General features: G+C 42.3%; 4 protein-coding genes and 2 long non-coding RNA genes across 19 annotated transcripts; 4 read left to right on the forward strand and 2 right to left on the reverse strand.

The window, feature by feature from the left end:
- Positions 1-1,763: 1,763 nt before the first annotated feature.
- On the reverse strand, positions 1,764-50,876 carry LOC112256635 (pleckstrin homology domain-containing family G member 3). 10 transcript variants are annotated; one of them, XM_024430014.2, is made up of 21 exons: positions 50,665-50,876; positions 47,858-48,036; positions 39,056-39,143; positions 38,255-38,322; positions 18,155-18,657; positions 14,793-14,893; positions 12,399-12,468; positions 12,240-12,286; positions 11,972-12,122; positions 11,579-11,710; positions 10,649-10,831; positions 10,452-10,544; positions 10,274-10,360; positions 10,128-10,161; positions 9,759-9,881; positions 9,462-9,494; positions 8,711-8,721; positions 7,955-8,293; positions 6,923-7,033; positions 3,652-5,149; positions 1,764-3,532 (listed from the first exon to the last, which is right to left on the reverse strand). In XM_024430014.2, exons 4-21 carry the CDS (start codon positions 38,301-38,303, stop codon positions 2,694-2,696), a joined length of 4,404 nt encoding a protein of 1,467 aa, XP_024285782.1. In that variant the 5' UTR covers positions 38,304-38,322; positions 39,056-39,143; positions 47,858-48,036; positions 50,665-50,876; the 3' UTR covers positions 1,764-2,693. The 10 variants fall into 10 exon arrangements, with proteins under 10 accessions (XP_024285782.1, XP_024285781.1, XP_024285783.1 ...); XM_024430013.2 differs by lacking the exon at positions 39,056-39,143 and adding an exon at positions 49,648-49,729; XM_024430015.2 differs by lacking the exon at positions 47,858-48,036.
- Positions 50,877-54,527: 3,651 nt separating this feature from the next.
- Positions 54,528-65,114, reverse strand: LOC112256634 (kunitz-type protease inhibitor 1). 2 transcript variants are annotated; one of them, XM_042325413.1, is made up of 11 exons: positions 64,776-64,797; positions 64,169-64,628; positions 63,322-63,479; positions 63,003-63,144; positions 60,329-60,499; positions 60,201-60,251; positions 57,661-57,789; positions 57,484-57,534; positions 57,166-57,336; positions 55,311-55,370; positions 54,528-54,928 (listed from the first exon to the last, which is right to left on the reverse strand). In XM_042325413.1, exons 1-11 carry the CDS (start codon positions 64,779-64,781, stop codon positions 54,741-54,743), a joined length of 1,587 nt encoding a protein of 528 aa, XP_042181347.1. In that variant the 5' UTR covers positions 64,782-64,797; the 3' UTR covers positions 54,528-54,740. The 2 variants fall into 2 exon arrangements, with proteins under 2 accessions (XP_042181347.1, XP_024285777.1); XM_024430009.2 differs by lacking the exon at positions 64,776-64,797 and adding an exon at positions 64,987-65,114 and having other exon boundaries at positions 54,529-54,928.
- A 520-nt stretch (positions 65,115-65,634) lies between these two features.
- On the forward strand, positions 65,635-69,311 carry LOC112256633. 3 transcript variants are annotated; one of them, XR_002954452.2, is made up of 5 exons: positions 65,635-65,974; positions 67,112-67,308; positions 67,424-67,532; positions 67,634-68,028; positions 68,224-69,311. It is a non-coding gene; the product is annotated as an uncharacterized LOC112256633 (long non-coding RNA). The 3 variants fall into 3 exon arrangements; XR_002954450.2 differs by lacking the exon at positions 68,224-69,311 and having other exon boundaries at positions 65,652-65,974; positions 67,634-68,107; XR_002954451.1 differs by lacking the exons at positions 65,635-65,974; positions 68,224-69,311 and adding an exon at positions 65,981-66,404 and having other exon boundaries at positions 67,634-68,107.
- Positions 69,312-80,345: 11,034 nt separating this feature from the next.
- On the forward strand, positions 80,346-97,026 carry LOC112257136 (protein phosphatase 1 regulatory subunit 14B). Its single transcript, XM_024430701.2, has 4 exons — positions 80,346-80,725; positions 91,171-91,251; positions 96,358-96,390; positions 96,589-97,026. The coding sequence occupies exons 1-4, from the start codon at positions 80,537-80,539 to the stop codon at positions 96,655-96,657; spliced, it is 372 nt and encodes a 123-aa protein (XP_024286469.1). The 5' UTR covers positions 80,346-80,536; the 3' UTR covers positions 96,658-97,026.
- A 7,989-nt stretch (positions 97,027-105,015) lies between these two features.
- On the forward strand, positions 105,016-112,247 carry LOC112256632. Of its 2 annotated transcripts, none has more exons than XR_002954449.2 (4): positions 105,016-105,396; positions 110,630-110,814; positions 110,916-111,013; positions 111,280-112,247. It is a non-coding gene; the product is annotated as an uncharacterized LOC112256632 (long non-coding RNA). The 2 variants fall into 2 exon arrangements; XR_002954448.2 differs by having other exon boundaries at positions 105,017-105,702.
- Positions 112,248-120,501: 8,254 nt separating this feature from the next.
- Positions 120,502-139,489, forward strand: LOC112255751 (serine/threonine-protein kinase PAK 6). Its single transcript, XM_042325414.1, is given in 10 exon segments — positions 120,502-120,649; positions 129,560-129,807; positions 131,992-132,630; positions 133,522-133,743; positions 133,746-134,054; positions 136,119-136,252; positions 137,572-137,698; positions 137,791-137,916; positions 138,083-138,217; positions 138,344-139,489. Coding segments are annotated over 9 exon segments (2,064 nt in total). The 5' UTR covers positions 120,502-120,649; positions 129,560-129,603; the 3' UTR covers positions 138,512-139,489.
- Positions 139,490-144,179: the final 4,690 nt, after the last annotated feature.

A 144,179-nucleotide genomic window follows, 5' to 3' on the forward strand; every position in this document is an offset into this window, starting at 1 on the left:
GGAGTTTTCCAAAGGCACCTAAAGGACTCTCAGACCATGAGAAACAAGATTATCTGGTCTGATGAAACCAAGATTAAACTCTTTGGCCTGCAAGCCAAGCGTCTGGAGGAAACATGGCACACTCCCTATGGTGAAGCATGGTGGTGGCAGCATCATGCTGTGGGGATATTTTTCAGCGGCAGGGACTGGGAGACTAGTCAGGGAAAGATTAACGGAGCAAAGTACAGAGAGATCCTTGATTGAAAACTTGCTCCAGAGTGCTCAGTCTGGGGCGAATGTTCACCTTCCAGCAGGACAATGACCCTTAGCACACCGTCAAGACAACATAGGAGTGGCTTCGGGACAAGTCTCAATGTCCTTGAGTTGCCCGGCCAGAGCCCGGACTTGAATACGATTGTCATCTCTGGAGAAACCTGAAAATAGCTGAGCAGTGACACTCCGCATCCAACCTGACAGAGCTTGAGAGGATCTGCAGAGAAGAATGGGAGAAACTCCCCAAATACAGGTGTGCCAAGCTTGTAGCGTCATACCCAAGAAGACTCAAGGCTGTAATCGCTGCCAAAGGTGCTTCAGTAAAGTACTGAGTAAAGGGTCTGAATACTTATGTAAATGTCATACTTCAAATATGCAAACATTTCTAAAAACCTGTTTTTGCTTTGTCATTATGGGGTAGTGTGTAGATTGATAGGGAAAAAACAAATTTAATACATTTTAGAATAAGGCTGTTACGTAACAAAATGTGGAAAAGGTCAGGGGGTCTGAATACTTTCCGAATGCACTGTATATACACACACATATTCAGTAGCTCTGGTGAAATATGTTTTGAATGGTTTAGGTTCGAGACACACAGTTTTTAGTAAAGTAATGGTATGAGTCAAATCTATGCTCAGTTTTTCCCCATGGCATAGTGTCTACACTTGACTTCTGCTATCGGAGTACGACGATTGCATTGAAAAGGCTGTTCGAGACGCACAAAAGTCGCTTTGTGGTCTGATTGTGTTCAGATCTGGCTGACCACCTCAGGTGGTGGTCATGGAAGATTCCTGGATGCAATAAGGCTACCGAAAGCGCATCCAGTGGGCGACGTAGTCGGCACTCCTCCCACAAGTCTCCAGAAAACTTGTGTTTTGGGACCTAGAGGCACCTTCTCATTATAATGTTGGAGAAAATATGCTCCTAACTTGTGAGGAATGTGTTTGGTGGCCTCATAAAATGCTAGCTAGTATTTAGAAACGACTTATGCTAACCCGTTTGCAATGCCTTAAGCATTGCTTGTTAGCGACAGTAGAGCTACTGTCATCAGACATGGGGTTATCATGTTTGCCTGTTCCACTACTTGTAGAATGTATACTGGCATTTGAATGTAGCACGGGAAAAGGGAATCTGGATACACAGTAGACATTTATACTGAACAAAAATATAAAACAACTTCAATGATTTTACAGAGTTCGTTCATATAAGGAAATGACTTCAGTTGGACCTGATCTATGGATTTCACATGACTGGGCAGGACGCAGCCATGGGTGGGCCTGGGACGGCATAGACTCACCCACTTGGGAGCCAGGCCCAGCCACTCGGAATTAGTTTTTCGAGTATGGAGTGTCTCCTCTAATGCCCAGGAAGCTAAGATTCAAACTCCCATTACAGCTCTGCGACAGTTATGTCAAAATACAGACTTCCTCTAAGTGACAATCAACTGAAAAAACAAATGCCTTCATTTTAGATCATTTTTCCTACTGACAAAGAAACCACAAATAATTAGGTACATTTATTATCTGATTTTATTGAGAATATGCCATTTCAAGCATTAAATTATTCTGTGTAGTTTCTGGAATGGAAAAGTCTACGACTGTATTGGTCAATATTTGTATGAAGACGAGGATCATTTTATAAATAACAAGAAAGGAAATATATAATAATCAGAAACACAGTTCCAGTGATGTATGAAAACAATGATGGTACTAAATGTGGCACAATGGGCTGAATAGTAGACAGCACAGACCATCTCTCCCCCATTATGACAAAACTAAGGGAAAAACACTTTGGTCAAAGGTCAAATAGGGACGAGCAAGTCCTAATGGCACCGTCTTGATTGTAAATCTGCAGTAATCACTTAGATGGTGGCACAACCTTCCAGGTTTACTCCCCTTTATATATTAATTGTTCATTTCCCGAATCCTCTTTTCACCATTTCCTTGCTTATGACCCTCGCAATTGAATCACAAATGGAGGGTGACCATTGCATTGTGGGGGAAAAGATTGAGTGATACAGCAAACAAAAAAGAAAAGGTAATCTGGACAGATTTCCGCTCTAATACGCTGACATTCTTTTCCCTCAAACATGAAACAAAACTATTTTCCATATAAACACTCATTCTCTTTACATATACACATTACATGGTGGTGTAAGAACCAGAGAAATTTACAAGTATTTACACATTTTACAAAGTCACAATTTCCCATGGGGTGCTCTTGATAGCTCAATATCCCCAATAACACCAGAGGTTACATAACCACATATCATACCAGTAACTGATGTGAGAAAAGACCAACAAAAAGTAGAAAATTATTTCACCAAATTGAAATCATAAAACAGTAGCACTAGTTACTGGCTAAATGACAATATTCATATGCATCAATGTCAATTTCATGTTTTAGGTAAGAGAAGGCTTGTCATGATTTACAGAATGCAATCAAATAGGCATGGTCTTTACAGTTTTCAAGTGTTCATGTGTTGAACCCAAGTTCTGGAATTTCACCCGTAGGTTTTTTACCAGACTACCCTCAGTATTTTTGCCTGAAGTCAGTGGAGACCCTTTGGCACAGTACTGGTAGTCGAGGCTTTTCAAGATTTTGAGTTGGCCCTTTCCTTTAGCGCCTTCCTCCTCTACTCTCTCCTTCCCTCCAGTCTCCACAGGCCTTGCGCCAGGAACCCTCTCCACTATAATGACCTTGTTCTCGTTGGGCAGGGTGGTCTGACCAGCCACGCAACAGCTCCTCGTGGGCACCTGGAGGTTTTGCAGTTCATGTAGAGGCAGTGTTCCCAGCATGTGATCCAAAGAGTTCCACCTGCACAGCAGGGGCTGGGGCTTAGCCTTCCCCACAGAGCCCACACCCCGGTGGGCCATGGATGACGTAGTCTCAAGGGAGTCTGTTAGGGCACTGTTCATTTCTGTGGAGCCGTTGCAGCTGGATGAATAGCCAGCGGGGCTCCATGAGGTGCTGCACCCCTCAGTGCTGCACCCCTCAGTGCAACTCTCCATCCTCTCTGGTACGGAGTAGCTACGGCTGACAGGTGAGGCATGGGAGGAACCCGGGTCCAGCCTGGGGTCAGTGTATTTAGAGCGCAGCTCTTGGACATGTGGCCAGTGGAAAATCTCTGTCTGCACTGGGCTCGGAGGACCGTTGGGGCAAGGGGACGTGACCCGTGAGCTGGCCCCAGAACTGAGGCTTGGGGCTGGGCTTGGGGTCCTCAGCTCATGCACAACCACTTGCTCATAGGAGTTGAGTGACAGCATCAGGTTAGCTCTACCTGCATACACAGAAAAGACAGGGCAGAGCAGTTTTATAATTTCAGTTTTACAGATTAGAACATCACATCAAACCATAACTGATCAGCAAAAAAAAAACACACAAAAAAATAAAGCTTACCCCAGTCTCTCTTTTGGACCTTCTCCTCGTAGACAGCTGGCAGGTTCTTGGGGGCAAGGTGTTTCTCAACTTCCCTGTTCCTCTGCCTCACCACAGGCCTACTGTTCTTGATGCGCTGGCTGTACTGGCGGGCCAGCTGGAACACCTTGTTCTTCATCTTCTCCATGTCCTGCAGGATCAGGTCCTCATCTACCTCTGAACACAGACTGATTATCCTGGGGATGGGAGCGCTACTGACCCCACCTCTCTCCCAGGACTTGGGAATCTTATTCTGGCAGGACTCATGCCCTGAGAAGGGGTCTGGGGTGATTATGACAGGCAATGGGACTGGGGATTCCTTTGAGACACTGCCCATGTCTGACTCCTCCAGGATCCTCATGGGCTCAATGTACTCAGCTTCAGGGCTATCTCTGCTGGTTCCCCCCTTCCGGGATAGATGTGATCTGGGATGGAAATTTTCCTCTGTACTATTGGAACCCTTGGGTTCCTCAAGGGTCCCATTGACATCTCTCTCTTGCCACACTTGGACCATGTCCGAGGAGGGTCTGAAGAACTCTTCCTCATCTCCAACAGGAGCATCATTGACACTCTGGGACCTGGGCTTTGGGTCTGCGGCTCTCTGTGGCTCCAGCACAGGGGTATTATTAGTCCTCTGCTCCTTTTCTATGCCAGGAAGGTCGAAAGCTGACCAAAAGGTGGGCCGGATGTTCGGGGAGCTCCTCCGGTGCCCTGGAACCGCCTGGTCCTGGGGTTTGCCGTTAAGCTGCCGGCTCAGGTGTCTGACCAGGCCTGCAGGGATATAGGACAGGCTCTCCCTGCGTGTGATACTGAAGCTGGCGTCCTGGTGCTCAGCATGTTCGTAGTACCTCCTGATCTTGTGGATGAGTATCCGGTCTTGCTTGGAGAGAGTGAAATGGCGCTCCACCTCCATGAGGTGGTCTGGTCTAGGGTCAGGCGTTGAGGTGTTGGCCTCCAGGAGCAGTGGGGGTTCTGGGGTGGAGTTGACCAGGGTCTGGGCCTTCTCCTGGAGCATGGTGCTCAGACAGGGGTTGCTGCTGCTCCTGCTGCCCGGCTGAGGTGAGGGGCAGCCCAGGGAACGCAGCTCCTCTGAGACCACCAGGCTGCCTCTCCGGGACAGGCTGCTGACAAAATGCTCAGCAATTACACTGGCCTGGTCCAACACAGAGACAGTTAGAATTCTGCTGGGCTCAGTCCGCACCGCCCCATCCTCCAACTCTGAACACTCTCCATTGGTCGCTGATGAGGAGTTAATCTCATCCTGTTGGTGGGCAGAGCAGTCACTCTCCTTCTCTTCTCCTTCTTTGTACCCTTCCTCTTTCCTCTTCTCAAGCTCCGGTGTCTGAGATGTCTCAAGCTGTCTGGGAAGCAGGGTGGGCAAGGCATCAGGCTCTGTGTATAGGGGTGGGTTCTCGTCACTCTTTTCCATCACCACTACCTTAGGAGCACTGCTTTGAGGAAACACCTCCTTCACATACACCTGGATAAGGAGGACAGAGTCTACATTAACATCAGGATGGTTAAGGCAATATGTATATGATAAGCCGTCGGGTGCTGATGTTAAAATCCGAAGTCATTATCTGACATTTGACAAATGAACAGAGTTAAATGATCAGGCTAATCTGTTACAGCAGCCACGACTTCTGATAGTAGCACATATCGTCTAATATTCTGTAAAAGGAAAGGGCAGTATAATGGATAGTGGGACATTTTGATTCCATTTTTAGCTTTACAACTAATTCCTCAGATACAATTGCCACAGGCCATGGCATACACCCCTGCTGAACTCAGCATTAAAATGTAGCAATTTCAAAAATGTTGAAAACACCAATTTCACTCATGTGCAGTTATAACAGACTAATTTCCAACTGCCGTCTGGCTGTGATGGTGTGTGTGTGTGTGTGTAGTGGAATGCAGCAGGGAGCTGCGAGAAGGAGATAAGGGAGGGATGAAAATAACTTGTCACACTCGGCTTGGAACCAGCCGTCCCACAGAGCACCCAGGAGATGCAGGTTCTATCAAAAATATTCCCCAATATCAAAATGTTGCATTTCTCACCGTGAGAGATGACAGGCGGCAACAGCATGAAGGAGGGGAGTTCTCATTTACAGGACATAAATACACAACCCCCTAGAGCTGGGATGATAAACCGAAAATTACCGACACTGCCTTCTTACCGAAGCATTTTATTTAGGGTCCTAATAGTCAGTGATTTTGCGACACAATGTACCTGCAATTTTTTGGTTCTAAAACCAAACTTTGTGCAACAGTAAAAACATATGCATTATATTGATTCCTGCTATGACAGTATCTGCCTGTCCCTGTTTCATTAGCTGTCAGCTGATGTGTGAGCAAACCATCCCATCTCCCCACTGTGCGCACAGAGGGAGAGATACAGTCTAAGCACAAGCATCTGACTGTTGCTCAAAATGTAATTGTGCTACATTACTGTTGTTCTAGTTATAGAGAGGAGGAGTCACAGCTTTCTGTGAGTATACAATTTAATTCAATGAGTTCATGGCACCACTTTACAATCGGAGTAGGCTAGTCTATGTAGTATGGTTTTGATGTGCCTGTGGAGCGGAGCGCGCCATTTGCTTGAATAGGCCTACATCAAGTAGCCTTGACCTAGCACTGGAAAGGTTTTGTAGGGCAATGGCCTACATTTACTGATAGGTTAATCGATTAGCCTACATAGCTAGATATGATCTTATTGCTAGATAGCCAAGTGTTTTGAGTTTCCACTTCCTCAAGTGGTGAACAATATGCCAGTAGGCCTATGCACAAAGATGGTCGGCACATTAATCTCTAAAGAGCCAAACAGTATTCAGATCAATCTTTATCCTATTTTGACAGGTTGCACATACAAAATCATGCATTCCCTGGATCTGTTAGATCGAATGGCTCACCAGTGCACTACATTCAGTGGGTCCTGCAGCACCCTCAGCACCCCTACTTCCCGCTGCTATGCCCGCTGGTTGTAGGCTATTAAGATGCCAAGAGGACTTATCTGAACTGAACAGTGCTCATCTTTTCGGCCAACTACCAGTCTTCCTTGCTGGATATTTTCAAAATTCCCATCCCCCTCAAAATATTAAATCATTTTCTGAAAGCATTGCCTGAGATATATAGAAGAACCAAAAACATGAATCTGTTCAGAAGAATCTCTTGAAGCTTAGTCTCTCGTGACTGATTTGGTTCTGGGTGCAGAGACCACCTCAACTTTGACCCAGCCAGTCCAAACTCTCCATACCTGGTCAGTGAAGGCCTCCACTGTAGCCATTTCACCGATCTCCTGGGCTGATGTGTTCATCCTCACCCTCATTGGTCTCTTCTCATCTACAACCTCACAGTGTTCTTCATCCTGGGACAGCAGAACACAATATGAAGGGGACTGCAGCACATTTAGGTAGAACACCGTGCCTTACACAGGGGTACCATGGCCAAAAACCATACATTGGAGTATCACATTGCTATATACTCTGGTTCCAGACAGTCACAATACTGATTAGTATTGGGTTGTAAAGCACCTGTGTGACAGTACATACATTATTTAGACAGCTGACATTCATATTAGAGATATTCAAAGTTCAGGCCATTTTAATACCATTAGAGCAATTAACCTTTAAAAACCTCCTCTGTGGTTTCGGAAAAAATCAAAAGAGAAACCTTTTAACTAATGTGATTGCCAAAGACCAAAGCACCCATTATCCTGACTCCCCGATTTGACAGGCAAATTCACCTTTGAAGTCATACATCAGCTCTGTGGATCCATTGACTCAATGCAAATGCAACCGCCAACTACGCACAAGGCTAATTGCTAACCTCTAAATTAGTCATTTCTACAATGTTGATTTTGGGTCTAACTCCCCGCAACATAAGAGAAAAACATGGTAGTATGCGTGTTAATCCTTCACTTAAACCCCCCCCTCAAATTCAGAACATGCGAAGCCTTTTACTGACTGGAACACAGAAAATCTATATTTATAAAGTACATAATACCATCACCTTTCCCCAACATTAAATGAAGACGTGATTCATCATAAATCTGATCACCAGATCTTCATGCTACTGATTGTTGTTACCATTCCTGGAAGGTTAAGTCCATGCTGTTATTATTGTGTGAGTTTGAAAACCAGAAGCATTCCATGAGTATGGCAAATGGTAGCTGGGTGTTAGTGAATTACATCAAGGTCGAGGTAAACAGAGAAAGATTGAGATTGTTGAAGCAAGCCAATGAAATGGCAGAGGAAATACGAAACCCATTGGTGGCAGTGAGCCTCACCGTTGTGAACCGAGCGGAAAGCAAAGCCCTGGCCCTATAGTGCCAGCAGGAGATGGCTGCCAGCATAGAGCTGGCAAAGTCGGCTACCTGGTCGTCCTCCATCAGAATATCATCCATGTTCATCTCCCCCTTCTCCTCCTCCTGCTCAGTGCCCCCCTGGAGGGGCGGGGACCCTGGCCTAGGGTCCTCACCATCACTGGGACATAGCTCCTCCTGGTCCTCCTGTACACTAGGCCTCTCAGCCTTGGGCTTGCCTAGACTGGAGCCCAGCATACTGACACTAGCAGAGGGTTGCAGGGAACGCCTGTCCCCCAGCAGAGCACCTTCACTGTCCGCATGCTGTAGCGTGAAGTCAGAGTTGAGTTGTTACTCCGAGGCCAGCATAGACGTGTTGTGAATGCAATGTTTTGAAAATGATGGCCTCACTGTGACTGCTCTAGTATAGTGTGAGATATGAAGGCACAACGTGTCCAAGTCAGCATGCTGTCCATTCCACGCTGTGAACACATTACATCACTGAAAACCCTGAGACAGAAACCTTCAACTACCACAGTTTAGCCCAATAGGGCTTAGAGTAGCAGTTCCTCTCTTTTGGCTAATTTCTCTCTGAATGGAAATTGTTTGACCCTGCTGAGTCAGGGTCAAACAACATTATCTCACTAGACACATTGAACAGAGTCAACTGATTCCTCTTTCTGCACAGAGGAGAAAAAAAAACATGGCAGGGAAAATTGTACTCATCATTGGGAAGCTTACCTTCAGAATGGCTGCAAGTCAGGAGTAGATAATGAAGAGGAGACAAATTTAAAAAAGGAGAATGTCAACAATATTGACCAATACAACAAACTCCATTTATATAACATACTGTAATAATATCTGAGCAAGTTAATTGGATAAACTGAATGAGAAATGCCTCCTTTCAGAGACTCAGAAATGATGCAATTCACAAGGACAGTCCTCTCTGACCGAGGAGGATAAAGAACAAGAAAATAACTTCATTAGGTTTGTAGCTAAATTGATTTGAGAGGTCGTAAAGACTCCAAAGAGACAAGACAGAGGTACTTAGTTTAGTCCTTTCATTACTGGATAATTAAAATGCATGAGAGCAGCCCGAGCAACAGATCTAAAGCCAGGACTGAATTTGACTATTGAAAAGAGCTTGAGCATGACAAAGCCTTTCAGTAATATGGCCCATAATTGACATCATTATGTGTGAGCTAGGGCAGAGGGGTGTGTGGGGGTGAGAGAGTGGAGTGGAGTGGCTGGCCTTTTGATCTGGCTGCCCAGGGGTCATCTAGGGCAGAATGAAAGTATGGGGGGGAACACAGAGACTTGGTACGAGCGACAGAGAACCTGAATCATAGCAGCAGTGGCTCCAGTGTAATGAGCAGCTGTCTGGTCTCCATGTTCATTTAACGTTCAAGTCTCATCATGATAATGAACGACAAAGACCTCTAACAGGCTGTTTAAGATAATTATTATGAATAACAATTGTTGCCTTTAATACCTTTGGTTGTCCTCACAATCTGTTTCGCTGGTTCTAAAGAAAAAAAAGATATGGTCGAAGCATAGTGAAGATATGTGGCAAATATACTGTACTCTCAGACAGATATTACACAAGCAATGAGCTTTTAAGACAAAACGTCTAACCAAGGAGTCTCTTAAAAATATATATATTTTTAAATCTCAAAATCGTAGGACTGTGGGTAAGTAACTAATCGAGACTGATGAGATGGCTTTAGTGTTGTTTTCATAAAACAAAAACATTGCTTTAGTATGTGCAGGGGGAGGGGAACTATCTTACCTGATCTCCTGCGTCCGTGCCGTCCTTCTGCAGGGAAGTCTTCAGCCTGGCAGGATACAGCATTCTTCAGCCTCTCTGGGCTGTAACGGTACCTCCCTGATCCTGGGTCTGCACACAGCATCACTACTACTCACTCACTACCAAGCCAGTCAAAGCAATCATTCTCTACTCATCTACAGGGGACACAACAGTTAATAATTGTTCCAAAAGGTTTACAAAGAAGCTAATATATTTCCAGTAAATGAATTGATGTTCTTGCACTCAATGACGGCATTTTATGTTGCTTTGGTAACAGCCGCAGCCAGAGATATGGTTAGTGCCTTTACCTTATATTAATAGCAACCGTATTCATTTATCTGGAATACTCACTGAAAGAATCATTTTCCAGGATGGCCTCTTTTGCCTGTAAGACAGAAATCAAAAGAAAGCATTAGTAATAAGTTGATGTTAATGGATGGCGCAAGACTGTAGGATACTTGAAGGAAGTGGATTTGAATCCCTGCTGTTAGGTTTACCTTCTGTGGGACGATGGTGTGGTGGTTCTCTAGAATCAGCCTCTTGATATGATGAGCCCAGAGGCGCTTCTCCTCTACAGTCTTGGCCTGAAACAGACACTTGTCAATCATAGTGAGCTCTTGGAGAACTATTACAAGAGAGGACAGGCGTATGATGTAGTGGTAGAGCCAAACTCACCTGCACAGTGTGAGGCTGCTTGGGATGCTTGAAGTGGATCACACTGAAGTGCAGGGGGTCCTTGGCACTGTCAAGCAGCATCAGAGTTGAGCACTGAAACCAAACACATACAGAAACATTACACAAACGTTAAACCAACCTGACAAAGCAAGCCCATGCCATTCGGGTTAGACTGGTCAACTGTGCCTGCTCCGTACCGAGATGTGGGTCTTGTAGACGTAGTGCTCTCCTCTCTTCTTGGTGATGAGGAGCATCTTGTCGAAGAGGAACAGCATCCTGGTATTCTTGGCACGTTGTACCTGGAAAGTTCCCTCCAGGACCAGCTCTCCAAATGTAGTGAGGTCAGGGCCCTTCCAGTTGATCAGGAGAGACTGGATCTCCTGCGCACACACACACCGCTCATATATGAGTGTATCTAGGTCTCCTAAACACTGGTTGGGTACACTACACTGGCAAAACTGTACATGAAAGCATGCACAAGGGGTGCAAAGTCAGCGTAGAGAACAGTTTTTTTGTTGTAACATTAAAAAACAGTTAGGCAAGGGAAACCATGGGCAGCAAACTAGCCATCCAATTAAAAGCAGGAATTAAAACAAAACCCAAACGCAGCAGACAAGGTGACCCTGTAGAACCTGGTGGTTCTGTGATCCCGAGGGGCCTGGTGTTTAGGAGTTAAAACATCATTGATTAATTGGGTCCCTACAAGACCAATTTCTTTCTAAAGATTTAGTCTTTAGACTATGTTTTAAGGTTGGTGGTGGAAGTTAGAGGTTTATTGCTTTATTGGAACAACAAATACTTTGCAATGAACTCAAAATGTGAATGTCCTCTCTCCATACACAGAGTACATTAAACTCAGCCAGGGAGTTACTGTGGGACAGCAACCTGGAACAGTTTAGGAGGCCGGGTGACAAACATAATGCCTTATCAACAAGAACTCCAGCAACACAGTGAAACAGCATACACTTCATTATCTGATATAAAAACCTAGAGAAACATAGCCACCAGAAAATGACCTCAATTAGATGTCATTGCTGCACTACACAATGATGCAGGTACAGTATATCATAATAGTGGAAAGGGGTGGGTCAAATTCCCTTCACCCCACCCTGAGTAGCCATACTGACCTGCAGCCTGACAGAGTGCTCGTGTTTCCTCTTCATGTCATTGATGTACCAGGCCACCCCAGTCATGGTGTCGATGGCCTCCTGCACCACCTCATAGCCCTCCTCATCAGGGTCAAAGTGCTTGGCGATGTCCTTTCAGCGAGAGAAAGAGAGAGCAAACAACCACAGCATGAAGAGTCAAGACCTCTGGAGTGGGGTTGATTGTGTTGTTGTAATATGCAATACAAAGCTTTGCCATCTTCTTGCTAGGTTAAAGGTTGAATGCAATTTCTTTTGCCCTCCTGTCAAAAGGACCCCACAATCAACCTGCAATCGCACAAGGACAATTCTATATAGTTTTCTTGGACCATCTCTACCCGTAGTAAAGGTAGTAGGTAGTGAGGACCAGTGTACCTGCAGAAGCAGGTGGTATTTGAGGATCCTCTGGACAGGTTTGAGCAGGTAGGAGCCCAGGGGGAGAGAACGCTTGAGAGAGGCCTGGCGATCGCTGAAGAACTCGGCCAGGGTCTTACTCCTCATGCAGTCTGTCAGTGCACCCACAGAGCTAGAAAAAAAACAACAAGCCAATGGATCGTACAAATGACTATTATTTTTATTTAAACATGTCCATTTTCTGGAACCCAAAGGTTCCAGAAAACCATCAATTATTCCTTCTACTTACTTGGGATAGTTTGTGCAGTACTGCGTGTAGATCTCAAAATCATCACTCTATAAAATAACAAAATGGAGGAAGACCTCAAAATCAGATCAGTAACACTAGCTTGTCCAGCTTCCTGATGATAGGTTCAAGTCAGTCTGTCTGTGAGTGGCCTCCACTTACCTTATCTACAAAGCATCTGGCCACAGCCACAGGGTCATTTTCACACATGTCCAGAGACTGCAGCAGCTCACTGTGGAGGAAGACCGACATGCAGACATGCACATCATCAACTATACAGACATATGAGGTCTTGTCAGAGACAGCAAGAAGAGGAATTCAGTGTAAACTACAGATAACGGCCAAAATATTGGAAACAATAAATGAAGGAAACAAAGTATATTGAAAGCAGCTGCTCCACACAGGTGTAGTTTCTGAGTTAAACAATTAACAACCCATCATGGTAGCCCCTAGGATGATAATGCCTCCATCCACAGGGCACAAGTGGTCACTGAATGATTTGATGAGCCTGCAAACGAGGTAAACCATATGCCATGGCAGTCTGTCACCAGCTCTCAAACACAATTGAACATTTATGGGAGATTCTGGAGCGGCGCCTGAGACCCCGTTTTCCACCACCATCAACAAAACACCAAATGATGGAATTTCTCCTGGAAGAATGGTGTCGCATCCCTCCAATAGAGTTCCAGACACTTGTAGAATCTATGCCTATGTGCACTGAAGCTGCTCTGGCCAACGCCCTATTAAGACACTTTATGTTGGTGTTTCCTCTATTTTGGCAGTTACCTGTACATTCAGGTACTATGTCAGGTAACATGTTTAGCCTGTGGCGATACCCAACTGAATAGAATATGCATGGCTGAATGTGTTTGTTCTGGTTAACCTCATTCTGTCCATAGACCCCAGAGAGTCAGGTTTCCCACACCAGAGTGGACACAAGGAGAGAGGGGTCACCACTGCAAAACATAAAGGAGTACAAAACCAATACAACATCACCACAAAAAGGTGTTCTACGTGGTCACTGGCCACACACATGCCCAATCAAAGAAATTCTAACATCTAACAGCATTCAGCTGCATGGGCTGAATCAAATAATAAAGGAAACACATACCAATGTGTCAATATTCTCAGAGTACAATGAAATGTCTTTGTGCTTTTTTGTTTGAGGATTATTTTTGCCTAAAGATCATGTTCATTAAAATGTTCCAAGATATTCTGTCATCAAGCCATTATGTGGCTTCTAGTGGCAGGGGAAGATGGTCTGTTTCAGGGGTACAAGCATAGTAGTGTGGTGACCTGACCCGGAAACGGGTGCAGTGTGTCACTGTGGGTCAGACCAGTACTGTAGTGGGAACTTTAAAATCACAACATGACCCAGAGACAGTCACTAGTTAGTCACACACATCTCTAAACTGAATGACGAGTCTAGGACCGTCTGAAAACCCTGTGTATGACAATGAACTGTCTGCATGAGACCGTCAGTCTCCAATACAATACAGACAACAGAATGCCATTCCATGTCTATGCAGAGGTTCGTACAGTTTCTGCTTGAATGAATCTGTCCTCAATCACCTTGGGAGAGTGCATCAGTGTTGCACATGTTTTCAAACCAGTGCTGTAGAAGTACGCTTGCCTCTTGCGCATCAGTAATTTGCTCCCCCTGGGCACTTCCTGCTAATTGGCACGACTCAGTCACAGTGTTTAGCCGAGATGATGCGTAGTGTGCAGTGTCTCGATCAGACAACATCCTTATAATCCATTCTAACAGACACACTTCATTTACTTTCTAAAGGACTGTAAACACATTGTATATTGATTCTGTAGGAGAGTCAGGGGGACGTATATATGAAACTCCCCTTGCTGTAGATGAAACAACAAACACTAATCAAAACCTCTATTTTAGAAGTTTACGCTGGTAGAAATTGAATTAGACAAGGCATCGGATCCTTTTTTTCACCATTTTGTTTCTATGGCATTAGACTATGATTGGGGAGCATGTGGGGAGGAACGTGACAGAGCATAGGGATGTTTGTGGCTCTTCTTTTTTGGCATGAGGCTTAGTGAGCATATGCTGACACGATACGTTTACATAGGATCATCCGAACAACAACATATGTTGTCTATCGGGTGCACAGAGTGGGTGGTGGTCCTGATAGCATCTGCAGCAGAGTGGACACATACGCATTAGACAAATTACATTATGGCTGTAACTGATCCCAATCTGCTGTGTTCTGGGCCAATCTGTGTGTTTGGTGTTGGTTAGCCATATTTTCCTCTATCGGTCTAAATCTGTTTTGAGGTCAAACTCTCCAACACAGCCATAAAAGAGCTCTTGCCAGGAAGCCTTTGAATCCATCTCTGTCAAAACAGCATTCCACTGAAATGGCAAATGTCTTCCCAATGTATGCTTCAAGTTGAGTGTAATGAGTGTTAAACGTGTACCAAGTTGTTTTTGTGTAGACGGTCTGTAAAAAGAAAACGCATACATGCAGTTACAGTTCATCTGCCTTGTCATTTTGGGAGAACACAGGGCGTTGACAGGTGTCTGAGGCTTACCTGTTAAACAAATAGATGTCCTCTATATTCCCAAACAAGGAAGAAACCTGGTCTGGTTGAATGGGAAGGTTGTCCATGTCTATGATGTGAGCCAGGTAATCCTAAATAAACAACAAGACTATGGTTATACTGCAGGTTCTATTTTCCCTATGAAAAACCAAATATCCTGTGTGTGTGTGTGTGTGTGTGTGTGTGTATATATATATTTTCAGTCTAAACTGCAATTTCAAATTATTTCCAGTAGAGGGAGCTTGTGTATAGAGAAAATTTAACATGTGCCTGTGCTGTTGGGTGGTGGATTCTGCTTCAATGTTTCAGTTTACTGCACATCCTGTTTGCACTTTTTATGACCAGGCTAAAAAAGACCACATAGGATGATGCCCATCTGCTGTCCATTAAAACAACACTGTATGACTCAGGATTAATGTGTTCAAATCCAAATGGTTCTGTTGTAATGTTTCAATGGTCCTTTTAAGGATTTATTTCTTGTTACTGGAGGGTAGTTTGACCCTCTGGCAGTAGTTCTGTAAAAGTCCATCAGACCAGCACACAGTGTTCTCCTCCCATGGCCCCTCTCCCATCTGATGGCAGGACTACTCGATTTTAATATAACTGAAACAGAGGCACATTAGTCAGAGTATATGCTAGGAATGGCTGATGCTTCCCCTCTCACCCAGTAACACACTGGTGTTCCTTATAGAAACGCACCAAATACAGACAACTACATAACTCAACTGTCTTGCAAGCAGACACGCACTCACAGAAGAAAAATCAGTGTTCGACTGTTCGTATACGCAAACACACGTGTGCACACACAGAACCCGAGCCCCATCAGTGCAGTGTGAAGTAGTCATCCCTTCTCACCACACACTGAACTAAACCATTTCATAGTGGAAGCATTCCCGTCCAGTGACAGCAATGCCGACTGTCTTTCAGCAGGGCGTCTCACAGTCCCAGTCTTGAGCACCACTAACACCAGCCACACAGAGGCCCCCTACTGACCACACACACAGCCTGCGAACATATGTACAGCCTGCTGTCAGAACAACATTAGGTCTAGGCTTGTGAGTATGGTTGGGTGACCCATAAAAAGGGTAGTGCACCCTAGGGGAGGGGAAGAGCCATTTAGAGTGACATCTGGGAAGTCATAAGTGGCACATGTAATGAAATAGAGATGACCTAGTGAAAATTGATGAAAGGAAGACTATGGAAGCTAGCAGTACTCCAAACAGAGAGATTTTGACCCTCAGCATATCTGTTGAGGTGGAAGTGAAGATGCGATTCCACCTGTGTCACACAGCTGTTGTAAGAGCTGAGATAAGGAGGTTTCTGCTTTCCCCAGATGTGGCACACAGTAGGTGGTGTGGAGAGGCATGTTCCTAGACAGTGTCTGCTCTCCGCCAGATAAACTAACAGCTTCCCGGGTGTAGTGTCGACATCATAAGCGGCAGTAGCAGGACAAACAGATGCATCAAATATGTCACTGAAATGCCAAGCTTCACATCCTGGAAAAGGAGATTCTGGCACTGAAACGTGCACGACAAGATGCCACTGCAGAGCAAGTCATTGAAATGCTGAATTTAGATTTGGGATTGTTCAAAGAGTTTCCTCCACCACAACATTATGTGGGGGGAAAAAAAGTTGCTACTCTGCTATGTTTCTTCAGTTGGCATTGTGATGGCTGTGTTTTTGTTGGCTGTTGCCTGTAAGAGGCCGGAAAGCTCTGTATCCTAGTTTAGGTTGCAATGAAGCAGGCAGCTAGGCAGGGCTAGTTGGAAGTCCTGAGGCAGTGTGGGAGTGTTTGTCAGGAGCAGGACTGCGTGATTACTCTGGCTACTGCTGCAGCAGCAAGGGCTCAGTCAGAGCATATCACCCTCCAACACCTCCTAGGCCAGGCGCCAGCAGCACAGTCAGCCACACAGAGACAAGGTGAAGAGAGCCAGTAACACACTACCTCTGACCTGTCTGCGTCATGTGTTTAAGACATTATAACCTGTACGCTACAGGGCTCTCAAGCCACCATCCCTATGGTCAGTACTAATCCAAAGAGGAGAATTACCCCAACCTGAAGGGGCCAATAGGTAAGGCTGATCTGCACAGTTGGCAGTTGTTTTCAGACTACAAAGCCAGCAGCCATGATAAGAGGTCAGTTTACTTAAATGTGGAGTGGAAGAAATCATCTCCGTCCCATTTCCCACAACCAGGAGATGACGTTAGAAGCATCCGTTAATATCTATGACCAAGCTCATCAGGGGAGAGGTTCTGCCTTGAAAGAGGTGCTTTGTGTCTTAGCCCTGATTTTGCTTTCGAACTCAAGACCTGAGAAGATAACGAGATCCAAGTTTCAGAGCTGTATGTATTCACAGTAATGTAAACTGAGTGCATTACATACATCAGTTTAAAAACGTATCAGTCACTTTGGAATCCTAATCCGCTGGTTTTACCGGCTACATGGTATTTTCTGTCCGATTATGAAAATGCCGTGGTGCAAAGCACTTAAGAATACTTTAAAGTACTTAAGTGTAATTTTTGGGGGTATCTGTACTTAACTTTTTATGTTTGACAACTTTTACTTCATTATATTCCTAAAGAAAATAATGTACTTCATACATTTTGAATGCTTAGCAGGACAGGAAAATGGTCCAATTCACACACTTATCAAGAGATCACCCCTACTCACTAAACAAAAATTCTTTGTTTGTAAATAACCTCTGCATGTTATTGTGTGCCCCTGCCTATCCGTAAATTTAAAAAAATAAAATAAAATTGTGCCGTCTGGTCTGCTTAATATAAGCGGTTCGAAAATGTACAATTTCTTTTAATCCTTAAATGTATTTTTACAATTACATTGACTTTTGATAGTTAAGGATATTTAAAACCAAATACTTTAAAACTTTTACTCAAGTAGTATTTTACTGGGTGACTTTCACTTCAGTAAGATTTTATTAAGGTATCTTTACTTTTAGTATGACAATTGGGTACTTTTTCCACCTCTGAAAATGCCTGTTACAAAATACGCAGGGAACTGTTTCAACAGGAAATCAAACTACATCCTGGTAAAACAATCAACCCTAGAATATTTTATAGGTAGCAGACACATGTGGCTACAAGGCAAGCAGTCACTTGGAAAATGGAGAACCTTATTTACTCTCCCATTCCTTAGTCTCTGGCTAACTCCAGTAAATCAGCTCCATATTAGGGAGGTACAGACATTAAGTCATTGCTACATACCATTCCAAGAGAAACACTCTGAAATACCTATTAACTTACACTATATCATATAGTGAAAACACTATTGCATAGATTCAGGTCAAGCCTCAGTCCTATTAACTAGAACTGAATGGACGGTCAAGGCAACTCACCTCCACGATGCTGCGAAGGTCCCTGACATACATGCGCTCAGTCTCAATGATCTCCATGACCACACGGTCCACGTAGCTGAGCTTGGGGTTGGGCGCCATGGCTTCAGTGGCAAAGGGTGAGGTTGGGGTCAGAGGTGCAAAAGCTCTCCTGTTGGAGGTGTTGGACTGGGACCTGGTTTGACTGTGGCTCCGCCACTGGTCTCTGGTCCCCCCCTGGCTGAGACCCTGCAGCTGGGCCTGTGGCTGCTCCCTGGCTCCCTTTGCAGGGCTGAGCTCCAGGTCAATGTCCTCTCTACTGGGGGGAGGTGGTGTGGAGGAGGGGAGGGCCGTGGTACTGCCGTAGAGGCTGTGGCTGTCCCTGGAGGAGCCAGAGGACAGAGTGGACACCAGGCTCACTGGACGCTTAGCCTCTCCCTCTGAAGGGTCAGCACACAGCTGGCTGTAGCCTTCTGGTCGCTCATGACAATCACTGACGGAGAAGGCAGAGTACAACCGAGGAGATTCTGATAGAGAAGAGAGAAAGGTGAGTTAATATGCAGGGTTCATGGGCAGAAAAATAGATCAACAAGATTGTTATCAGGACCTTACAATACATTTTAGATCCATTGAATCAAATACTGTACTCCGATGAGTGATTAATGATCCATGACATTATGAACCCAGTGTCCAGCCTGAAGAGGAGTGCTTTACTGTGAAGGGGATTTCTCAAATCATTACTGACTTGCCCCAGTTACAGCACTCCACATTCTCTGGAAAACCCAGCCATTTCCTCCACCCTCCCTGACTGGTAGTGGCTTAGAAAAAAATGGAGGAAAAACCGATCGGGAGAAAATAGGGGAGTGGGAACCAGAGTCTTGTTTATGGAGCTACTTCTCAAATCAAGAAAAATGGAATTCATATTCAGTTCCACATCCTTCCGGTCCGGATTGGGAATGTTCCCCACAAACTTTCCCCAAATACATCAAGTCACAGTGATTTATTTCAGAAAGTATTTGGAAGGTAAAAGGTCAAAATGCATTTTGCACCATTTAAAACTAGGATATTCTTGCCACTGAACTTGAAACCAATAAACGGAGCCATCTGGAGAACAAACCCCTTATTGTTCACAGCAGTGATTGGGCCAGGGATATTGCCAAGTGAGGATGGCGTTAATACAAACTTACTTCATGGAGTCAACTGTGTTAAATTCTTTATGAAATCGATAAGGCAGTCATAAAATATGCTTCATTAGCAGACATCCCACATCTTATAACATGGATCTGTCACTAGGCACTGCGGGCAGCAGGCCATTTGACCGGAGATGTGATCTTTTACCAATGACCCAAATGACTTCAGAACTGAGGGAGGGCCTTTCTATATAGTAAGGATGGTATCACAAAAGTGATATACTTGAACATTTCACCTTTGAGGTATAATAAATGTAGAAAAAAATGATTAGAAAGTATTGGAGATGAAAGAAGAGCTCTTTGAGGTCATAAGTCAAATTTGTGGAATCAACATATACAGGAAACAAAACAAGTCTCTCCCCCTCTACATAGGTTATATATAGACAGTCAGCTGGATGTTGCCAGTCAACTCTGGTGAATCACACTGTCACTGTAGAAGTGAGTGAAGAGCAAACACACAGGTTTCTACACAAGCCACATGCCTTCCTCCTCCTGGCATCCTCAAGTTTCCATGAATCAGGGGTGAGCTCATCAGGCCTAGAATGCTGGTGCAGTCATTCTGTGCTACACGCCAGCCTCTACAATCTACCATAGGGCTCGTCTACAACACCAGACTCAAGCATGCCAAGTCTCAGAGAAAGAAGGGGTGAGCAGGCAAACAAGGGTTGACCACTTCATAGAAGCTGTTTAGAGTAGTTACAAAACCATGAAATAGTACTACTTACAAGGAGTAATAGTACAGTAGGCTGTTGAACTCAGACCACTAGGAGTTTCTGTTGTAGTATCTACTCAGACAGAAGCTCCTCCTTTCCCCATTTACTTTGGGCTGGGAAAATTACTACCTCGCCTGCTCTAAGAGCCAGCCGCCAAGGCCTCCCTCCCTATCACCTCTGTGCTGACGTCAATGCCCAGACTGTCATGACTGGAGGAGTAATGACAGTCAAAACATCTCCAGGTCTAATAACAAACCCTAACGAGTCTCCAAGCCACTCAGTTCTACAAGTGGAGCGCAAATTATATGACCTGTCCTAGGCTAATTCAATCTTTACGCAGTATGTTTCGTTTCTTTACAGAATTAGTAAATAATGGTGACTCAACATTAGGCTCATCAACATCATGACAAGCCATGGCAGTAAGATGGGCCATAAAATAATAAAAATGATGTAAGAGATGTGGAAGGTCTAGGGCATTAGTACCGGGGCCAGGGATAAGAGAGAAAGCCAGCAACAGTAAACTGTACCACCTAGGACTGTGGCAGTCATGAAATTGTCAACCGGTGATTGTCAAGGAGAATAACTGCTGGTCTGATGGTAATTGACCATTAATTAACAAACATATTTAGCATCTCCTGGCTTCCACACAGCCTACAAGCCACTGATGCAGGCCTTTGGAACATCTACATTTGAAAAAGTCTAATAAAGCCATATAATATAGCCTACACCTTCACAAATCCATTATTTATTTTAGACAGGTCTAAAGAAACATGATATGAAGAAAATGTAGCCTACTTCAGAAGAACAGAATAGCTTTCACTGAGTTGTCCTTATGTTAAGTCCTGACCTGGCTATGGGCTACACTAGTTCATCAAGCAGATAAGATTTGCTTAGAATGGCATTTTATAGTGGCATTATTTTATATTATGAAAAACACAATTGAAATAGCTGAATAAAATAGAAAGGATATTTTCTCCAAACAATTTCTGAGGGAGTGCGCACATGTGGCTATTCTGTGTTGAGTGGTTAAAAAAAGGTCCTCCTTTATGCTTAATTTAGAGCTATTTATGCAACTTCAGTTGTGATACAAAATGTTGGGCTAAATGTTCAGATTTTTAATACATTCTAAGGCTGCATGACACAACTAATGATGATTTGAAAAAAGACTCATGAAAGGCACGAGCTCTGCTTTGTTTCTTGCATAGGCTGCACACACTTGACAATGCTTCGAATTTCCAGATGGCATACCCCTAGTGTGGCTGTAATGCCCTCAAAAAAACATAACTTTTGTGGCCAGTAGCCGTTGTGCCCTTGGGCTGAATATAATAATTCCCTTCTTCCAGCTGCATATGCGAAGAACCTCTCACATCTTGCTCAGATATCTCAATTCTTATTAGCCAATGCCTGTCACCTGATCGGGTTCTTCTCACAGGCATCAATCTCTACTCCGAAGTAGGCTACAAGTGAAGACAGAGAAGCAACTGCGCGCGTCCTTATTTAATTCCAAGGCGCATTTTGAAGATGTTAGAAGAACTGTCCACAACAAGATGAGTAGGCCTAACGAACAGCAAATAGCACTCGCCTATTTCAATCTACTATCCCCCATAGTACAAAAGTTGACTTATTCCATTGGTCAATTGACCAGTGCGAGAAATAAATATTCCAAAACATACTCTGGGATAGTTGTGGGATGCGATAGATCCCAAATTAATACCACCACTCGCATCCATTTGAATTATTACTTATTTTTTTTAAAGCAATGAGGCTGATGCAACAGATCAGAACATTTAGCTTAATTTTGATAAACTATTAGGCCATTTCTTCACATTATAAGCGCAGCAATGCGTACACGGCAGTAGGCTATAAGGGCGAATGTTACAAAATGCAATCAACAGCAGGAAAGCAGGAAAACACCATTCTCAAAAGTTACCACAAATGTGATTATGCATGTAATGCTTTATTATAAAAAATGTGCATTTTTAATGGTGGAAATGATCTTCCCCAAAAGTGAAAATCATGCACCACCTATGTATGCCAGTTAGGCTCTTCACCGGTTGTAAAGTAGATTAATGTGCTTCATTTGAAGAAGTTATTTGGCCACTTTAGTTGTGATACAAACCTTATCAAAACATATTGGCCAGGCTACATGAGGTGTGGTACTATGATTTGTTAAAGTATTTCAAATTTTAAAAAAGTATGAGCTGTCTGTCTTACTGCACACAACCTGGGCATCATTCACTATTGATAATACATAATTCACAAGCGATAGGCTAATATTGTCACCCATCAGACTATTCTTGATTTAATCTAGTCTTTACATATACTAAATAATATATGTGTGAAATTAGTTTTAATTTAGAATGAAGCATTATCATGCACCAGGGGCAAAAATATACATGTCATCTATGCACTTAAACAGCAAATGGAGGACGCTTTTCCCGTGGTTTATTTTCATGCCAGCCAGGTAGGCTATATGCCTGTTGTAAAGCCAAACAATGTGCTTTAATATTAGGAAAGTTGAGAAATAAATGTAGTTAGCCTATCCTAAAGAAATCTGATAGAGACCATTAAAAAGAGGATCCCAGCACTCCATTTTCTGACGCAGGCGTAGCCTATAGAAATGTTGCGCAAAATGAGCTCTCATGAAGTGTTTGATTTTTGATCGATCTGCATTGATGTCAGAGTGATTAGAGAAACAATATAGTGTCGAGTACCAGACAGTTAGCAAGTTTGGTAGGCTACTAATGACCATCAGCAGAATCAGAGCTTAGAGAATCCGCGCTGTGGCGGTAATAGGTCACTAACTGCCCTAGTACCACCAATCTTCTTTCCCTGCTCAGAGTACCCACTGAAGATATAAGGTAGTTGATATTTGCCTGATCCCACACTCCATTGGTTTGAGCTCCTCCATTCCATCAACCACACGCGGAGTGGCTTCATTGTAGCAGGCAATGCTAAGGAATGCAAATTAAAAGCCCTGGTAAACATGTGGGTCTGGAAATAAGGTTAGAGCTAAATTAGCAAGCCTACTGTGACGCAGGGCAGTGTTTCCATTGGGCCTCTGTGGATAAGGAAGTCAGATGCAGGATTACCAGAGAGGACAGTGATGACCTCCATCTCTAGTACATCACAGACATAAACCATGACTGACAAAATAGCAAAAAAGAAAGACTGCTAATGACTTGGCCATAGGCATTCATCTCACGTACCTATATTAAGTTGAAATCCTCACAGTGTCAATACAGTATGTATAATGTATCAGACTCCCGCTCAGAACTTAAAAAGGCAGTGTCTGGTCTATCCTGGTGCCTCAGTCTCTCCAGCATCTGCAAACATTTAATACTGATCCCAGAGGATCAACATATCTTCCCTGGCACAGGCCTGCCTGCACACCACGCTGCCATGACCAATAAACTCCCACACTGGGTGATACAACTGTGATTCCACCCCCACACACCAACACCTGTCCCTTCACTAACAGAGAAACAAAATGAATGTCAGTAAACACGGCCCTACAGATGTTCAGATGAGATACCTCACAATTCTGAACACACACCGATTTGACTTCATCTGAATACAGGTGGTGACCAGATGTCATCCCTCATAAAAAAGAGTTTACAATGAGAAACCTAATTTAGTTCCAGTAATACTTTAGCATATTATAGCAACAATTCTCTTGAGATACAGAGTCAGCTGGGGATCCTTGAACAACCCATTTACAGGCCCTGGCTGAGCCAATAGCTGCAGGTAAATAACTGCTCTGGGACCTGTTAATACTCAGAAGGGGAGAAGTGTGTGGGAAGATGCCCTGAGTCTAGTTTAATGTGATGCATGTGGTCCTGACAGAACACAGAACTGTAGGTTACTGAGCTGAGGTATTCAAAACATAACATCTTCAGACAGATGTGTACATTCTTCTCTGAGAGTGTCAGAACGCACCACTCATTTCCTCACTCATGAGGGGGAACTGTTAAGTGTTCCTCCGCAGCTTTTGATGCAGGAGATATTTAGAAAATGTACAGTATGCACATCCATCACAGGACAACCAACACGCCATGACAAAGCAACAGCTGATTTTTCATCTTCACCATTGAGACTTCTCATATACACACACACACACACACACACACACACACACACGATACTTTCACATGGAGTATTCAAAGCTTTGTGTAAATATTTGGAGGATGATTTGCAAGAAGATTTACATGTGTTGACCTCCCTGCGGCCTGTTCTCAGTTGGATGGTCTGCAGGTTACAGCTTTTAAAAGACGTCTATAGGCATAGCATACATACAGTAGGGCAAAAAAGTATTTAGTCAGCCACCAATTGTGCAAGTTCTCCCACTTAAAAAGATAAGGCCTGTAATTTTCATCATAGGTACACTTGAACTATGACAGACAAAATTAGAATTTTTTTCTCTCCAGAAAATCATTCATTTTTAATGAATTTATTTGCAAATTATGGTGGAAAATAAGTATTTGGTCAATAACAAAAGTTCCTCAATACTTTGTTATATACCCTTTGTTGTCAATGACAGAGGTCAAACGTTTTCTGTAAGTCTTCACACACTGTTGCTGGTATTTTGGCCCATTCCTCCATGCAGATCTCCTCTAGAGCAGTGATGTTTTGGGGCTGTTGCTGGGCAACACGGACTTACAACTCCCTCCAAAGATTTTCTATGGGGTTGAGATCTGGAGACTGGCTAGGCCACTCCAGGACCTTGAAATGTTTCTTACGAAGCCCTCCTTTGTTGCCCAGGCGGTGTGTTTGGGATCATTGTCATGCTGAACGACCCAGCCATGTTTCATCTTCAATGCCCTTGCTGATGGAAGGAGGTTTTCACTCAAAATCTCACGATACATGGCCCCATTCATTCTTTCCTTTACACGGATCAGTCGTCCTGGTCCCTTTGCAGAAAAACAGCCCCAAAGCATGATATTTCCACCCCCATGCTTCACAGTAGGTATGGTGTTCTTTGGATGCAACTCAGCATTCTTTGTCCTCCAAACACGACGAGTTGAGTTCACCAAAAAGTTCTATTTTGGTTTCATCTGACCATATGACATTCTCCCAATCCTCTTCTGGATCATCCAAATGCTCTCTAGCAAACTTCAGGCGGGCCTGGACATGTACTGGCTTAAGCAGGGGGACACGTCTGGCACTGCAGGATTTGAGTCCCTGGTGGCGTAGTGTGTTACTGATGGTAGGCTTTGTTACTTTGGTCCCAGCTCTCTGCAGGTCATTCACTAGGTCCCCCCGTGTGGTTCTGGGAATTTTGCTCACCGTTCTTGTGATCATTTTGACCACAAACCAAGCTGCTTACCTATTGCAGATTCAGTCTTCCCAGCCTGGTGCAGGTCTACAATTTTGTTTCTGGTGTCCTTTGACAGCTCTTTGGTCTTGGCCATAGTGGAGTTTGGAGTGTGACTGTTTGAGGTTGTGGACAGGTGTCTTTTATACTGATAACAAGTTCAACAGGTGCCATTAATACAGGTAACGAGTGGAGGACAGAGGAGCCTCTTAAAGAATAAGTTACAGGTCTGTGAGAGCCAGAAATCTTGCTTGTAGGTGACCAAATACTTATTTTCCACCATAAATTTGCAAATAAATTCATTAATCCTACAATGTGATTTTTTTCCCTCATTTTGTCTGTCATAGTTGAAGTGTACCTATGATGAAAATTACAGGCCTCTCATCTTTTTAAGTGGGAGAACTTGCACAATTGGTGGCTGACTAAATACTATTTTGCCCCACTGTAGTAGACTACTTTATATCCACAATATTATTCAAGCCAAGAGATGGCAGCACAGACTCCCACACCCTCAGGCTTTAGCTCAGTCACAAAGGCTTGGTAAGGGTAATTTCCATCTAAAAAGCGGACCCATGAGCACCAACATGTGAAGTTCATAGGAGCCTGTTAAATTGGGTGTCAAATGAAAGGTTAGTCTATATTTTTTTTAATTAAGGAATATATACACACTGAACAAAAATAGAAAACGCAACAATTTCAATGATTTTACTGAGTTACAGTTCATAAGGAAATCAGTCAATTGAAATAAATTCATTAGGACCAAATCTATGGATTTTTCATGACTGGGAATACAGACATGCATTTGTTGGTCACAGATACCTTTAAAAAAAAGGTATTGGCATGGATCAGAAAACCAGTCAGTATCTGGTGTGACCATTTGCCTCATGCAGAGTTATATATATTTGTTGTACTTTTACCCCTACTTCTCCCCAATTGGTAGTTGTGTTCTTGTCCCATCGCTGAAACTCCCCTATGGACTCGGGAGAGGCGACGGTCGAGAGCCACGCATCCTCCAAAACACGTACTTCTTCTTGACACACTGCTCGCTTAACCTGGAAGCCAGCCGCACCAATGTGTAGGGGGAAACGCCGTCTAACTGATGACCGGGGTCAGCTTGCAGATTGCCGGCCTGCCACAAGGAGTCACTAGAGCGCGATGGGACCAGGAAATCCTGGCCTGCCAAACCGTCCCGGACAACGCTGAGCTAAATGTGCGCCGCCTCATGGGTCTCCCGGTCATACTTACATATTATATGAATATTTTTGTTCACGTCTCAACCCTGTTCCATCCAAAGAAAATCAGACAAAGGCTGTTCCATCCAAAGAAAATCAGACAAAGGCTTTGATTTCTTCAAACAGATGGAAAAGGAGTCTTAGAAACCATCTACCAGAAAAAGTCTTAAAGGCATTAGAAATACATCAAAACACAATGTTGAAGTAAAGACCCTTACCAACTTATATCAACACATATTTAGTTTAGGAGATTTGTTGCTGCCTTCTGTTGGTTTAACAAACATTGCTTTGAAATTCTGTTACCAAAAACCCACATATCGAAGATATTTTCTAATTTCTCTCCCTCATTAGGAGGGAGAACAATGAAAATTCACAGAAGTAACACAAAGATAGGACTATTGATTAGTTCTTGTTTTTACTGATATCAATTTTGTTTAGGAATTATTAAGGGATTCAAATTTGAAATTCTGTTACCAAATCAGTAACAGAATTACTGAAAAATCTAACAATTTATGTATTTCAATTGGCTACAATGGGAAATCATAGTCACAAACCACAGTTGGGTCACCTGCTACTGTCCTCCCTTCCACTGGTATACTGTTATGTTCAGCTGATAACCATTTTCTTTCTCATCTGGTGGTCAAAGCAAGAGTGTGTAAAGTATGGACAAGCCCTCCCTCGTTCCAATTAAGGTCACATTTCCTGGCTCTTACTGACACCTACCCATGAGCCCCCTCCCTTTCAATTTACTCTAGCCAGAATCCTCATCCACTGAGCACCGACCGACATCGTATGTCCATGGATGTTGAAAAGTAATTGAAATGTGGTCAGTCCGCCCTGGCCTGGATTTCAACGTCCACAGACATCTGGACCGGCCTTAAATTTAGCCCAAACATAGATTTTCTCCATTCTGGACCAAATCATAGACGTGTATGTTTCACAAATTTGGACAGCACAGTACAGTAAAGCAAAGCATAGTACAGGACAGACCTGTACAGTAGTTCAGTACAGGAAACAGTAGATCACACTAGAGTTGAGTACACTTATGTACTGTACATCTGATTGGTCCGGACCAACCAAAATTGGTGTAGTTTGTTGTCGGAGGTCATTAAAATAATAGCCAGTGTGTAGAATAATACCCAGATATGCAGAGGAGGATATTGCATATTTCTATCTTTGTGTACCTATTTAGGATACATCACCATGAAGAGAATGACATTCATAACTTTGCATTTATGTGTAGTACAGATCCAAGACCGAATTCTGAAATTACCGCAATACTGTTACTGGGTGTAAATCCACTTTACTTATTGTAGTTCAATAACCAAAATAGATTTTCAAAGTCACCCCATTCTTTCTGCAGACATGGATGAATCTTAATCCGGGGCAGATTAGAGGTCGACCGATTTATTGGAATGGCCGATTAATTAGGGCGGATTTCCAATTGTTATGAAAACTTTAAAAAATATATTATATATACAGTGCCTTGCGAAAGTATTCGGCCCCCTTGAACTTTGCAACCTTTTGTTTGAAGCCTGAAATGTGGCAAAGATATAAAACTGTATTTTTTTGTGAAGAATCAACAACAAGTGGGACACAATCATGAAGTGGAACGACATTTATTGGATATTTCAAACTTTAACAAATCAAAAACTGAAAAATTGGGCGTGCAAAATTATTCAGCCCCCTTAAGTTAATACTTTGTAGCGCCACCTTTTGCTGCGATTACAGCTGTAAGTTGCTTGGGGTATGTCTATCAGTTTTGCACATCGAGAGACTGAAATTTCTTCCCATTCCTCCTTGCAAAACAGCTCGAGCTCAGTGAGGTTGGATGGAGAGCATTTGTGAACAGCAGTTTTCAGTTCTTTCCACAGATTCTCGATTGGATTCAGGTCTGGACTTTGACCTGGCCATTCTAACACCTGGATATGTTTATTTTTGAACCATTCCATTGTAGATTTTGCTTTATGTTTTGGATCATTGTCTTGTTGGAAGACAAATCTCCGTCCCAGTCTCAGGTCTTTTGCAGACTCCATCAGGTTTTCTTCCAGAATGGTCCTGTATTTGGCTCCATCCATCTTCCCATCAATTTTAACCATCTTCCCTGTCCCTGCTGAAGAAAAGCAGGCCCAAACCATGATGCTGCCACCACCATGTTTGACAGTGGGGATGGTGTGTTCAGGGTGATGAGCTGTGTTGCTTTTACGCCAAACATAACATTTTGCATTGTTGCCAAAAAGTTCAATTTTGGTTTCATCTGACCAGAGCATCTTCTTCCACATGTTTGGTGTGTCTCCCAGGTGGCTTGTGGCAAACTTTAAACAACACTTTTTATGGATATCTTTAAGAAATGGCTTTCTTCTTGCCACTCTTCCATAAAAGGCCAGATTTGTGCAATATACGACTGATTGTTGTCCTATGGACAGAGTCTCCCACCTCAGCTGTAGATCTCTGCAGTTCATCCAGAGTGATCATGGGCCTCTTGGCTGCATCTCTGATCAGTCTTCTCCTTGTATGAGCTGAAAGTTTAGAGGGACGGCCAGGTCTTGGTAGATTTGCAGTGGTCTGATACTCCTTCCATTTCAATATTATCGCTTGCACAGTGCTCCTTGGGATGTTTAAAGCTTGGGAAATCTTTTTGTATCCAAATCCGGCTTTAAACTTCTTCACAACAGTATCTCGGACCTGCCTGGTGTGTTCCTTGTTCTTCATGATGCTCTCTGCGCTTTTAACGGACCTCTGAGACTATCACAGTGCAGGTGCATTTATACGGAGACTTGATTACACACAGGTGGATTGTATTTATCATCATTAGTCATTTAGGTCAACATTGGATCATTCAGAGATCCTCACTGAACTTCTGGAGAGAGTCTGCTGCACTGAAAGTAAAAGGGGCTGAATAATTTTGCACGCCCAATTTTTCAGTTTTGATTTGTTAAAAAAGTTTGAAATATCCAATAAATGTCGTTCCACTTCATGATTGTGTCCCACTTGTTGTTGATTCTTCACAAAAAAAATACAGTTTTATATCTTTATGTTTGAAGCCTGAAATGTGGCAAAAGGTCGCAAAGTTCAAGGGGGCCGAATACTTTCGCAAGGCACTGTATGTGTGCATGTATATATATATATTTTTTTTTAAATCGGCCCTAATTTAAAAATAGGTCATTCTGGTATTTTAGGGCGCCAATTTTTTTTATATATATATATTTTTAGACCTTTATTTAACTAGGCAAGTCAGTTAAGAACACATTCTTATTTTCAATGACAGCCTAGGAACGGTGGGTTAACTGCCTCGTTCAGAGGCAGAACGACAGATGTTCACCTTGTCAGCTCGGAAGATCCAATCTTGCAACATCACAGTTAACTAGTCCAACGCAATAATGACCTGCCTCTCTCTCGTTGCACTCCACAAGGAGACTGCCTGTTACGCGAATGCAGTAAGACAAGGTAAGTTGCTAGCTAGCATTAAACTTATCTTAAAGTAAAATATTACTTATTAACTACACATGGTTGATGATATTACTAGATATTATCTAGCGTGTCCTGCATTGCATATAATCTGACTGAGCATACAAGTCCTGAGCGGTGGTAGGCAGAAGCAGGCGAGTAAACATTCATTCAAACAGCACTTTCATGCGTTTTGCCAGCACTTCTTAGCATTTCAAATGTCACTCGCTCTGAGCCTTGGAGTGGTTGTTTCCCTTCCTCTGCATGGGTAACGCTGCTTTGAGGGTGGCTATTGTCGTTGTGTTCCTGGTTCGAGCCCAGGGAGGAGCGAGGAGAGGGACGGAAGCTATACTGTTACACTGGCAATACTAAAGTGCCTATAAGAACATCCAATAGTCAAAGGTTAATAAAATACAAATCGTATAGAGGGAATAGTCCTATAATAACTACAACCTAAGACTTCATACCTGGGAATATTGAAGACTCATGTTAAAAGGAACCACACGCTTTCATATGTTCTCATGTTCTGAGCAAGGAACTCAAACATTAGCTTTCTTACATAGCACATATTGCACTTTTACTTTCTTCTCCAACACTTTGTTTTTGCATTATTTAAACCAAATTGAACATGTTTCATTATTTGTTTGAGGCCAAATTGATTTTATTGATGTATTATATCAAGTTAAAATAAGTGTTCATTCAGTATTGTTGTAATTGTCATTATTACAAATAAATAAATGTTAAAAATATATTTTTAAAAACCAACAGAAATACGGCCGATTAATCGGTAGCGGCTTTTTTGGTCCTCCAATAATCGGTATCGGCGTTGAAAAATCATAATCTGTCGACCTCTAGAGCAGATATTTAAAGAGTTTCTGGAAATCATGGTCACAACCAGATGGAGATTTTACAGAAATGTGTAACTTTTAATCTGCAGTTATTCCATTAAATGTGTTTTTGTCAAATGTTCTGTGTAACTTGTTAAAGTAGTCCTTGTGCATAGAGTTGTAGGATTTGTTAAAACTCTGAAATTAAATGGTTTTTAAATTTGGCATAGATTTTGTGTGAAAAATCTTAGTCAGTGCAATTCCGTTATCGTGGAATTGCCCCAAGGTCGTTTTAGTCAAATTCTGTTTGAGGCTACCAATTGAATACAATCATTAATCTAGTCAAACAGAAGTATTAACCAAGTCAAGGTTAAAAACAGAGTATAGTATTGAGTATATTTTAGCCTAGGCCTCACCTTCAACAATACAGAGTTACAAAGTATGACCTCTGTTTCAAATAGCTACAGTATGACAGAGGAATAAGTAAAAAATAAGTCACATTGTAACACACAGTACAAGGGATTACATCTGATCAACTGCTTCCGTCTGAACGGAGTATTATGGGCTGTTTCATTAATCACCCTGTTGAGGTAAAATAGCTGACATGCCTGCTGTATTCATTCTGAACCCCTAGCTGTAATTATTTGAATTCCTGGTTGCTACAGCCTATTAAACCAAAGTTAAACTTCACAGACTACTGAATGTAAATGCCACAAGCATGACCTCTGTTACTTCTTGGAGTCCACAGCCCGGCCCCTGGGAAGCTATAGTTCAACTTATTAGAACACTGTTCAACAGTATCATCTATGGGAATGGGGCCTGCATGTTTTTGACTACTGAACAATGTCAGACATCTTAACAAATGAGAATTACAGGTCCATGAGATTTCTCTTTGAGCCAAACTAGGTCTAGTTGGAAGAAGAGCTCTGGGCCCGTTTTCCTGAATGCATCTTAATGCTAAATTCATTGTTAGAAACAATGGTTCTAATGAAGTTATCCTTAACATACTTTTGGCCCTGGTAATTTATGGCGAGTACAGCAGCCCCTGGCTTTGAACACTAGTATGGTATTTCCACAGACTGAGATGAAGGCGAGACGTTCTGAAGGGTCACTGAGTAAATCAGACAGTCTAGAACAGGTATAATCTACAGATGTTTCCATTTCAGCTTTCATTCGTCAGAGGTTGACACCATACAACTCATATGACCCTGTCTGTTTGTGATGACAAGATTGATGTCAACGACATACAGTACCAAATAAGGTAGACATGTACTGTAGTTCTGACAAGGATGTTGTTCTGACAACACCTTGTCGTTCACCTTCTTCACACTGAGCATGCAAATTGTCTCTCAGTAAAGACATCCCTCAATGGGACATTTCACTGACAGCATGACATTTGTCTGTCTTGTCAAAGAGCACTATAAATCAAATATGAGAAGTAATCCCTAATTTTCTCACATGGTCCCTGTGATACAATAGGATTAATTCCCATCAGGAAGCTTTTTTCTTTTTCCAACAACTTTTGTTCACATCACTGAGAAGACTGCATTACCTGCCGGTTTCAAAACATTGCGAGATTGACATGTGGACGTTTGCAAACCAACCTGCTCAGGCTTCCATGTTCATATGTAAATTCTACATTGGACAAAGGGTTGTTTCTCCTCATGGGCTATATTTACAGCCCAGTCAAAGCAGTTGCTATGGAGAGACTCAGAGCTCTTAGACAGTTCTATCTAAGACACATTACACAACATGTCCCGCCTTCCATAGGAGGAACTGATTACATAGGTTAAAAGGACTCAATGCAAAGATGTCAGATAATAAATAACTAAAGGGTATAAAAAAAAAAAACATAAGATAACAGAAGGGCCTAAATCGATCCATAGTGATGTTGAAACTAAACTAAAACTGGGATTAAACCATGACAATTATACTTTTGATAGAGTTTCTAATAATATCTTATAAATTGAAAAATACACCTCAGAACAAATATTCAAATGAAACGTACTTTGTAGAATCTCTGGACATACCTTTAACAAAAGAGTGCAGTGACTTGGTCCTCACCACCCAGGTCCCCACTATGACGAAGGTGAGAAATTCCAATGTTGTCCTAAGTCTGAGACATACTTACATGCCTAATAAGGGTGGGATAAACTCCCTTCTGCTCACCTCCAATCTACTGAACCGCAGTAGAGAGTCGGGGAAACGTTCATCTGATGAGTGAGCACCTTCCCTCCGTGCCAGACACACCCCTATGACTCTACATCTGCAGCTAGCACCCCTCACATCCAGTCAGATGTTTCCTTATGAACAAAAGTGGACCGCATAATGGATACTTGGTAGTCATCATAATCCTTATGTTGTTTGATAGGAAACACTCTCCATTACAAGTGACCCATCTTCATCCTTGAATGTTTCTAACCAAATCAGGAGCTAGGACAGAGGAACATGAGTGTCCGTCTCCAACATCCAGAATGCAAATCCCTCTCCCTCCTCTAGTTGCATGGGCACCTTTGAAAACAGAGGAATATGTCCTCTTCGCTCTCTAAAGAGGTTGAGAGCATGAGGAGGCACTCTGTCTCCAACACCAGTGTTATACAGTTCTCCTGATCCCTGGACTGATCCCTGGACTCATTTCCTGTTGCGGTCTGATATTTGCATGCAAAAGTGGCATGGTGTTCGCCAGGATGAAAATGAACCATATATAAAAGTCCCTTCATTGTGTGTGTCTTTCCTCCTAAGCAGGCACCAATGTGGCCCCACCTATTCTGTTAGTACTACTTCACATAGTTGTTCTTCTAATCATCCTGACTCATGTATCAAATGAAGCTGCGTGATTATTGAAGAAGGTGAATCATGTCCAACAAGGCCTTGTGATTTTGTATCAGACATTGACTGAAACTACAGAGCACTCTGCTGGACACAGAATAAATATTGGATCTTATTCACACCGTTGAGGCAAGGGTTCACAAAATGGCAAACTGCCATGCCAGACAGCTTATTATACAAAACCTTTTTGTTGTAAAATCCCAAGAACTTTAACATTTTGTTCCCTTTGTTATGCTTTGATTCATAAGAATAGTTATCATCCAAGATCATGTTAAACCCTGTCAAAACAAGCTGTAGAAATACTTGAGGAATTTACAGTTCACATGTCCATGAGCACGATATTTACGTTCCTGAATAAACTGCTGCAAGGCATTCTTGATTTCTTTACATCGGTTTCTCTTGACTGTGCATTCACAATCTGAATATCTAGCGGAGAATCCCTTCTAGCCAGAAAGGGGACCTCCTCAAGCCACAAACTGGAAAATCCAACCCTCTAATTGAACGATGACTACTTTTTGTATGTTGTCATTCACTCACAGGAAAAATCTCCTGTGGATCCGAAGGGGCCCCTTATATCGGTTAACTGAGCCTTTCAGAGTCAAGGGCTTGGCATCACCCTGTTTTGCTATAGGATAAAGCCAAGAATGGCATTTCTCTCTACATCTCAATGACCGCTTCAATGCCCCAATATTCCTCCATCCTTTAACACACACCCTTACAACCCTGGCCGGGGTTATCAGTTCCCCCACAGAGATCAGACAAAAGGAACATGGGGTGTCTGGAGTTTATCCCCTTGGGAAAGACTCCTCCCCAGGAAGCAGCATATGCACAGAGATTGAAGCTGAGGATTAGTCATAAGTCTACATCATCATCGTGCACATTGCAACTAAAGGACAGGAAAAACTCAATACCATAGCCATGAATCATCACTAGCGACAAGACAATGATTCTGATTTTTTTCTTTCTTAAAATTTGTATTACAACTTGTTCTTTTTTACATTTTGTATTTGGGCTTTTGTAATTAAGAATTGAATAATCGTACTGCATTGTTGAGGGGAGTTAACCAGTATGCAATCTCTTTCTTGCTTCTAGACTTTGTTTTATTTACACTTTACTTTTACCTCTAAAAGGACATTAAATGGGATGTTAATGATTAGCTTGGAGGTCAGTAAATAAACCCGAATAGCAGCAGTGACTGAGGCTGAGCACACATAACCTGAACCTGCATTCCACATGAAATGTCAAGGTCAGAGATCTAGCTAGTTGTTGGTAAGTTTGGAGAACTCCTGTGCTCACAAGTGAAACTGTTTGTGGTTGACATTTTTTCCTAAGACACCGCTTATCCTTCAGACCTGTTCTTAAATATTTGAAAGTTCACTGTACACTTGTTTAATGTGCATTCTTCCATTTCAGTTACCTGGTTCCTGACAAGGAAACAGGTAAATCGCAACTGTCAATTATATACATTCACACTATAATTTCCCGCCAACTTATTCTGGAGTAGATACCTGAGAACTCAAAAACAAACATTGTAATTTACAGTGATAAGACTGAATTGGGGGACAAGGGAAACATTTCTCTGCACTGCACCACCATTCCAATACTAATAAGGGAAGGAGAAAGTGGTTGAAAGAGATTCAAAGTTTTAAAAGACACTTCTGTTCAAAAGACCCCGATTTAATCCTGTTAGTTTACTTGCAAAGCAACGTTTGAGGGGTGAAGGATCCAGCAGTGCCAAATTGACCTCAGTGCATAGGCATGTGATGATCCACTTATAAGACTCCATTCAACATGACCCCCAAAGAGCCACTTCAGCTGCGGTTTATTTAAAGTCCCATTTCCTCTGGACAACACACGCCATCTGGGTCTGATGGAGGTCCGAGGTGTGAGCACATTGTAAACTTCACCACCAGGCTGTGTGTCCACAGACAGGCCCATGGCCCATTAGCACTTCCCTGCAGTGAGCCCCACTGAGGGAGGGCAACATTCTGTCCTGGGAGTTCCCTTGAGCCCTTCCAGGACATGCAGCATATTTTCTCAACTGAGGTTAACTGACAGATATCACACAGGAAAAGGAAACAACTCCAAATACAAGCAGCATCATATCACAGAGGAAACTAATGTGGGGTTTTCTAAACGGAACAAGATTTTGGAGAGCTTTTTTAACAGACAGCACAATAACAAGGCGAACTTCCCCAGACCTTGGAATGAGACAGAGTCTATGACTAACTTGCGTAATCTACTGGAAGAGTTCTGGGCGGAATGTAATTGTAAGGGGCAGTAAAATCATTCACATTGAAATGAATCAATGTAACTGATTGTGGGGAGTGGGAGGCAGGGTCCTGAACAATGCAGTGGAAGACATTGAATGTAGTGCTATATAAATGCCTTGGCAACAAAAGAGCTCAGACCTGATCCTTTTCACCATCTGCCCAAAAACATTGATGAATAAGAGGTCGTCTCTGTGTCCATCTTACAGTTTGTGTTGCATAGCTTGGTCCCAGATCTGTATGTGCAGTCTATAGGTCATGGCATGACAGTAATAGAAGAGTTGGCTGAAGCACATACAGATTTGGACTGGGTCAGACTAAAAGTCACTGCCAGTGCCACTGAATGAGACTAGCATTAAAACTCTTTCTAAGCAGTCTCCACGTGGGACCAGTATGCATGTCACCGGATCTGGCGCAGCCAGCTAACCTATGGCTGACTGATAGAGGAGCAGAATGAGGGGGTAAAAGAGTTAAGCTCTGGAGGCCCCATTAACAAGCAGCACTCAGAGAGGAGCAGTCATCCCTGCCTGGCCAGGTCACCACAGTCTGTAGCCCCAGGCCCACTGGGCTGGAAAAGCTGCTGCTTGGACTGGTTCCCATCGAATTCCTCAGTCTCCTACCCCTTTAAAGCTCCATACATTCTGCAAACACAGCTACATTCCAATTCCAGTCCTCATTACTAAATAGGTCAGGGGTAGCTCTCATCTTTGGCACCCTGGTCCGGAGGTTTGTTGGTACTGGGTTCAGACATGTTGTTCCATCAGCAGCTTCACACAGCGGTGCTTTAGCTTTCATACAGCATGGAGATATTGACTCGTACCCATTTGATTTGTTCGTTTGCTTAGAAGAAGTCAGAGTTTGCTTGGGAGGATAATGCACTAACAATTGATCTAAAAACACAGATAAACACCAAACAAAGAAAGCTTAAACAATGCTAAAATGTTGTTTTACTTCATTCAGCCAACAGTCAATTCAAAATGTATTAAATGACTCTGGGGGGGGGGGTACTAATCCACCATAGCCTGACTGTGTATATTAAAACATTTCAGCTGATATATCAAATGAAATAAAGCCATCTTGGAGCAGAAGCAGACTATTGAACCCAGGGTTTGTCCCATGCTAGCCATGTCAGGTGTACAGTAATTGTAAAGCTGTAACCAGTAAAACCAATCCCCCAGATGTTCTTTCAGCCGAGTGGTCATGTTATAAACCTTTGGCCTCTTTTGACCCTAGAGGTGAATTTGAGCGGGATAGTCACGACATTGACAGACTTCATTGTTTACCTTTCAACACACATTCCTCTTGCCTCTTCACTTCAACCAATCATTACCTCAAAAGAGAGAGACAGCATTCCAAGCTGCCTGTTAACAGTTATCCATCCAAAGCAGGAGACAAATCGACAACTCCACTCCACACACTAGTCCAAATGAGCAGCAAGATGTTTTTTTAACTACAATATGAGGATGGGCTAAATCAAAAGTTGAGATTTGTTTTAGAGGCTTCAATTGTGAAGGTAGTCTGAATGCAGTCTGAGCTATAGGCAGTCTGATGGAACGGGACAACTCTTCATGAGGGCGGCACACGTCCCCCCCCCCTCCCAGCCACTGGCCTCTTTTGGCCGTGGTGGTGGCAAAGGGACGGTGGGGGGGAAAACAGAGCCATTGACACATTGGCATTCTGCAGCCAGAGTGAAAGCTCAGTGCCAAAATGTATTCAGTGGAGAAGGGGGGCATTGTGGACACAGGCAAGTTCTTTTACTGAAGATAATTAGCAATTGAAATACCATGGAATTTAAGGAAGCACCCCCCACCATGCAGGTCAGCTACATATGCTGGCCAAAGCATAATCATTGTTTTAGAGTCAGACATATCCTGATCCTTGTTTTGGTCTGAGCTATGCAGAAGGGGCAGTCCAGCTCCGGAATCACACAAAGCACCGCTCTGCCAGGTCAGCCCTGACAGACTGTGGGCAGGGAATTCATGGGTCTCTGAGCTCTGCTTTTCCAATCCTTCAGATGTCCTTTATTCTGCAGATTTCTAGCCCTTTCCACCTACCCATGCAGTACTTTGGCTGACGGCAAATAATCTGCAATTTTGGATTAGAATGCCCTTCTATCAATGTTACATTAGCTATCCAATGCCGGGACGCAAAACAAACATTACATTAAAGTCAAAGGAGGTTACTAATGGACTTTGAGCTGTAGACTGCCAAGTAATCATTGTTTGCCAGTGCATCTGAGATGTCACATACTGTACGACTAACTATAAAAAGGTCAATAAGATGTTAAAAAGGCTGGTCTTACCTTCCCCCATTGAGCCCTTATGGAGAGTACTGTGGGACTCCTCTGGCATGGCACTCAGGCCTCAGGACCTGCCAAGACAGAACAGAGTCAGGTCTCAAGTCAGCACAAGTGGACTCATTGTAGTAAAATTAACATGAAACTTAAGCTTTCACATAATAATGCAACTCTGTTTTATTTTTTAACTAGGCAAGGCAGTTAAGAACAAATTCTTATTTTCAATGACGGCCTAAGAACAGTGGGTTAACTGCCTGTTCAGGGGCAGAATGACAGATTTGTACCTTGTCGTCAGCTCAGGAGTTTGAACTTGCAACCTTCTGGCTACTAGTCCAACACTCTAACCACTCGGCTACCCTGCCTCCCCGGCAGCAACAGAACAAAACATTTTGTTCCTCTGATGTATGGCCAATGTTGTGATGCCCTGTCGTCAGTCGCCTCAATCTAGATTCTACATTCCATAGTATTGATCACAGCATGTCCAACTCCCAGATGGTGATCACCAGAATCAGAGGTGTATACCTTTCCCATTGCTCAGCTGCCCCAGTTATGTGCTTGTTACACCATCGTATTGTGTGCTTATACAATCTATACCATGCTAGACAAACTCATTCATTCCCCACTCCTCTAAGCTTGCACAGGTGTGGGGAAAACTAGCTGGATTCTTATCAGCATTTAATAGAGAAATTCCTCACATTCCACCGATTACTGCATGGTTAGTCTGTGTTTGAGTGGCTGGCACAAGCTCTGACGTATGGGGCTCCAGAGGGCTTTGTATATTCCTGAGATTACAACATGAGCTCATACCAGACCAGTGACTGGAAGTCTGGGGGAGTGACATGAGACAGAGCTGGAGGGTCCTAGCTGGGATGAGACATCCAAATGCTGCAGCCACCTGAAGAAAAGGTTGACGGGAATGGTGAAATTCAGTCAAATTAAAGCATTACAGTAACCAAACCACAAAAACGTTTTCAATAGCTAGCAACCCTCTTCCATAAATTGCCCTTTGAATTAATAAGGGCAAGGATTTAAATGCATCGAAAGCTCTTTTTCAGGCATAATTGTTCAGGCTACGCAGGTTGACACAGGAGGCTGTGGAGGTGAGAACGGCTCATAATAATGGCCAGAATGGAGCAAATGGAAACCATATGTTTGATACCATTCCACCTATTCCGCTGCAGCCATTACCAAGAGCCCATTCGCCCCAATTACGGTGCCACCAACCGCCTATGGTTGGGAACTTCAAACACAGTGGCCTGCAGTTAAGTTTGGCCCTCATCATGCCAAAGTACTTTGGTCTTACTGATGAGGAGTGTCACCGCCAGGCCCAGCCACCCTGCCAGTTTCCCACATCACTGCTTCTTTCCCTCCTTAAATCAAATTAATTCAAAATACTGGGCCTGAGAACTCGTCTCCTGTGATTCCTAGTAAGCTTCCATCTTTCAAACAATCACATATTTCACCGCAGCTAGATTGGAGAGGCAGGAATTTGTCAGGGATTAATATCGTGCACTGTTCCGAGTGCAATCTGTGGCCATTGCCCTGAGCAAGCTGACTCACTGAGGCCAAGCCCACTGCCACAGGAGTTGGTCAACTATGTTGCACAGGAACGCTGGGAGAAAACAAGACCCCTGCTCAACACATTATATTCAATTGTTTAACAGTGAGAAGTGTGCCTGCAGCACCTAGTGCATTGAGCTACTGAACAAATTCACTTTCGACAGGTCTGGAACTCTGACCTCAGGAGCTAACCCAGCTGGATAACCAGGACTACACTAATCTCTGAACCCTCACCTGGTAAATGAGTGGATAGACAAGAAAAAAAAATGTTGAAGGTAGACCTCTATTAAGACACCCGGTCAAAAGTTTGGGGTCACTTAGAAATGTCCTCATCTTTGAAAGAAAAGCACATGTCCATTAAAATAACATCACATTGATCAGAAATACAGTGTAGACATTGTTAATGTTGTAAATTACTATTGTAGCTGGAAACGGCTGATTTTTAATTGAATATCTACACAGGCGTACAGAGGCTCATTATCAGCAACCATCACTCCTGTGTTCCAATGGCACGTTGTGTTAGCTAATCCATGTTTAGCATTTTAAAAGGCTAATTGATCATTAGAAAACCTTAGACTTGCTACAACCTAAACTATAAATTCACAGCGTCATTTCATTAGCGTGAAATTCCCCATGTACAGAAACCAGAGAAAACAAACTTGGATGGAAAAATGTAATATTAATGAAGTGGTCTTCTAGCAAGAACAAGGTCAGCCGAGCAATTTATCACACCCCAACATAGTTATACTGCGTTTTAAACTTCTTTATCCATCATCTCAGGTTTGCTGAGCTATGAAAACTGTAAATCACTATTTTCATAAAAAAAGGTGGGAAGCACAGCTTCCTTCAAATCCTTAGGAAAACACTAGCCAGGCTGACACAGTCATGTGAAGGGGGCCCCTTGTGCTGGAGCCAGCCTTCGTTACACACAAATGGATAGCATTTGTTCCCACAGCTGATAAGTGTGTTAGCCGCAACCTGAACCTCCCTTCTGGAGATCTGGAGCTTGTTCTCTAAGTGGACCCAGATGCCACCACAAATAATCTAATGGTTGTTAAGTTAGAGCGCTACAATGGATCACTTGGTCTGTAATATCCCTTTCAGCGGAGTAGATAATGTCCCTTGTTCCTGTGATCTTACGGTTTCTGAGCTTGAATTCCAACTGGAAACTTTTTCCTAACAGACGACAGTTGTGACAGGGACATGTTGCCCTGAGATAGACTGTGCTCAGTTGGAGAAAGGGAGAGAATGAAAATTCTAATTAGGTCACTGTATTAACTGTGTGTCCAATGCCCCACCACAAACGGATAACCATAACAAGCGGCCGACACGGTCTTCCCTGTACTTGAGACCCAACGCCTGGAATTCTTGGGGAGTGATTACTATCTGGGGAATATCATTCACCACTGACCGCTCCCAGTGTTGGGAGGGAAGTAAAACCTTGAACTAATAACAGAGGGCAGATTATGGAGGGTAAGAGAAGCCCAGGCATCTCCTCTGGGTAGACATGCCACTCTATGTCTCTCCAGAGAGGTTTACAGACAGAGGGCACAGACTGAGCAAAAAGGAAGCGACATTTAACCAACCTGGGAATTTCTTATTGAGCACCAAGGATAACATCAATAATATTGATTTATGAACCATATGAAATTATTCCCTATCACTTACTGACTCCATAGTGCCCGGGGGAGGTATCTGTCAGAGGCAATGAAATACAGTGGGGTTGGAAATTATTGACAACCCTAATAAAGATGTGTAAATTACTATACTAAACAATTCAAATAATAAGCTATGGTATACTCAAAAAGTAGGAAATTATATTATACTGAACAAAAATATATTTTTTAAAATGCAGGGTTGGTGCCATGTCTCATGAGCTGAAAAAAAAAAAATACGGGCCTCCCAGGTATCGCAGTGGTCTCGGGCACTGCATCGCAGCGCTAGCTGTTCCACCAGAGACTCTGGGTTCGCGCCCAGGCTCTGTCGCAGCCGGCCGCGACCGGGAGGTCCGCGGGGCGACGCACAATTGGCCTAGCGTCATCCGGGTTAGGCCAGTAGGGATGTCCTTGTCTCATCGCGCACCAGCGACTCATGTGGCGGGCCAGGCGCAGTGCACGCTAACCAAGGTCGCCAGGTGTTTCCTCCGACACATTGGTGCGGCTGGCTTCCGGGTTGGATGCGCGCTGTGTTAAGAAGCAGTGCGGCTTGGTTGGGTTGTGTTTCGGAGGACGCATGGCTTTCGACCTTAGTCTCTCCCGAGCCCGTACGGGAGTTGTAGCGATGAGACAAGATAGTAACTACTAACAATTGGATACCACGAAATTGGGGAGAAAAGGGGATAAAATAAAATAAATTCCATATGCACAAAAAGCTTATTTCGCTCAAGTTTCACACAAGCTTGTATACATTCCTGTTAGTGAGCATTTATCCTTTGCCAAGATAATCCCTCCACCTTCAAAAAAGGCTCAGTGCCATTATCCTCGCAAGGTGAGGTATTGAAAGGTATTGAAAACAGGGGTGCAAATAACTGTGATCCCTACCTTTGAGAGAAAAAAACATCTTAGTATAAAATAATTCCCCCCCTTTTCATTTTGCATACAATATAGCTCAACATTTGAAATGTTGCTAATCTTTATCAAAAGGTGTGAATCTTTCCTCTGTATGTGAATAATAGCCGAGTGAGGGAGAAATTACTTCACTTTTGGCTGCTGTGTCAGAGAGCAATTTCCTTGTTGCATATACAAGTAACTGACAAAAGAAAATGCTTGAGTAAATGAGGGCTATAAAGTATATTGAAAGCAGATGATTCCACACAGGTGTGGTTCCTGAGTTAATTAAGCAATGAACATCCCATCATGCATAACAATGCCCAGTTTCCCATTATTTTGGCCTCCATGGCTAGAAGACATCTGTGACTCAGTTGCTCAATCATGTAGAGAGAACCTGCTCCCTATTACATGCAACTGTAAACATGTCTTCCCCCATGAATGATGCAGCCCCCCCCAGGCCAATTGAGCGATCGCGGGTGACTAACAAATTTCAGTTAATTACTGTAGCTCCCACCTTGGGCCAATCAGTGTAATTCTGTAAATGCCAGATCTCTATGGCAAGACACATCATTCACCCAAGTTTAGTCAAATTCGTGCCAGTTCAGCCTGAGATATCACGTGTGACTAATGTACGAACATACTAATGGCCGGGGACAGATCCACAGTCCCCTCCCCGAATTCATCGTGGGGGACAATTCACTTGGCAAATTAACGGTTTCTGCATGCGACATGAATCAATAAAACATAATAGGAGGGGGCAGGCTGAGAATACTGCAGTAGAATGTAGGCTGCTCCACCTTTCTCACAGTCAGACTACATCACATTCCCTCTCCAACAAGTCTCAAGGGATTCTGGGAATACTACACAAGTCCCTGGGGATGTCCTCATTCAGACAGAACACTGTCATGATGTTTATATTCAGAAAGTGAAAAATAAAAAGCTAACCGAGACAGAGCCTTTATTATTTCAGTGGTAGGGCCGTGTTGATCTTGCTTGACCTCTCGCTTACCCGTCTACACCCACAGAGGGGAAAAAAAACAATTCTGTGTCAGAGAATTACCCTCTTTCCCACATTACTCCTGCACTATGTCCTTGACACAGCCCACAAGAGACCAACAGCCTTTCATTCACAGGAGAACACAATAAACCAGACACATACTCGCACTCGATTTCAATCAAACCAGCTCCTTCTAGAATAGCATCTTCGTAACCTTCGACTTCTCCCAGACATTTAACATATGGGTCGTTCCACCTCAAAAAGCACTAGAAAATAGGTTCAGATCCTTAAGAAGAGCATTCCTGCAATATTATTTTGATCTAAGAAATAAAGCAAATAGTATTATTTAAAAATGGGCTTTTGAAATAAGATTAATATAATTTTCAATAAATATAGTACCTAACATCCGATTTAGACCAAACTTCCTCCTAAAAATGAGTAAGACATTAGGAATCCCCCCCCCCAAAAAAAATAATTAAAATGCCACTCAAGGACCCCCCACACCAATCCCACCTAAACAACCAGTATACAGTATCAGTTCTCTATGTCTGTAGTATGGAGATGCAGCTCAGAGTGTTGTTTCTTCATACTATGTTTTTTTCCACCATTGAGGAATTAGTCATTGAAGTTGTTAGGTTTAAGTCCCATCATACATCCTGACTACTAGATGGTGCCATTCCTGTGATTCGGTGAACAAATTGTGAAGAATCCCCCCCATTCCACCTCAAACTGCAAAATGATCTCAACACCCACCATCTCAGATTGTTCTGAAACCATTTCTGAAGTTAGAAACAGATAAGATTAGCATTTCCGCAATATTAATCCTATTGATTGCACACAAATTGGCCATTTAAAGGATTTTTATAATCAGGGGTGAAAGTAAACTGGTAAGGTCCGGTATTGCGTCCCAGCAAAACATAAGCCTATCTCAATAATTAACACAGAATGCCAAGAAAACTATAGGCTATTACACCATTATTTTACATGACCATGTCAGCCACATTAAACATTTGCGAATTGACTTGAAACCAGGTGGTATACGCTCCAAATTGCATTGTGGTTTGATGAGAACACATACATTTTGCCAAGGCAGAGATGAGTGGCTGTAGGGCCTCCAGTGGCGCACTGGTCTAAGGCACTGCATTTCAGTGCTAACTGTGCCACAAGAGATCCTGGTTCGAGTCCCGGCTGTGACTGGTTCGCAGCCGGCCGTGACTGGGAGACCCATGGGGCGGCGCACAATTGGCCTAGTGCCGTCAGGGTTAGGGGAGTGTTTGGCTGGCTGCGTTCTTGTCCCATCGAGCACTAGCAATTCGGGCAGAGCACAATAGGTGCACAGTCGCCAGGTGCATGGTGTTTCCTCTGACATTGGTGCGGCTGGCTTCCGGGTTAAGCGGGCATTGTGTCAAGAAGCAGTGCGGCTTGGCTAGGTTTCGGGGGAGGACGCATGGCTCTTGACCTTCTCTGCTGAGTCCATACGGGAATTGCAGCGATAGAACAATTGGACCCCGAAATTGGGGAGAAAAAAAATAATAAAAGATACGGAGACACACATATGGACAGCATTGGACACGAGAATTGAAGCTACAAGTGTAGGCCTAATAACGAAATTGCAGAACATTTAGGTGTTTTGTAAAAGAGGTCTCTTTCCATTAATCAAATTGCACTGTTTGTTTGGATGCTGGAATTATTTTGCGCGTGTAGCCTACAAGGAGTGCTTTTTTTAAAGTGATAAAAACATGACTGGTTGTGCTAATGCCACATTAAAATGGTAATACATGCAAAAAGTTAAGAAAAAAAAGGGGTGGGGGGGGTAGTCCCATACTGGTTAGAAATAAAATCTACTTTCACCCATGCATCTTCTTCCTAACAATGACATGAGGAATGCATCCCCCCCAAAAATGTATGCCCCCCACATCCCATGCCAAGCCCACCCAAACCACCAGTATCAGTTCTCTGTTTCTGACAAGTACTATGAGGCTGCGGATCAGAGTAATGTTTCTTCATACTATGTAATTCAAAAATATGTAATTTTCCAGTCAATTTGTTGATGATTTTTTTTACCCCCTGTTCAGAGAAATGAGTGATTGAAGTTTAGGTTTATGCCCACTCATACATTCTGATAATAGCAGGAACAGAGCTTGGTAGTATGTGAAAAAAAGTGAACAATCTGAGATTGTGGGCATCATGGCTTGCTGAAATGACATGGCACGACCCATACGAACTCTTTACTTTGGGCAGCTTTGTACACTGAACAAAAATATAAATGCAATATGTAAAGTGTTGGTCCCATGTTTCATGAGCTGAAATAAGAGCCCAGAAATGTTCCAGTTGCACACAAAAAGTTTCTAATTCTCAAATTGTTCAGATTTGTTTACATCCCTGTTAGTGTGCATTTATCCTTTGCCAAGATAATCCATCCACCTTAGAAAAAGTCTCAGTGCCATTATCCTCGCAAGGTGAGGTATTGAAAGCTATTGAAAACAGGGGTTAAAAACATGTATGGTTTAGATAGGTAAATGAACATGCCTAATGAGTGGAAAATGCTGTCTTCGTCATTGGCAAGTTAGGACGTTACTGGTGATGAACTGGACTTACGTACGCAATCTTTTTAATGGTTGTATGCTTCACTGTCTGATGCCACAGAGGGAAGTGGTCCCCTATAATGTTCTGCAGCATGAAACTTACCAAGAATATGACTGCCAATAGATAAATCTCACAGTGGAAGACCATTCCTTCTCTTGCTAGAACAAAAGTGGTACTTGCTACGTACCGACCCAGTAGCAACAAACCTATCGATTCTACTTGTGGAATCGCAATGCTTGTCGTGGCCAACAACTTGACTTTGAGCCAATCAGAGAGCACAAACCCCCACGACATTGAGCCATAAAAAAAAAATAATAATAATCTCAGTACACAACAGACGAGCCAGTCACACTTCATATACAATGTAGGCTATGGGATGGTAGCTAAGTGCACAGACAATGCACACAACACTAAATACTTCCTCCAAGCTAGCTAACCACTGTAGCTGACCATGCTGGTCATTTATGAACATTTGAACATCTTGGCCATGTTCTGTTATAATTTCCACCCGGCACAGCCAGAAGAGGACTAGCCACCCCACATAGCCTGGTTCCTCTCTAGGTTTTGGCCTTTCTAGGGAGTTTTTCCTAGCCACCATACTTCTACACCTGCATTGCTTGCTGTTTGGGGTTTTAGGCTGGGTTTCTGTACAGCACTTTGAGATATCAGCTGATGTACAAAGGGCTATATAAATAAATTTGATTTAGCTAGTATTGACATAACTAGCTAATCCATTATGATTCAATTTTCATGAAACAGCTGTTAGTGCCAAGTTAATGCAGTGTCCTTAGCTAGCTAGCTAGCTGTGCTAGCTGGTGCATATGCTAACACTAGCTACCTAAGCATTTGGCTATGTGCTGGCACTGGCAGTACAGGATGTGGCCATCTGGCTAGTATCTACAAGGCCTTTCTACAAAATAGCAACATTATCACAGATAGCTTTGAATTTAGACCATAAGCAATAGTCATGGATATGCATTGTCCAACACCAACACCGCCACCTTCTGGTTTGGAGTATTTTTACAAGGCTGAGTGGCTGACAACTTTCAAGGTCTTTGCTGTTTGAACACAAAAGAGATTTAACAGTGTCGGCAGTCAGAGGTGCTAAGTATTGTTGGCAGGCAAACATTTAACAATCCTACCTCTGTCTGAGCTTTACCATGTTTTGAGAGGAGAGGGGAAGCCTGCCGGTCAAACTTAAAGGGCAAGTCCTTAAACTGAGATAGAGTCTGATTTAAGTGCAGTTTTATAGCACCGTCAACGTTATGATGGCACAAACACTCCCTCTGACCTCAGATCTCCAGTCCTAAATCACACTCCACTTTCAAAGCAGGCTAATGTTTATCTTCTACGTTGACCTCTAACTCTGTGCGGAATCCTAACTCAAACTCTGGAGCCCAGGAGGGGAAAACCCTCAATGTTTTCCACTTTGACATTGCATGTGATAGTTCTCATTTTCAATTAAGTGTATTCAGAACCAACGCAGTCTTGTTTAGTCCTGAAATATATTGAATAAGGTGTTCAGAGTCAGACATGACCAAAATCTCTTATCCAACATTAACCCTAACCCATGGACAAGGCTAAGCACATCTTTGTACTTTTTCATGCAACACCAAACTAAGCTACTGTTGACCACCAAATAACATGCAAGGTTTGTTTGTCCAGGAACAGACTTATGCAGGCTCTTAGTGGTTTACTAAGATATCTATAGACGTAAATGCTTGAGTCATTTTGCGAGTGAGATAAGGGGCATGAGTTGAGAGACATGTGAAAGTCACCCTCTCTCTCTGCAGCTCAGCCCTTATCAGTGTGACTATCAGGAAGCAGAGAGAGAGCTAGAGCAACCCAGTGTTCTGTGTAATGTGTACATACAACAAGTTGCATGTGTACAACAGGCTAGTAGAGAACAAGATGTACCTGTCTGTGCCACCGACAAGGAACAGTGCATCTCCTCCCAGAAGAACCATAAGACACTTCACCCAGTGTTGCCCTTGATGTTCAGTACTGAAGATATTCAATGGAAGTAGGTTAAGTGCTTTCTACTTGGAATGGACAACACTCTTCATGGGGGTCCATAGTGTAATCGTTTATCTATACTGAACAAAAATATAAAAACAACAATTTCAAAGATTTGACTGAGTTACACACAGTTCAAATAGGGAAATCAGTCAATTGAAATACATTCATTAGGCCCTAATCTATGGATTTCACATGACTGGGAATACAGATACCTTTTAAAAAAAAAAAAAAAAAAAAAAAAAAAAATTAAAGTAGGGGGATGGTGCAGAAAACTAGTCAGTATCTGGTGTGACCACCATTTGCTTCATGCAGCGCAACATCTCTGTCGCATAGAGTTGATCAGGCTGTTGATTGTGGCCTGTGGAATGTTGTCCCACTCCTCTTCAATGGCTGTGCGAAGTTGCTGGATATTGGCGGGAACTGGAACACGCTGTCGTACACGTCGATCCAGAGCATCCCAACCATGATGGGTGACATGTCTGGTGAGCGTGCAGGCCATGGAAGAACTGGGACATTTTCAGATTAAAGGAATTGTGTACAGATCCTTGCGACATGGAGCCGTGCATTATCCTGAAAGATGAGGTGATGGTGGCGGATAAATGGCACGACAATGGGCCTTAGGAGCAAGTCACGGTATCTCTGTGCATTCAAATTGCCATAGAGAAAATGCTAATTGGGTTTGTTGTCCGTACCTTATGCCTGTCCATACCGCCACCATGGGGCACTCAGTTCACATCAACAAACCACTCGCCCACACAACGCCATACACACCGCCTACCATATGCCCGGTACAGTTGAAACCGGGATTAATCCGTGAAGAGCACACTTCTCCAGTGCGTCAGTGGCCTTCGAAGTTGAGCATTTGTCCACTGAAGTCGGTTATGATGCCGAACTGCAGACAGGTCAAGACCCTGCCGAGGACGACGAGCACGCAGATGAGCTTCCCTGAGACTGTTTCAGACAGTTTGGCAGAAATTCTTCAGTTGTCCAAACCTACAGTTTCAGCCGCTGTCCAGGTGGCTGGACGATCCCGCAGGTGAAGAAGCTAGATGTGCATCCAGGCCTGGCACAATTACACGTGGTTTGCAGTTGTGAGGCCGGTTGGACGTACTGCCAAATTCTCTAAAACAATGTTGGAGACAGTTTATGGTAGAGAAACAATCATTAAATTCTCTGTCAAGAGCTCTGGTGGGCATTCCTGCAGTCAGCATGCCAATTGTACACTCCCTCAAAACTTGAGACATCTGTGGCATTGTGTTGTGACAAAACTGAACAGTTAAGTGTGGTCTTTTGTATCCCGCACAAGGTGCACCTGTATAATGATCATACTGTTAAATCAGCTTCTTGATATGCCACACCTGTCAGCTGGATGGATTATCTTGGCAAAAGAGAAATGCCCACTAAAGGCGTCAGCATGCTTCAGTTCCGCTGGCGGCTAGCCAAATTCATCCAGGCGAACCCGAATGAGTGCGCTTGCAAATGAGGAAAAAAAGAGCAATAGTTCTGTTTGTCCATTTTGAGACAGCGTAGCCAGTGTACACTTCCTCAAAATAGTCAATTAATTTAAGATAACATCAATTAATGACATGAGTTTTTGCCAAGGATATCTTATTTATGCAATTTTACATTAAATAAGATGTTTGGTGCAGTATTTCTCAACGAAAAATGTGCATGAAAATGAGTTGTACCTTGTTGAATGACAAAGACTTGATTGAAGAAGCCCTACTGTTGACCAATCACTGACGAAGGTGCATAGACTTCAGCTTGCCTCTAGAAAAAATGTTTGCCCAAACAAGTTTTCCTGAACCTTAATTTTGTTTAATTCCAGTGCAACTGCTGCTGGGAAATTTCCTTTGATTATAAAACAGCCTGCAGTCAGGACCTCTTTGTTCTATTGTAACACCCATCAGCTGAAGCAATTGGGTTCACTGGGTCAAGGATTGTCAATAATGAGTAACTTGGGAAGAAGCGATTTCAATACAACTAATAAACTAGGAAAATAGAAATGTTTAAGACTCATCCAAGTGCAAAATATAAATCTAGTTGATACACTGTATTGGTCTCAGATGTCTCCAGCCAGAAAAGGTGACTTTTAGAAAGCCTACAGATCTCTGCAGCTGGTCAACATTCAGACAAAAAAAAGTGTTTCGAACATAACTTATCAGTTCTGAAACTCTTACCCTTTGCAGTTGAGTTTAAGACATATGTTTCAGAAGAGGTATTTTCCACAATTTGCCTAAATCTTGTGAAGTTCCACAGGGTCCAACTACCAATCCCCTGTTGGAGGGGTGACGACTGGCATGACACTGGATAGGAGCCTTAATTTGACATTTTCTCATGTAAAGTGGACTATTAAGGTTGGGTTTTTAATAGCCAAAAGCTTAAAACTCTACTCTTCCACCTTTCATCCTGTCAAAACACGTTGGCAGAAGTGTGTCACGAAGACCCCGTCTGCATAGTTATGGAATTTAAGAAATACAAGGACTGTCTTGAGATGCTGGAATTTACCAAAACAATTGCGGCTTCGATTGAATAATGTGGTGGTCATGAAAAAAACAAAAGAAAAACACGCGCCCTAAAATCGAGGTATCGGCCATTCACTCCTATGCTGTAGTTCATCATAGGGAAATTCGAGGTCCGACTTTTTTCTGTCGAACTGTTTCTCATTCAGGATCAGAAATGTTATTAGCGTTTAAAACACTTACCAATTGTTTGTGTGTGTAGTCGTCTCCATGTGAACTTCTGAAAGTTTAGCTGTAGTTTTTCAGTAGACTATATTATGAATTTGGTTTTACTTTACCAAGTCCTTGTTTTCCATAGATCAACTCACATAGTCAAACACAGAAATACTCCGCACATCCCCAGTTGTCCTCTACTGATTATTCACAGCTGAGCAGAACACATAACGAAGTACAGCGAGCGATGGTCAAAGACCGCCTACTTCCAGAGCACGCTTAAACGGGAGAGTGTAGAATTTGTCGTCTCAAATTGTCCAATTTAGGATTAGTCTTTGTGTTATTTGCCTCAAATATTGAGTGAATATTATCTCAGATTGTTTCTGTATTGAAATAAATGTGTTTTCTTTTAACGTCATCACTGTTTATGGGCATCTGGAAAATGTCACAAATTCAAGTTTCTACCAATCCCCTTATTCAAATTAACACAAGCTAATATGTAGGCCTATAATCGGACACACTTTAGAGCATGTTCAACCTCTTCCTCTCAGTCAATTGTGTGGATTACTCCTGAGGGCCCAGGCAGGCAACATGGCAAGTTAATAAACCACTTTCACACACCATCACTAAGTCTTATGATCTTTTGATGAGGGTATCCAATCCCTCCCTATACTGTAAAATATCCCTACAAAGAATGGCAGACAGATAACTGGAGTGAATCAATTGAAGGAACTCCTCACTTGTGGCTATTAGTAAAGGGATGCACTTTTCTCTGTATTCCCCTCAGAATTCCCTTTAGCAGTTTCCTGTCAGACTTGCTTCTATTGAGAAATGTAACCTCTGAGCTAATCTACATAACAGTGACTAAGGATGTCCTGTCCTAAAATGGACATCTTGTCAGCAGGGACTGTATAAATGGTGCACCTCACTCTGGTAGTTGATGAAATTACAACTGACTACATTTAGGCCTACAGGGGGGGCTGTGCATTAAAGTCAATGTTTACATCTGCTGGTAATGGTTGGGTAAATAGGTAAGAGCCCATCATATATTACCGTTTATGACACGAAACTAAATAAACTGTTTCTGATTCAGGAATGTTTGCCGGGTTATTAAAGGTCATTACAAACATTTACCAAATGTGCGAGTGTGGAGAAACAGTTAATTTCATGATTAAATTTATTGTATGTTAAAGCCATCATGCAGTCTTTAATTGTATTTTTTGAATCATCACTGTATGTCTAATAAATCACTGTGATTATTTAATCAAAATATTTTTTAGCATTTAATTCCCTGCACCTACTTTGGCCCTTGAAATGCTCCGTCCGATTATGTGGGCTTTATGAAACAAATTTGAAGATATTTACATACACACTGATTGGCTGATGGTAGGTTATAGATCACCATCCTTCCTTACCCAGATGAACAGTAATTGGTCTATTATAATCACATCACATTGTGATATGATGTGGGCCAAAAGTCCCATCCCACCCGAACAGTTATTTCGACCTCGGAGGTTTCCATCCAATTGGTGAAAGATTTTCATGCAAAGATTTTAAAACATCTGCATAAAAACTATATGCACAGAGCTAAATACCAATCAAATATATTTGTTGTGGATAAAGGGCTGTGCGTGATGATGTCATGCACATAAAAGTACCTTTTGAGTTTAAATTCCCATGTCACAAATAAAAAATACAAGTTAAATGCGATGGAAACCCATTTAACTCTACTGTTTTTCTCACAATTGGCTCGTGCACTCTTGCCAACAGCTCGTAGATACAGTGTGGGTATAGCGTGCCCTATAAAATTAGATTATTATGGACAAAAGGGCACTTCAAATTTAACCTCAGATGATGGAATGTGAAATTACAGTAAAAGGGTTCAACGAAGTACAGTTACTAATCACAATGTACTGAAAAAGCAACAAATTCAGACTAGCATGCCTCATCTTCAGAACAAACACATACTGGTAACCTTAGTATAATTTTATTTAGGATTTGAGACCTAATGGTAAAATAGATAAAACTATATATAAAAAAGGTGTTAACAAAAAAAATTGAAAATGTTGAAAGGAGTATATTTTTTCATGTTACTACCATTATGGAGGCACAAACTGGCTTTAGTTTCCCTCTTCTGTTTCCTTCAGAAATACCTGTTTTCATCATCCGAAAATAAACTCCAAAAGTAAAATAACTTGCTCTAAATGTAACAGTTAAGACAAAGGTGTTAACCATGTACAATATTTCCAGCAACACAAACAAAAAAAGCCTAAAATACAATAAAACAGAATAAGAAGAATAACAAATCCATATTTAGTAAACAATAGCGGCAGGTATTATTATGTCAACAATTTACATGAATAATAGTTAGATTGGTTGATTTAATCATTGAACCATTATATCCTGAGTGCAGAATTAGCGACCAACCATCTGAATTATGAAAGGCTAATGTAAGAGAAGAAAAAAAAAGGCAAAACACAAGTGTCACATTTTGAAGAATTTCTGCAACTTTATCTTTCCGGAGTGGTGTCAAGCGCCAATAAAATCTCATAGGTCTACATTACAACATCAACAAGGAAAAGCTCTAATCAAAGAGAGAGGCCTGTATTTGTGGAAAATAAAACAGACTATACTCCGACACAAAAACCCTCCAAGGTTCACATACAGTGCCTTGCAAAAGTATTCAGACCCCTTGGATTTCTTCACATTTTGTGTTACAATGGGATTCAAAGATTTAATAAAATAAAAAATTGTCAACAATATATACAAATACTCTAATATCGAAGTGGAAGAAAAAAAGCATTTTTTTGTATAATGCAATAACTAAAATAGTCGTTGCATAAGTATTCAGCCCCTTTGTTTAGAAAAGCCTAAACTAGTTCAGGAGACAAATGAGGCTTAACAAATCACAAGAAGTTACATGGACTCTGTGATTTGTTAAGCCTCACTCTGTCCATGTAATAGGGGTTGACATGATTTTTTATGGCTAACCCCTACTCTGTCCCCCATACATACAACATCTGTAAGCACAGATTAAACTACAAAGACCAGGGAGCTTTTCAAAAACCTCATAATAAAGTGCAGTGATTAGTAGATGGGTAACAATAACAAATCAGACATTGAATATATATTTTTTTCTTTAAGCATTGTCTAGATAATAATTATGCTGGGCATTATGTATTTAAAAAGAAAAAAACAATTTTACCTTTATTTAACCAGGCAAGTCAGTTAAGAACACATTCTTATTTTCAATGACGGCCTGGGAACAGTGGGTTAACTGCCTGTTCAGGGGCAGAACGACAGATTTGTACCTTGTCAGCTCGGGGGTTTGAACTCGCAACCTTCCGGTTACTAGTCCAACGCTCTAACCACTAGGCTACGCTGCCGCCCCGTATTAAACTACCCAGACACCTCAAAGATAGTCATCCTTCTGAACTGAGCTGCAGGACAGGTGATTTTTAAACAGCTAAATAGTTCAATGGCTGTGATGGGAGAGAACCGAGGATGGTTCAACAACATCGTAAATGACAGTGAAAATAACATCAATATAGCAAATAAAATATACTCCAAAACATGCATCTTGTATGCAACAAGGCACTAAAGTAATAATGCAAAAAAAACATGGCAAAGGAACACACTTTTTGGCCTAAATGTAAAGCCATTTGTTTTGGCAAATCCAACAGAACATATCACTAAGTAACTAACTGCATCCTTATTTTCAAGCATGGTGGTGCTGCATGGGCATACTTGTCATCAGCAAATACTGGCATGTTTTTCAGGATAAAAATAAGCAGGATACAGCTAAGCACAGGCAAAATCCTGAGCAAAACCTGCTTCAGTCTGCTTTACACCAGAGACTAAGAGAGCAATTCACCTTTCAGCAGGACAATAACCTACAAAACAAGGCCAAATCTACACTGGAATTGCTTACCAAGAAGACAGTGAATGTTCCAATTTTTACTTAAATCTGCTTGAAATACTAAATGGCAACACTTGACAGAGCTTGAAGAATTTAAAAACTAACAATAAATGAAGAAATCAAAGGGGTCTGAATACCTTTGCAAGGTAACACTAATGGCTGGCCTGTGGGGGTCAAAGGTTAGAGGTCAGATGGGCTTGGTGGTGCTGTTGTAGACAAGGCGCTCTGTGTCCTCCTTGGTGTGGACCTGGGTGCCGTTGATGGGTACCCGCTGGCGCTGAGGCTGCTTCTTCCTGCCCTTCATGAAGCAGTAACATAGAACAACCAGCAGTATGATGATGGCCAGGCCAAGCAGTGCGGCTATTGCTATGCTGCCTGAGAGAGGATGGGCATGAAGACACACACACACCAGTAAGTCAATAACTATATAAAAAGAAGCCTGCATGTGCAGGGCAGCAAAAGCTAGACAACAGACACGATCAATCATGTGGAACATTCATGGTGTCTGAATTAAGTGAAGAGAATGGGCAGGGAAGCAGACAGCTTCATCGTCACCTCAAGATATTTGTGACCAGCTTTGACCCCCAGGTCCCTTAAAATTGATGGGGTGGAAGAATTAGATTTAAAAAGGAGTATTGTCAGGGTGTCTTTTCCATAGACTTGAGTGATTGTAAAGGAGCACAATTCATTCTAAGGGACAAAGGCCCCATCTTCACGAGGTAACTACAGAAGAAATGCTGAATAAAGAAATAATTACCTGTATGGCCTTGAGTGTCCTGGTATTCAAATGACTCCTTTCTCTCAAAGATGTCCTTTTCTGAACACATAGTAAGGATAACAGACAATACGAGTTAGTATACACTGCTACAGTATTCTTGATATACAGTTGAAGTCGGAAGTTTACATACACTTAGGTTGGAGTCATTAAAACTTGTTTTTCAACCACTCCACAAATTTCTTGTTAACAAACTGTAGGTTTTTCAAGTTTGTTAGGACATCTACTTTGTGCATGACACAAGTCATTTTCCCAACAATTGTTTACAGAGAGTATTTCACTTATAATTCACTGTATCACAATTGCAGTGGGTCAGAAGTTAACATACACTAAGTTGACTGTGCTGTTAAACAGCTTGGAAAATTCCAGAAAATTATGTCATGGCGTTAAAGCTTCCGATAGGCTAATTTACATAATTTGAGTCAATTGGAGGTGTACCCGTGGATGTATTTCAAGGCCTACCTTCAAACCCAGTGCCTCTTTGCTTGACATCATGGGAAAAATCCAAGACCTCAGAGGTCTACAATGTTTTTTCTACAAGTCTGGTTCATCCTTGGGAGCCATTTCCAAACGCCTGAAGGTACCACGTTCATCTGTACAAACAATAGTATGCAAGTATAAAAACCATGGGACCATGCAGCCATCATACCGCTCAGGAAGGAGACGCGTTCTGTCTCCCAGAGATAAACGTATTTTGGTGCGAAACGTGCAAATCAATACCAGAACAACAGCAAAGGACCTTGTGAAGATGCCGGAGGAAACAGGTACAAAGCTATCTATATCCACAGTAAAACGAGTCCTATATCAACATAACCTGAAAGGCCGCTCAGCAAGGAAGACTACAGTGTGCAACTGCACATGGGGACAAAGATAGTACTTTTTGGAGAAATGTCCTCTGGTCTGATGAAGCAAAAATGTCCATAAAGACCAGTGTTATGTTTGAAGGAAAAAGGGGGAGGCTTGCAAGCCAAAGAACACCATCCCAACCGTGAATCACGGGGGGTGGCAGCATCATGTTGTGGGGGTGCTTTGCTGCAGGAGGGACTGGTGCACTACACAAAATAGATGGCATCATGAGGGAGGAAAATGATGTGGATATATTAAAGCAACATCTCAAGACATCAGTCAGGAAGTTAAAGCTTGGTCACAAATGGGTCTTCGAAATGGACAATGACCCCAAGCACACTTCCAAAGTTGTGGCAAAATGGCTCAAGGACAACAAAGTCAAGGTATTGGAGTGGCCATCACAAAGCCCTGACGTTCAACCCTATAGAAAATTGGTGGGCAGAACTGAAAAAGGGTGTGTGAGCAAGGAGCCCTACAAACCTGACTCAGTTACACAAGCTCTGTCAGGAGGAATGGGCCAAAATTCACCCAACCTATTGTGGGAAGCTTGTGGAAGGCTACCCAAAACGTTTGACACAAGTTAAGCAACTTAAAGGCAATGATACCAAATACAAATTGAGTGCATGTAATCTTTTGACCCACTGGGAATGTGATGAAAAAAATAAAAGCTGAAATAAATAATTTCCCCTACTATTATTCTGATATTTCACATTATTAAAACAAAGTGGGGATCCTAACTGATCTAAGACAGGGAATTTTTACTAGGATTAAATGTCAGGAATTGTGAAAACATTAGTTTAAATGTATTTGGCTAAGTTGCATGTAAACATCCGACTTCAACTGTACACAATGTAGGGGTGCTGACATGGGAGCATGGATCTCAAACATTCCCTTCAGTTCTCATCATTATGGTCTCAAAGGGTAATATAACAGTACAACCATTTCTAAAATCAGTTGAAAGTGTTGTAATGGCTACAGAACACAAACCCACCTGTTACCAGTTTGCAGGTCGTCATACAAGTATCTTCAGTGTCAAATCTGTTGTCATTCCCGTCGCAGCCGCCATAGTTGAAACGGAAACACTTCTCGTAGAGAGGGTTGTAGTACCACTTGGTAAAACTGTCACGACAGTGTCCCGTTTTGGGGTGAACTGTGCAGCGAACTATGGTTGAAAGAATGTGTGTGAGACCAATCAGTGTTTGTGAGACAAATCAGTGTTTGTAAGAAGCACAATAGGTGACCAGTTAACTCAAAAACAATATCCTAGATTGATCCTATTACTGTCTCAAAACAGTAAAACTGAAATAACCTTTCTGTTCATCCACAGGAATTTGCAGTAGAATCCGGAACTTGTCGTTCACTGGTGACAGGAATAAAACAAGAGTTTAGCAACTTCACATGACAACAAACAATGATGTCAGTGGTAAGGTAAGGTCAGTGAAGTCTTGTATGTAAATTAGGATTGGTTTGCATAGCCTGCACTCACAGTACTCGCAGTTCTCCTCGTCTGAGCCGTCGCTGCACTGCTGCTCCTTGTCACACTCCAGGCCTTGGTCAAGGCAGCAGCTGTTGGCACAGGTGAACTGGCCTGACCTACAGGGGATCCCACACACCTCTAAACACAACAACACGGTTGAACAGAACAGGTAGGTTGAGAGTAACCTTTACTCAATACAGAGAAACATGATGCAGTGCACAGCTAACCCATGCATCCTATAAGTCTCAATGAACAGGTACATTCCCCTCCATATGTATTTGGACAGTAAAGCTAAACATTTTAATTGTGTGTCTATACTCTAGCATTTTAGATTTGACATAGAATGTTTCATATCAGGCGACAGTACATAATGTCACCTTTTATTCAAGGGTATTTTCATACATGTCTGTTTTGCCATTTAGAAATGAATGCACTTCATGTATCTAGTCCCCCCATTTGAAGATGTCATTTTTAGTATATCAAAGTGCATGCAATGACTACATTAAGCTTGTGACTTTACAAACTTGTTGATTGCATTTGCGGTGTATTTGGTTGTGTTTTCAATTATGTTTTGCCCAATAGGAACTGAATGGTGAATAATGTCTTGTGCCATTTTGGAGTCACTTTTATTGTTAAGTAAGAATATAAGATGTTTCTGAACCCCCCCCAAAAGAAACATGTAACCTCCCCTGTTATTGGTAATGGTGAGAGATTAGCATGTTTTGTTGTAGCCTCGTACCGGCATCTCACTCATCATTCATTTTCAGGATTCCTTTAGAAGTGGTCAAAAACATCTAATCTACTCACTTGGAAAGAAAATGACTCCAGTCATCATCCTTCAGTTACTACTGGGCAAAACATAACCCATAATCTGCGAAAGCATCCAACACGTTTGTAGAATCACAAGCTTCATGTAGTCATTGAGTGGAATATGGTACCAAATACTAAACTTGACTGCTTTGATAGACTGTAAGCAAATTTGTCCAAATACTTATGACTTCTTCACAAGGAGGGGGGACTAGATACACAAAGTGCTTTCATTTCTAAATGGTAAAACAGATCTATATGAAAATCCCCCCCCCAAAAAACATTCCCATTGATCCACACAATTTTTTAAAAATTAATTATGAAAAAAAAAAAACTAAATGAGGATGTCTTGATTGTGTGTCTTCACACCCCAGAGTTAATACTTGGTGGAAGCACCTTTGGCAACCATTACAGCTGTAAATCATTTTGAATAAGATTGTACAAAAAACTCTTAAGGAAACATATATCCATTGTTTTTGTCAAAATTGCTCATGCTCAGTAAATATGGGTGGGAATCATTGATGTATAGCAATATTCAAACTGTGTCTAAGATTCTTTAAACAAATTTCAGTTGGGACAGACTGGACCAATCAGGAACACTCAACACCGGTTGGAAATCCATTCTGGTGCGTCTTTGGCATTACAATTTGTGTAATTATCCCGCAGAAAACTGAAACTCAGGGACCTGTTTTCCTCTAACTTTTTACCTGAACTTTGAGCCTTTTATATTTATTTGGATTCTAACAAACTCCCCAGTCCCTGCTGGTGACAAGCATACCCATAACATGATGCTGTAACCACAACACTTCTAAACACAAAGGGATCAGCAATATTGCATGCATTCCACATTACAGGCCTGTATGATAAAGTGAAAAGGAAGCAGGTGTTAAAAAAAAACACTCCAAATCATACATTCTGTTTGAAACAAGGCCGTTAAGTAACACTGCAAGACAACATGGCAAAAGACATTAACTTTTTTGGCCTAAGTTAAAAACTACATATTTGGGTCAAATCCAATTCAACAGAGTGAAACCCTCTGTATTTTCAAGTATTATATTGGCAGCATCATGTTATTGGTATGCTTGTCATTGGCAAGAACTTGGTGGTTTTTCAGGATCAAAATAAATCTGAAAGGAGCAAAGCCCAGGTAAAAAGTCAAAGGAAAACCTACCTCAGAGTTTTATTTTCAGCGAGATAATTACACACATTTTTATGCCAAAGACACACCAGAATGGCTTTCCAAAAAGTGTTGAGTGTTCATGAGTGGTCTAGTCTCATTCCTGACTTAAATGTACTTTAAAAGTAGAGACATGGTTTGAATATTGCTGTCCATCAATGATCCCCAACCAACTTTACTGAGCTTGAAACAATGGACATATGTTGCCCTAAGACCTTTGCAAAGTTCGTAGAATATTATTCCAAATTATTTATAGCTGTAATGGCTGCCAAAGGTGCTTAGACCAAGAATTAACTCTGGGGTGTGAAGATATACGCAATCGAGACTTTTTTTAATTAACATTTTATTAAACGTTTTACTATAACTTTGAAAATGTGGAGTACGTTGTGTCAATCTGTATGAAAATAGCATTTATTATTATTTTAAGGCAGCTAAATTTGAAGGTTAGGGGTCTGTAGACTTTAACTAGGCACTGTATATCTGCCAGCATGTATCAATGAGTGTGGGATGCATAGCCAAAAGGTCTACAGCTGAAGACATTCAATGAAATGCGGGTTAGTCTTACCTCTAGGGGCTGGAAGTGGCCCACTTCTGCCACTGCCAACGCTGGACATAACTACATGAAAGGAAATACCAATCAATTAACCAATCAACCAACTGTTCTTAGAGAGACAAGAGGGATCTGTACAGTACCTGAAACACCATCACAGGCATTGGTACACTCCTGGAGGGACAGGTAGTTGTTGAGGTTCTCTCTGCAGCCCCCAAACAGGAACTCCTCACACTTTTCTGAGGCTGCATTGTAGTGCCAGCGGGGGAAGGACCCACGACAGGGACCCACCTTCTTGGGGACCAGGCAGTGATCTGGAGGATAAAGGGAAAGGGAGATACCTAGTCAGTTGTACAACTGAATGCCTTCAACTGAAATGTTTTTTCCGCATTTAACCCAACCCCTCTGAATCAGAGAGGTGCGGGGGGCTGCCTTAAATCGACATCCACGTCTTTGGTGCCCGGGGAACAGTGGGTTAACTGCCTTGATCAGGGGCAGAACAACATATTTTTACCTTGTCAGCTCAGGGATTCAATCCAGCAACCTTTCGGTTACTGGCCCAACACTCTAATCAATAGGCTACCTGCCACCCCAACTAAAGCATCAGAGAGAGGGGATTGGTGGAGGGGAGGGTGTAGGTAATTTTCCTTCAAATTAGGCCTACTTCAACCACTGGAGATACATTTGGATGCATCTTGGAAGAAAGCAGACATGACTGATATAACACAGACAGAGGAAGTGGATCCTCTTGTGCAATGCCAAGCAATACATCTCATGACAAGCTGGTTGATGCTTTAGAACCAACCTGTTTACTTAAAAAACTATTTTGTATGAGTCATTACATTACATTGCACTGCCATTCCATCATTACAATATGAAAGTGAATTGATGCATTAAGAATAACATTATAGGTAGAGAACGATTCACAGTAAACATATCGTTTTGCTGAGAGGGGAGAGTATCTTTAATTATGATTATTCTAGCATTTCTAATTGTGATTCGTCCAGCATTGAGGCAGGCAGCCATTTCGGTATAAATGTATTGTGGTGGCTCACATCAGGGATCACTGCTATACCTTGGTCTTTTCCTCAGAGGAACATTCCTCACACCATTCCGAGTAGACTTGTTAATGGGTAACTGAATCAATGAATGGTTAATAGTCTCTGCTCAGTCTGCTAAGACTGTGAGCGAGACCAACATGCTCCAAAAATGTATAACTGACTCATTAGAAATAACATCAAAGTGTTTGAGTATCAAGAGTCTGCCTTTATCAAGACAATAAAAGAGTTTGCTTGTGTTTGTGAAACCCAAGCTCAAACCAGACAGACGGGCTATAAAAAGGGGGGGGGAAGTGATGTGAAAACATTCCAACCACAGCTATCCTCACTTCCTGTTTCTCCTGAACTTCCAGGAAGTGTCTATCCATTCCATATACACACGCTCACGTTACTGGGTAGTGCAGAGACAACCCCTCCATTGTCTAATTCCTAAGTATTCCCTGTTAATCTATAATGAGCAGCAGGGCAACGCTATTGATCTACCAAGTATAAGCCAGTGTGATAATGAGTTGTCATCCTGTTATGACCTCATACAGTCATTCATGGAAGACATATCCATTTTTCTGTCAAACTCACAACCAATGAGGAAACGGGTACTAGGAAAACAACAACGCTAAGCTGTTGTAAGTAGAGCTTGAGCCCACATATAGATGTCTAAGCCGGGTCAAATCTACTTGTGAATGGTGCCTTTTTAAATCTGTAAATCTAGATTTTGTTCTACGGAAATCAGAGGAGCTTACCTGGAAATGTATTTTTGTCATTTTAATATGCATACTTCCTGTCACGTTGGCATGAAAAGGTGATCATTATGATAAAGACTTGTTGTAATAAACCCAACTTAAACCAGTACAACCGGTAAAAGTAATCAACAAGCATTTGAAAGCCATACAAATTATTTATGAACTTAACATGCCACCTATACTTGAAATGGGGTATTTCTTCTTCACAGCAAAATGCAAACTGCAAAGACAGTTTCCTCGATTTGAAGAAAAAAATAGAATTTCAAAGTAATTCCTTATATTGCATTCACTTGCATTGTGTGTTCAGTGTCAAATAAAGTCAGAAGGGCATCAGTCCTTCTCACCTCAAGGACATAGTTTATCACAGTGCACCTACTATTAACACATGACAGATCACTGATGTAGGCCACTTTAAAGACAAACAAATAGAGGAGACATGAGTCATGTCTGGTATGACACAATGTGAGTCAGGAACAAAACATGAGTACTCAGAAACTGCATACCTATTCATCTTTAAAACTTGCACACACACATTCAAACTTGACCTTAATGTTGAGTATCTTCAGCAGAGTGAAATGCAGAAGCAGATTATTGACTGTTAGAAGTGATATGATCAAAACAATAATGTCATAAACCAACTGTGACTAATAAAAGAAGACATGACAGAATTGAGGAGCACAGCCAGGCAGTCAAATAGATGACATCTGACTTTGCATAAGGGAAACTTCTAGTTAACTTATAGAGGGATCTAAGTGGTTTTCATGTCATGCTGACACTAACATGCAATCCCACATATAACTTAAAAGAGGAATGTCTCACCACATAAGAAACAACAGTTTCTCTGCTATGAGAAATCATTCTCACTTTAGTTTGATTTCCTACACAGGCAACTTACTGTGTAGAAGTAAATTGAAATTCCATATACAGCATGAATTTCCCTTCACCCCCAACACAGCTGTGTTAAACTGTGTAGCTAGGTGACTTCTGCAGGTGTTTCACATAGACTATAGCATACTCACCCTCAGACTGCTCAGGGGTGAGCACCAGGATGGTGATCTGGGTTTGGTCGGACTGCCCGCTGGAGTCTGTGACGGTCAGCTGGAACTTGTACACCCCAGACGTCAGTTTGGACACGATCACTTGGTCATCGAATTGAGTTTTCTAGGAGACGAGGAAAGAAAATGTTTAAATTTGTTGTCTAGTATGGCAGAACTTTGGAAATTGAGTTAATTGTGATCCTCTGGTGTTCTGAGAGTGACCTGTCCATCTCATGTACTCTTACAGTCAGAGAGAAATCTATGATCAGATTAAACACCCCAATAATGACTGATCACTCACCTCTATGACAGCGGAGGAGTTGCCTGACACTAGGTGCCACTGGTACGTGACAATCTCGTGGTCATCTTTGCTCTCAATGCCATTCAGAGTCAAACTTTCCTGGGGCTGGGCCACTCTGTCCGGACCTCCATTGGCCACTGGAGGGTGGTCCTCTTCATCTGAAAGTTGAATACAGCCTTCATCACATATTCAATACAACATAGTCATACTGAAAATACATGCAGCTTTAAGACAATCTTATGTCAGAAACTGTTGTGCAAAGAGTAAACACATCATGGCTGGTTTAAGTTTGACTAGGCTGAACTTTAATGGCATTTGAATGGTTTTGAGTGTCAACACAACATAAGCAAATCCATCAGTTTGGTGGTGCTCATGCACAATTAACAACTACATCCTGTTGACATACAATATTCACTCGGAGTAAAGTCTGAGTGCAATCCATTACTTGACTCACAGCACAATACCAATCTCCCCTGTAAAAAGCTTTCTCAGCAGCAAAAAAAAACAGAAACCTATGACAACGGGCCATATAATGAGCCATGGCATGTGTGGACATGCTGGGTAATGCTCTTCTCTAAGCCGGTGGTTTCACCTCTTCTAGGGATAAGAGGCTTGGCTGTTGGGACTGTCTTTGTGGTTTGAGTCAAAAGCCCATTGGGTTGCTTTCTCTGCTCATAATAATATACAGTAGCCAAATGGTCTGTGTGTTCAAGTTACTTTAGTAGGTAGTTCAATGTCAACATGAAGTTCATTATGGACATGCCCAACCCTAAATATATGAGTAGACTCAATTCGTTAATTTGACGAGTGTCTATGTTGTGATGGGTGAGAGTGATACCCATCTTACCTGGGAACCCATTTGTTGCCAGATCACTTGCATACACAGAGTCTATGATGTAGTTCTGGAATCCCTTCTTCCTGACAAATCGGCAGACGTAGCTCTGCTTGTATAGACAGTCAAAGAGAAAGCATGACTTGATCAAGCCCTCATCTGAAACCTCCATGAAAGCGACATTACATCTGGGGTCTTTGCAGCAGGAGCGTATACAGTCATTGGAGCGCTCAACTTTCACTGAAGAGATGAAAGTCGCACCGTCTTTGACCGACTCATTGGTGTCGAGAACGAAATCGTCTCGGCCCTTCTTGAACTTGTCCAAACATTGTTCCCCGAATGCCTGAGCCTCCGCGTGCCCCAGGAAAATAATACAACACACCGAAGCGCCCAATAACAATCCAATTTGGAGAGAGGTCATTCTACAAGACATTCCAGGAAAACTATTAATCACAAATACAATCCAGCGGATGATCTGAAAACAGAGTGATATAAGCAATTTAACGTAACATATAGCATGGAATGCCTTGTGATTAAATATCAATTATTAAAATGAAAATAGTTTCTTTAAGTAGTCGTAACATGATCTAAATAAAATAAGATAACATTTCCACACACACACAATCATTTATAGACAAACTTAGGACTTTTGTCAGCGGCAGTCTCTCTCTCTCTCTCTCTCTCTCTCTCTCTCTCTCTCTTCCTGATTTCAAAGGTAGCCTAAGAATTACGTCAAGAATAGCAAATTAATAATCCAATATCTATCTCTTCTGTAACTTTATAGATCCATATTTCTTCAAAAACAACACTTAGAATTAACAAAAATGTGTCACCTGTAAATTCTGTATCTGTCGTCGATTATTCTATACAAACTATCAAAATATGTCCATTTCACAGGCGTGTTTCTGTCGGGTACCAGGGGTGTAATCATTAGTCCAAAACGTTTTGCAACGGAAACCATTTACTCAAAACGGAAAACATTTTGCAAAGAAAACGAGTTTCTATTGGACAAATTCAATTAGGTTGCTGCCCATTTCGTTCCGTTTGATTATGTTGTGAATACACCCCTGTTACATACAGGAAGTGAAATTCTACTCCCATCTTGACCACACCGAATATTATTGATATAATGACAAGATATATGTCTCTCCGCCATAACAATGGGAATCGTTGTCCACAAAGCGGCACAGCGGGCTGTCTAGATCCCGCTTAACCTTTATTTGGATTGGTGGATATATCTCATTATTGTACATAATTGAATACTCGATGAGGGTTGTTGACGTCACCCACCTGTACGCTACTAGCCTCATTTCATGAATATGCATAGCCATCTCGAGACAACTTCGATAAAGTGTTTTTTCTCAAAGTTGCCGGGATGTCACGTGTCCTACTTATACAAGTACACTTCTAACAACTTTAGCATTACGAAACTTATGTTCGATCAAATAAACCTCACGTAGAAAAAATGAATAGTTTATTTGTTGACCAAATTCGACACTCATGACCTCCATACAAAAACTCATTGCTTGGTTGGCGAAACAACGAAAAAACGCCACCTGCTGGAGGGAGACAGATTTTCCACCGAGGGGACCAAAGACATTCACGATGCCACTCGAGTTGTGTCAAGGGAAGAGTGGAATACTTTTAAAGAAATGAATAGATTGATTAAATATTGTTCTTGAAATATTTTATTCACAATAGTCCTATAGTAATCGATGGCTTTCATAATGGCGACCGGTCTTATTCATATGACCCAAGATGTGAACACAATAGGTGGTTGATGGCTTCAAGGATCCACCTACACCCAAATACCCGAGACAGGTCCGAATACAGAATTATAAATAATGTCACGGGTCTGGGTCGAATCTGATTTTCACGAGTCTAGGGCGGTACAGATCCGAACGTGACTGCTGCAGTTGAGAGACATCGAGAAATGTGATCATTTATGCTGCTGCTCTTGCTTTTCAGGAGAGTGGAACATGGCGCATGTAGCTTGTTGTTGGTCATAAGTCATCAAAGCAGGAATACCACAGTTTGAGTCATAATACCCGTAAACCACGGAAATGGTTCCAATCATTTTTCGGTAGGGGTCAAGGGAAGATAATTTAACGTTGGCGATTATCGTCTAACTACACGAACGATGAGCTAACGTTTAACTAGCGAGCTTAACGTTAGATAAATATCCATGCCCTGATGGACTAACATTGCCAAGTACGTCACCGCGTGGAAAAGTGACTAACTTACACGAACGGTGAGCTAACGTTAACTGGCTCACAAAGGATTTGTTGTCGCAATGTTTGCCCATAGAAAACACATGGTTTTGTTCCACGAGTACATCTGTTGTACATAACTAATCAAATGACCTGTAAAGTCACCAGCAAAGATGTAAATTAAGCTAGCCCGAGGTTAGTACTTTTCAGACTGGGCTAGTAAATAATGTGCCAAACTAACCTGAAACAGTAGTAGGAAATGTGCCAAACTAGCCTGACACAGCAGTGACATTTAGCCTTTTCAAACATGCCACAGATTTAGGACCTGCATATTACCCGGGCTAGTACAAATCGTGGTCTGCTGGCCAGTGCCCAAAATTCTTACATTCCATCCATGTATGTCAGTCCCTTGTCACTGTTGGTCCTCAGTGACCTCACGGCTGAGGGTTTTAATTTTCCTCTTGAGCATTATAATCAAAAGTATAGTATAATAGCTCATTGCAATACTTCACCTCTTCGGGCAAATAGTAAACTTCACTGTCCTGATCATCTAGTTAAACATTCCAGATAATTCCTCTATCCCAGCAGAAATGTATCATCCATATAGTAGGATTTTTGATGTGCAGAAAAGCCCAGTCTATTTTACTGTCACTATAGTCAAGTCTGTGGGTTATGGTATTTTAATATAGATGTTGCCATTTTAGTAATCAACTTAGCTAGCAAGTTTTTTTTATTTTTTATCTTTCAGATGGGCAGACCGGAAACCGAGTGACAACACTCAGGTCTGTAGCTGCGTGGGAAAGAGAAATGGCCCTGTATTTACCAGAAAAGGTAGCTCATCCACCATGGCAGAAGAGGAAGATCCAGATGGTTGATTGGGAAACAAGAACAAACAATGAGGCATGAGGATTGGTTGTTGAGGGACTGCTTGTCACATTGTCCAAGGTGTTTAAAAAATAAATTAAAAAAAGAAGATAAACAATGCATTTTCTGTCCAGATAAAGATGGTGATACAGCATTGAAAAAGACCTACCAATGACCAAATGTCTCTGTTTTCCAGTCCAACAGGAGTGCATCTCTCAGACCATCTGGGGCATGGACATCCTGTACCAGTCTGATCCGAGCAGGAGTATCCATTTGTACAGCACATCGAGCCTGTGGACGGACAGGTCAGTAAATACATCAAATATAATACAATATTGTGTAAAACATGGCATTTGTAGATGCATCAACATTTTAACTTTATGTCCCCTTTTCCCCATTATTTTAGACATGAGGTGTGACATGTGGAACATCAGGCACACCCCACGACAAGGAGTGCATGATCAACACCACTCTCAGCAAGGAGATCTGCTGGAAGGGATGTGCTCTCTCACTCTCACTCATAATTTTAACATCACAAATATAAATTCCCACTGAGCCCATGATAAAATGCAATGTGAATTGTGTCGTACTTCTGAATGAAACTGTGAGGAGATGCACACAGACCAGCCTTTGTGATTGAACTTATGTTAACCTCATTACTTTAGTTGGCTGCTTTGAGCAAAACTTAAATGTAATATAGCCTATTCTAGGAGCCTATTGTTTGTGTATGATATTTATTCACTGTTCACTTGTTTTTCAACAATATCAAGTACGGGCAGGGATGACTGGGGCCTTCAGCAAGTAAGACACGGGATAAGAAATAATTTCAACATCACAGATATAAATTCCCACTGTGCCCATAATAAAGTTAACTACATTACTTTAGTTGTCTGCTTTGAGCAAAACTTGTATGTAATATAACCTATTCTGGGAGGTGTGTGTGTGTGTGTGAACTATATGGAATATTTCTGGACCTTTTGGCTTCTCTGAAAACAGGTACTGGCAGGAGGAGCAATATGGGTGAGGTCGTCGTGCTGGATGGTGATGGAGGCTTTGGTGGTCCACACAACAAAGAAGCAGGTGTTCCTTCCTGTGATGTGGAGCTGACCTTTGACCTGGTGCCAGTGAGGGAGGTCTTCCCTCCTTGATTTAAAAATCCTCAGACTTCACTGCCTCTTCAATGGTAAGGTCCCTTGCACCATAGGGACACTTGATCTACACCACTGCTGTGGTACACCAGTAGGCGCCCAAGAGCCCCCGACCAAAGCCCTGACTCCTGCACATCCATCCCTGTAGCCATTTTGAATGCCTTGATGCCCTCCTCTTCATTATCGGGTTATCATAGTTGGGGTTGTTGCGCTATCCAACTGTTGCCTGCCGTATAGCCTCCTGCTGCTACACTGACAGCGCCATGCCAGCCAGGATGCCTGCATGCCCTTGTTTTTTAAACATTTTTAAACAATGTCCGGTACAGACAGGGATCACAGGGAGGATAGCGGTTGTTCTGGCTCAGGTTCAAGGAGACATGCTATTCCACTGAACCTGCCACGAAGATGGTTCCTTAGCCATTGAAGATCCTCCTCTGTGGGCTCTTGGGACAGAGGGTTGTAGTCTTCGACTGGGTACAGGTCCTCCACTGACTGTACCTGGTTGGGCACGGCTGTCTTCCTCCACTCGCATTCCACGTCCGTACGGCCGTTATTGTGAACCGCCAAAATTGGCTGCATCGCTACACTTACGAGCTCCACGGAGGCGTTTGCATGTGGTAGAGAGAGTGCCCTGGTCACTTATAGAGACCTGCCAAGATGAAGGATGTTAAGTGCCACACGCCTTTCAATACATGACTTTAAACACCTTGAAATGCATTCGTTGTAAGAAATGTGATATATAAATAGTTTGATTTGATTAATGACATTACAGCTGTACAATATTTAATAAACTGTAATTGCAGTGCAGGTTTTCCATAAACCTTTAATTGATAACTTGGGATTTTATCATTTGACATCAATCATATAGTGGGAAGGATCCTATAAATCTAGACTGTATGAACACATGTACCACTTCGAATAAATAAATACTGTGCTTTTGAAGATTTGCCTCCGGTTATGAGACTACAATACAGGCTGGATGTCTAAACAAAGTCAGTTCTGAATGGCAATAGATGTTTTGATTCATTCTCAGCAATGACAACATTCTAGAACTGAGATATCACTCATCTAAGTCTGGTATCCGGGGTAATATGGTTAATGATTATATAACTGATTAAGTGGCTCTTTCCTTATAGAATGTTGACAGCGGTATAGAACACATTGCATTGCTAAGATGCTCAAACTGAACTTAATTACACTCACCGACAGAGGATGAACTTGAACTCTCATGCTGGCCCTGACCAAACCGGTAAGTTGCTCCTCAATATAGTGGCACTTCTCCACACGGCCAGACTGTTTGACTGCTGGAGCCTCGCTCCATGTGTGGCAAAAGTTAGGAGTTATCTTATCAATGGAAAATGGAATTAAAATGATGGAATTTACAGTTAAAGGAGAAGGATCGGCTATACTGACCAAGAGTTAACTGGGCTGCTACTTAATATTCTGAAAGGAGTTGTTATTTGTAACTTTTGGATGAGAAAGCGCATGCACTGCAACCTCAGTTACCTTTGTCACACCAACAGCATCATTGTGCAAAATGGTATGTGTGCAAACAAAAGTTCAACATACACCTGCTACCATTTCTGTTAAGTCGTTTCCACATACAATTTGATGCATATGTTTGATAAATCCAACATATGCACTGCAACTCAATACTGCAAGGCAAACACAGTGTTCCGTTAGAAATGAATGTACTTCTGGTGTACCAAAACGCAATGACGCTGTCTGTGTGATTGAGGCATTAGCCTAACTAGCTAGCTTAACTAGCTTCTCCCGGTTTGATGCAGTCCAAGACAAGTACTAGATAATAATTTAATGATAACACTCTAGCTATTAGTCTACTGGCTTCTCCCAGTTTGATGCAGTCCAAGACAAGTACTACATAATCATATTTAATGATAATACTCTAGCTATTAGTCTACTAGCTTCTCCCAGTTTGATGCAGTCTAAGACTACTAGATAATCATATTTCATGATAATACTCTAGCTAAACTCAGCAAAAAAAGAAACGTCCCTTTTTTAGGACCCTGTCTTTCAAAGATAATTTGTAAAAATCCAAACAACCTCACAGATCTTCATTGTAAAGGGTTTAAACACTGTCTCCCATGCTTGTTCAATGAACCATAAACAATTAATGAACATGCACCTGTGGAACAGTCGTTAAGACACTAACAGTGTAGGCAATTAAGGTCACAGTTATGAAAATTTAGGGCACTAAAGAGGCCTTTCTACTGTCTCTGAAAAACACCAAAAGAAAGATGCCCAGGGTACCAGCTCATCTCCGTGAATGTGCCTTAGGCATGCTGCAAGGGGACATGAGGACTGCAGATGTGGGCAGGGCAATAAATTGCCATGTCTGTACTGTGAGGTGTCTAAGACAGCGCTACAGCGAGACAGGACAGACATCTGATCGTCCTCGCAGTGGCAGACCACGTGTAACAACACCTGCATAGGATCGGTACATCCGAACATCACACCTGCGGGACAGGTACAGGATGGCAACAACAACTGCCCGAGTTACACTAGGAACGCACAATCCCTCCATCAGTGCTCAAACTGTCCGCAATAAGCTGAGAGAGGCTGGACTGAGGGCTTATAGGCCTGTTGTTAGGCAGATCCTCACCAGACATCACCAGCAACAATGTTGTCTATGGGCACAAACCCACCGTCACTGGACCAGACAGGACTGGCAAAAAGTGCTCATCACTGACGAGTCGCGGTTTCGTCTCAACAGAGGTCATGGTCAGAGTCGCGTTTATCATCGAAGGAATGAGCGTTACACCGAGGCCTTTACTCTGGAGCAGGATCGATTTGGAGGTGGAGTGTCCTTCATAGTCTGGGTCGGTGTGTCACAGCATCATCGGACTGAGCTTGTTGTCATTGCAGGCAATCTCAACGTTGTGCGTTACAGGGAAGACATCCTCCTCCCTCATGTGGTACCCTTCCTGCAGGCTCATCCTGACATGACCCTCCAGCATGATAATGCCACCAGCCATACTGATTGTTCTGTGCGTGATTTCCTGCAAGTCAGGAATGTCAGTGTTCTGCCATGGCCAGCGAAGAGCCCGGATCTCAATCCCCTTGAGAACGTCTGGGACCTGTTGGATCTGAGGGCCATGGCTAGGGCCATTCCCCCCAGAAATGTCCGGGAACTTGCAGGTGCCTTGGTGGAAGAGTGGGGTAATATCTCACAGCAAGAACTGGCAAATCTGGTGCAGTCCATGAGGAGGAGATGCACTGCCATACTTAATGCAACTGGTGGCCACACCAGATACTGACTGTTACTTTTGATTTTGACCTTCCCTTTGTTTAGGGACACATTGTTCCATATTTACACATGTTAAGTTTGCTGAAAATTAACACAGTTGACAGTGAGAGGACGTTTCTTTTTTTGCTGACTTTATTAGTCTACTATACTATCTCTTGTCTCTCCCTCCTGCTCTCCCCCATGTCACTAGCTCACAGTATGGCCCCTCCCCCACCTTCTAGAGCAGCACCTCTCCTCCTCTCAGGCTTTATCAGCTCTGGTTAATAATGTAGTTTAAAAAAATGTTTTTTGCTGCTTCTCTCACTCGGATGGGCTCGAACTAGGTCTATACGGAATGGGTCTAGTTGTTCTTGGGTCCGTTCGGAACCGGCCTCTATATTAAAAAAATATTCATGCATATCGGTCCGGGTGGGAAAAGCCCCAGGTCCATTTTGGATGAGCTGCTAGAAGTAGGGGTGTTGAGAATACTGCAGCACACCCTGAAAAATCCCAAAATAAATAAATACAGTACCAGTCAAAAGTTTGGGCATGTACTCACTCAAGGTTTTTTCTTAATTGGTACTATTTTCTACATTGTAAAAGAACAGTGAAGACATAAACTATGAAATAACACATATGGAATCATGTAGTAGCCAAAAAGGGTTAAACAAATCAAAATGTGTTTTATATTTGAGATTCTTCAAATTAACCATTCTTTGCCTTGATGACAGCTTCTCAGTCTTGGCATTCTCTCAACCAGCATCACCTGGAATGCTTTTCCAACAGTCTTGAACAAACAAGTTTCTACATATGCTGAGCACTTGTTGACTGCTTTTCCCTTACACAGCCTGGAGGTGTGTTGCGTTATTGTTCTGTTGAAAAAAAATGATAGCGCAAACTAACTAAGAGCAAACCAGATGGGATGGCATATCGCTGCAGAATGCTGTGGTAGCCATGCTGGTTAAGTGTGCCTTCAATTCTAAATGGTGTCACCAGCAAAGCACCCCCACACCATCACACATCCTCCTCCATGCTTCACGGTGGGAACCACACATGTGGAGATCATCAAATTTGGACTCATCAGACGAAAGGACAAATTTCCACCGGTCTAATGTCCATTGCTCATGTTTCTTGGCCCAAGCAAGTCTTTTCTTATTATTGGTGTCCTTTAGTAGAGGTCCTTTAGGGGCGTCAGGAGCGTTGGGCCATTAACCGAAAGGTTCCTCTGGACGGTCCTCATGAGAGCCAGTTTCATCATAGCACTTGATAGTTTTTGCTACTGCACTAGAAGTCTTGAAATTTTCAGAATTGACTGATCTTCATGTCTTAAAGTAATGATGGAATGTCGTTTCTCTTTGCTTATTTGAGCTGTGTGCTGTGTTCGAATACCCATACTAACATACTGTAATGAAACGGCAGGGAGCAGGTCTCGAACCCTCGACCTTCGAGCCCGAGGTCCGGCGCACTATCGAATGTGCCGCAAAAGCATGCTCGAACGGCAGAGTCGATTTCCACGCTTATAAACCCAGGGTCATTGCACTACTCCCTCCTTTCAAAGAGCACGTCCTCGCGCTAGCTTGTGGCTCTACGTCTTACAGGAACGCGCTCACCGGCCAAGCACACACACTGTCGTGGATGCAAGGTCCGATCACTTCCGACACCAATGTAATGAAACAGCAGAGAGCAGGTCTCGAACCCTCGACCTTCGAGCCCGAGGTCCGGCGTGCTATCGACTGTGCCGCAAAAGCATGCTTGTGCGGCAGAGTCAATTTCCACGCTTATAAACCCAGGGTCGTTACTATAGTATATAGTATATACTATTAATTCATTTTAGTGTTCTGTAAACAAATGTTATCCTTTCAGTTGAGCGTACTAGCTCTTCGCCTGTCTGCCGGAATTTGATTCTGTTGCTATGCAACCTCTTGCTAGCTTGTTAGCATAACAAATTACTAGCTAGACACTTTATGACTGAGTGTGTTCGTAAATTAAATCTGGAGTGCTCTCTGGGCATTTGTAAATTCAGAGGGCACATTGGACGCTCTGGCCGAGGAGTAGGGTTATTCCAAACGTTCTGACCTCACAACGGCAGTCAAGCACCCAAGCTAACTGTCTAGCTACTTCCAGACACAAATGAGAGAACACCTCCCTCTGATCATTTTACTCGCCCTAGCAGAGCTGGTTGTTTTCATGTTATCCAGAGCGTTGGTGACTGTAACTGTGTTGCTGGCAGCAATTTAATTTAAAAAATTTTGCTGATGTTTACTGATACCGGCTATATTAAATGCCGGGTGTTGAGTGTTTGTAAATTCATCTGAGTAGATAGCCAGAGTGAATTAACAATGATCATTGAGAACACACACGACTATACCACTTAGCTAAGCTAAGAATGACATATAGTTAATATACTAGCAAGTTCAATGTATTAGTAGCCAACTAACGTTAGCTAGCTATCTAACATACCGGTACATACTGCTGTAATGATATGCTGCGGTTCATAAAGATAGCGTAGCCAACAAATTGTCAGCCAACATTATGTGTAACTTATTTGAAAAGTAATGACTTTATTACTTTGCTCAACATTTTCTTAACATTTGTCATAATTAGTTAAAGCAATGAAATTGTATCCACTCTCGTCAGGCTGCTGCTCCATATTTTCTGCTATTTTCTTGAAATCTGAAAAAGTTGTGAAGCCACGCCCATTTTCTGATGAATTGTATTATGAGCCCTAAAATCACGGAAATAGTGTCCACTGCTTGTGTACTTCATATTTTGGTGAATTTAGTACGACATCCTGGAACTTTTAGCATACTAACTATATCCATACTATGAACAACAATAATAATACTACATACTCAATTTACATCACAAATAGTACAGTTAGTCCGGTTAGTATGAGTATTCGAACACTGCTTAGGTCTTTTACCAAATAGGGCTATCTTCTGTACACTCATACCTTGTCACAACAAAACTGATCGGCTCAAACTCATTAGGAAGGAAAGAAATTCCACAAATAAACTTTTAACAAAGCACACCTGTTAATTGAAATGCATTACAGGTGACTACCTCACGAAACTGGTTGTGAGAAGGCCAAGAGTGTGCAAAGCTGTCATCAAGGCTACTTTGAAGAATCTCAAATGTAAAATATATTTTGATTTGTTTAACACTTTTTTGGTTACTACATGATTCCATATGCGTTGTTTCATAGTTTTGATGTCTTCACTATTATTCTACAATGTAGAAAATAGTTTAAAAAAAAGAAGAAAAACCTTGAATGAGTAGGTGTGTCCAAAATGTTGACTGGTACTGTAAATATATATATTATTTGTGGTGAACAAAATATTTTTTCACAAAAGTAGTGCACTGGGACTTTACTAGTATTTGTGGACCGATATAGACATCTGAAGTGCAGGCACACAAAAAATATGTTAGTTGTGTAATTAAGAACAGTATCATGCAGGATTCAATAGTTGGAATTGTAAGAGTTGTTGCCCTGTCCCTTTCTCTGTGATCGTCATTCTAATGGAATCCACAAAGAACAAAAACCCTGTCCTCAAACATTTTACATCAAAAGGTGCAAATGTATGGGCAAAGACACAAAACATACGCAACAAATTACATATTTTTGATCAAATAACATGGAAAAAAACAATTTTTTTGTGCAGTATTAATTTATCATCCTTACAAACCACTTAATGTAAATGTACATTTCCGTTCAAAAATTTGGGGTCACTTAGAAATATCCTTGTTTTTGAAAGAAAAGCAATTTTTTTGTCCATTAAAATAACATCAAATTGATCAGAAATACATTGCTAATGTTGTAAATTACTATTGTAGCTGGAAACGGCTGATTTTTAATGGAATATATACACAGGCTTACAGAGGCCCATTATCAGCAACCATCACTCCTGTGTTCCAATGGCACATTGTGTTAGCTAATCCAAGTTTATAATTTTAAAAGGATAATTGATCATTAGAAAACCCTTTTTCAATTATGTTAGCACAGCTGACAACTGTTGTACAGATTAAATATGCAATAAAATTGGCCTTCTTTAGACTAGTTGAGTGTCTGGAGCATCAGCATTTGTGAGTTCGATTACTGGCTCAAAATGGCCAGAAACAAATAACTTTATTCTGAAACTCATCAGTCTATTTTTGGTCTGAGAAATGAAGGCTATTCCATGCAAGAAATTTCCAAGAAACTGAAGATCTCGTACAATGCTGTGTACTACTCCCTTCACAGAACAGTGCAAACTGTCTCTAAACAGAATAGAAAGAGGAGTGGGAGGCCCCGGTGCACAACTGAGCAAGAGGACAAGTACATTAGAGTGTCTAGTTTGAGAAACAGAGCCCTCCCAAGTCCTCAACTGGCAGCTTCATTAAATAGTACCCACAAAACACCAGTCTCAACGTCAACAGTGAAGAGGCAACTCCGGGATGCTGGCCTTCTAGGCGTTGTTGCAAAAAAAAGCCATATCTCAGACTGGCCAAGAAAAATAAAAGATTAAGATGGGCAAAAGAACACAGACACTGAACAGAGGAACTCTGCCTAGAAGGCCAGCATCCCGGAGAAGATGGTAGCCCCCTGGAGAGGCTCGAAAGCCGAGGAAATGAGGGGAAGCAGGTAACGTTTTTTAACCGCGATGTCATTCAGGCCCCGGTAGTTGATACACGGACGCAAGGTTTTGTCCTTCTCCACAAAGAAGAACCCTGCTCTGGTGGGGGAGCACAAGGACGGAGAGCCCCTGCAGCCAGGGAGTCCTCAATATACAGTACATCCCCATCACCTTGGTCTCCGGACCTGACAGGGAATACAGCCGCCCCGAGGCGGTGTAGTGCCCGGGAGAAGGTCGATGGCACAGTCATAGGGCCGATGCGGAGGAAGTGTGGTGGCACGGGCCTTGCTGAAAACCTCCCGGAGGTCATGGTACTCCGCCGTTCAAAGGAGAGGTCCATGACTTTTCCCAAGCCCGCAGGAAGAACAAAATGTCCCGTAGCTCCATAATACAGACAGCTCTGGGTGTTAAGTCTGAGTAAGCGCTCAGCAGGAGACAATCTATCCCTGCACAGTTGCATGGGCTCCGGAGGAGACGACTTGACAGCCCTCGGTGACTTCCCAGAAACTTGGGTTACACTCGGAAATGTGGGCTTCGGTGATTTCCCTCATCTTTACTCACCTCCGACAACCCATGAAGGGACGCGTCAAACAGGGCTTCCGGGTTCCAGGCACTCTCAGCCACCAACGTGCGAAAATCCACTGCGTAGTCTGCCACACTATGGGAATACTGGAGTTGGAGCAGCTTACGAGCTGCCTCTCTCCCGGACAATGGAGAATCTAACACTTTCCATACTTCCCCCATGAACTCCTTCAATCTGAGGCAAACGGTGGATTGTTGCTCCCACATCGGCTTAGCCCAGGCAAGAGCCCTTCGGAACATCAGCGTTATCACGTACGCTATCCTTGAGTGATCCAAGGGAAATGAAGAGGGCTGCAGCTCAAAGATGAGAAAACACTGTGAGAGAAACACCACAGGATCCAGGATCTCCAGCGTAGCGCTCTGAAGGAGGTAAGCAGAGTTCTTGGGAAGCCGGGGTAGATTGGGGAGAAACACCGATGGTAGTGGGGTAATTGACAGTCTGGGGGTTTACTGTAGTGGTGGGCTGCCTCGCAGACAATCCGCGGAATTGCTCCAGCAATGTGTTGAAGGCATGGGCCTGGCATTCCTCCAAGGTCTGCAATCCTTCCATAAGACCTTGAAGTAACTCCTCGTGCCTTCCAATGGTGGCTCCCCGGCGTTGCAGAGCTGATTTGTGCTATCACGTCTCAGGATATGACCCAGATGCACACACGTGAGGGGGATAGTACAGTTCTCAGATGATTTATTAGAAACACGGGGCAGGCAAAGAGCAAGTCGAGGGCAGGCAGAGGTTTGTGATCAGGTCAGAGTCAGGCAGGTACAGGGCAACAGGCAGGCTCTGGGTCAGGGCAGCCAGAGGTTTGTAATCAGATTAGAGTCAGGCAGGTACATGGATGGCAGGCAGGGTCAGGGCAGGCAGAATGGTCAGAACCGGGAAAAACCAGGCAACAGAACTAGAGAAACAGGAAGGCGGGAAAGAACGCACCCCTGAGGGGCCCCCGTGTTGAGGATCAGCGTGGTGTATGTGTTGTTACCTTCCCTTACCACCTGGGGGCAGTTGCAGAGGGAGGTGCAGAGGGAGGTGTTTAGTCCCAGGGTCCTTAGCTTAGTGATGAGCTTTGAGGGCACAAGGGTGTTGATCGCTGAGCTGCAGTCAGTGAATATCATTCTCACATATGTGTTCCTTTTGTACAGGTGTGAAAGGGCAGGTGGAGTGCAATAGAGATTGCATCATCTGTGGATCTGTTGAGGCGGTATGCAAATTGGTGTGGGTCTAGGATTTCTGGGATAATGGTGTTGATATAGACATCTTCAGTGCAGACATTTTTTTTTTACATGATGGAAGACATGAGCAGAATATGTTTAAAACCATACAAATGGCCAAATGCAGGCTACTGTGCAACTTGCAATTCAGGTGGGATGCAATTTTTAAAACTTTTTTTTTTGTATTTATAATAATTTGTTTCATCATTATTATTATGATTATTTTATATCATTGTTATTATTGTAAGCCTATTTATGAATCTAAACCAGTTCTTTAAATTTCATTCTGTTGAGTAATTTCCGTTGGGTAAATTAGGTATTTTTAATTGTGTGCTCAGTATTTAGTTTAAAGGAAAACTCCATCCAAAAACTATCTTTTGTTATTTGTTTCATTAGTCCATTGTTGATTTTGTCCCAAAATCAAGTTTTCAAGGTATATAACTTTAAAAATACAGAAATACAGCAGTTATGATGCCTTTTGTAAAAGTTAGCCGTGGTGTGGATATTTGTCTATACTGCAGGCCTATGATATGAAGGCAGCACGCACTAGCGCTCCAACTGACTCTGACAGTTGAATTTAAGGTGAGGAAGAACATTTTAGGCCTACCAGAGTCCAATATAATGCTTATCTTTATATCTATTTTTAAAAAATCTGATCGAAAAATAACTTATTAGTCTCCTTCTGTCCCCCGATATATGTATAGCAAACGCAGTAGCCCATCTGACAAGAATAAAGAAATGCATGTTGCCAGCATATCTCTATTTCTCTCTGGGGCTAGGACTAACCTGGCTTCTCTTCTTTTATATATATTTTTTTTAAATATTAATATCATACAGTGGATGCCTAAGACTATAGGCCAATGCATGCAAGGTCCTGTTGCATTTAGTGCTCAAATCTCTGACAGGCTATATAGCGTCAATGTTTTCTTTCTCACTTTTACCAAATGGAACCTTTCTATATCCTCTAGATGGCAGTGTCAGACAGAAAATGATCCAGATCATCTGAACATCATCTCCTAATTGCCCAGTTCCAGACCCAGTCCCCTTTCAGTCAGCCTGATGGGGCAGAACCGGGTATCAGTGAATTGTATGAATGAATTTGTTTGCCTGGAAAGGTGAGCTGCCAGAGGTGCTCAATAATTCGGTGTTTGTAACAGACGTTGTCTCAGCAGGGGAACACGCAACACCACGGCTGACTGATACACACTGCCGAAACAAAAAGCAGGGTCTCATTGTTATTATTGTAAAAGGATCTGTGGAAACTACAGCGTACCCTTGTTATCCCTCTAGTCTCAACTGTACTAGTTTGGCACAGAAAGAAACACTAAGTAGTTTTAACCTTGACTAATTTAGTTCCCGGTGATATTTGACCTTCTCAAATGAAATGGGTTAGTTCAGAGTCTTTATCACTTGTTTTACCCTCTGAGGGATTGTTCACAGCATTTATCTGCTCTCTCTTTTATCCATTATTGATGGAGGTGTAACTGAGGATGCCAATTTGACTTCAAGGCTTATTAAACGTACACCTGATAATAGCTGTTATAAATGACGTGGTGGGATCTAATGAACACTGGAGGAAGTCTGGATCACCTGTCAGGGAAACACAGGTATTCTGATAAGTGTGGATGAACAGAGATGACCAAGAGTTTCCACATGCTGTGATGTAGAGATGATAAGCCACCGAGTAATACAGTAAACTCAGTGCTTGACTTGGACTGAAATACAGTAGGTTCTGGTACTCATTTTGGGTGCCGGTACCTTTTATATTTAGGTGCAGGAGCTCCACAATACTTTTGAGCTTATACAGTATTCTATAAGAGGTGCAGGACCTCAAGCAGTAGAACATTTTAGGTGCCGGTACTCAGCTCCGGTAAGCTCTTTACTCAGTCAAGCACTGAGTAAACTCCTGATTAGGGCACATTGGAAAATTGGAAACCCACATGTGTTAGAATTTGGGACATGGATCTTTTTCTGGATAACAAAATTGTTAAATAAATGTATTTATAACCACTCCGATCTTTGGTTGCCCTCTCATCCCTTTCTCAGATTTTATCACTCCGTAATTGACCTATGCACTCCTACCTGAGAGAGAAGGATAGCACACCTAGACACACACACCTAGACACACACACACACACACACACACACACACACACACACACACACACACACACACACACACACACACACAACACACACTAAGACACACACGCACTAAGACACACACACACACACACACACACACACACACACACACACACACACACACACAGAGGCATATTTCATTACCATCCTCCACAGGCAGCGAGGGAGGGAGGGGGGAGATGAGTGCACATAGACAGACGGAGCAAGCAAGATAGATATGTAGGAGAGCTAGAGCAAGAGAAGAAGAAAAAGATCGAGCACACAAGAAAGACAGCAAGAGAGAGGGTGGGAGTGAGAGCACCAGAGACAGAGGGAGAGATAGAAAGAGAGAGAGACGGCTGTGTGTTTCCTCAGCTGTTTTACCCGAGGCCATGGCAGGCATGGCGTCGGAGCCAGTCACCCAGTCCAGGGTGATGTTCCAGTCCGCAGATAAAAAAGAGGAGCATACGCATCGCAAACTGGGCAAGCTGACCGTCAAATACAACCGCAAGGACCTGCAGAGGAGGCTGGATATTGAGGAGTGGATTGACAATCAGCTGCACCTGCTCTTCGACTATGAGGTAGGTCGTGCACGGCTGCTGCTGGCACAGCTAGGTCCCAGGGGCTGTGTGGGTAGATTTATTACTGCATTATCAGCCTTGTAGATACACATTATCTGACCCTCATATCAGGATGACTATACATCAGATTACATTATTTATATCCTTTCTGAACATCTATCACTGAATGGACATACATACAGCATTCCAGAGTAACACAACATTATCTATCTAACATAAACATATTAATTGGCTAATACAATCACCCCTTTCCTTATTATAAATACTTATACACAGACAGTACTATAGTGCCATGCAGCATCTGTCCTCAAAAGATGAGAATTTACTCCCCTCTGTGACATTGGTTCAGACAGGGCAGCAAATCCCTGTTGTCTTTGGTCAGTTTGCAGTCTGAGACTTCTAAGAACTTGAGAGGTTTACTGGTTAGATCTCGGCAGGGAGGTTGTCTGCAGAAGTGCTTATGGCCAGGATTGCACACCACAAACGGAGGGACTGGGCATTAGCATAATTGATTCCAAAGATTAGGGAGTGGGACCCCTGTGTGGAGATCATAGGACCCCCCGTGTCATCACTGCACTGCAATTTGGTGGGGGTAAATCCAATTATAATCAGAGGCTGCATCGATTTGCTGGGAAGTCTCTGGGGATGCCATGGCAACAGAAGACTGGCTCCCTCGTGAAGAGGAAAGGCACAGAGGAGTCAGAGGGATGTCTTCAGGAGCATGGGCATCCGCGTGATAATGGAGATCATATGACAACACGGCCTGTGTTTGAAGCTGGATTGGGGAAGGACGGGGTGGATGAGGATGATGTTTCTCATTTATTTTCCTGACTGAGGAGGGAGTTGAGTTGGGGCAGTGAGTGACTTGAATGCCTCCAACCAAAAAATGATTCTCTACTGCCAAGAAACACTGCATATGGCATACTGATGCTGCAGGGCATGAGAGAGCATCACGTGTGAGGGGTGTCCTCATTAAAGTTCCTGAAAATAGCTTCAGATGTAGGATCTTAATTTGATCACTCTTTTGTTGCTGATAATGTTCCTGCACAGCAGGAAATGCAAACTTGTAGTGTATTCCAGGTTTAAAAAGGCTTCTAAAGTTTGTAATGTTCACTTTAAAACGTTAGATTTGATTTGTCCTACCAAGAAATGTATCAACACCTACAAAAAAAGTCAATTAATTATAATACACATAATAATTCAACATTTCCTGTTGCTGCAGGATTCTCCTCTCGGCTCAGACTCCATATTTCCCTCAGAACAGGCCAGTGGACAGCCCGTGTGAGCTACTGTAAGCCTGGGTGATTTTAATAAAACCACTCTACTGTCAGATTGGACACACAACAATGGTTGGCGTTTTGTAAGGATTGCATTACACCTGTCTCCTGCAACCAGTGGAAAATACAGGGCGTAAGGGTTGGTAATGTTCTCTAGTTGCGCTGTGATTGGCTCAGTTTTCTGTCATTCATGGGGACACTACATCACCGCAAAATCTACAGGGAGAGCTAAAAAATTGCTGCCTTATTGTAGATTTACATTAGAAGTGCCCATCCAAGAAGGACCAAGGTCCTTGGCCACAGATAAAATTACGTCAAATCACATTACATCATCATAAATTAAGTTGACAATTTACTGGCAAATCCTTGTCATAAAGAGAAAATTATACATAAAACGTTTCAGTGCTCTTCGACCATTGGACATAAACATTAGACAACAAGTTGGAAATTGCAAATTGAACAAAGCAATCACTAGCCTGCTATTCAGTGGAGAGGGTGTGTGGTCCAAGTCTGGGTTTAAGGGTCTCTTTTCCAAGCTTAAAGGGATAAACACTCGCATGCAACACCATGGGCCAGAAAAGGTTGAATACATTGGTCATAATGTCAATCCAGCATGACTTCTGCCGCGTTCAATACAACTGGAAAATCTCAGACTTGTGAGTTCAAGATAACTGGGAACTCAGAAAAAAACGAGCTCCGACTGGGAAAATATGTTTTGAACAGTCATCCAACTCAGAATTCCAAGTTGAGAACTCAGGCCTCTTTCTAAAGCTCCGACCTGAAGATCACTGACGGCATGATTCAACCGTTTTATTTTCGAGTTTCCAGTTGTCTTTAAAGCACCATAAATCCAGAGAATGCCAGACTTTGATGACAAAGTTTGATAACAAAATTTGCCCACAAAAAGGACCACAGCGCCACCTTCTTATTCAAATGAGCACAGCACAACAAGGTGAGTCCAAAAATGTATTATATGCTGCTGCATAAATTATGTATTATTCCAGCGAGATATGTATATTGTAGCTAAGAAAGTAATGTTAAGTGTATGTTGTGTAGTAAGCTATTAGTAGCCCATGTGCCTCGACCTAATAGTTTGGTCACTTTCCCCCTCATAATTTAGCCTACTGTTCTGACTTGGTGGTGCACATGTAGCCTATAGCCTGTTTTAGAGAAATGCCACTGTCAAATATTGTAAGAGCTTTCATTGTCTGCATATATAATCCCTTTATTTATCCTACGGTTCTGACTTGGTGTACAGGGAGAATACTGTAAGAACGGTCCATGTTCTGAATTCTGTCGCTGTACATTTCAAAAGTGCTGAATACATAGTTATATTGACTACATCCGTCTTATCTCACTCATTGTCTTAATCAAAATTATGGATTGCCTCTTATCCGCTCATCATTCCCTTATGCCATAGTTTGTACATCTCAATTGTCAGTAGAAACAACATTTGTTTAAGCAAGTCAGCCATATCAGCTATATTTTTAAAGGCAGTAAATGAGGCTGAATGAACTGTTTCGCTGCCAGACAAGGCTTCGCTGATAGCTAGGTATACTAGTGGTAAGGATTCACTCCATGGTGCTGAAAAGAAAACTCTGGGATGGCTTTATGTAGGTTCTAACAGTTTGTGGGCACCATTATAGTGCAATTAATGTATTGTTTATTGTGTTGCGTTGTGTATCGGTCTTGCTGACATGCAGAAAATTGGGGGAGTTTTCCCCACCAAGATTTACATGCTAAAATCAGCACTGTATAACGTCCCGCTCCTTGAAAGCGGCAGCTCTAGCATTTAGCTTAGTGCGGATGTTGCCTGTAATCCATGGCTTCTTGGGATATGTACAGTACCAGTCAAAAGCTTTAGAACACCTACTCATTCAAAGGTTTTTCTTCATTTTTACTATTTTCTACATTGTAGAATAGTGAATCACAACTATAAAATAACACATATGGAATTATGTAGTAACCAAAAAAGTGTTAAACAAATCAAAATATATTTTATATTTGAGATTATTAAAATAGCCACCCTTTGCCTCGATGACAGCTTTGCATACTCTTGGCATTCTCTCAACCAACTTCATGAGGTAGTCACCTGGAAAGCATTTCAATTAACAAGTGTGCCTTCTTAAAAGTAAATTTGAAGAAATTATTTCCCTCTTAATGCATTTGAGCCAATCAGTTGTGTTGTGACAAGGTAGGTGTGGTATACAGAAGATAGCCCTATTTGGTACAAGACCAAGTCCATGTTATGGCAAGAACAGCTCAAATAAGCAAAGAGAAATGACCGTCCATCATTACTTGAAGCCTTGTGTAGTCTTAACATTCTGTATACTCCCCTTGTCCTAAGGGTAAAAAGTGACCCTCCTTCACTAAACCCATAAAATAAAGCAGCTTAATTTAATTTTAAACCCCAAATATATTTTGCATGAAGAAACAACCTGTCATTCATCACAAACTTTGTGAATATCTGGGTTTTCCCTCTTCACAATGCAGAAAGACTGCATTTAAATCTGTGGACACCACTTATTTGAACACACCTGTCATACTTGTTTTCTTTACTAAAGTAGAGGTCTATTATTAGTATTATTATTATTATTGCTAAAGGTACTGCATAGGTGTAAACATACATTTTTTAGCAAGAGATAGCACCTGTATAGCCTAAGAAAGTGGCAGAAATGTGCAGAAAGTAGTTTTGAATGCATTTTATTGAAGGGAAACAATAACCGTCTTACTTTTTTGGCAACATAGTGATATATTCTTATATACTGTAGAATGAGGACTTCAACAACAAAATACTAGTCTTCTCCCATTTTTTGAACCATTGCCCCCACCCACAAGGTGTATAAACAACAACAATAAATAAGAACATAATAAGATAATAGATACAAAACAAAAACGTGAACAACATGAATCAATCAACTCTAATTAGCACATGTAGGACTATTGGCATCTCCTCCTCTTGCCTGCCCCAGCTGCAGCCTCAGGTGGATCAGGACAAGATTTGGGCCCCTGAACAGCATTTCACACGCGCTGCAGAGGCTGCTATGCGGGGGAGGTGCTCCCTTCTTTGAATGTGTGGGGTTACAAGTGCCTTTCCCAGCTGCTCCAGGAACACCCTCCTCTTGTTCCGCTTATCAGGCATCGAGGTAGGGTTGATATTCTAACTCAGGCGAGCAGAACCCAGTTAGAATATGGTTCCAGAACTATTTATAATTTGCATAGGGTTTGATATTATTGTCATACTATTATCATGATAATTATGTACAGTAGATATTTTACATTTTAGTCATTTAGCAGACACTCACTTACAGTAGTGAGTGCATACATTTTCTTTCTGGTCTCCCGTGGGAATCAAACCCACAACCCCAGCGTAGCAAGCGCAACTAAGCTACACAGGACACGTAATCAGTACGCTAATAGTAGACTAGTAGACAGTACACTAATGTTATTGTGTTTGAGTTCTTGACTGTACTAATTTGTCTGCGGGAATCCCTGAGAGAGAAGGCCCTTTATGACTGAAGGATGTTGCACGTAATGGGATCCCTGCATGATTGATGGAATGATAACAGATACAGTAGCAGTAGTAGCAACTCCTTTGTCATTGTGGTTATGGGGCCTGCCATATGAAACAGGCCTGTTGTCTGGTAGGTACAGTCTTTGTGGGTTTGTACTCCTGTATGGATAAAACAGTATGACTAGGGCAAGCAGGGTTTCCTGGACAGGTCACGCAGTCAAGAAAAAACTCCTGCCCTATCTCTTTATAGGATTTGAGGTGCTCCTGTCTTAATGTCATATTTCAGTGGTGACTAGACAAACTCCAGTCTATCTGAGAAGGATAAGTTGTTTGGTAGACACCACCCATTGGTGTGGCAGGAGGAGACATGGTTGGTCCATGTGCATTGACAAATGGGATGAATTTTGCATGAACTCAGGGGAATGCAGGTTAGGCTGTGGTTGGATACTCTGACTCTTCCGTGTGGAAGTATTTAGTGGTCAGCCCCCTGTGTCAAGAGCTGAATTATTTAGTGACATCTCTAATTTATACAAGTAGCTTATTGGTTGGGTATTGAGTGGCAGTGGCACTGGACCACGTTGATGACTTCATACCTTTTAGGAAAATAGTCTCAAATCGTAGAGGTGTGAAAAAACACTAAGAGTAGGAAAAACTTCAAAATTAACAGAAAATATCCTTACTCAATGGAAATATACTTCAGACTGCAGTTATGTCATTATCTGTTGATGTGCCCTTGAGCAAGGCACTTAAGCCTAATAGCTCCTGTAAAGGGATAAGAGCATCTGCTAAATTACTAAAATGTAAATGTAATTATTAATTTACACATGTAAAGCAATATGGCTCTCGTTTCAATGGATATAGTACTAAATGCGTGATGCCTCTAACTTGTTACAGCCATTAGCCTCCTCACAATGCAGATGATCTCAGATAAATGTCATGCGTATGACCTGTGACCCCTCTGTTATGGTATGTTTTGATTGGTCGACAGCTCGAGCCTCTTACAGGAAAAAAATGTCATGAGTAATGAATTTAGACGACAATCAGTCTTGTCTGACTTTCACGTCAGCCTCTTTTCAAAACAACATGGTTTTGTGGGAAAGGTTTCCTTTACGTCTCTGATTAGTATCAACTACACTGAACAAGAATATAAACGCAGCACGCAAAAATTTCAAAGATCTGACCTAGTTACAGTTCATATAAGGAAATCAGTCAATTTAAATAAATTCAATACGCCCTAATCTATGGATTTTGAAGACTGGGAATACAGATATGCATCTGTTGGTCACAGATACATAAAAAAAAGTAGGGGCATTGATCAGAAAACTAGTCAGTATTTGGTGTGACCACCATTTATTCATAACATTGACATCAGCAAACCACACGACGCCATGCACGCTGCCTGCCAACTGCCAGGTATAATTGAAACCAGGATTCATCCGTGAAGAGCACACTTCTCCAGCGTGCCAGTGGCCATCGAAGGTAAGCATTTGCCCACTGATGTCGGTTACGATGCCAATCTGCAGTCAGGTCAAGACCCTGGTGAGGACGACGAGATGAGCTTCCCCGAGACGGTTTCTGACAGTTTGTGCAGAAACTCTTCGGTTGTGCAAACCCACAGTTTCATCAGCTGCCCGGGTGGTGGTCTCAGACGATCTCGCAGGTGAAGAAGCCAGCTGTGGAGGTCCTAGGCTGGCGTGGTTACATGTGGTCTGTGGTCGTTTGGCCGGTTGGATGTACTGCCAAATTCTCTAAAACGACGTTGGAGGTGGCTAATGGTATAGAAATTAATATTTAATTCTCTGGCAAAAGCTCTGGTGGAAATTTCTGCAATCCCCATGCCAATTGCACGCTCCCTCAAAACTTCAGACATCTGTGGCATTGTGTTGTGTGCCAAAACTGCACATTTTAGAGTGGCCTTTTAATTGTCCACATCACAAGGTGCACCAGTGTAATGATCATGCTGTTTAATCAGCTTCTTGATATGCCACACCTGTCAGGTGGATGGATTATCTTGGTAAAGGAGAAATGCTCACTAACAGGGATGTAAACAAATGTGTGCACAAAATGTGAGAGAAATAAGCTATTTGTGCATATGGAAAATTACTGGAAACGTTTATTTAATCTCATGAAACATTTATGACGTTTATATTTTTGTTCAGTATAATAAGACTGATTGGTTTAGGAACATCGGTTTGTTATGTGGTCAGAGTGTTTTAGGGATTCAAGCAAAGTGGAGAATGTAGCTTCTCTATCGTACTGCATAATCACCATGTACTTATTGTAAATGCATCAATCTACAATACCTCAGCAGTTGGCTGCTATGATATGATTTCTGTCTTGTCATGTCAATGTTGAATATAAATGGTCATGAACCCCAAATTCCAATCAAATTTCAATTGAACTCTACCTAAAGGCAATGTAGTTTTAGGCTCTGCTGGCATGGATACAACTGGCCCCTTGGATACAGGAGCATCTTATCCTAACAAAATCCCTCAACATAAAATGGTTAATTAAGATTGCAGTTCTAATCCATTTTGCAGTTAAAAAATGATGCTCCTCTAAAGAACCACTTTCATATTCATGTGTTAAAATGAATGCCAACATTCATTTTAATGTCGGACTAGTTTCTCTAACTTCAAAAGTGCTGTCGAGACATTTTCAGTCCCGGATAAAAAAATTTTTTGAATAAAATAAAATCACACAAATGAAAAGCATTCAACCCCACACAATATAAACATTGAAGAGCTACTACAAAAGGTTACAAAGGCTTTCTCATGACAATAACAAATGCATACACTTTTTCTCCAACTGAATTTTCGAAACTTTCATTGATATTCTGTGGTATTGTGCATTGCCCTGCAGTCTTAAGCCAGAGTCAGACAGAGAGAGGATCACTGGATCAGTGGTTCGCTGGCCCAGCACAGCCCAGCAGGGCCCTGCATCCGTGGAATAATGCCAATATGCAGAATCCCAAACAGTCAGACCTGGCATCATTTATCAATTAGAGGGACACACAGGGGACTCTGGACTGGGCTGTTGATCTCTTCCATTCTGCCACTCAGCACTAGACTCATTGATTAGCGCTCTCCTCAGCACTAGACTCATTGATTAGCGCTCTCCTCATCCAGAGATCTGCCATCTTCAACAGACCTGCCATTAAACCCCCAACTGGAAAATTCTCTTTTTAAGGGCTTTTCAAATCTAAAACTACACCTGCTGACTCCAGATAATCCCCAGCTCAGTTTTCCATGGCCAGAAGTGAGCCATCATCGTATCCTGTCAGTAAATGGTATTCAAAGGGCAATATCAGCCAGTATATAGATAGATTACTATTACCTTAGTATTTGTTTTAGGTTAGCGGAGTCATTTTGGTGTGGATGTGGTTTTGCAATGTTTCTCAAAGATGGCAGACACTCATCTATATCTAGGGGCTGTAACTGACATTGGTAGGAGTTAATTGGATTCATTTGAAATCTGTTAACACAGTCTACTAAATTCATTAGATAATTAGATTTCCAGGTAAGTGTCAGTTTACAACAAATGACCACATATCACACAGTAAGGGGTTATTCTTAAACACACCTAGAATATTTACCCCAGGTCTAGACTAATCTGCACAGGATATTTGCCATATAAAGAAATTAGCCCAGAATAAGGAAGCAGAAACACTGCTAATTTCATATTTTAAAAAATTAAACAGAGGAATTCTTACTCTAATGGTTGAGCAAAATGCCAGCTGGGTAAATCATCCGTGAAATCAGATGGAAGTTGCCTTTCCTCCTGCCCCTGGTCAAAATATGTAAGTTCATTAGTCCATAATCTATGGGTTTCACTTGACTGGGAATACAGATATACCTTTAAAAAAAGGTAGGGGCGTGGATCAGAAAACCAGTCAGCATCTGGTCTGGCCACCATTTGCCTCATGCAGCGCGACACGTCTCCTTCGCATAGAGTTGATCAGGCTGTTGATTGTGGCCTGTGGAATGTTGTCCCACTCCTCATCAATGCGGTTATTGTCGGGAAATAGAACACGCTGTCGTACACGTCGATCCAGAGCATCCCAAACATGTTCAACGGGTGATATGTCTGGTGAGTATGCAGGCCATGAAAGAACTAGGACATTTTCAGTTTCCAGGAATCGTGCACAGATCCTTGCGACATGGGGCCGTGCATTATCATGCTGAAACATGAGGTGATGGCGGTGGATGAATGGCACGACAATGGGCCTCAGCATCTCGTTCAAATTTCCATCGATAAAATGCATTGTGTTTGTTGTCCGTAGCTTATGCCTGCCCATAGCATTACCCCACTGCCACCATGGGGCACTCTGTTCACAACGTTGACATAAGCAATCCACTCGCTCACACAACACCATCTGCCAGTGTCACGTCCTGACCTTAGTATGTTTCTATTTTAGGTTGGTCAGGGCGTGAGTTGGGGTGGACATTCTATGTTTTGTTCTTGTGTTTATATTTCTATGTGTTTGGCCTGGTATGGTTCCCAATCAGAGGCAGCTGTCAATCGTTGTCTCTGATTGAGAACCATACTTAGGTAGCCTGTTTTCCCACTCTTGTTGGTGGGTGGTTATTTCCCGTTTCAGTGTTTTTCACCATTCGGGACTGTTTCATTTTTTTTTTATTCACTTGTTCGTTTGTTTCCTGTGTTCAGTGTAATAAATATGACGAACACTTACCACGCTGCATATTGGTCCAATATTTCCTAGTACGCCTCAGACGACGAAGAGATTCATTACAGCCAGGTATAGTTGAAACCGGGATTTATCCATGAAGAGCACACTTCTCCAGATTGCCAGAGGCCATCAAAGGAGAGCATTTGCTGAACTGCAGATGGTTTCTGACAGTTTGTGCAACCAAAATTATTTGGTTGTGCAAACCCACAGTTTGGTCTCAGATGATCCCGCAGATAAAATGCCGGATGTGAAGGCCCTGGGCTGGCGTGGTTACACGTGGTCTGCGGTTCTGAGGCTGTTTGGACATACTGCCAAATTCTCTAAAACGAAGTTGGAGGCGGCTTATGCTAGAGAAATTAACATTCAATTCTCTGGCAACAGCTCTGTTGGACATTCCTGCAGTCAGCATGCCAATTACATGCTCCCTCAACTCTTCAGATATCTGTTGCATTGTGTTGTGTGACAAAACATTTTAGAGTGGCTCTTTATTGTTCCCAGCAAATGTTGTACCTGTGCAATGATCATAGAGTTTAATCAGCTTCTTGATATGCCACACCTGTCAAGTGGATGGATTATCCTGGACATGGAGAAATGCTCACTAACAGGGATGTAAATGAATTTGTGCACAACATTTGAGAGAAATAAGCTTTTTGAGTGTATTTATTTCAGCTCATGAAACGTGGGACCAACACTTTACATGTTGCGTTTATATTTGAGGTTAGACATACATTATTGTTCTAGTGGTACAACATGCTTGATGCATCAGCAATGCCTTTAAGACTTGATACTCTAAGACTCATTTTCTTTGGTACGGTTAAGTGAAATATGTTCAAACATATTTAGGGCCTATTTAAGGTGGCAGGGAGCCGCAGTCACAGTTCATCTATGTTTGCATGGCGGGTAAAAAAACAACGTCCCTGTGTCTCTGACCTCTTTCTTTCTCTCATTCTCTCTCTCTGTCCAGGAGGAGGAGATCACAGAGTTAGAGATTGACATAGATGAGCTGCTGGAGCTATCTGACACGGAGCAGAGATCCAGACTGCAGGTGATTACTGGCAGGATGTCCTGAGAGGTCAGGTTAAAGGTGTAAAAAAAATCTAAGTACAGTATGTTACCGTACCATATTTTAACGGTATCCAATACAGTTACTGTAATCTTTTTTACCTGTGTTATTACGGTAACTCTCAGTCTTGTAAGTTACGGCAAAAACAAAAGTACAGTGCATTAGTGTAATAATATTATGGGAATTGTAACAAATTAATGAATTAATAATTGGATTAATGAATTAATGAAATTCATTCAGTGTAGATGAGGTTTGTATTTTACTGCAAGGATTGGTGCAAGCATGTTGGCTAGGTAATTTGCTCACATATTACAGCATATCGATGAATTACAGTGTAGAAGAAGCTTTTGTTAAAACCTCTAGAAGTGCAAGTGGAAAAATAACATTTTGGTATTTTATATCTTACTTTGTTTTCTTTTTTTATTCAGCAGAACCCTTTGAGACCAGGGTTTCATTTACAATGGTGCATCAAGGACAACAATACAATAAATTAAAAATTAAAAGTTAAAATAAACTTACAGAATCAACATTATAGAATCAAACACCACAATTATTATTAAAACAATTATTTACATTCAATCCAAACAGTTGCAATTCTCAAAAAATATACTCAACATTAAAGTCCTAAACTGCCCTAGAGACACCAGAGAGTCAAGATGTAGGGAGTTTTGTAGGCTATTCCAAAAATGGGGGGCACTAAAAGTGAAGGTGGATATACCTAGATCGGTATGTACTAATGGAACCTCAAGAGTTAAATGGTTAACTATTAAGGTTCCACTAGTATATACCAATCTAGGTAAATCCGTCTGGAACGGGTTTGGTGTCTCATATTTTCTTTTAACAGTGAAGTGAGGTAGGTTGGAAGCTTGCCAATCCCACAATGATGTGCGGTTACAGTAATGTACTGTTAAATCAAAGTTTCTTTGGAATAAACTGTATCATTTACTGTTTACGCATAAAAACACCCAGAGTGAATTGCCATTACTGTAAATAATTAATAAGGTACTATACTGTTAGTTTTATTGTATAATACTGTCAAAACAATGTTATAACAGGCAATACCTGCTCTGCTCCGTTCAGAATCACTAAAAGGAGCAGACAAAGTGATCTAATTTCGCCTTTGCATGGAACCCATTTGCCAGACAATTCTTCAATCGAGCAAATAATACCAATTTCCCTGAAATCTACTGATCACTATATCAATTTTTTTTTACTATACCTAGATAATATATCTCAATCACTCCCAAATGTATTGAAGATCAAAGATAAATTCAGCTTAATCTCAAGATATAAAATGAATCTAACCAAATCAGCCCTACTGCCTCTCAAGACCCCGATGGATGAGTTTCTCTACTTATGGAATCCTAATCGTTTACCATTTTAAATATTTGGGAGTAGATATTTTTCCTTCCTTAGATAAAACCTTTGCCATAAACTTTAACAGAACGCTTAAAATCAATTCAATCTGACCTCAGTAGGTGGAATAATATCCCAGTTGCCTTAACCGGCAGAATATCTATTGCTAAAATGAATACCCATATTGCCACGGCTGAATTTCTGTAGTTCAATGCTTCAAATGGCTCCCCCTTCTGGCTATTGGGATAAAATTCATTGTGTGTTTTCAAAATGTATATGGCAAGGTAAACGATCCCGGATCAAATGAACAAACGTACAAAGAGGGAAAGACGTAGGAGGACTATCCATACCAAACGTTTCAATTGTATTTTCAGGCACTAGTATTTTGCTCAAACTTAAATTGGTTTAGACATTATGCCCCCTGGCTTAGTATGGAGTTGTTGCCCTGGAAGAGGTGGTCTTCACTGATATATCCCTGAAACAATTTAAACTACACGGGGGTCCTATTATTGCTCACTCAATTTGTATTTGCCACAAAATGTACAAACAAAATAGCATGCGCATACTCCATATTTCACAAGAACGCCTTGCGATCTGGAGTGCGGCCTTTTGCGTCCCCCCAAATAGTCCAAAAGTGGAATCTGTACCTTTGCCGATATCATGGACAGTAATGGTTTGAGAACATTCCAAGATTTGAAAGATACATACACATTACCAGACAAATCATTCTTTGCTAGCCTATGGAGTCCCTTGGAAAACCAAACTACCGAAACATCCAATGATGGGATTTGTAAATAAATTATCTGGGCTCCCGAAAGGACTGATCTCTATAATACACAGTGCCTTCGGAAAGTATTCCGACCCCATGACTTTTCCACATTTTGTTACGCTACAGCCTTAATTTGAAATGGATTAGATTAAAAAAATCCTCATCAATCTACACACAATACTTATTATTGACAAAGGAAAAACAAGTATTTAGAATTTTTTGCAAATGTATTAAAAATAAAAAAACAAATACCTTTTTTACATAACTATTCTAGGACTTGATTGGAGTCCACCTGTGGTAAGTTCAATTGATTGGACATGATTTGGAAAAGCACACACCTGTCTATATAAGGTCCCACAGTTGACAGTGCATGTCAGAGCAAAAACCAAGCCATGAGGTTGAAGGAATTGTCCGTAGAGCTCCGACCAAGGCACAGCTCTAGGGAAGGGTACCAAAACATTTCTGCAGCATTGAAGGTCCCCAAGAACACAGTAACCTCCATCAATCCTAAATGGCAGAAGTTTGGAACCACCAAGACTCTTCCTAGAGCTGGCCGCCCGGGCCAAACTGAGCAATCAGGGGAGAAGGGCCTTGGTCTGAGAGGTGACCAAAATCCCAGTGGTCACTCTGACAGAGCTCCAGAGTTCCTCTGTGGAGATGGGAGAACCTTCCAGAAGGACAGCCATCTCTGCAGTACTCCACCAAGCAGGACCTTTATGGTAGAGTGGCCAGATGAAAACCATTCCTCAGTAAAAGCCACATGACAGCCCGTTTGGAGTTTGCTAAGAGGCAGCTAAAGGACTCTCAGACAATGAGAAACCAAATTTCCTGGTCCGATGAAACCAAGATTGAACTCTTTGGCCTGAATGCCAAGTGTCACATCTGGAGGAAACCTGGCACCATTCCTACAGTGAAGCATGGTGGTGGCAGCATCATGTGTTGGGGATGTTTTTCAGCAGCAGGGACTGGGCGACTAGTCAGGATCGAGGGAAAGCTGAACATAGCAAGTACAGAGAGATCCTTGATGAAAACCTGCTCCAGAGCACTCAGGACCTCAGACTGGGACGAAGGTTCACCTTACAACAAGATAACTACCCTAAGCACACAACCAAGACAACGCAGGAGTGGCTTCGGGACAAGTCTCAATGTCCTTGAGTGGCCCAGCCAGAGCCCAGACTTGAACCCAATCGAACATCTCTGGAGAGACATGAAAATAGCTGTGCAGCAACGCTCCCCATCCAACCTGACAGAGCCTGAGAGGATCTGCAGAGATGAATGGGAGAAACTCCTCATATACAGGTGTGCAAAGCTGTAGCGTCATACCCAAGAAGACCCGAGGCTGTAATCGCAGCCAAAGCTGCTTCAACAATGTAAAGGGTCTGAATACTTATGTAAATGTGATATTTGCAAAATTTCAAAAAAACTATTTTTGTTTTGTCATTATGGGGTATTGTGTGTAGATTGATGAGGGGGAAAAAACTATTTCATCAGTTTTAGAATAAGTCTATAACGTAACAAAATGTGGAAACCGTCAAGTGGTCTGAATACTTTCCGAATGCACTGTATGAACAACTTTTGGAAAGCTCATATTCTGAGCTAGCCATTAAAAAAGTATGATCCACAGATCTAATTGAATCTAAGCAAACCATTAACTGGAACAGATTATGGAAAAATATAACCTTGGAATCCCTTAATTTGAACCATCAATTTATACATTTTAAGTTTGCTCACAGACTGTATTTAACATCAAGGAAACATTTTACGATGAAATTGGCCCCAACCCCCTACTGTTCACCGTGTCCCCTAAATCAGGTAGGCATATTTCTCCATATGATATGGGAGTTTCCTGCAGTTAAATGCTTCTGGGGCAAATATGGAAAATGTGTTTAGAAGTGCATGAATGTAAATATTCAATGCTTTACATATATTATGTTACAACGATGATAGTTCCCTGAATCTCTCAATCAATCAAAGACAATTAATGCTGGCAGGCAGCACTGCTGCAAAAAAAAACATGTTGGCTCTTAGATATCATCACCTCACTCTTTCCCAATGTGCCAGTGAATAGAGTTACTATTAGAAGTTACAACATAATTATCAACAGTGAGAATGAATGATGCTGGTCAAGGAACAATTGAAGCCTGGACAAATGTACTTGACTCTGTAAGAATAATCGCAGCTAAAGCCCAAAACATACAAATAAACAATCCATAAATCCCAACACATATAATAAATATATATATATAATGTACAACCCTAGTTGCTAGGGGGTGGGAAACATGGTTTCCATGAGTTGGGGTGGGGGGTGTTGGATGGAGACTTGTTGGCTTGGTGGGTTTGGGGTAATGGGATGGGAGGTTGGAAGCCCACTTATTTTTTGTTTTGGTTTCCTGTTTATACTGAATGTATTATCACTTCAACTGTATGTATTTCTTGCTGTTGACTTTCTTTTGAGTGGCAGCCTACAGGTACAGGTACATATAATGTACATATAATTTGAAGTGTATAATGTACCCCCAACAAATACACATTTGGTCAACAAAGAAAACAACAATAACGTTTTACAGTATAGTTATAAAAGATGAGAGTTATCACAGTAACTTTTGAGCCATTTAAAAGAAGCTCATTAAGAGACACAAACAGGGAGAACATAGATATTTTCCAGCCAAGGTTTCACTGAAAGCTATACCTTCACAAATGCTAAGCCTTGTCTAGCAGACAGCAAGCCATGGAAAATTGACATCTCTTCAGAAGCCATTTTGTGGGTCACAGTACGAGGCAATACTTACACTTCAGCTATGCCCTTGTTTATACTTCACACATACACCAGGGCATATTTAACAAAGTAGGGTAATTGCTTTACAAGCGCTTGATCCCAGTTGGTGTCCTTTCGCAATGTTAGACGTGAAAGAGCAATGTCTGCTACAGTTACTGAGGCCATGTTTGTTTCTGTACATTTACAGGAGTTACTGCAGGAATGTGAGAAGCCAAAAGAGGTGAGACACAACCATCAACTATTGTAACCTTAGTCGTGTACCGAAAAAATTAATCATCAAATTACACTTATTGTACATTTACTCTCTACAAAGAAATACTTGCAATTCAATGGTCCACTGCTCAAACAGTCTCAGAGCGAGTTTAACCGTCAACTGCTGGTACGGGTAGTGTTAAATCATTCTCTTCCTCCCTTTCAGGACTTTATCAATGGGCTGCTTTATCGGATGAAGGGCCTACGCAAAATGTCAGGGCCCCTGAAGAAATAATAATAGGTCAAATCAAGAATCGAGACAATGTGAAGCGCCCCAGACTCCGCGATCCACCCGTCATTACCTGGTATTTTGGATGTCTCTCTGTGCAGTTGCATGTTAACGGGACCTTCTCTCTGCACACATGGGTCAATGTTGGTCTGTAAAGAGAACAGTGGGTTTTGATTGGTGTTTTATAGAACATTATTTATGGACAGTTTAAACATTTTGATTCCCCTCAATTAAAATAATGCACCAGTAGTAAAATGTATTGTCTATTACTCACATGGAATGTTTTTGTGTCAGACTGTACATTTTTGCTTGCCTACTTATGTACATATATTTTTGTTCTGATAAGTGTTTGTCAATAAAAGCAACATTTTTTGAGACAAGGCTCTGGATGTATACCTACTGTGTATGGATGACATGTAATTTCATAGAAGGATAAAGCCAGTCAGTGTATATAAACATCAAAATAGTGGCTGATAGATCGCTGGTTCGGGTGCCTGTTTTTACTTGGTGGTGGATCTGTCAACGTGTCCTTGGTCGGGGCGCTTGACCATGGTTGTTCCGGTGGTTCGCTCTGGATTGGAGTCTGTTAGATGACAATGTAATGTAAATGTTGACCGGATTCACTGAAGGTAGATTGTATGTTTTAATATTCACAAAAAAACAGTACTATTCTAAAAGCTACATGCTTCACACTGGAGACACTGTACAAGAAGAGAGGAAGAGATTGAAAATTTGATGCCACCAGAAGTAGGGCAGAGAGAATGGCAGCCCCAAGGCAGTTGTTAGGCTATGCTACCGTGGCACTGCCAACCCTCCCAATGCTCTTCACCCATCAATATGTAATTCCAATCAGCACCAGTGGATAAATCAGCATCGAGGGGAAATATTACGCTTTAATTATTTAAATATTGCTCTCAATTTTCTGCATGTTTGCACTTTAACACACCATTGCTCCGACGCAAATGACACAAAGTCATGTTTTTTGTTAAAGACCCAGTACAGTCAAAAACTAGATTCCCCTGTGTTTTTATATACAGTACCAGTCAACAGTTTGGACACACCTACTCATTCAAGGATAAAAAAAATAATAAAATAATCACTATTTTCTACATTGTACAATAATAATGAAGAATCAAATCTATGAAATAACACTTATGGAATCATGTAGTAACCAAAAAAGTGTTAAACAAATCAAATATATTTTATATTTGAGATTCTTCAAAGTAGCTAACCTTTGCCTTGATGACAGCTTTGCACACTCTTGGAATTCTCTCATCCTGCTTCATGAGGTAGTCACCTGGAATGCATTTCAATTAACAGGTGTGCCTTGTTAAAAGTACATTTGTGGAATTTCTTTCCTTCTTAATGAATTTGAGCCAATCAGTTGTGTTGTGACAAGGTAGGGGTGGTATACAGAAGATAGCCCTATTTGGGAAAACACCAAGTCCATATTATGGCAAGAATAGTTCAAATAAGCAGAGAGAAATGACAGTCCATCATTACTTTAAGACATGAAGTTCAGTCAATACGGAAAAGTTCAAGAACTTTGAAAGTTTCTTCAAGTGCAGTCGCAAAAACCATCAAGCGTTATAATGAAACTGGCTCTCATGAGGGCCGCCACAGGAAAAGAAGACTCAGAGTTACCTCTGATGCAGAGGATAAGTTCATAAGAGTTAACTTCACCTCAGATTGCAGCCCAAATAAATTCTTCACAGTATTCAAGTAACAGACACATCTCAACATCAACTGTTCAGAGGAGACTGCGTGAACCTTCATGGTTGAATTGAAGCAAATAAACCTATACTAAAGGACAACAATAAGAAGAGACGTGGCTGAGTCTTTCAGCATGACAATGATCCCAAACACACCGCCCGGGCAACGAAGGAGTGGCTTCGTAAGAAGCATTTCAAGGTCCTGGAGTGGCCTGGCCAGTCTCCAGATCTCAACCCCATAGAAAATCTTTGGAGGGAGTTGAAAGTCTGTGTTGCCCAGTAACAGCCCCAAAACATCACTGCTTTAGAGGAGATCTGCATGGAGGAATGGGCCAAAATACCAGCAACAGTGTGTCAAAACCTTGTGAAGACTTACAGAAAACGTTTGACCTCAGTCATTGCCAACAAAGGTTATATAACAAAGTATTGAGATAAACGTTTGTTATTGACCAAATACTTATTTTCCACCATAATTTGCAAATAAATTCATTTAAAAAATCCTACAATATGATTTTCTGGATTTTTTTCTCATTTTGTCTGTCATAGTTGAAGTGTACCTATGATGAAAATTACAGGCCTCTCTCATCTTTTTAAGTGGGAGAACTTGCACAATTGGTGGCTGACTAAATACTTTTTTGCCCCATTGTGTATATATATATATATATGCACTGTACATTTCACTTTACAAGCATTTCGCTACAACTACAAAAGCATCTGCTTTATGTGTATGCAACCAATAACATTTTACTGGAAATTTTCATTCTCACTTGTTACTCTAAATGTATTCTTTGTGAGGTATTGTCTAATTGAAACAAGGGACTTGATTGAAATGACAGCATATCAGAATCACAGATAACAAATGTTGCAAAAAGGTGGTCCATTATCTGTATCTGCATCCATTATGCCTGTCCATTTCCTGTCTGTGGTCATTGTGTGGGATAGAAAAGTTAGGCAAACACAGAGGGGCCTCTATCTGGGTCTTAATGGACTAAATCCCTGGAGGTGAGATTCATTATGGCTCTCCAGATGACCCAGACAGTAATGCACCCTGATGAAACTGCATTCTGCCCCGCTCTCTCTGTCATATACTGACAGTAATCTGGTAAAGGTTTTCACTACAGAATCTCTCCTAAAAAAAAAAAATCCTCTCTCCAACCTTTCTGAAACTTTGGCTGTCCTAATGTATGAGTGCAGAACCCCCTAGCGAGGTATGACAAAAGAGTGACAGTGTTATATAGTTATGATATTAGTGGTGGGAGAAGTAGGGAACATAGCTTTTTTGCTATCAGGACATAATAAAAAAAAACTCTCATAAACACATTGTTTACATCCCTTAGATCTACATTACACACAGCTACAGGAAAAACAACAATCATGTCAGAGTCCCAGCCAAAGACAGATCATAACACAGACTATGCAGCCTGACAAAATAAAACAAAGCCTTCACTAATCCTTTTATTCTGGCTCCTCTGTGAGCCTCTAGTGAGAAGCTGAGTTGTCTGGGACCGTACATCCTCCCAAATAAGCAAATTGTGTTTGTGCGACGTGCATGAGTCTGTGTTATTACCAACTCAACATCTATCTCAGTATCATGACAGCAAATAAGAAATCTGCAAGCCATTTCAAGTGCGCTACAATTGAGGTAGCACATCAAATTGCCCAGACTACTTTATTTCATTGGACCAAAATCCAAAAGGGTTAGGATGGGTAATGCTAAAATACAATAATGTGAAACATTTTGTGAGAGTAAATTAGACTAACCTCACAAATTAAATGTAAATCAATACTGGTAATACAGTCCACAAGTAATTGACTGATATTGATTGGATTACTGATCTGTGAATGTCAAGTGAATCTACAACACAGTTATGTAGCTAATCGCAAGCATTACATTATGCTAATGCAACCCCATAATGTTACTCATAGTATAGCCATTTAGAAGAAATCTATAACTACACTTGACAAATTACTATGTATTACACTAGATTAGCAACATAATCAGGGTTTCTTCTTAGTCTCTTTGTAAGACAGGTACAGTGCATTTGTAAAGTATTCAGACCCCTCAAATTTTCCACATTTTGTTACGTTACAGTCTTATTCTAAAATTAATTGTATTTTTGCCCCTCATCAATCTACACACAATACTTCATAATGACAGTTTGGCCGGGCAGACAGCTCTAGGAAGAGTTGGTTGTTCCAAACTTCTTCCATTTAAGAATGATGGATGCCACTGTGTTCATGGGGACCTTCAATGCTGCAGAAATGTTTTGGTACTCTTCCCCAAATCTGTGCCTTGACACAATTCTATCTCGGAGCTCTACGGACAATTCCTTAGACCTCAATGCGTGGTTTTTGCTCTAACATACACTGTCAACTGTGGGACCTTATAAAGACGTGTGTGCCTTTCCAAATCATCTCCAATCAATTGAATTTACCACAGGTGAACTCTAATGAAATTGTAGAAACATCTCAAGGATGATCAATGTAAACAGGATGCACCGGAGTTCAATTTCAAGTCTCATAGGCAAAGCATCTGAATAATTATGTAAATATGGTATTTCTGTTTTTTAGTTTGAATAAATTAGGTAACATTTCTACAAACCTGTTTTCATTTTAGCATTATGGGCTATTGTGTGTAGATTGATGAGGACATTTTCTTTATTAATCCATTTTAGAATAAGGCTGTAACAAACGTTCCAAAAGTTCCCTGGTTTTACAGAAATCCTGGTTCGAGGATTACCGGATTTAATTCTTATTACCAGTGGCGGTAAACGTATCCAATTGTCATACTTAAGTAAAAGTAAAGATTAGGGATGCACGATATATCGGTAAGCATATTGGAATCAACCGATGTTAGCTAAAAATGACAACATCGGCTCGATGTCTAGTTTAACGCCGATGTGCAAAACCGATGTCAAAGCTGACATGCATACCTATGTAACTCAGGTAGATGACGTAATGCCGCCACAAAAAAATATAGCGCCACACAGCATTCCTAACCTAGCCCACAATGTCTGCTGTGTGTATCGAGCAGTCATCAAGTCGAGCAGTCATTTGAAAGAGTAAGAAAATTTCAGCGAGACACCTCAAAGGCGAAATCCATTAACGCCAAGATAATGGAATTCATTGCCCTTGACAATCAACCGTTCTGTCGTTGATGATGTTGGCTTTCGCCGACTGGTCGAGCACTGTTACACACTACCAAGTAGCTGCTATTTTTCAGATGTTACCCTACCGGAGTTACACAGTATTGTTGAAACTCACATCTATGGGCGTCACTGCTATTAGCTTCACGACTGACATTTGGACCAGCGATGTCGGCCCCATTAGCATTAGGAGTCTGACAGCACAGTGGGTCGACAAGGATTTCGTATTGAGGAAAGCCGTATTGCATGCTCAAGAATGTGCTGGTTCTCATACCACTGCTGCCATTTCAATGGCATTTGAGAACATGTTTGACACTTGGAAATATGAACACTCTTAACTCCATTCAAACAACTGAATCGAGAAATAAGCTCAACTATGTCTGCAGCAGACATGATACCCTGTCAAGGCATTGAAACGCCTGCTCAACAAAAATGCCAACACAGACCGTTGGGTTAACTTGGAAAAGTACTCTACTAGAGGCTGTGAACAAGCGATTCGGTGACATTCTCTCTGAGCCTCAACTGTGTTGCCACCATGCTAGATGCTAGGTACAAGGACCGCTACTTCGATGCAGACAAGAAACAGGATTTACGTGAAATGTTAAAGACACAGCTGGACAACATGGAAACGGACTCAGTGACAGTGCTCACCGAGGAAGAGAGGCCACAGACAGACAGAGCTGGACAACATGGAAACGGACTCAGTGACAGTGCACACCGAGGAAGAGAGGCCACAGACAGACAGAGCTGAAACTTCACTGCTTGACATGTATGATGAAATCCTGGTTCAGACTGAACAAATGGACAAGGAAACAGCACAGCAAGTAAGTGAAAGAAATAGGTTTTGATGAGGTTTTACAGGTAATGGGGACGTACGTAAATGCCAACAAAATAACTTTATGGTCAGTGTGTGTGAGTGTTTCAACTATTTAACTGCACTAGAATGCTTAAATGGCCACTAAAATGTTAAACATTGGTTATCGGTATCGTTTTTTTTTGGCAAGGAAATATCTGATATTGGCCAAAGATGTCATATCAGTGCATCCCTAGTGAAGATACTTTAATAGAAAATGTCTCAAGTACAAGTGAATGTCATCCAGTAAAATAAAAAGTACTTTTGGGTGTCAGGGAAAATGTATGGAGTAAAAAGTACATTATTTTCTTTAGGAATGTAGTGAAGTAAAAGTTGTCAAAAATATAAATACTAAAGTACAGTACAGATACCCCAAAAAACTACTTAAGTAGTACTTTTAAACTATTTTTTTACTTAAGGACTTTACACCCCTGCTTATTCCCTCATAATTCCAGCAATCTCCCAACCAGGATTTCTGGAAAACCAGGGCACTTTGGGAAAGTTACTGGAATTTTTCAACCCTAAAGACAGGTAGTAGTGTTTGGATAAGCCTTCTCTTTGTGATCCTGCAGAATTCCAAGAATACTGTCCAGCCTCTTAAAAGGTATAGTACACATCTTTTAGAGTGACTCCAAGAAACACTGATGCCAGCCCCTGCAGTCTCATGTCGTCGTCCTCTTGTTTTTCTTAGGTGCCGTGTAACTACTGTAGCTGTGCGGTGCTCTTTCCTGTCATTCATATCATGGCACTCCCTGGGGAAACGGAGAGCAGATTGATAATTTAACATACTAAATACTTCATACATGTGTTGCTCTGCAGAATGGCAGAAGTTTATACAAGATTTATCTAGGTCATGTTTCGAAAAAACAATGACAAGCACACAGGGACGAACTTCACTTTCTTGTAAATCATTGCATAGATATGTGGCCATAGTAGTAGTAGTAGTATTAGTATTGTGCAGTACCTGAAGCAGCGGTTGCAGTAAAAGATCCCCATCACAGGTGTGACAGCAGATGGAGGTCTCCTGATTACAGATGCAGCACCAGGGAAGCTCATCCTCATCACTGTCTGAAGCCTGACTGGCCAGGGCAGCTGCTGGGGTCCTCGATGATGAACACGATAGAACTGGTGCTTTTACTGTCTGTTTTATTTGTGGGATTCTTTGGCTGTGTTTACACTGCCACCCTAAGAACTCAAATCTGATTTTCTTTCTATATCTGATGTTTTTTTCTGATTGTCCTCAATAAGATTTTACATGTGACCCATATTCAATTTGTGCATTCACACTGATGTAGCCTTTGAAGTAGCACAGATGCAATGCACATTTACTGGCACTGTTGTTATTGGGAGTGGTTTTTATGGTAACATCTGGTTATGTGAAAAATAACACACAAAAAACACATAGGAGCAAAACAATATCTGATCTGAGCATCCAGACAAAGGTCGCATATGGAGGATCGGGTTTGTATCACGATTGAGGTCCACATATGGAGGTGGTATTAAGAACAAATATCCGATTCCATGTGTTTTTTTGCCATTTACATAATAGGGGAAAAATATGATAGGTATCAGACATGTAAATAATTGTCTAAAGATGTGAATTGAGCTTCCTGTGTAAACGCAGCCTTTGAAGTGTGTGTTCAAAAAGGACTGCATATTTATTACCTGTTTCTTGTGGGCATCTGTCATTTCTGTGTTTTTTGCACCACTGTGCTCAGGATTTATGTTGTAGCCACTGGCCTCATCCAATGCAGCTTATTCCGTGAGCTAGGAATGAGTTAAAAACAGCAGCCTCTTGTGGTTATGAAAAGTAGCACTATCTAAAATTAGGTTGGGATGCATCCCCACCAGAGTATGTGAGCGGAGTTGAGTGGTTGAAAGTCCTGCTCATACATAGCTCATGGTGCTTGTTCACGGCTCCGGCACTCTATGTCCTTTCCTACTGCTCCACTAAAAACCACTCCAGGCTCACAGGGGGAAAAAAAACTCCATTCATTCATTGAAATCACAATTTAACCAACACCCATCTATTTTTGTGACTACCTGGACCTACCAATTGATTTTGAAGTATTGAAACCAAACCATAAGGATTTGAATGAAAAGTAGTTGAATAAACATGAAAAGGTGAACGTATGAAGCAAACATAATTTCAAATAGGCTACATGTCATATTAAACAGCATATAAACACTCTAAATAGGTCAGGAGCCAGACAGGGAGCCTAAGAAATAATGAAAATGAATTATTTAGGGTATATTATTTCAAGGCTACAGCCTACAAAGAAATACACCATAGGCTGGTAGGGACATAATGCATGTAGCATTTAAAACACCTTTATTTAACCAGGTAGGCTAGTTGAGAACAAGTTCTCATTTACAACTGGGACCTGGCCAAGATAAAGCAAAGCAGTTCGACACATACGAGAACACAGTTACACATGGAATAAAAATATCCAACTACAAAAACGTAAAGGGAGTAGGGTAGGGGGCACAAACAAACCTTCCTGAAGAGAGTGAACTTTGATGAACAACAATAACAACGGTTGTCCATTTTACATCGCTCACTGAATGTACCGGAAGTTGTTGATACAACAACTTTTTTTCAAACTCGTTTCTTGTTTAGGACCACACGTTTGAACACGTCATGGGGCTTGACCATCCAATCAACGTCGTCCAAATTTTCTCAAGGTTCCGTTCAAAGTTCAAAATATACAGAGGAAGTGAAATGATGCTGCGTTTAAAACAACTGGGAAGTCGAAAAAAACACGATGTTAAATCATGGCGTCAGTGATCTTTAGGTCGGAAAGTCTGAGCTCTAGGGAGAGACCTGACTTTCCCGAAATGCATGACCATTCAAATCGATTTTTTTCCCCAGTCAGAGCAATTTTTTCCCTCCGAGTTTCCAGGAAGTCAGAAAATTCCGAGTTTCCAGTTGATTTGAACGCGACATGAGCAACCAGCAGGAAAAATGACAAGACTTAGTGTTATTGAACTTTGACAAAACAAAAATTAAATATATAGCTATTTACTAAACAGGGTAAGATCTCTTTTATATAACGTTAGCCTAATACAATTTGGAAACCCAGCTTTGTAGTAACGTTAACTAGCTACTATGGCTAATAATGCTAACGTTAGCTAGCTGTTTTTTTTTGTTGTCTAGCTGACTTGCTAAAGGAGCTAGCTAGTTAAGTGCTTTTGCAAAAATGTTACAATGTCGGAGACCGCAAGGTTTACAAATATCCGCCCGTCGAAAACCAAATGCAAGTCTAAAATGAAGGGGAGAATGTCTTGCTTTTTTTTTTTTTTTACAGTGGACAAATTGCCTGATTGATCTGATGAGAAGGTAATAATAATTTCAACGTCATAGGCGAATGTATGTATTATAAAGATCTATATATAACTAACCCAATATAGTTAATCGGTGTCGTTTACAATGGGAACAAATGAAGCAAGGAGGTGGGCAAAGTGAAGTACGAGCAAGCGAGATCCTATTGGCATGTAGCAAGTATTTGCATAAATTTACTGTGACGTGTGTGCGGTGTGCATAAATCAATTCGACCGTGCACTCCTAAACAACTCAATTTAAAGTCTATAAAACGTATTGCACTTCCTATCAGATGCTAGATTTTGGAACATAAATGTATTGATCAGATCAATGAGAAAATGATCAGAATGTCTGGCCAGATTCACCCAAATTGTGTTTGAATACTCATACTAACTGTAATATTTGTGACTAAATTGAGTATGTAGTGTTCTTATTGGTCATAGTATGGATATAGTTAGTATGCCAAAAGTTCCAGGATGTCGTACTAAATTCGCCAAAATACATCAACGCCTGACGTTGAATATTGTCGGTGTCATTAAATTGTTTCCAGCAGCACAGTCTCCAACTTTTTGGACAACATATAAACAGCCTAATCAGCTCTGCTAGGGCGAGCAAAATGGTCAGAGTGAGGTGTCATTTGTGTCTGGAAGTAAAAAATAAAAAATTGTGTCTGGAAGTAGCTTGCAAGCTAGCCAACGACGTTAGCAAGGGTGCTTGGCTGCCATTTTGAGTCGGATTAACCCTACTCCTCGGCCAGTGCGTCATGAACGCTCTGAATTTACGAACGCCAGAGTGTACTCCAGATACGCTGGAAACATGAAACACTTTTTTTCTGATAACTAGTTCATTGCATCTGCCGTGGAGCCCAGTTTCATAATATGACCATATTTCCCAGCTGCTTGCTGTTGTTTTGAAGTAATCACGAAAAAACGGCTTATTTTAGGGCAATTTTCACCCTGCCAGCTCCTATTAGTTCTATTGAGCATTCTGGCACCAACTCGCCTTCCGAACATTCTATTCCCAGTTTATTGTTATACGTCACAATGCCTGCTTCGCTATTGTTGGCAATGAGACCCGCTCACATTGTTTATAGATTGACACCATCGAGGTGCGGTTGTTTACTTCTACACAAGTTGTTTTTTTCCAGTTTCGTCCGGCGAACAGATTGTAGTGGTAAAATAAAAAGTGATACATTTTTTGGTGCCATTTAGGCGAAATGGAAGTAAGCATCACTCTAGTCAAAACAGGCTCTGCGAACATTTGATTCCATTCATTTGCTATGGCCTCGTGCTAGTGTTCCAGCTTAGCCAACGCCCTTTTGCTGTTTTTCAGCCTTGGGTGAATTTTGACTCGTTCTATTGTCCAGTGTCCTCCCGATTGAATCTACGAACACACCCGAAGTTTAAAAAAAATGTATATCAAGACAGGTTGCATAGCAACAGCATCAACTTCCGGCCGACAGGCGAAGCGCTAGTACACTCAACTGAAAGGATAATATTTGTTTACAGTACACTAAAATGAATTTATAGTATGTAGTGTATATACTCATTAAGTATGTAGTATACAGTATTACTATGGGTATTCGAACACAGCTCTAGTTCCATCTTTTCCCACTACCCCCAACTGGACTTCCTCTCACTACCATATTTGGTGGCGAGAAAACGTTCCAAGGGATGCTTCAGCTTTATAGCCCATGTGACTTGTCTGGGTTACCTTTTCTGTCTGTGTCATAGCCTTAGCTGGGGGTAACTTGTGGAATAGACACTGACTTGAATGCAGCTTTAACCAATCAGCATCCAGAATTCAACCACCCATTGTATAATGCGTGACACCTTGCTTGCTACTTGCTTTGTAAAGCATTACAAGTTGTGCAATATGTCCTTGAGTGGCTTTACATTGTTTGTGTTTGTCTGAACATCAGACTGTTAACATAGTTACCAGCTGGCATGTCTTCACTGACATTTTCTACCTCTTCCTGACCCAGTGTGTAATAACCTTCAAGTTTCATGCAGACCACTGTAGTCCCTGTGCCCAAGAACACCCAAGGTAACCTGTCTAAATGACTGTCGCCCATAGCACTCACATCTGTAGCCATGAAATGCTTTGAAAGGATGGTCATGGCACACATCAACACCATACACCCTGGACCCGCTCCAATTCGCATTCCGCCCCAACAAATCAAATCAAACTTTATTTGTCACGTGCCGAATACAGCAAGTGTAGACCTTATAGGGAAATGCTTACTTACAAGCCCTTAACCAACAGTGCAGTTCAAGAAGAGTTAAGAAAGTATTTACCAAATAAACTAAAGTAAAAAATTATAAAAAGTAACACTAACATAACAATAACAAAGCTATATACAGGGGGTACCGGTACTGAGTCAGTGTGCGGCGGTACAGGTTAAAGGTCATTTGTACATGTAGGTAGGGTTGAAGTGACTATGCATAGATAATCAACAGTGAGTAGCAGCAGTGTACAAAACAAATGGAGGGGGGGGGTTCAATGTAATAGTCCGGTGGCCATTTGATTAATTGTTCAGCAGGCTTGGGGGTAGAAGCTGTTGTGTCGTCAGCAAACTTAATGATGGTGTTGGAGTCATGTTTGGCCGCGCAGTCGTGGGTGAACAGGGAGTACAGGAGGGGATTAAGTACACACCCTTGAGGGGCCACCGTGCTTAGGTTCAGCGTGGCAGACTAGTTGATGCCTACCCTTACCAGGATCCAGTTGCAGAGGGAGGTGTTTAGTCCCAGGGTCCTTAGTTTAGTGATGAGCTTCATGGGCACTATGGTGTTGAACACTGAGCTATAGTCAATGAACAGCATTCTCACATAGGTGTTCCTTTTGTCCAGGTGGGAAAGAGCAGTGTGGAGTGCGATTGAGATTGCGTCATCTGTGGATCTGTTGGGGCGGTATGCGAATTGGAGTGGGTCTAGGGTATCTGGGAGGATGCTGTTGATGTCAGCCATGACCAGCCTTTCAAAGCACTTCATGGCTTCCGACGTGAGTGCTACGGGGCGGTAATCATTTACGCAGGTTAACTTCGCTGCCTTGGGCACAAGGATTATGGTGGTTTGCTTGAAGAATGTAGGTATTACAGACTCAATCAGGGAGAGGTTGAAAATGTCAGTGAAGACAATTGCCAGTTGGTCTGCGCATGCTTTGAGTACACGTCCTGGTAATCCATCTGGCTTTGTGAATGTTGACCTGTTTAAAGGTCTTGCTCACATCGGCTACCGAGAGTGTTATCACACAGTCATCCGGTACAGCTGGTGCTCTTGTGCATGCTTCAGTGTTGCTTGCCTCGAAGTGAGCATAAAAGGCATTTAGCTAGTCTGGTAGGCTCGCACCACTGGGCAGCTCGCGTCTGGGTTTCCCTTTGTAGTCCGTAATAGTTTTCAAGCCCTGCCACATCCGACGAGCGTCAGAGCCGGTGTAGTAGGATTTAATCTTAATCCTGTATTGACGCTTTGCTTGTTTGATGGTTCGTCTGAGGGCGTAGCTGTCAAGACTTCCGCGGAAGTTGGTCCCTCTCCTAGTTCGGGCGGTGTTCGGCCTTCTAGCCATTGCCGATCCACCTTTCATTTTCCATTGGTTTTGTCTTGTCTTCCCTCACACCTGGTTTCAATTACATCAATTACATGTTGTGTATTTAACCCTCTGTTTCCCCCATGTCCTTGTCCAGAATTGTTTATTGTAAGTGCTTGTCCACGTTATGTCTGATGTGCGTCGGGTTATGTACCCATTCATTGATTGTTCTATTTTACCCCTTACAGTAGCGGATTTTTATATAGGCGTCCAGATTAGTGTCCCGCTCCTTGAAAGCGGCAGCTTTAGCTCGATGCGGATGTTGCCTGTAATCCATGGCTTCTGGTTGGGATATGTTTGTACGGTCAATGTGAGGACGACGTCATCGATGCACTTATTCATGAAGCCGATGACTGAGGTGGTATACTCCTCAATGCCATGGGATGAATCTCGGAACATATTCCAGTCTGTGCTAGCAAAACCGCCCTGTAGCGTAGCATCCGCGTCATCTGACCACTTCCATATTGAGCGAGTCACTAGTATTTCCTGCTTTAGTTTTAGCTTGTAAACCGGAATCAGGAGGATAGAATTATGGTCAGATTTGCCAAATGGGCAGGGGAGAGCTTTTGTATGCATCTCTGTGTGTGGAGTAAAGGTTGTCTAGGATTTTTTTTCTCTGGTTACACATGTGACATGCTGGTAAATACGAGGTATAACTGATTTAAGTTTGCCTGCATTAAAGTCCCCGGCTACTAGGAGCGCCGCTTCTGGGTGAGCATTTTCTTGTTTGCTTATGGCCTTATAGAGTTGGTTGAGCGCGGTCTTAGTGCCAGCATCGGTCTGTGATGGTAAATAGACGGCTACAAATAATATAGATAGTGTGGTCTACAGCTTATCATAAGATACTCTACCTCAGACAAGCAATAACTCTAGCCTTCTTAAATATTAGACATCGCGCACCAGCTGTTATTGACACAAAGACACACACCCCCACCCCTTGTCTTACCAGACATAGCTTCTCTGTTCTGCCGGTGCATTGAGAATCCCTCCATCTCTATGTTATCCGTGTCGTCGTTCAGCCACGACTCGGTGAAACATAAGATATTACAGTTCTTAATGTCATGTTGGTAGGATAATCGTAGGTCATCAATTTTATTTTATAATTATTGCATAATAGCAAATATAATTGATGGCCGTGGGAGTTTACTCGCTCGCCTACTGATTCTCAAAAGGAAGCCCGATCTGCGTCCTCTTCACGCAAATGACGGGGATCTGTGCCTGTTCCCGGGAGAGCAGTATACCCTTCTCGTAGGACTCGTTAAAGGAGAAAGTTGGGTTGTGTAATGTCATGGAGGTTTTGACGTTCAACAGATTTCAATCTGTTATGATGTTTTACCTTATATTTCCTGTTTGTTCACAGGTAATTCACTAAGGCTACAGTTACAAGGCCCACCAGCCCCTGCCAACAGTGGTCTAAACAGTCGCCTTGTGATCTTTGATGAGAACAAGGCTGCCAGTGCTGGACCGTCTGATCCAAATGTGGAATCTTGGATGGCCCCACCCCCATCGAGATCTAAGGAGAATGAGAAATGGAGCGACATAAAGGTATGAGACATGCAGTAATGCGACTTTTTATGTGATGACACGGTGACGTGATGATTTGTAAGCTAAATTATTTGACATCATTTGTGTGTGCTCAATTGTAGATGTCTATGAAGTCCAGGTTTGGTCACAGTGTTGTGGCTCTGCCCAGCAAGCCAAACTTCCAGCCCTTTGTGGAGGAGTCGGATCAGCCTCAGACCATGTAAGTGTTCACTGAGATCATCTTATTTTGCTGCCCTCATTCATTTCACTTTTCTCTCATAACTGAATGAATTAATGCCTGTGGCTTTTCCCAAAGCAAATATCTGTTTTTCTATTTAAAGAAATGTCTATCTAGCATTAAATTATTTTAAAACGGGATGACTAAAACCCAGCAGTAACCCCAAGGTGTATTCATGTGGCATCGTTTGTGTCTACTCCAGTTGTGTTCTTAAGGTTTTAGTTATTTGTTCTGGCACCTTCCTCCAGGACACTGTAAGATCAACCCAGCGGTGAATTCGGTGTTGTCTGCACGGAAACCCTGCAGGGATGAGACTCCTGAAGAGACTGCAGCAACAGCAACATCAGCAGCAGGAAGAGGGGAAAGCTCAGAAGCAGAGCATGTATTGCAAGGACCTGTTGCTCAGTGTCGCCTCTGAGTTCTGCTTTTAGGAACTGAGGGCAGAAAGCTACCACCAGAAGAAGGCCTTGGAGTCAGGGGCAGTGTCAAGGAAGAGCAAGGGGGCTCTGGTCTTCCAAACTGACACCTTTCCACCTGAACATTGACATGTTCAGATTGTTTTGTATTTAGGTAGTAGACTGCCAGTATCATCTATTATGTCTTTGTTGTCTTTCGTCATGTATGTATTTTACTGTTTGTGATGTGTATATATAAACTGCAGTTGGAACGGCATAGGTCACACCAGTCATAGCCATAAATCACTATCTAGGCTCTGGGCCACACAGTATCCCAGAGGGAAAAATCATCTAATGTAATTAGATTGAAAAGAGTTGTGTGAGAAAATGGTGCTATGATTTGAGAACTGAAATACTGGTGGTTGTTGTTACTGCATATCCTTGGATATTCTGCAATAATTGGCTGTTGAGACTGTTCTGTAATATATTTTCTTTCATGGCAATTCACTACAAAACTGTATTCTACATTTTACATTCATTCCACTAATCTATACTGTTTGGAAAAGGACTTTAGATAACATGCCATGTTCTGTCTGGTTCCTCTCTCCATTATTTCTTTGCCTTCTTCACGTTACCTCTTAGGAATTAAACTTTCAGTACCCCATGTGGTGAAGGTAGTGTATGAGAATGACAGAGAGAAATCCAGAGGAGGAGTCTATGACAAGGCTCAATTCACATTGTAGATGTCACTGCTGTATATATTGGTAAAAATGTCCCCCCAAGGCCATGTGTTGATAGTGTTAAATAAATGTGAAATAATGGTGATGACTCCTGTGATAATCATTGCCTGATTAACTGGAGCTTGTCGTATAAGTCACTATCAGTAGAGGGCATGCAAGAGGAGCTCTGGATGGGAGAGGCACTGCAGACCACGAAGTTCAAATATGGGTTACTTTGCATGTTTTTCATCTGATAATGTTATTTGAACCTCATTGAATATGAGAGCAAAGGGTATACTGCTCTACACATGTTCTTGCTGAAAGCTAAAGTCGTAAACACTGGCAGCTTGTCACAACAAGAAACGAGCTGCACCATAAATATGGTGAACTGAGAGTTTAATGCAGCCACTTGGATATCTTAATTATTCAAATGTAATTATTCCATTCTCTAACTAGAGGGTGTTATGTTGTATTTTTCTGTTATGAAAACTGCCCACAATGATATATCTACTTGACGTATTGTATTACATCCAGAATCTTTATCGTTAACTGTGCTGGGCCCGGTTTCCCAAAAGCATCTTAAGGCTAAGTTCATCGTTAGAACCATTAAGCTAAATGGTTCGAACAATGTTTCTAACGGAGCTCATGCTTCTGTGAAACCGGGACAAGATTTTCTTAATTGTTGTCCAATGAGGTTCAGTCGGTCCCCACTGGTATAGTTAAACAATAAGGCCCGAGGGGGTGTGGTTGATATATGACGCAACGTGGAGTGCCTGGATACAGCACTTAGTCGTGGTATTATGGCCATGTACCACTAGGGTTGCACATTTGGGGGAAAATTCAGAGGTGGAAACTTTCTGTGGGAATAAAGGGAAATATATGCAAATTAATATTAATACAATTTAAATGTAGATGTTTTTTTTGCATTGGATATATTTACCATATCATATGGAGACAGAAACATAAACTCTTTACCTTATCATAAGTAGACATATTTGCAAATGATTAAATCGTATTAATAGACATTTTTAGAAATTATTTAGTTACGAATTGAACTTTAATTAAATGAGTTGACTCTTCACATGGGATGATTTCACTGAACAACAAAATAAAGGGAATATGATAAAATGTGAAATGATAGTCTAGAAACTTAAGCTTTGATTGTCTTCCTCTCTTCTCTCTGGATCTCCTCAATGTCCACCTCTTGAACATCAGACTCTGAGGCCTCATCTTCACTGTCACTTTCCAACCTTGTTAAGGATGGCTCGTTGTCAGGCTCAAAAACCCACAAATTTGTCAGGATGGCTACCAATTTTTCATCCCATGTATTGGTCAGCCTGTTGCTAGCTATGGTGTGTGTGTTCCCAAACAAGTCCCTTACACCAGGTGGCTGATGAGATATGTTGGCACGACTGCCATATTGCATCTCCATCCCAAAGCCCTTGCTTGGAAGTGTACTTCGACCAGACTGCCAAGAACCTTGCCCTCATCCATGCAAAGGTGGCGGAGACACGGTAGTGATGACAACATAGGCCTTGTTGATCTCTGCACCAGACAGGATGCTCTTGCCAGCATACTTGGAGTCCAAAATGTACGCTGTGGCGTGTATGGGCTTCAGGCAGAAGTCTTCACGCTTTTTGATGTATTTCAGAACTGCAGTTTCCTCAGCTTGGAGCAACAGTGAAGTGGGCAGGGCAGTATGGATTTATTTTCTTACATCTGCAAGCAGAGTCTGAACATCAGACAGGATGGCATTGTCTCTCTTAATCCGTGCAATGGCTACTGTTTAAGGTTTCAGGAGTTTCAGGCTGCTTACCACTCTCTCCAGAAATACATCATCCAGGAGGATCCTCTTGATGGAGCTGTCCATATCGGCAAAATGTGATATGGCCATTTCTTGGAGACACTCCTTCCCCTCCAGGAGACTGTCAAACATTATGACAACACCACCCCGACGGGTGTTGCTGGGCAGCTTCAATGTGGTGATATAATTCTTCTCGCTTTGCTTGGTGAGGTAGATTGCTGCTATAACTTGATAACCCTTCACATACCTAACCATTTGCTTGGCTCTCTTGTAGAGTGTATTCATTGTTTTCAGTGACATGATGTCCTTGAGGAGCAGATTCCATGCATGAGCAGCACAGCCAATGGGTGTGATGTGTGGGTAGGACTCCTCCACTTTAGACCAAGCAGCCTTCATTTTCTTAGCATTGCCTGTCACCAGTGCAAATACCTTCTGTGGTCCAAGGTCATTGATGACTGCTTTCAGCTCATCTGCAATGTAGAAACCGGTGTGTCTGTTGTCCGTTGTGTCTGTGCTCTTGTAGAATACTGGTTGAGGGGTGGAGATGATGTAGTTAATTATTCCTTGCCCACGAACATTCGACCATCCATCAGAGATTATTGCAATACAGTCTGCTTTCTCTATGATTTGCTTGACCTTCACTTGAACTCTGTTGAACTCTGCATCCAGCAAATGAGTAGATAAAGCATGTCTGGCTGGACGGGTGTATGCTGGGCGAAGAACATTCAGAAATCTTTTCCAATACACATTGCCTGTGAACATCAAAGGTGAACGAGTTGCATACACAGCTCGAGCAAGACATTCATCAGCATTTCTCTGACTATGTTCCACCATTGAGTCAAAAAAACTTCTGATTCCAGGAGGACCATGAGCTGTTGCTATCGATAAGGTGCCTGATTCATCCTCTTCACCTCGAATAGAAGTAGATGGACTTTTGTCAGAGGTTGCTTGTTGTGAGCACTGAGGGAACTTTATGCACTTGGTCAGATGATTCTGCATCTTTGTAGCATTCTTCACATATGATTTGGCTCAGTATTTGCAAATGTACACAACTTTTCCTTCTACATTATCTGCAGTGAAATGTCTCCACACATCAGATAGTGCCTGAGGCATTTTCCTGTAAAGATTAGAATAAATACAATTCCATGTACAGAAAAATAGCTAAGCAGTTAGATTAAACAACTCCTTTGTGAGATAAATGTTTTAAAATGAAACATGTATGGAAACAGGTGAATTAACATTCCTCAGTTAGCTGGCTCAAGCAAGCTAAAACCCACATGGTAGCAAACTAGCTAGCAGAAATGGTTAACACATTAGAAATTATTTAAACACACTTTGCTGTTGGCTACTATTTCCTAGTTAACAAAAAATAATGTATGTAATGTAAAATATATTCACCCCACCCAGTATTGTAATCAAAACCAGAAAGCATGTAGAGTCGTTGGCTAAGACCGTGTAGTAGTGTTGGCTCAATAGCATCTTATTAGTGTGCAAGATCTTGAGAATCGGCTGTACATGTGATGGAAGAATGCACTGTGCATGCAGAGGGTTTAACCAAAATATGCCACAAGACATATAATTACCTTATGTGTATCCCACAAAAAAGGTTCACTGTTATGCTGACTTTTTTGATGAATTTAAGCAAAATTCCCCAAATTCCAGGGCTTAACTTCCCATGGATTTTTTAAAAATCTACACACAATACCCAATAATGACAAGCGAAAACAGGCTTTCAGAAATTTTGGGAAATGTATAAAAAATATAAAACAGAAATACCTTATTTACTTATGGATTCAGACCCTTTGCAATGAGACTAGAAATTGAGCTCAGATGCATCCTGTTTCCATTGATCATCATTGAGATGTTTCTACAACTTGATTGGAGTCCACCTGTGGTAAATTCAATTGATTGGACATGATTTGGAAAGGCACACATCTGTATATATAAGGCCCCACAGTTGACAGTGCATCTCAGAACAAAAACCAAGCCATGAGGTAGAAGGTATTATGAACGGCGCAAAGTACAGAGAGATCCTTGGTGAAAACCTGCTCAGGAACTCAGACTGGGGAGAAGGTTCACCTTCCAACAGGACACTGACCCTAAACACACAGCCAAGACAACGCAGGAGTGTTTTCGGGACAAGTCTCTGAATGTCCTTGAGTGGCCCAGCCAGAGCCTGGACTTGATCCAGATCGAACATCTCTGGAGAGACCTGAAAATAGCTGTGTAGAAACGCTCCCCTTCCAACCTGACAGAGCTTGAGAGGATCTGCAAAGAAGAATAGGAGAAACTACCAAAATACAGGTGTGCCAAGCTTGTAGCGTCATACTCGAGACTGTAATCGCTAACCAAAGGTGCTTCAACAAAGTACTGAGTAAAGGGTCTGAATGCTTATGTAAATGTGATTTTTGTTTTTTATTTGTAATAAATGTGCTGAAATATACAAACCTGTTTTTGCTTTTTGATTATGGGGTATTGTGTGTAGATTTAAAAAAAAATCTATTTTAGAATTAGGCTGTAACATAACAAAATGTGGAAAAAGTCAAGGGGTCTGAATACTTTCCAAATGCACTGTATATAGAGGTTACCAACATAATTAGAACAGTAAACATTTAGTTTTGCATCACACCTGTGGTGTATTGTTTGATCTACGACTGCTTTCATCCAATCAGCATCCAGGAGCCAAACTACCAAGTTAATGAGTAATCCACTGTGATGTGATACACTGAGGGTAGATAGGTGACTCATTAATTAGCACGTTAAATCCAGCCTCCTTACTTGGGTTGTGTGAGCAGCATAGCTGGCCTAGTGACTCCCCTGAGACCCCTACCACCAAAATGCTGCTGCTGCACCAAGGAGCTGGAGAGAAGGACAGCATAAATCACATTCACTTTGACTGCTGGAGGATATCACGTAGAAACCCACCCTCAAACTACTATTTTGACCTCACCCTCCATTTTTGACTGGATTTGAGTGCCTCTCAAATGGTGAGTCCCATTTTACAAATTATTAGAAAATGAAAAGCTGAAATGTCTTATGTCAATAAGTATACAACCCCTTTGTTATGGCAAGCATAAATAAGTTAAGGAGTCAAATGTGCTTAACGTGTCACATAAGTTGCATCGACTCCGTGCAATGACAGAGTTTGTCATGATTTTTGAATGACTACCCCACACATACAATTATCTGTAACGTCTAGTGGCGATTTTTGCTTGTAAATGTTGGTGGGCAAACTCCCCCCAAAACGTTTAGAATCATGCCAGCAAAGCCATTACACAATACAACACAACACTTCTAATGTAACTCTATGGCAGCTCCCAAGGGGCCTGAATTTTTGAGCTCTCCCCATAGACTTTTCCGGTGACGTAGTGTCCCCATGAATGACAGAACACTGAGCTAATCACGGTAAAACTACAGAACATTACCAACGCCTACGCTCCGTATTCTCTTCTGGCTGCCCCACCACCACAGAAAGTTATGAGCTAGGCTGAAACACCTGTATTTGGAACCATGATTTTATTCGGCTTTATTAACTCAATTATTTAAAAATATACATTTGTTTGCAAACTGAAATGTAACACGTATTAATGCCAAAATAACATGCAAAACCGTCAACAAAACAAAATAGGTGGGGCTCAAAACAGTTGAGGCTCTGGTTCAGTCTGCTTTCCACCAGACACTGAGATTAATTCACCTTTCAACAGTTTAATAACAAAACACAAGGCCAAATCTACACTGGAGTTGCTCCAAAAAGACAGTAAATGTTCCTGATTGGTTGACTTAGTATGCTTGAAATCTGCTTGAAAATCTATGGCAAGACCTGGAAATTGTTGTCTAGCAATGATCAACAACCAACTTGACAGAGCTTGAAGAATTTTGAAAAGAGTATTGGGCAAATGTTGTTGCACAATCCAGGTTTGGAAAGCTCTTAGAGACTTTACCCAGAAAGACTCACAGCTGTTATCACTGGGAAAGGTGATTTGCACATGTATTGACTCATAGGGTTGAATACTTATTTAATCAAGATATATTGGTGCTTTATTTTTCATAATTATTTTACAAAAGTAAAAAACATTCTTCCACTTTGACATTACACAGTATTTTGTGTAGATTCATTTTAATCCCACTTTGTAACCCAACAAAAGGTGGAAAAAGTCAAGGGGTTGTGAATACTTTATGAAGGCACTATAGAGTATTAGTGCTGTTGCAATTCTGAAATATTTTGTATTCTCACTAGCATCTTTGCTGCAGGACTTGCTGCTATCTACTGATCTACACCTCTCTCTCTACTTGGAGCTCGATTTGGAGAGACTACTAGTACCTATGCCTAATTGGGGTTTTGCAAGGCCCTGGGAGAAGGATATTTCGATTGACAAACAAATCCAGGCACTATTAGCTTTGTTCACAACTGGTGCTTTTATGCTATGTCCTTTTTTATTTACAGTACATTCACCAGTTAACAGCACGATTCCTTCCCAGGCCAATACCTTACTTAGCAAAAGTCTTTGCAAGACATGGCTTAGTTAACTGCAGGGTTATACTGAACTAGTCAGAGGGAAGGGACAGGTGTATGACAGCTAATCAATTGAAAGTAATGTCATGTCATGCTTGATAATGACATGTTAGGATGTGGGCTCAGAGGCTGCAGCCCACTCTGAGATCCTCAGGTGCATGGAATGACGTGGGCGTTGACCACTCACTGATGACCACTCACTGACTACCCACAACCACAGTCAACATTAAAGCCTGGAGGCACTCCAACCCCTGCCTGAATGTTGCCCAGGCATAATCCTGAGAAGCCCCACTAAATGGCATTGAAATTGAAATGCAAGCAATTCAGGTTGTCTCTCACGAAGAGAAAGGCTTCATTTAATAACAATAGCTGAAAAAGGCTAAAAAGGCATTGTCAATGTAGGCCTACTTTGCAATGCGTGTCATTACCCCCAGTTTATCTGGTGACTCAATGTTTTCATCAGAAGCAGTAGCAGCCTCATCAAGCGTGACAATGCTTGACAAACAACAATAGGTGGGTGAGGTTTAGTATCACTATTTCTTATGTGCAATGTGTTAGTTTCTTGGACATAAGTAACATTTTTTTGTATTGCCTCGTGTTGAATTTGAATGATATTACGATCCTAGACAGATAAATAACAGAGGCCATAGACAGAATGCATATTGTCATAAATAAAGGGAGGATTTAAATAAAGGGAGGAAAGGGACTTTTTTTGAACCCACTTAAGCCACATATGTCTCTCCAACCACATGCAAACTTGTAGCACAGAAGGATATGAGGTGCAAACAAACAAACGGTTGTCTGTAAACAAGCAGCAAAAGGACCAGACACCATCAGATAGTCTGAGCAAACAGAGGCATTTTTATTTGTTATTGTGAGCTATGAGACCTGTGTTCTGGATAAGGCTGCCCACCCAATAGCACTGCATTGCAGACAGTACTAACAGGACAGACCCAGTAGGCTGACCAATCAATATCAGCAATAACAGTGATGATAACAAAGACAACAGAGGGAGGGGGGTCACATCTGCCAAGCCCCCTAGTGTTCAAATCTGTATAATTGTTATGCAAATTTGCTGAGTCAAGCCTTTTACTTGGGTTTATTTGATGTGGTAAAATAACTTTATATTTGGCTGTTGCAGAGCTCATGCACAAGTGTTTTTTAATCAAAATACCATGTATTATTGTCCTAAATCTTATTAGTCTTGCAGGTTATTTCTGCTATGTATTTCATTTTCTTATTGTTGTGTTTTTTTGTTGCTATAATCATTCTACTTAATTCCAGATATCTTTTGTTAGAGAAAAAACACTGTCATCCCCGACCCTGCATCTGTTGACCAGGCAGGGAGAAAAAGGCAGAAGGAAAGGGGGACCAGATGGATGAAAGGTATCCCAGGTTGTGTGTACAGCAGCTCTACTTCCCTTTCAGTCATTGGAAACAAGCCTAAACAGACACACACACAGCACGCTGCTATCAACTTAGGGCCACTGCAAAGACAACCCAATGAGAGGGTGGGAGGAGGGAGGGAGGTGATAAAGAGAGTGAGAGAGAGAGAGTAGGAGGGGATGCGTGTGTGTGTGAGAGAGCGAGAGTGAGAGAGAGAGAGAGAGAGAGAGAGAGAGAGAGAGAGGGGGAGGGAAGGAACTCTGCATGGCTGTGATATTCTCGCATCTTGGATGGGGCTTTTCCTCTGGTTTTGTCCCTGTCACTGGCCACCCTGTGTCCCCAGGAGCAGGCAGCGGTATAGCGGTGCACGGACGAGTTGTTAGCCACGGCGGGAGCTGGGGATGAATCATCCCCAACAAAGAGCTTTCGAGATGGCAGTGTGTGTTTCTGCCTGGAGGGAGGAATGCATCAGGCTTTCTCAAGCAAGCAGCAGCCTGCAGTGTGCGTCTGCTTGAGAGCCAGCCCTCCTCGACGGTGTGTGTGTGTGTGTGTGTGTGTGTGTGTGTGTGTGTGTGTGTGTGTGTGTGTGTGTCTGTGTGTGTGTGTGTGTGTGTGTGTGTGTGTGTGTGTGTGTGTGTGTGTGTGTGTGTATGCATGTGTGTATGCATGTGTGTATGTGCAAGAGTGTGGGGGTGTGTGTGAGGGAGTGTGTATAACAAGTGTGTGTGTGTATATGTGTGTGCTCACTCTTGCACTCTTCCCTTCCTGGAGGAGAGGCTCTCCTCTTCAGCGATCGGCAAGGTAAGGAGACTGACGGTTTTTTTCCCCACTAATGAATCCCTACACACACCCTGTGTATTCCATCTGGGGAGTGGGGATGGGGGCATGGGGCAGAAAAAGGGAAAAGAGGCTTAGCTCCATTGATAATGAGCAAGGTAGTGTGTGTTTATGTGTGTGTGCGGTGTCGGAAGGCAACAGTGGTGGTGGAGGAGATCAGAGAGAGAGAGAGAGAGAGAGAGAGAGAACAGGATGCAGTAAGCCCAGGTGGTAATAAGGGAGAGAAGAAAAGACTGACTGAAAGGCTGCTTTCACCTGCTCGTCCTCTTTCTCCCCCTCTCTCTCTCTCTCTCTCTCTCTCTCTCTCTCTCTCTCTCCTCAGCTTCTGTTGAAATGATCTCCCAGAGTGTCTGGTGAGCAAGCAGATACTTATGTGTTTTGACTGAGAATGAATCATGTTGAGACAATACAGACAAAGCTATAGTATTTCATGCTCATTGCATGCATGCAGAATAAAGGTACTCATTGTTGTCCCTATGCATCTGTCCTTATCTGGGACTGTAAGCTGACTGTAAGCTGACTGAGGGATCCAGCTGCTGTATGTATAGTTATGCTTACGTGGATGCCGAGGGAGGGGAACAAACTGACGAGTGTGGGATTTGTTAGATAAACATGAGCTTTCTTCTTCTGCTCTGTGACATCATGCACAAAATGTGTTCCTTTAGTGTGCCAGGATGGTTGTAATGTACTGCTACGTGTTTGTACTCTGTGGAAGTGAGGATACAGAGAAGAATTGCTCAGTGAATAGCAGAGACCAAGTGGCAGACTGACAATTAACCAATCATGCCATTTTACAAGGTTTTATACTGTAGATTATATTACATTAATAGTCTACGTTATACTAGCCTTGTTTTAAGTACTTACACCAAGGAGATAATATAATGGGATATAGTTTTCATGGGATTGCTGGTACGATCAACAACTTGACGAATCTCTGCTCTGGTTTATAACTGCCGTAGGTTGAAACTCTAACCACATGCCCTGAAGTTATACTGCCAATTATGCCTTAATCATACATGTTTGACTGCAGCAGTATGACATGCACCACTTACCTCTCACACCAGTAAATGAGTTGTGAGTAGTTGACCCTGTTTGACTCAGCTGAAAGGCCCCTCTGCACCTGTTGCACAGCACAGGGTTGCCTCTGTTAACTAGCAGGCTAATGGCCAGTTAGAACCATCAGACAGAGAAGCGCTGCTCTGGGACATCCTGGATCAACAGATCTATAGAGCTCAGCTTCCCCAGACCAGGGATGGTTAGGAGTGGCAGAGGCTCCACTCCTAGGTGCTGGAGGATTAATTGAGGTTAATCAATAATCAGCACTCAGATAACCTGATCGGTCATTAATTAACCCTGTTCTATTTTTTGTAAGTGTGTTTAATTAGTTGGTGGGGGGGGGGATTCTACAGATTCTAGTTAACACTACACTTTGGACACTCTTTATACCACAGCCAGAGGTAACGGACACGCCATGTGTTTGTTTCTCAGGTTTCTCATTGATATTCAAGAAGGCCAGGTAGGGAGGAAGAGAAAGAGCATGTGAGAGGAGAGTTTTATGGAGCGCACAGAGCCAGGTGGACATATGCTAGCTGAGGGTGAGTGACATGTCATACACACTCGTGACTCCTCTTCTCACGTCATTACTTGTTTGGAACCCTCTTTTTTCTGTCCCTCATTTTTCTAAAAGTTCACGGTCTAGCGCTGCCTCACATTGCTGTCAAGGCGATGACAAACGAGCTGGCCTGTCTCAGGTACAGCTGGGATGGTGACAGACGGACCCCATGGAGAAGCACACAGGTGCTGCCGAGACAGAGTTCCCATACTGGACCCTTAGCATACAGCCCAGCACTGTGCACATGTGGGCCTGCTGGAGGCAAGAGGAATGCTCGACTCACAGTCGTGTCTGCCAAGAGAGGAGAGGAGAGGAGAGGAGAGGAGAGGAGAGGAGAGGAGAGGAGAGGAGAGGAGAGGAGAGAGGAGAGGAGAGGAGAGGAGGAGAGGAGGAGAGAGGAGAGGAGAGAGAGGAGAGGAGAGGAGAGGAGAGGAGAGGGAGAGGAGAGGAGAGGAGAGGAGGAGGAGAGGAGAGGAGAGGAGAGGAGAGAGAGGAGAGGAGAGGAGAGGAGAGAGGAGAGTGGGCATTAAGAGTTTTCTGTGGCCACTGGCCATGAGATGTCAAACACTGAGGATTAGAACGCGACCAAGTAAAATTAGGACAGGATGCCCTGCAGTCACACTGTGTGATGCGACAGTGCCCATACTGGGTGATGGAAGAGGAACTGAGCTGCCGCAAATTGATAACATGGAGGGAAAACATATATTTTGTCATTTTGTCCCTTTCATAGGAAGAAGGGTGTACAGTAAAGATTGCTAGGGCGGAATTCTGCATCAATAAATTACACCCCTGAGAGGCCATTTGGCCTGTCTCATTGGACTAACCAGATTATATGTATTTATCTGCTGAGAGTCAGATTGTTTAAAGGACTGGTGGAAGCCAGTAGCATCTTTAATCAAACAGAGTGCAGGTCAGTACTGTACTTAACTTCCCTACTGCCTATATGCCTCAGTGGAACAGTTATAAGTACTCTATACGGGGCAGCAGGTTTCCTGGCTGGTAGAAGCGTTGGGTCAGTAACCGAAAGGTTGCTGGATCGAATCCCCGAGCTGACAAGGCAGCCCCCCACACCTCACTGGTTCAACTGACTAGATATCACCCTATGGCCGGGCGATTTGGGAGCTAGGACTTTTTAGAGCACTCATTTGGTACAGGCATGTGTCAGTAGCATCAAATCAAATCAAGTCAAAGTTTATTTGTCATGTGCGCCGAATACAACAGGTGTAGACCTTACAGTGAAATGCTTACTTACAGGCTCTAACCAATGGTGCGGGAAAAAATAAGGTATGTGTGTGTGTGTGTAGGTAAGTAAAGAAATAAAACAACAGTAAAAAGACATTTGAAAAAAGAGTAGCAAGGCACCTGTTAGTCAGGCTTATTGAGGTAGTATGTACATGTAGGTATAGTTAAGGTGACTATGCATATATGATGAACAGAGAGTAGCAGAAGAGTAAAAAGAGGGGTTGGCGGGTGGTGGGACACAATGCAGATAGCCCGGTTAGCCAATGTGTGGGAGCACTGGTTGGTCGGGCCAATTTAGGTATTATGTACATGAATGTATAGTTAAAGTGACTATGCATATAAGATAAACAGAGAGTAGCAGCAGCGTAAAAGAGGGGTTGGGGGGGCACACAATGCAAAAAGTCTGGGTAACCATTCGGTTAACTGTTCAGTAGTCTTATGGCTTGGGGGTAAAAACTGTTGAGAAGCCTTTTTGTCCTAGACTTGGCACTCCGGTACCGCTTGCCATGCGGTGTAGTAGTAGAGGGAACAGTCTATGACTGGGGTGGCTGGGGTCTTTGACAATTTTTAGGGCCTTCCTCTGACACCGCCTGGTGTAGAGGTCCTGGATGGCAGGCAGCTTTGCCCCAGTGATGTACTGCGCTGTACACATTACCCTCTGAAGTGCCTTGCGGTCGGAGGCCGAGCAATTGCCGTACCAGGCAGTGATGCAACCGGTCAGGATGCTCTCGATGTTGCAGCTGTAGAACCTTTTGAGGATCTCAGGACCCATGCCAAATCTTTTTAGTTTCCTGAGGGGGAATAGGCTTTAGTCGTGGCCTCTTCACGACTGTCTTGGTGTGTTTGGACCAATCTAGTTTGTTGTTGATGTGGACACCAAGGAATTTGAAGCTCTCAACCTGCTCCACTGCAGCCACGTTGATAAGAATGGGGACGTGCTCGGTGCTCCTTTTCCTGTAGTCCACAATCATCTCCTTAGTCTTGGTTACGTTGAGGGATAGGTTGTTATTCTGGCACCACCCGGCCAGGTCTCTGACCTCCTCACTATAGGCTGTCTCGTCATTGTCGGTGATCAGGCCTACCACTGTTGTGTCGTCAGCAAACTTAATGATGGTATTGGAGTCGTGCCTGGCCATGCAGTCGTGGGTGAACAGGGAGTACAGGAGGGAACTGAGCACGCATCCCTGGGGAGCTCCAGTGTTGAGGATCAGCGGAGGCAGTGGAGGCATACAGGGGGAATAGCACACCAGGGCTTACGACTTAAGATGTGCTGTTTACAGTGTCATTATGTCAAGGTGCTTGGGGTAGATAAGAGCTAGCTTTTACTTTACATGACTCTGTTAGTGTTTCATCGACTCTGGCCTAGTGAAGAACTAAGCCATTTTCTCTCACACTTACTGGGCCTGGAGAATCTGTGCCAATCTAATTCAGGCAGAATGATGTATATTCTCTGTCAAGCTCCCTGTCCCCTTCTCAAATCCCTCCTATTATGGCTTTTTTTTACAGCCATTGAAGCCAGTCAACGTTGACATATAAAAGTTTGAGTCTTTGAGTCTCTTGGTGATGAGGAGGGAGGACAACACGTGGCGAGGTTCCAACACAAAGAGAGATAAACTAAGACATCAAAACCATTGAAATGTTGTCAGTGTCCAGCGACAATACTGACAGCCCTTGCTAAATACCCCCCCACACCTTTCTATCTCTTTGGACTATTCCTCCACTCCATACCGTCAATATTCAGCCAAAAGTTACGTGCAGTCATGCACTGTTTCTACCCTAGAAGTTAAAGCAGGGCAAAGTTGTAGGATAAGGACATTTCTTAATTTCTGAAACTAATTTCTTAGTCACTCAAGGAAAAGAAAACTAAGAACATGATGGAAAAGCTTTCAGTTTCCTTTAAAACCAGAATTTCAGTGATTTGATGCAGTTCTGACTTGCTTACTTAACAGGAGTTTGGAGCTTGCAAGGGCAGATGACCTAGTTCAGTGAGTTTTGCATACTCACTTTTCGAGAATATTCTTCTGTTTTAGAGCTTTACTTTAATAAACTACAGTGTCTAATGAATGTGGTTCATGATCTAGCCCCAGGGTATACTGTGCATAGCTGGCTGCTCCCAAGTGTGGTCTTTATTTGAGCTAGCGATATAACAATACGTTTTTTTGTTTTTATATGCTGTTGTTGTACCACTAGCTCAACTAAAGACCACACTTGGGAGGAGCAAACATTAAGCACAAATGCACTTTCTTTCTTTTCATTGCAATGTTATTGTCTAGATCCTAAACCACTTTTAGATGTATATAATTTATCTCCTATTATATGATGTACTGTGGTGTAGAGTACTGTACCCTCTCCTGTAACAGCTCATGTTATACTGAGTAACGGTAACATGATGATTGAGGCCATTAGCAAAGAAACCCCATTTCCCTCTATGAGGAAGGTCTGCCCCTAGTGACTCTACAGTCACACTCCGGCAACGAGTAACTTAGTGAAGGTTCTATAGTGTGACTCCCCTTTCATTTGCTTGCACACCACTTGCATGATATACCAGACCACTTACTAATGAAATATATATGGAGGGAGTATGTATTTATGTGTCATAAGAATCCAGTCTGATTACACCTTTTAAACGTTTCAATTAAAACAATAATCATCACCCTATTGCGTGTTGACTCTGTTATTGCCACTAGAAGTGACTCTTTAGACAGGCATGGCTACTGAAGGAAAGGGCAGCATCAACCACAATCATAAACACTGCAATTGTGCCGCCCAGTCACGTCCAGTTATTGTGTACCTTTATCCTTCCCTCAGAGTGTGTGTGTGTGTGTGTGTGTGTGTGTGTGTGTGTGTGTGTACTGAAAAAACATACCCCTCCACCTCCACCCCCCTTGAGAGGCAATGCAGTCTCATTACACTCAAAGGGCAAAACGGGCATCATAATGAAGCTGATAGAATAGAAATCTCTGAGCCCACACCACCGCACTGCAGAGTCCAAAACAGCAGTTAAGACCTTGATGGTATCTATGCCACGGCACAGGTCTAGCTGTGTAATTCAGCCCTGGATTATTAATGCATTGACAAACACAAAAATAGGATAACCTTCTGTCCCATCTCCCACCCACACCTCACAATTTGACACATATCTTGTGAACAACAAACGTGCGTCAGCACTCGTGGGAGAAACTGTGTCCTAAAATTGGATCACAGGAGGGCTGAACACGCTACTGATCTTACAAGCATAGTAACCTTCATCCTCCCTACATCATTGCAATCCTGCCAAAAAGGATGGAAAGTCAATCAGGACGAAATAGGGAAAACATTCACTTAAGCTTGGTGGACTCACATCCAGCAAATCCAATACCTCTCGTATCTCTCTATATCTCTATATCCCCTTCTAAGAATATGGTAACGGGTGCATACGCCCCCCATCACTAGTCCTGTCCTCTATGGGTCTGGATTGATGGGATAACTGAGTCTTGTCTGCCTGTTAAAGCTGCTCACAGGGTGGTATGGCTGTTTTTAGATCTAGAGATGGGCGTTGGGTATGAAGGCATGTTTGCGCTCTAAGGTATGTTGTTTACAGGGACACTGACACATTCTGGAATTATAGGCTGTCTGTTTTTAAAAACCAGGGTTGTAATTCATACAACTTAGAGTAGTGATTATTGATCAGACTGTACTACAAGAGTAAGTATGTTTTCTAACGTTAAGTTGGCCAGTATGCCTGGTAAAGATTTTAGCATGTGTCCCTTTGAAAAGTGATTTTGAACAATTGATGGCTCTGAACCATCAATCTTTAAAAATCAGTTGTGAAAGGGATGCATGATTGGTTCTGTGTTCATGGCAGGTATTTGGATCTATGCTATGTTTGCACGTGTGTTCATGGAGTTGGAAAGAAATCAACAAGTGTAGCACAATTTAGAATGACCTCATCCTCTATGGCTTCTGATATCCTTGACAGCATGTGGCCAAGTTTTGCTTCAGCACTTTGATAGATTCAAGGCAAGCTGCTGAGGCATGGGGTCAAGTCCCTGTAGGTCAGAAGTATGTGACCAGAAACCATTATTATAGCAGCTGCAAGTTCAGCTCTGCATGCATATACTGTATATAAAGTATTTTCCTATGGGCTGAAATGAAAGATATTGTTATCTGAACAGTCATTAGCTTAGTGGATTCTGATATGTCGATGTAAGGGCAGAAGCCTGTGATCACAACTTGTAAATCATCTACTTTTCAATTCATTTTGTTGAGAATGAATCAAGATACTGTGTTTTTATTTGTGTCCAATTACTTGGTTCTTTACTTTGTAACTCCCATTTATTCTGAAAGGAACCGCATAGAAGGGATATAGTGATGTGTAATGTTGTGTTTGTAATCTGCAGTTCTGCAAAGCGAGGATGCCTGATAGAGTAGCAGCACACAGCACAGAGCACTGAGAGCAGCCATTCTGTTTGTGATGGTATCATCCCATTATCACTGGCACCGGATGACGGTAGTAGCTTACATTTCACTCATGAGTAAATATTGATAGATCTGATTGTACAGGAAACACAAGAGCCTTGTGTAAATATTTGGCTCAGTTGTGCCAACATCTGCAAATGCACAGTTCTGAACAGACACAGAACTAGAGAACCAGGCAAATGGAGCGAAAAAACAGTAATGTACTTTCTGGTTATTTCAAACCTTTCTTTAATCAAACTCAAAAGACAAACACTCCTTAAAAGCCTTTTCGTGTTTTAGAGTGAAAAACAAGGTCCCCGTCTACAACCACAGTCAGGTCTACCCTGCTCCGTGGTCCCCGCTCTGTCCTCAAGCCCACCCACACCACCTCCTGCCAGCCTCCCTCACGCTATAGTGTCCCTGTCAGAATTAAATTCCTTCCCAGCTCCACATTACGTACATAGGGAGAGCACAGAATGATACACTTATGCAACACTTAGCATATTAACCTTCTGTTTGAATTATCCTTGGAGGGGGAGATTGGGATTGTAGAGTGTGGGAGGGGAGGCTGCCAGTGTGATGGCCTGCTGAGTTACAGAATGCCGTAGTAGTGATTTCCTAAACTCCCACTGTGTCACAATGCATCATGGGAGATGAGCCATGTTCAACTGAAGGCACATTTGTTGTGTTACATATGACAACGTCATTAGCGTGTCATGCCAGCTTGTTACAGTGGGCCACCGGCCATGTTCCCATTTGATGTTCTAGCAAACATCCACCAGCTTTCAACAAAACATGTTCTCCAACAGCACTTTATCAAAGAGCAGCTCAAATGCACTATTATATTTTCAAGAAAATACGCAAGCATAAATGTGGGTGAATTCTATCCTAGTACAGCTAAGGACATTAGATGTAATGTAATTGATAACTGTCTTTGTGGTAGGTACACATGAGAGACATGACAGCAGTGTCCTTGGCTTACACTATACCACTCCACTGTCAGTGCAGAGGGCTTTATATCTAAAGCTTGAGTGGTTACTTTCCCTACAAGCCAGAAAAATTCATGCTCCTTCATTAGCATTGGAATGGGGATGGGGTTATAGTGGGCAGACTGTAGCATAGTGGGTAGACTTTTAGTGTGTTTTCTTCCCTCTAATGCTCTGAAAGCCTGTGGGCTCTGGCGAGGCCGGCTGTGTGCTCGTAAGTAAAAGGGCACAGAGAATGAAAAAGCCTTAATTGACCAGATATCCTTCATTACACACAGGCTTACAAACTCAATGCACTCTGTCCCCCTAAGACAAGTTCTAAAGCACAAAGGCCAGTGACAGACAGAAAGCCAGTCTGGAAGATGGAAAATGTTTTTTAGACAGATAGATTTGAGTTTATTCACTTGTATTTTGATTTCTGGGAATGTACTGCATCTGATGATGGCTTAGTCACTTCGGGGTACACATTGATGGATAATAAGCTGTTCATGGATTAAATTAGCTGTAAGTGACTGTATCAATGGTATGAACAGTACAGTAGATGTTAAGTGTGCTGCAGATTTAGAAACATGTTATATATATTTCTTGTCTATGCAGGGCCATCTTGAATTTGTCAAGCTGTCACTTTTCTGGACCTGACAATGTTTCGTAAGAAGAAAAAGAAGAGGCCAGAGATCTCGGCACCAAAGAACTTTGAGCACCGGGTGCACACCTCTTTTGATGCTAAACGAGGCTGCTTCGTGGGCCTGCCAACCCAATGGCACAGTTTGATAGAGAACCTCCGCAGGCCCAAGCCTATGGTGGACCCCTCCCGGATCACCCCAGTTGAGCTCAATCCAAAGAAGGTACTGGGCCTTATTCTCAGCCCAACTGGCTGTATGCACTGGGTGTCTTTTTCTCTTGATGTATTTTCCAACAGATTAAAAAGAGTTGAAAATGTATAGGATTTTATTTCTGAGAATATTCCAGTATTAGTGAGCCTCAAAGCCCTCCATCTAAAGCGTTTATAGCAGAGGCTTTCTTACTACAGTACAGAGTCCTTTACTGCAGCAGAGCACTGTGGTGGTCAACACTTTGCTGTTCTCCCTGTCATATTGCTTTCTTATCTATCACAGGGCTCAGCTAATGACCCTGCTGTGTACACTGACTGTACAACATGAATCCTTGGAGGGCTCCAAGATTTATTACTCAATGCAGGCAATTAATAACGATCCATGGTGCCTTCCCATAGATGTCACGCTGAGGAATAGAAAGTGCAGGTACAGCAATGGAAATGCCAGTGAGCGATAAAGCCTGCAAATCGAAGGATTTCTGCGCTAGACTGAATGCTCGTGCCGATATGCCCCATAGAAAAACATAACACATTTTCATTACCACCAGTGGATAAGTTTGAGCTTTGCATTTCAGAATCTCCTCGTCAGTTTATGAAGCAGAGTCATGGTTTTAATTGGATCATCGGGTTTGGATTGGTAGTACAGAGGAGTCTTGTGTTCCGTAAATTACGTAGCCTGCATGGCAGAGGCAAAGGTTGGAGAGGTTACATGAAACATGATCACATTTGCTACATTTGAACAATAATAATGCATTCTGTCCTTTGTAAAGGGTATGCAGTGGGATGTGAATTAGTCTTCACGTGTGTAGATCTACACGCCTGAGTGCGCTGGGTGGAGTCAGACATTTTAGAGCAACACGTGCACTTTTGGGTAACCTGATCCCTCACCCATCCCAAATAGCAACATTCATCAAGGGGTGACAGAGGTTTTCTTGTTGTCTTCTCATTTCTTGTGAAAGCAAAAGAAGAGTCTGGCTTGTCTTGTCTTCCCCTGCTGGCAAGTTGGCTAAACACTGCGAGCTAGCTAGCCTTTTAGCTTCCCAAATCTCATGTGAAATAATCTGATGTATAATTAAATAATATGCCCTGTCAAATATTCTTATAGTTCCCAGTGTAACCTACAACAATATCCCAATTTGATATGCTGCTTCAATGTATTCATTCCCATATCATCTAAAAAATATAACGTCAAACTTTTTTTGTCACAGAGAAGAAGAATCAAGCACTGCTTTTACATTTTCAAATAGCCTAGAATAAAGTTATCACTTCTAAACAAAATACCTTTTTGTGGGGGATTCTAATAAGGCTTTAATGTTGTTTGGTTTATTGTTTGAATAGTCGCTGAGATTATATGTACTTATCAATGCAAAATAGGTTACTTTGATACATAGCCTACAGATCAGATCAACAAACCATGCGAGCTTCAACGCTGCCCCCATGGCTACGCGAGGAATGATACAGCGCTTTACAATTTTCATGTGGTGGGAGTACGTAGAATGTCGGAATGCACTACAAGGAGCCACCCCTTTTATGACAAAAGAAAACGACATTGTGACACGGGGTCCGTCTTCATAGGGTATAAATAGCCCTTAAGCCACCTGTGCAGCTGTGAGAGCAGACTAGAGCACCATACAAAAGACAGACACATGGAAGACTCTCATAACAGTGAACATGACTTTTCTTTACCCAGATATTGAGTAATCAGCCAATGGGCCTATTCTCTGATATGTTAAACTGAAAGGGCCTTCTGCCAATGCATTTTTAAGTCTGTGTCATCTTGTTCTGTCAGGGCAAGTTAATGCTCTTTCTCTATGCCACTGTGATGGGTGCTGCTAGATATTTTACTTGTCAGAAAGAATCTGTCAGCTTTTACCATTTTTATACAAACCACATAACAAAATAGAAGCGCCTGCATACAGGCCAAAATATGAAATCACCATCTATGCTACAAAATAAATATGCAATATGTAGATATGTCCTTCCAACATATTGCCAGCAAAACTAACTGGGAAAACGAGTTAAGTCTGGATTTTTGAAGAATGCCAAAACTTCCCTTTCAGACTCAGAGTTCTAAAAATAATCTTCCAGCGACAGTTGTGTCACCCTCTTTATTCCACACCCAAATGCACAGACCTCTCAGTATGTTATGATCATTCCAGTCAATGTGGTTGGCTGAACATAACTGCTCTCCTTTCAGACCATTGTGCGTGGGAGTATGATCGGCCATGGAGACTACATCTCAGCCATGATCTCCGACATGAGCAGGCTGTCCGTGACCAGCTCCAACTCCCTAAGGAAGAGCAGCCCTTCAGGCAGGAAGAGGGCCCAGTCCCTTGGCAGGCTGGGGGAGGTGAAGGAGGGGGATACCTACCAGTATGAAGACCTGGGAGAGGATGACATGGAGCAGCAGCAGTGGAGGGACAGGGCTCATAACATCCACAGTGAGAGTGGGATGCCCCAAATGGGCATGAAGAAGAGCATCACCCTGCAGCCCAACGGGGATCTTCCCAGGGCTAAGTCCACCTACGAGGTGAGTGTCAGCTCTCTAGAGGGACCCCCGGTTCCATCCCAGCCCATACAGGTGCCTATTAAAGGGGCTTATATCAGCTGTGAGGTGGGCAGTCCCACAGAGAGACTGATGGTGAGGAGAGACTTCCAGGTGCCGAGGGTTATGCCACACAACCAGAGGCCCTTCTCATGCTTCTACAACCCAGCCATGGCTGTCCAGCACCCCCATCCTGACCATGGGCGTCACCCCCCTCCGGAGTACCGCACCAACCTCTACATCCACTCCCACAACAGCCCTAGCAGACCATACTCCTCCTACGACCTGAAGGTAAGCATGTCACTTCATCATTATCTCTCATCTCTATTTTAGATGTACATTGTCTTAGCTTAGCTGATGTAATCAACTATGATATATTATTTACAGACATACGTCAACCAATTTCACATTGGCCAGTAATGGCTGGAGAGGAATATGTGGAACTGTATCAAATCCATCAAACACATGGTTTCCATGTGTTTGATGCCATTCCATTTGCTAATTTCGGCATTATTATGAGCTGTTCTCCCCTCAACAGCCTCTTGTGCTGTGGTATATACAGCAATTAACACCTTTACTCGTTGAAAACCCTGTGCATATAATGGACAGTGAGCTACTTCATAGACAGTTTTTTAGGTGAAACATTTATAGAAAACACTTGTAGAGCCCATAGCTCCTCTCCATCTTACAGCAGACTGCATCACTGCATTCTACAGTCGATTGCTCAATTAATGCTGTTGTTTTTTCAGAGGTGCTAAAATGTGATTTGTGACTTTATTGCTTGAATGTGCTTATAAACGTTGAGAGATGCTATGTTTAGCAAGATTCCAAGGGTACATTGAGGTACCTACAAGTGTAGGATCTTAAGTTGACCTATATTATTACAGCAAAATAATCCTGCAGCAACAGGATTTGAACGTTAAGTCCATAATGTTGCTTGATCGGTGGTTAGGCTATTCACTGGCAAAAAGTAGGCTTCATGAAAAGAGCAAGAATTCTCAACAACAAAAGAGTGATCAAATTAAGATCCTATATCTGAATGGCGTTTTAGCAAGGGGCGTACCAGGTGAAGTGAATGCATAGTGTGAGAGTAAAGCACTGTTATTTACATCCAGTAATAACGCAGGGGAGGGACCTTGGGAAGACAGCCAACTCTCTCTCTCTTACTCTCTCATCATCCAGGCAGAGTCGGCTCTGAGGCACCACCAGTCAGGCTTCCTACCCAGCACCCCCAGCAGTCCCTTCATGAGTGGCATCAGACCCCACAGGACAGTGCGCTCTTCAGCCAGCTACACCCTGGGACTGTCTCCCAACATGGGCCTGAGACTCAATGGGCCTGACCCTTTTTTGAGACACTCAGGGTGCCCTAATGCTCCCTTCCCCAGGCAGGACAGCCCCTCCCAGCCCCGGCCCTCCCCCACCGGCTCCCTGGCCACCAGCCCCCAGGCACATGCTCCCCTGCTTTCAGACCCCCTCAGCACCCCCAGAGGCCGCCACCAGACCCCCCCAGGGTGACCCATGAACAGTTTAAGGCTGCCCTGCAGATGGTGGTAGACAAGGGAGACCCTCGGTCGTACCTGGAGAACTTTGTGAAGATTGGAGAAGGGTCCACAGGGGTGGTGTGTATCGCTCGGGAGAAACACAGTGGCAGGCAGGTGGCCGTGAAGATGATGGACCTGCGGAGACAACAGCGAAGAGAGCTGCTTTTCAACGAGGTATGAAGACCTCCAGTCAACACCATCCTTAATGACCCCCAAAACCTCACCCCAAATCACCAATAAATCACGTTGGATACATCATATACATACAGTACCAGTCAACAGTTTGGACACACCTACTCATTCCAGGGTTTTTCTTTGCTTTGAATATTTTCTACATTGCATAATAATAGTGAAGACATCAAAACTATGAAATAACACATATGGAATCATGTAGTAACCAAAATTCTTCAAAGTAGCCACCCTTTGCTTTGATGAAAGCTTTGCACACTCTTGGTATTCTCTCAACCAGCTTCATGAGGTAGTCACCTGGAATGCATTTCAATTAACAGATGTGCCTTGTTAAAAGTTAAGTTGTGGAATTTCATTCCTTAAAATGCGTTTGAGCCAATCAGTTGTGTTGTAACAAGGTAGGGGTGGTATACAGAAGATATCCCTATTTGGTAAAATAACAAGTCCATATTATGTCAAGAACAGCTCAAATAAGCAAAGAGAAATGACAGTCCATCATTACTTTAAGACATGAATATCAGTCATTAAGGAACATTTCAAGAACTTTGAAAGTTTCTTCAAGTGCAGTCGCAAAAACCACCAGTGTTATGATGAAACTGGCTCTTATGAGGACTGCCACAGGAAAGGAAGACCCACAGTTACCTCTGCTGCAGAGGATAAGTTCATTAGAGTTAACAGCCTCAGAAATTTTAGCCCAATTAAATGCTTCACTGAGTTCAAGTAACAGACACATCTCAACATCAACAGTTCAGAGGAGACTGCGTGAATCAGGCCTTCATGGTCTAATTGCTGCAAGGAAACTAGTAAAGGACACCAATAAGAAAAGACATGCTTGGGTCAAGAAACACGAGCAATGGACCATAGACCGGTGGAAATCTGTCCTTTGGTCTGATGAGTCCAAATTTGAGATTTTTGGTTCCAACCGCCGTCTCTTTGTGAGCAGCAGAGTAGGTGAACGGATGATCTCCGCATGTGTGGTTCCAACCATGAAGCATTGAGGACTAGGTGTGATTGTGTGGGGGTGCTTTGCTGGTGACACTGTCAGTGATTTATTTAGAATTCAAGGTACACATATTAACCAGAATGGCTACCACAGCATTCTGCAGCAATACCCCATTCCATCTTAGTGGGACTATAATTTGTTTTTCAACAGGACAATGACCCAACACACCTCCAGGCTGTGTAAGGGCTATTTGACAAAGAAGGAGATTGATGGAGTGCTGCATCAGATGACCTGGCCTCCACAATCATGTGACCTCAGCCCAATTGGGATGGTTTGGGATGAGTTGGAACGTAGAATGAAGGAAAAGCAGCCAACAAGTTCTCAGCATATGTGGGAACTCCTTCAAGACTATTGAAGCTGGTTGAGAGAATGCCAAGAGTATGCAAAGCTGTCAAGGCAAAGGGTGGCTAATTTGATAAATCTCACATTTAAATATATTTTGGTTTGTTTTTGGTTACTACATGTGTTATTTCATAGTTTTGATGTCTTCACTATTATTCTACAATGTAGAAAATAGCAACAATAAAGAAAAACCCTTGAATGAATAGGTGTGTCCAAACTTTTGACTGGTGCTGCATATCCTATCTTAATTTGATCTCTCTGTTGTCGCAGAAAATGTCCCTTCACAGCAGGAAATGCACATTGTAATGTATTCAAGATTTTAAAACGTTTCTAAAGTTTATAATTTACATTTTCAAATGTCAGACTTCATTTATCCTAAGAAAAAAATGATCACCCTCTACAAAAATGTCCATTCATTATAATCCACATAATAATTCACATTTCCTGTTGCTGCAGGATTATTTTCTGGCTGTGAGAAACTGGTCAAATTAAGATACTATATCTGTAACAGAGCCCACCTGTTATCAATTGAAACTGCGGAGGCACATGCCCCCTTAGATCCAGCTAGTCCTTATTTTGTCCATCAGTTAGTTATTGTCCCTGACAATAATACCCAAAGACCCTATTTTGCCCATCAGTGCCCACTTGAAATCGTCAGTAACCTTACGTGACACCTCTGTTATCAACTGTATTTGTTTGTCCAGGTGGTGATCATGAGGGACTACCAGCACAGGAACGTGGTGGAGATGTTTAAGAGTGCCCTGGTGGAGGAGGAGCTCTGGGTCATCATGGAGTACATAGAGGGTGGAGCACTAACCAACATCGTGTCTGAGACCAGGTATGGAGACACAGCACAGATCTGACCTACTACCCCATAAACAATTGGGGGCAAATTGTGTTGAAGGAACAATGAAAAGTAAAATATAGTCATTTTTAAGAGACAAGAATTCAAAGACTTGTGACAGAATGATAAAGCAAAATTCTAGTCATGTCTTCAGTACCTATTTTCACCATTATGTGGTAGTGTGGTACTGACTGCTTGAGGGGACAGGCACCTAAGCACAGTTGCTTTCATTCTCACTGATACAAGAGCAAAACACTGTGTCCTCCTATGGGAAACTATAATCTGATAACATAATTAGATTTGTGCATGTTGAAATGACGTGGTTAATTTAATTTGATCCAAAAACACGAATCAATCTATGCTCCCATACTGTTAAATATATCAGAAACTGTATGCATAAACAAATTGTCAATGCATATTAACACTACCTGTCAATGTATTTTAATTCCAAACTGAAAGTTGACACATTCTCACTATATAGATAGGAGTTGACCCCAAAACCAGGTATCTAGAGACATGGGGACAGAGTGCATTTCTATCTAGCCAGCTGACATATTAAAATGGTCCAGATGGAGTCTGCAATTTTCATTGGTTGTCAGAGCCCTAGATTAGTATTTGTTTTGATTGAACAGTCTGGAATAAGACCCCTTTGCTAAAATATACCTCCTTCATACTCCAATCCATCCCAAAATAAGTTTTGAAACAATCAATATCGCTCTGGAAGCCTTAAAGGAACAATCTGCGATTGCTACTTACATTTTTTTAAACTTTTAAATTAATGATATATACCCATTGATTCTTTAAGAATATAACTAAGAATATAACTTAAAAAGAGCATAGTTCAACTGTCGTACCCCATCAGAACCCAAAATCTAAGCTTGTTTTACTCCATTTATTTGTCAAAATTATATTTCTAACAATCATTGTATAGCCTCAGAACATGGTCAAAACTATACATTTTTATATCATGGAGGTCAGTCCTTGCATGCATAGCTCTGTCTATGAATTTGAGAGCTCCAGCCCCATCCCTCAGCTATTTACCAGAACAGTGGTGAGGAGCCTGATTTGTTATTTGAACTGCAGATGTGTGCTAAGGTATTTACTGAGGAGTTTCTGAAACACAGTTCTTCAATGTTCAAAATCTCCTAGGCTATATATTCAAAATGCATAAACGTGATACTCTGAATGCACATAGTCATCTGAACCTCACTTATGCCACCATTAATTTATAGCATCACCTGGGTGACACAACAACAGCCATTCTGCAGTGCAGTTTTGAGTGTTGTGTGTATCTATGTCACTCCCCCATGCAGGCTGAGTGAGGAGCAGATAGCCACAGTGTGTGAGGCTGTGCTGCAAGCCCTGGCCTACCTTCACTCCCAGGGAGTCATCCACAGGGACATCAAGAGTGACTCCATACTGCTAACACTGGATGGGAGGGTAGGTCTTTTGAATTGAGTTGAGAGAGAACACACCTGTTCATGTATTCATAACTGTTGATCATTTAATTGTAATGCTCCTGTCCTGTACAGATCAAGCTGTCAGACTTTGGGTTCTGTGCACAGATCAGTAAGGACATTCCCAAGAGGAAGTCTTTAGTAGGAACACCCTACTGGATGGCTCCGGAGGTCATCTCTAAATCTCCATACAGCACTGAGGTGAGAAAGAAGATATTCAAAACGACTCTGTATCCTAACTAACTTTACAGGTATATTACTGCATACTAACTGTGTCCAAACACATAATCATGATGTCCAGTATTCATGTGCATGTCAACACTGCTGATATCCAGTATACTGCGTACTGGTTTGTTGTGTCTGCCAGGTGGATGTGTGGTCTCTGGGCATCATGGTAGTTGAGATGGTGGACGGAGAGCCCCCCTACTTCAGTGAGACCCCCGTTGCAGCCATGAGAAGACTGAGGGATGAGCCAGCTCCCACCGTACGGAACACAACCCAGGTCAGAGGTCAAACGGAACACATACAGTACATAGAGAGATACTCTCTTACACATGCACAGAAACACACACACATCTTTTCTCTATTTCAACATGTCTGCTGAATTAGCTTGGACTTTACACTATAGGTATCCCCGGTGTTGAAAGACTTCCTGAACCGTATGTTGACCCGGGACCCAGTGGAGAGGGCCAGCGCCACAGACCTGCTAGAACACCCCTTCCTCCTGCAGAGCGGCTCCCCGCAGTGCCTGGTGCCCCTGGTGGAGCAGTACCGCAAGCGCATGTCTCACTGCTGATCCCATGGTGGACCCTGATCCCTGATTACTACTGTACCCACCCTGAGTGTGATCTGCCCAGGCCCAACCCACCCAGCACCCACCCCAGTGTGGGAGCAGCACCAGAGAGCAGATCCAGACCCAGAGATCCTGGTGCTGTTACAGAGCTCATGGCATCAGGCCTGTAGGCTTGGTAAACAATGGCACAGCATGGGCCTAGAGACCTACTGTAAGAAGCACTTTAGCAGTGAGTTGGTGTAGTGAAACAGTAGCATGCAAACAAACAGTATTCCTAACTCATTTCAGCAACGTCTGGTTCTACCTGTGATAGACAACATCCAATGGGATTCCTCCCGACACAACACCAATCTAGCCTTGGTACATTATATACAGACTTGAAATCCAAGGGAACTGTAAACTGCATTGTGAACTTTTACTGTAATTGAGCAGTTTCCCATTGTAGTGTTTGGATAATAGTGAATTTTCAGCTTGTGCTATAGACTCAAGTTATGGTAGCTCATGACTTGGAGAGAAGCTTGATGTTACATACCTCTACAACCATATGGGACACTGACTGAAGTTCACCTTGTCAGTAAACAATTTGCATGGCCAAATGAAGGCAGACCTGGCCTGATCAGAATGTTTAAAACATGCTACTATGAGAGACCTGCCGCCAGTATCACCATGACAAATGTGTAGATGAGGGGATGTTTGTTCGTTTTTTATTGTGCTCAAGCAATCATTTTCCTTTTAATATTTATTCTATTTTGCTTTCCCGAAAAGTGTTGTGAATGGTTTGTAACGTGAAATTGCAAATAAGTTTTCAGTTTAGAATATCAACTTGAAATGTAGCAGATGAACAAATAATGTAAATACATCCTGTATATTAGGACTTACTTGCAGAGCCACTGTACTTACACTACCGCTCAAAAGTTTGGGGTCACTTAGAAATGTCCTTGTTTTCCATGAAAACATACATGAAATGAGTTGCAAAATGAATAGGAAATACAGTCAAGACGTTGACAAGGTTATAAATAATGATTTTTAATTGAAATAATAATTGTGTCCTTCAAACTTTAATTTCGTCAAAGAATCCTCTATTTGCAGCAATTTCAGCCCTGCAGGCTTTTGGCATTCCAGTTGTCAATTTGTTGAGGTAATCTGAAGAGATTTCACCCCATGCTTCCTGAAGCACCTGCCACAAATTGGATTGGCTTGATGGGCACTTCCTACGTACCATACGGTCAAGCTGCTCCCACAACAGCTCAATAGGGTTGAGATCCGGTGACTGTGCTGGCCACTCCATTATAGACAGAATACCAGCTGACTTCTTCTTCCCTAAATAGTTCTTGCATCGTTTGGAGCTGTACTTTGGGTCATTGTCCTGTTGTAGGAGGAAATTGGCTCTAATTAAGCGCCGTCCACAGGGTATGGCATGGCGTTGCAAAAGAGTCATAGCCTTCCTTATTCAAGATCCCTTTTACCCTGTACACATCTCCCACTTCACCACCACCAAAGCACACCCAGACCAACACATTGCCTCCACCATGTTTGACAGATGGTGTCAAGCACCTCTCCACTATCTTCTCCTTTTTTCTGCATTTCACGAATGCTCTTCTTTGTGATCCGAACACCTCAAACTTAGATTAGTTTGTCCATAACACTTCTTTCCCCATCTTCCTCTGTCTAGTGTCTGTGTTCTTTTGCCCATCTTAATCTTTTATTTTTATTGGCCAGTCTGAGATGGCTTTTTTTGTGCAACTCTGCCTAGAAGGCCAGCATCCCGGAGTCGCCTCTTCACTGTTGACATTGAGACTGGTGTTTTGCAGGTACTATTTAATGAAGCTGCCAGGTGAGGACTTGTGAAGCATCTGTTTCTCAAACTAGACACTCTAATGTACTTGTCCTCTTGCTCAGTTGTGCATCGGGGCCTCACAGTCCTCTTTCTATTCTGGTTAGAGACAGTTTGCGCTGTTCTGTGAAGGGAGTAGTACACAGCGTTGACGAGATCTTCAGTTTCTTGGCAATTTCTCGCATGGAATAGCCTTCATTTCTCAGAACAAGAGTAGACTGACGAGTTTCAGAAGAAAGTACTTTGTTTCTGGCCATTTTGAGCCTGTAATCGAACCCACAAATGCTGATGGTCCAGATACTCAACTATTCTAAAGTAGGCCAGTTTTATTGCATCTTTAATCAGAACAACAGTTTTCAGCTGTGCTAACATAATTGCAAAAGGGTTATCTAATGATCAATTAGCCTTTTAAAACGATAAACTTGGATTAGCTAACACAACATGCCATTGGAACACAGGAGTGATAGTTGCTGATAATGGGCCTCTGTATGCCTGTGTATATATTCCATTAAAAATCAGCTGTTTCCAGCTACAATAGTCATTTACAACATTAACAATGTCTACACTGTAGATCATCAAATCAAATCAAATCAAATCAAATTTTTATTTGTCACATACACATGGTTAGCAGATGTTAATGCGAGTGTAGCGAAATGCTTGTGCTTCTAGTTCCGACAATGCAGTAATAACGAGCAAGTAATCTAACTAACAATTCCAAAAAAAACTACTGTCATACACAGTGTAAGGGGATAAAGAATATGTACATAAGGATATATGAATGAGTGATGGTACAGAGCAGCATAGGCAAGATACAGTAGATGATATCGAGTACAGTATATACATATGAGATAAGTATGTAAACCAAGTGGCATAGTTAAAGTGGCTAGTGATACATGTATTACATAAGGATGCAGTCGATGATATAGAGTACAGTATCAACGTATGCATATGAGATGAACAATGTAGGGTAAGTAACATTATATAAGGTAGCATTGTTTAAAGTGGCTAGTGATATATTTACATCATTTCCCATCGATTCCCATGATTAAAGTGGCTGGAGTAGAGTCAGTGTCATTGACAGTGTGTTGGCAGTAGCCACTCAATGTTAGTGGTGGCTGTTTAACAGTCTGATGGCCTTGAGATAGAAGCTGTTTTTCAGTCTCTCGGTCCCAGCTTTGATGCACCTGTACTGACCTCGCCTTCTGGATGGCAGCGGGGTGAACAGGCAGTGGCTCGGGTGGTTGATGTCCTTGATGATCTTTATGGCCTTCCTGTAGCATCGGGTGGTGTAGGTGTCCTGGAGGGCAGGTAGTTTGCCCCCGGTGATGCGTTGTGCAGACCTCACTACCCTCTGGAGAGCCTTACGGTTGAGGGCGGTGCAGTTGCCATACCAGGCGGTGATACAGCCCGCCAGGATGCTCTCGATTGTGCATCTGTAGAAGTTTGTGAGTGCTTTTGGTGACAAGCCGAATTTCTTCAGCCTCCTGAGGTTGAAGAGGCGCTGCTGCGCCTTCCTCACGATGCTGTCTGTGTGAGTGGACCAATTCAGTTTGTCTGTGATGTGTATGCCGAGGAACTTAAAACTTGCTACCCTCTCACTACTGTTCCATCGATGTGGATGGGGGGGTGTTCCCTCTGCTGTTTCCTGAAGTCCACAATCATCTCCTTAGTTTTGTTGACGTTGAGTGTGAGGTTATTTTCCTGACACCACACTCCGAGGGCCCTCACCTCCTCCCTGTAGGCCGTCTCGTCGTTGTTGGTAATCAAGCCTACCACTGTTGTGTCGTCCGCAAACTTGATGATTGAGTTGGAGGCGTGCATGGCCACGCAGTCGTGGGTGAACAGGGAGTACAGGAGAGGGCTCAGAACGCACCCTTGTGGGGCCCCAGTGTTGAGGATCAGCGGGGAGGAGATGTTGTTGCCTACCCTCACCACCTGGGGGCGGCCCGTCAGGAAGTCCAGTACCCAGTTGCACAGGGCGGGGTCGAGACCCAGGGTCTCGAGCTTGATGACGAGCTTGGAGGGTACTATGGTGTTGAATGCCGAGCTGTAGTCGATGAACAGCATTCTCACATAGGTATTCCTCTTGTCCAGATGGGTTAGGGCAGTGTGCAGTGTGGTTGAGATTGCATCGTCTGTGGACCTATTTGGGCGGTAAGCAAATTGGAGTGGGTCAAGGGTGTCAGGTAGGGTGGAGGTGATATGGTCCTTGACTAGTCTCTCAAAGCACTTCATGATGACGGATGTGAGTGCTACGGGGCGGTAGTCGTTTAGCTCAGTTACCTTAGCTTTCTTGGGAACAGGAACAATGGTGGCCCTCTTGAAGCATGTGGGAACAGCAGACTGGTATAGGGATTGATTGAATATGTCCGTAAACACACCGGCCAGCTGGTCTGCGCATGCTCTGAGGGCGCGGCTGGGGATGCCGTCTGGGCCTGCAGCCTTGCGAGGGTTAACACGTTTAAATGTCTTACTCACTTCGGCTGCAGTGAAGGAGAGACCGCATGTTTCCGTTGCAGGCCGTGTCAGTGGCACTGTATTGTCCTCAAAGCGGGCAAAAAGTTATTTAGTCTGCCTGGGAGCAAGACATCCTGGTCCGTGACTGGGCTGGGTTTCTTCCTGTAGTCCGTGATTGACTGTAGACCCTGCCACATACCTCTTGTGTCTGAGCCGTTGAATTGAGATTCTACTTTGTCTCTGTACTGGCGCTTAGCTTGTTTGATAGCCTTGCGGAGGGAATAGCTGCACTGTTTGTATTCAGCCATGTTACCAGACACCTTGCCCTGATTAAAAGCAGTGGTTCGTGCCTTCAGTTTCACACGAATGCTGCCATCAATCCACGGTTTCTGGTTAGGGAATGTTTTAATCGTTGCTATGGGAACAACATCTTCAACGCACGTTCTAATGAACTCGCACACCGTATCAGCGTATTCGTCAATGTTGTTGTCTGACGCAATACGAAACATCTCCCAGTCCACGTGATGGAAGCAGTCTTGGAGTGTGGAGTCAGCTTGGTCGGACCAGCGTTGGACAGACCTCAGCGTGGGAGCTTCTTGTTTTAGTTTCTGTCTGTAGGCAGGGATCAACAAAATGGAGTCGTGGTCAGCTTTTCCGAAAGGGGGCGGGGCAGGGCCTTATATGCGTCGCGGAAGTTAGAGTAACAATGATCCAGGGTCTTTCCACCCCTGGTTGCGCAATCGATATGCTGATAAAATTTAGGGAGTCTTGTTTTCAGATTAGCCTTGTTAAAATCCCCAGCTACAATGAATGCAGCCTCCGGATAAATCGTTTCCAGTTTGCAGAGAGTTAAATAAAGTTCGTTCAGAGCCATCGATGTGTCTGCTTGGGGGGATATATACGGCTGTGATTATAATCGAAGAGAATTCTCTTGGTAGATTATGCGGTCTACATTTGATTGTGAGGAATTCTAAATCAGGTGAACAGAAGGATTTGAGTTCCTGTATGTTTCTTTCATCACACCATGTCACGTTGGCCATAAGACATACGCCCCCGCCCCTCTTCTTACCAGAAAGATGTTTGTTTCTGTCGGCGCGATGCGTGGAGAAACCCGCTGGCTGCACCGCTTCGGATTGCGTCTCTCCAGTTAGCCATGTTTCCGTGAAGCAGAGAACGTTACAGTCTCTGATGTCCCTCTGGAATGCTACCCTTGCTCGGATTTCATCAACCTTGTTGTATAGAGACTGGACATTGGCAAGAAGAATGCTAGGGAGTGGTGCACGATGTGCCCGTCTCCGGAGTCTGACCAGAAGACCGCCTCGTTTCCCTCTTTTTCTGAGTCGTTTTTTTTTTTTTTGGTCGCTGCATGTGATCCACTCG

This window comes from Oncorhynchus tshawytscha, linkage group LG08 (assembly GCF_018296145.1).
Source record: "Oncorhynchus tshawytscha isolate Ot180627B linkage group LG08, Otsh_v2.0, whole genome shotgun sequence".
NCBI classification, from domain to species: domain Eukaryota; kingdom Metazoa; phylum Chordata; class Actinopteri; order Salmoniformes; family Salmonidae; genus Oncorhynchus; species Oncorhynchus tshawytscha.

What these genes read in the sequence shown, in the direction of transcription:
- LOC112257136 (XM_024430701.2), top strand. Translation starts at nt 80,537, where the DNA reads ATGGCAGGCATGGCGTCGGAGCCAGTCACCCAGTCCAGGGTGATGTTC. An exon ending in AGCAGAGATCCAGACTGCAG is followed by an intron (nt 91,252 to 96,357) that starts GTGATTACTGGC and finishes GTACATTTACAG; the next exon opens with GAGTTACTGCAGGAATGTGA. An exon ending in AATGTGAGAAGCCAAAAGAG is followed by an intron (nt 96,391 to 96,588) that starts GTGAGACACAAC and finishes CCTCCCTTTCAG; the next exon opens with GACTTTATCAATGGGCTGCT.
- LOC112256634 (XM_042325413.1), bottom strand. An exon ending in GCCACTTCCAGCCCCTAGAG is followed by an intron (nt 57,790 to 60,200) that starts GTAAGACTAACC and finishes TGTTGTGTTTAG; the next exon opens with AGGTGTGTGGGATCCCCTGT. An exon ending in GACCTGCAAACTGGTAACAG is followed by an intron (nt 55,371 to 57,165) that starts GTGGGTTTGTGT and finishes CTATGTGTTCAG; the next exon opens with AAAAGGACATCTTTGAGAGA.
- LOC112256635 (XM_024430011.2), bottom strand. Translation starts at nt 38,303, where the DNA reads ATGCCAGAGGAGTCCCACAGTACTCTCCATAAGGGCTCAATGGGGGAA. An exon ending in CCAGATGCTTTGTAGATAAG is followed by an intron (nt 12,287 to 12,398) that starts GTAAGTGGAGGC and finishes GTTATTTTATAG; the next exon opens with AGTGATGATTTTGAGATCTA. An exon ending in TCTACAAGACCCACATCTCG is followed by an intron (nt 10,545 to 10,648) that starts GTACGGAGCAGG and finishes GTTTGGTTTCAG; the next exon opens with TGCTCAACTCTGATGCTGCT.